Below are 119,048 nucleotides of genomic sequence, written 5' to 3' on the forward strand. Positions count from 1 at the left end.
CTTCCTTGGGTGGCAGGCTGCACCGACCGGGAGAGGGCAGGCCATCCAACCAATCCCCAGTTTCCCCAAAGGCTTGTCCAATCAGCCCCGAGAGCTGAGATGGACGTGAGTCGCGCCTCAATCCTGAACGAACGAAGGGTCTGCGAGAAGGCCCATCTTCAGTAAAAAACAAAGAAAAAAAACTCAGAAGCTGGACATTAGAATTAGAATCGATAGTGATAGCAAATTATTTGGGGGAGAGAGAGCTCGTGAGGGATGAGAATAAGCTCAAATTCTAATTTCTGGAAATTGGCACTCCAAAAATACAGCTCACCAGAGGGTATTTGATCCCGGTGTGGTCCAACTGACAGGGGAGAGTTTTGTTACGAGTCGCACAGACCAACGCGCTTAAAAGGCACAAACACGAGCAAGCCGCCGCAACGTTTTTGCTACCAGCATGTGTTGCTTTGCTAAGGAGCAGGGGCTAATTGTGCCACGGAACAGCTTGAAGGGTAATTGTGCGCGGTGCGCTGGGCGTCTGTGCAGACAGACCCCCGAGCACTCAGCGGGGGGCGGGTGGATGGATGGGCGGGCGGGTGAGCGGGCGGGGCGTAGTCGGCGATTGATCTGCGCTTTTGAAGCTGCCTCAGATCTTCTGCTTTCCCGCCGTCAAACGCCGGCCACGCTTGGACGAGTCCGCGTGTGCGGACGGCGCCACAGCTTCGAGAGGCCGCTCGTCCGCGCCCGAGTCGCATCACGTCCGGCGGCCGAACTCTGAGCGTCGCCTGCCCCCTGGCATCTGCCCTGGACACGGATGAAAGAAGGTCCGAGAAAGAAGAAGCTGGAGCTGAATCTGTCCGTGTTGGGGATTAGAGTTTAGAACAGGGGGGGGACATTCTGTGACCTGTGTGAGATTTTACAAGATGCAGAAAGAAGTTTTGCCCTTGTCCTTGACTGACAGTCTGAATATAACTGCTGTCGCTCAGGCACTACAGGAGTGGGCGGACAGCCTGTCATCTTTGAGCAGTGCATGAGAAATAACCTAAAGAAAATGGCCTCCCTTATAAGGGCCTCTGTTAGACATGCATTTCCTTTTTTTTTTTTTTTTTGCATTTTCTCTGTTATTTTGCATTTTCTTTGTGGGTTTTTTTTGCATTATCTCTGTTCTTGCCTCTGATCTGCGGCACAACGGGGAAGCATTCAGGGGGGGGGGGACAAATGGTGTTATCGTAATTACAATGACCCATGGTTGTTGAAAGGAAGCTTGCGTTGTGATAGGAGCAGATTAAGCAGATTCGCTGTGGTTTCCGTGTGCAAAGCTCTCAACACCTGTCCCCGGCTATGTGGCAGGTTAAGTACATCTACGAGAAAAATAAAAACATTTTGTCATACATCTTTAAGCGTTCCATGAAAAAACCACGGTCAAAAAAACAATGACACCGCATTACAAACAGTCAATCGAAACACAACAGACTTCATTCCCCGACACAAGTCTGGCATTAAATGGCTGAGCTGTTGCACCGCCCCCGGCCTGACAGCCCTAACCACCTCCTGCAGTTACAGTTAAAAGATTTCAGCCAGAACAGATTGTGATGAGTGACTGATAGGGCCATCTACGGCCCCACGAACCCCCCCCGGCAGACAACATTTACTGTATCCCAACCACCCACCCCACCCCACCCCACCCACTTCTGGAGCCCCCGTAAATGTCTGGCAACTACAGGGGCCCTGGGGCTAAAGCACACACTCCCTCATTCCCTCGTTCCCTCTTTCCCTCGTTCTTCCTTTCTTTCTTTCTTTCTCCGCTGCAATTATTCCATCACCCAAGACCAGTTTTTTTGGAGGACAATATATATATATATATATATATACACACACAGTATATATACATATATACTGTGTGTGTATATATATATATATATATATATATATATATACACACACAGTATATATACATATATACATACAGTATAAGGATTAAAAACAGAGTCAAATTCCTTGTATATACATACTTGGCAAATAAAGCTGTATATATATATATATACATATAAACAGTATGTATATATATATACACACATACATACTGGATATGGAAATAAAGACAGACAGACAGACAGACAGACAGACAGACAGACAGACAGACATGAGCTGAGGCTGACTGTGATATTACACAGTAGACAGAACTCTTATCACCTTTTGAATTGGGAATTAGGAAAGCGCTCTGTAAATGAGAACTGACATAAAGGTGAGCCGCTGTACCGTGGGCTCCTCCTTCTCCTCTTCCTCCTCCTCCTCCTCCTCCTCCTCCTCCTCCTCCTCCTCCTCTCACCGCTCCGGAACGGCAAACTCCACAGAAGCTGCGAAGGGAACAAATATCATCAAAGCAAGGCAAAGGGGATCCACCGGCACCCAGGAAGCCTCACGTGGAGACGGCCTGGAACCACGTGCCGGCAGAGGTGAGCGCAACACTCAAAAGCACATTCTACAAAGACTGAAGTATCCATGAACGCAGTCCTCCAGATGAACAGACAGAATGAGACTGTATGGAAAGGCGGTCCCCCGAGTCAAGGACAGTACATTTGACTCAAAGCTGTCTCCATACCCTGACACTCACACGGAGCGGGGCCCTGAGAGGGGAGGGGACCCAACTAAAAACAAGAGAAGAGATGGGTCCCAACGCAATGAGCAATGACAGGGTCGACAGGCAAACTCAAGTGGCACTCGCTATTCTTTTGTTGGCACTCCGGCTTTCCTCGTCGGTTGGAGATCAGGACTTGGGAGTCCAAGTGCAGAGAGAGAGAGAGAGAGAGAGAGAGAGAGAGAGGGAGGGAGGGAGGGAGGGAGGGAGGGAGGGTGTGGACTAAAGGACCTCCAGACCGCAAGACAGAGAGAGAGAGAGACAACTCAGCAAAGTCAATGGCAACATAGAAGGACGGAGGCTTCCTTCTACTGTATACCCAGTGTCCTCGAGTTAAATGTTCCTTCCCTCCCTCCCCCCCCTCCGCTGCCTCCGTCAGACTCTGCGGCGGTCCTGGCCGTGAAAGGGAGGTGCTCGTGATGTGCTAATCACAACATGACACTGTCGGACATCGACTGCTCTTTCCAACTGTCTACACGAGTTACCCTTTCTGCTGCCCCCTCGCTTAGCGGAGATGGTGCTCCTGCTATGGACTACACCACTTCTATTGGCTAGAAGTTCCCTCTAGATGTTAATTTCAGAAGTTCCCCCTAGAAGTTCCCTCCAGAAGTTCCTTTAAAGAGTTCCCTCAAGAAGTTTATTCAAGAAGTTTGTTCTCGACGTTCCCTCTAGAAGTTCATTCTCAATGTTCCCTCTAAAGTTCCCTCCAGAAGTTCATTCTAGTACTTAATTCTAGGAGTTCCCTCTAGAAGCTGATTCTACACGTTCCCTCTAAAGTTCCCTCCAGAAGTTCCCTCTAGACGTTAATTCTAGAAGTTCATTCTAGACGTTCCCTCGAGACGTTCATTCTTGAAGTTCATTCTAGAAGTTCATTCTAGACTTTCCCTCTAAAGTTCCCTAGAAAGGTTAATTCTAGAAGTTCCCTCTAGAAGTTGATTTGAGAAGTTCATTCTAGACGTTCCCTCTAGAAGTTCATTCTCAATGTTCCCTCTAAAGTTCCCTCCAGAAGTTTCTTCTCGAAGTTCCCTCTAGAAGCTGATTCTACACGTTCCCTCTAGACGTTTCCTCCAGAAGTTCCCTCTAGACATTCCCTCCAGAGGTTCCCTCCAGAAGGTAATTCTAGAAGTTCCCTCTAGACGTTCATTCTAGAAGTTCATTCTAGAAGTTCATTCTAGACGTTCTCTCTAAAGTTCCCTAGAGAAGTTAATTCTAGAAGTTCCCTCTAGAAGTTGATTTGAGAAGTTCATTCTAGATGTTCCCTCTAAAGTTCTCTCCAGAAGTTAATTCTAGAAGTTCCCTCTAGAAATTGATTCGAGAAGTTCATTCAAGACGTTCCCTCTAGACACTCATTCTAGACGTTCCCTCTAGATGCTCATTCTAGACGTTCTCTCTCGATGTTCATTCTGGAAGTTCCCTCTAGAAGTTCATTCTAGACTTTCCCTCTAAAGTTCTCTCCAGAAGTTCATTTCAGACATTCCCTCTAGCAGTTCATTCGGACAGTCCCTCCAGACGTTCCCTCTAGAAGTCCATGCAATGAGTTCATTCCAGACGTTCCCTTTGCAAGTTCATTCGATAAGTTCACTCTAGAAGTTCCCTCCAGACGTGCCCTGCAGACGGTCATTCTAGAGTTCTAGTTTTCTGGCGGAAACGGGAAGACATGTTATCGAATGCCATCGGACGCCTTCCAGGTCGGCCGCTCTAGTTGGTCTTCAAACCCTCCCCCAGTGATGAGCTCCTCCAGCCACGCGGGTCCTGTATGTGGTTCGGTGAGAAAGGCCTTTGAAGGTGATTCTCGAAGTGGAGAAGCGAGCAAGAGAGGGAGAGAGACAGACAGTAAGTCAGATCGGTTACACGTTAATGCCGCCCTAATTCCCAAGCCGTCACAACAGATCCTTGAAATGTAACGGAGCTCCATGAGAAAGGCGGATCAAATCGATAGGACGGCACAACGTTAGTCAGCGAAGCCACAATTATTTAGGGATTATCCTGGTGGAGGTGCGGCTATAATGCTTGCACAACTAATAATATCTTGCAAAAAGCATTTGAAGAAATGCCCAAATATGAGCAGTCATCTGTGACTCTGCTGCTCAGAAGTGACGTTAAGCCCGCAGAAGAATTTGCTAATAGGTCTTCATGGAGGGGCTTAGACATACAGAATAGCAGCTGCCAAACACCAACAAGTCAAGACTCCTCATGTAACCATGACCACGTGTAATCACTAGACTCCGACACAAAGACAATAAACAGTTCATTCGAGCCAGCGGTTTCAAATGGGATCTGAGTAAATTCTTCTTTTGGTTGCCAGCAGGGGTAAATATCCCCCTTTTCCCATACAAGGCCAAATGTATAGATCAGTATAAATCAGGGGTTCCCAAGCTGCCGTCCCAAGTAGTCCTCCAAAGCATTGCATCATATAGACATTTTATAGACACACATACGTATATAATTGTATTTATTATGTTTTATGTATATAAACATACCTGGATATATAGGGAACCCCTGGTATAAACTTTTAATATTACATTTCTTACTTTTCTCTCACGATGGATTATGTTAATTGTTAGTACAAGTAATTGCCAGTACTTCTAGTGCTGACAATAACAATAAAATCCATAACCAAAGCGACAAAATATGGATATAGAGTCAGCGTTGTCCTAATCATGCTTTATCACAGCTCTCATGATTACAATGACGATTACAATCACAGTAATTGTAATTATGCTGCTGCTGACAATCGTTTTTTTATCACTTTGTGGATGAAACGGTGGGGATGGTAGCTCAGGAGGTAGAGCTGGTGGTCTAGTGATCTAAAGGTTGCCAGTTCGATCCCAGGCTCCTCCTGCTAGCATGCTGTAGTGTCCTTGAGCAAGACACTTAACCCCTAATTGCTCCTGATGGCTGCGTCCTTCGGTGTTTGAACAATTGTAAGTCGCTTTGGATAAAAGCGTCTGCTAAATGTAAATGTAAGGAAGTGTGCCGTGTTGCTTTCAATTAGATGGCGTTTTCTGTTCTCTTTTCCCAGATTCACGTCACAAAGCCCTTTGGATTTGTCAAAACATTTAAGCACAAATTCCAACCAATACACAACAATAACACCCCTGCTTTCGAATAAAACAAAAATTATAATAATAATAATAATAATAATATGTACAGAAAATATAGACATTTGTGAGTTAATTTGTCAAAGCAAAAGTCTGTGAAATGCCTTGAATCTCATTTTGCCTTCCACACATGGAGGTGGTGTGCTCTATGTTGCATTGCAGAATGCTCTGGCTCCCATCACGCAGACAAAGAGGCACAGCAGCCCAAGTGGATACTCGTACAACTGGCAGCCCCTTCTCGCACCTCTGTCACCGTGGCAACGCAGCATCACTCGAGGGGGCAAGCCAGTGGGAGAGACGGCGAGGCCCCATAGAAAAGATGAGAGGCTGGGGGGGTGGACTCTTTCACTCTGCCATGACAAAAACAAAGAAATCACCCACTTCAATAATTCCTACGCTGACAGCTTTCTCTCCAATAATTACAATTAGGAAAAATATAAATAATAATGATGAAAGCCGGAATAAAACCGGCGCAAATAGTCCGGATCGGAGGATTGTTTGCCTTTCTGCTGTAGTGTATTACGTGACTATACCTGCATTCACACCTTTTAATTCCTGCTCATTTCTGCTATCACTCACATCTGCATGCCACAGCTGAATTAACGCCATTGTAAGTGTAAAACCCAAAACCCAGCAGCCAACACCCAACACCATCTTCTCTCATCACTTTGCCTTTATGTAGAGACAGAAACTCATTTTGATGATGATTATTATCATTATTATTAATATTATTATTATTATTATTATAATTTTTATTATAAGCCCTATTGTAATTGTACCGCAGCCCCTTATTGTTATTGCAAGAGGAAAAAGAAGGAAAAATTCTCTGAATTTTGAAGTCTAAAACGACTGTATCTGGAACACCATCTTCAGCATAACACCTGAATGCGGTTTATGCCTTTTTTGAACCGCACTGTCACAAGACCCAGTGGTTGAAGTTGAACATCGAAATCTATCCACATACGGAGCAGATATTGAAGAAAAGCCGACCAAAAATTGAACGATTATAAGACCGACGTGCCAGTATGCCATTCCAAAATATGTCCAATGCGAACAAATTTGACCCGAAATATTCAGCTGGTCTTGTTTAACAACATGTCACGTGTCGTTGAATGAGAGGAGATTTACAGTACGATGCTTTATAACGTCATCATATTATTTACTATAAATGTACAAATGTACAGATTCCGATTGAGAATGTCCAGTTGGACTGTGTCCAGTGCTCGGTCTCTGTAGTCTTTAGACGTTACCAAAGAAACGATGTACTTGTATATTTATAATAGCTTCTTACCTAGTAGATGGCAGTAGATCTGTGAGATTGATTTTTTGAATCCATGGTCCACAACGCTTTGCTGGATTAATGGAAAAATGAATAGGAAATAATCCTTGAAATATCGTCGTGTCCCTCGACTCTGTGATGAGTTCAAAATTCAAGGTGGCATCGGAAAAATAGAAGCCGTGCAATGGTAATTACCCACAGAAATATTACAACGTTTGTCGTATTTCTTCGACAGTTCTTCGAACTGACTGAAAATGTGTTACAACTTAAAAACTGAACTCAACTTTACCAAAGAAATATGCAAATTTGACTGCTATCATAAAGTGACGTAAATACGTTATAATTGACATATATGACACACAACATCTACTGTAACAGAAACTCCGGAAATAGTTCAAGTTATAATCAATGACAAAATATAGTTTCAAATAAAAAATAAAATACTTTTTTTGGTAATAAACGTCATGTATAAACATTGTCCTATAACTACACTTAACAAACTATAATGAAAAGCCAGAAGGTGTTTGTGATCCTGAGTAATTATTCCATACTATTTCTAATTGCAAATGAATGTTAAAGTTACATAAATGTTGTCTGCATTACAATATAAAGTAGACAATCTTACAACATAAAAACTACAATAAAGTAGTAATTACAAATACATTTTTTGTATATTTTTTTAATTTAATGTTTATCAAATTATTGTTATTGTTATGAAAAGTAATTACAAAAGTTATTTTTGTTATTTTTACAGATGGCAAAAAAAAAAGCCCAAAAATCGAAGACAATAAACAAGCCATTGTCCAAAAATCCAGTCGTCAACATCAGTCACAATGTAAAAGAAAATGATGGTGATGATGGAAAAAACGTTAATGAAAATAAATTTATAAAATTTCATTGTAAGCGTTGACTCCCCAAACGTCTCGGTGTTGAGATGCTAATTTCACCAGGATGATTTACAATTTGAAGAGAAAAACAATGTGCAATGTGCAATTCTGAAAAACAAAATTCTGAATGTTTGCACATGGACCCAAAATGACCTTGATGATGTTTTGATTAAAGGAAATAATCTTTATCAGGAGATGAAAAGGTCTGGTAGAATAAATAATAGTGTTCCAGGAAGAGATTATATCGCAATAACAGAATTGCCAACAAGACAAATGACGTTGAATACAACATTCCAAATAACGTACAGTATGCAAATCCATTTACTGGCTGTATTGGTGTAAATCAATATGACTCTGCGTTGGATAATATCGTTATTTCAACTGATAGAGCACTTAAGAAGTCACTGTTAAATAACGATGACGCATTTTTATTAGCTATCTTGAGTTATACATGTGCAATTATTAAAAAGGGGGCGTGGTATGCAATTGTAGATTCTTACGCAATTTGTCTATTTCTAATTTATTTTATTTTATTGAGATTGCCTTTTTAATAACATTTATTGATTATTTGACATGTGATCTTTATAAATACTACGACATTTGTTTACTTATTTTGTCCAGCTCTTTTGGACAACTGATTAATTAAACAATTATCTGACTTGTTTTGTCATTTTTTGTACTAATTCACTAATTAATCTATTTTGCGCTTACAAACTTTATAAAAACTATAAACTCAGCAATTTGGAACAATTATTTATAACTGACGACTCGTTAAACTGGAACTGTTTCATCCATAATGCTGAAAATGTTAGATTCATGAATTTACACGTAGGTAACTACATTAGATTTATATGTCCAGGTCAGACGGAAGGTCAGTTACAAAATTAGAAAAATAATATTCAATATATGTTACTACACAACCTTGCTTCATGATGTTTGATCTTTATACTTTAAGTAAATTGTGCTGCACTGAACAAAATTATAAAGAAAACTGTGATACTTACCTAAAACGGATATGTTGGTTTGTATGCTGTTTATTACTGCCTGCAGCCATATTTATTATTATTAATATTATTATTACTATGATATCTAAAACTATTTGAAACAGAAGAACGGCAGAAGCTACGGTTTGATGTTTTGTTTGAACCAGTATGTCACAAGCATCTCGTGGTTGTAGTTTCATCCAAATCAATCCACATATGGAGCAGAAATTAATGAAAAACCGACCAAATTTGATCAATATCACAGACGGTCCATTGGCGGTCCAATGCATTTCAGGCCAATGTAAACCTGGCTAAAAGTATCTAGAACACAACAATGACATAAACTACCAACAAAGTCGAGGTGTCGTTTTCACACCAGTATGTCACAAGCATCTCGTGGTTAAGATTTCACCCAAACCGATCCACAAACGGAACAGATATTAGTGGGAAAACAACCAAATTTGACCCAAAATATCCAGCTGGTCATGCTTGACTGACGTGCCACTATTCGTAAACAAAATGAACAATATCAAATTTACAATAAGACGCTTTATGATGTCATCATACTATTTTCTATGAATGTGCAGGTTCTGATTCAGAATGTATATTGGCACCGTGTCCAGTGTGCGGTGCAGACTCCGTGGCTCCTTAGTGGTTAAAGAATACAAACTATGCGTTTACGTGTATATTTCTGCACCTTCTTACCTGGAAGTTGTCTGTGGATCTGTTCGAGCGATATTTTATCTCTGTGGCCTCCATTACTTTGCCGGATTAATGAAAAACACGTAAAACAGTAGTCCACAAAAACTTGTGACCACGTCCAGTGGAATCCACTAAAATGTGTCACTGAGTGATGCGTCCAAGATCCAGCCAGGTGTCAGAAAATAGAAGCCGTGATATGGAAATGACCACAACGAAATACCACAACGTTGACGTGTCTCCCGCCGTGACGTGTCCGGCGACATGCGTATTGGGTTTGTCTCGCCCAGTCCAACATGTCCCGCAAGCAAGCCGATCCTCACTGCGTGGACAACAAAACATTTATGATTCGTCCGTTTGGGATCGTACGAATCAGCGGAGTGCCTCCGTTGATTCGCCCCGGGGTGGGAGCCTGCACCGCCCGTCTGCGGCGGCGGCTTGCCCACGTCCCCTTGGTCCGCCACATACGTCAATTCCACTGCTATCGCAAATCTCTGTAAATACGTAAACCCATGTCAATACGTCAATAATGCAACGAAGCAAACGAGACCCAACGTCCCCTGTCGTCACTGACACTGATGTAGTTACACCCAACAAGGTACGTTATAACAATGACAAGATTTGGTTTAAAGTGAAAAATAAATGTTTTTTCTCCAGAAATGTCATGTATAAACCATCTCCTGCAGCTTAACTTAGCAGATTTAAATGAAAAGACAGAAAGTGTTAAGTATTGACAAGTTCTTCCATAATAATTCTAATGCCAAATTAATGTTAAAGATCCATGAATGTTGTCTGCATTACAATATAAACAAGTCATCTATTGAACTGAATTTTCCAATTGTACATTATTAACAGAAAAAAATACAATAAAGTAGTAATTACAACGAATATGTATTCATTATATTTATAAAATAAAACATTTATTATTATTGTTATGAATAGTAATTACAAAGTTTGTTTTTGTTATTGTTCCAGATGCCAAAACATACTCTAAAATTTAAGACAATAAAGAAGCCATTGTTCAAGAATCCAGTCCTCAAGGTCAGTCACAATAGTCTCCAAAGAAAGTACTATGAACGTAACCCCAAGACATAACTCCACGAAGTTTACTAAATTGTGACGCATTTCACAAGAACAAAAAAACTGTAACATCTAGCTAAAACAAATAAACTGGACCCTGTGAATTGTATATTTATTATTATTATTATTATTATTATTATTATTATTATAGTTATTATTACTATTATTACTACTTACGTCTTTTGATACAGCATTGGCATAAAAGGGATCATTTTTGCAGCAACATAAATGCACTGACACGGTGCTGACACATATGGTAAACACGAGCCCAGATGTGAAACACTAATTATTATTACTTATTATTCTGTTTACCGTTTACCGACTCTGTCGACAGAATATCAGAATGTTTACTGGTCGATGGCAAGAGCAGAAATTAACTGTTTCTTTGTTGGTAAATCCATAGAAGTCCAGGTCCGTCGGGCTGCCAGATGGCGGCTCATTAGATCCTGTGCGTTTCTGGGTTTTGGTGTGAAGCGTGGGAGGATGCAAGAAAGGACGTGTGTTCCCATCAACACCCAAACCAAAGATTAAAAAAAAATAAAAAATAAAGTCTGGCTTCCACTTGAGAGTGAGAAGATGTAGGGGGAAAAAAAGAGTATAGTTTGCAAAAAGATTAAAAGTGATAAAAGTATATATTATAAATTATGATTTTGGGGTAAATCCAACATGACATAACAACCTTAACACCTGGCAATAAATGCAATGATAGTGAACTTTTTAACATTTTTAACAAGATTGACTCTTACGCTCCTGAAAGTGTGCTGGTTTATAGGCAGATGGAGAAGATTTTGCTGTCGTTGCCAAGTAATTTGGAACTTGCGTTTTCTGTCTCTCGTATCTCAGCGACTTTTGTGTTTTTCTGGCAGTTAGATGGCGTCGTGGTCAGAGCCCATCGTCGCAAAGCATGTATGCAGCACGCGCGTGTACAGCTGCATGACACCGAGAATTTGTTTTTTGTATCCAGCTGTCGTTTTCATCGCCAATACACTGCATTACGGAAACTGCACAATGAACGTAATTACCAATATCACCCGATGGAAAAAAAAAATAAAAATGTAAGGACTTGACGACACTGAGCCCATTATTTGTTTTGTATAACCTGATTGTCAGCGTTTTTGTCCTTGCAGTGCGGAAGTATGCCACTGCTCAATGCCTCCTCCACTGAGAAATGACGCAGAATGCAGAATGGAAGCGCAGCCTTGTTGATAAGCACAATTTTACAGGAGGGCGGAGGGGAAAAAGGGGCCTCTTCACATCCCTCTCAACTGTCTATCCGCTGCCATCAACATCTGCGCACAGTACAATACTCTATTATTCTGTCAGAAAAAGGTCTTAATAAACCGAGGGATGCAGTCCGTACGGCCTTTCAGTCGTACCTATTAAAACCCCCCAAGGTGCCGATGGGAGAACACGCTTTGCAGCCCTTCAATTTTCCCGTTGTGAAGGTAAGTGTTCCGTGGAGAAAATAAAAATAAAAATAAAATAAAACATAACTGGAGACCATGAGGTAGAAATGCCCAAAAAAAATAAAAATCAACGGAAGAGCTTTTCCTGCTGGGAAAAAAGAAAGCTGAAGTGCAGTGAGATTGTCTGTTTGACGCGGCAATGCCACAAAGGATTTGCAAAACAGACACCCCCACCGTGCTTTGGCAACCAAGAAAGAAAGAAAGAAAGAAAGAAAGAAAGAAAGAAGAATCATTAATAATAGTAATAATAATAATAATGCTCGGTCGCCTGTATGATAACGTCGGAATCGACTGCTGAATATCAGGCAGATTCAAATAAAAATGTCAAACAGCAAACAAACAGAAATGGTTGTTTTTTTCAGCCTGTTGTTGGTGGTTTGCCGATAAGACAACCGACGAGGTCGTTGGAGGAGGATTAACCTTTCAAACTCAGAGACGTATGCAGACGGGAGGCGGGGAAAGGACCCGAAAGGTGGAATTACACACGGGAACACAGAGGAATCGCCTGAGGCTCGGAACAGGTCGGCGACACAGAAATACATTTTAAAGTGGAAATCTGTGAGAAAAGGCTCATATTTGACACCTTCTGTTCAGCTGGCTTTAACTTTTATAATGTTTTCAAACACGGCCCTTCATCGTACTCATATACACTGGATACAACGGATGACCACAAGGCCACAATGTGCAAATGATGATCTTTGCAAGGGATCGTCCGCACGTCAAGACAGAACCAAAAGCACAGTTCCAAATGTAATGTGGCCCGCTACATGGTGATAATATATTGATAAATCCGGCCTCAAATAGTTATTTCAAATCACGTTCACTTCATTTATAAAATCGCCATCGATCCCTCTCTTTGTCGAATGATCTTACCATGTTTTGGTCTATAAACAACTAATTATCATTACTTCTCCAAGAGAGGGAGAATCACCACGGGTGAGACGGATAAACACAGAAACCAACATGTACATGGAAAAACATAAACACAGAAACAAACGACAACATGTACATGGAAAAACATAAACACAGAAACAAACGACAACATGTACATGGAAAAACATAAACACAGAAACAAACGACAACATGTACATGGAAAAACATAAACACAGAAATAAACGACATGTATGTGGAAAAGCGTAAATATGGAAACAAACATGTAGATGGAAAAACATAAACATAGAAACAAACGACAACATGTACATGGAAAAACATAAACACAGAAACAAACAACGACATGTATGTGTAAAAGCGTAAATATGGAAACAAACATGTACATGGAAAAATATAAACATAGAAACAAACAGTAACATGTACATGATAAAACATAAACATAGAAATAAACAACAACATGTACATGGAAAAACATAAACACAGAAACATACAACATGTACATGGAAAAAAACAAACACGGAAACGCCAGACGACACCATGCATCGACAAAACAGCCCACCACCGTCACAAAGACAACGGAGCGCATTTCAAAGGGCCTTCCCTCGTCTCGAGAACGTTTTGAGGAGATAACTTGGATCCCGATGTTCTTCCCCCCCTTTCTCCTCCTTGCCGTCACGTGCAGCGTGGAGTCCTCCGGGCCGCCCTCCAACGCCGCGCTTTCCCACTGACCTCTGTCTCTGTCCTTTACTGGGAGAATTGATTGACTTCTCCAGTTAGGCGTTTATTGCTGATGATGGATCAGTCTGGGGGGTTGTTGGTTATTTGACGTTGTACCCCCCCCCCCACCCCCACCCACCACACACACACACACACACACACACACACACACACACACACACACACACACACACACACAAGCATCTCTACCATGCACTCTCTTCCCGTCAATATTCCCATGACCCTCTATCCAAGCATCCAGAGGCCACGCCAGAGGAAATTCAACTTTGCATAATCAATGTTTTCCTCCTTTTTCCTTTTCTTTCTTCGGCAAAATGAATGTGTCTGGAAACACCTACGCCCAGTCGCCCACGCCCACCTGGCCTCCCCAACCCGCCCCCCCGGGGATAACTCAGAGTACGCCGGCGGCGGCGGCCAGTTGAGGATCGATAGCGCAGCCGATCTCTCAAACGGGAAGGGCGCGGAGAAGGACGGACGGCGGCGGACGGGACGGTTCACCGCCGACCGGAGCGGCGTTCCGTGCCGACAGCCGCAGAGCCGCCGGTCGGGAGGCGCTTTCAGCAAATCAAGCCGGCGGCGTGTTTTAATGCAGCCCTGTCCCCGTCAGCTCGGGGGGGTCAGGTCGGCGGCCGCTCCCGTCGAACCACGTGGATCGGTGCGTACGTCCAGCGGACTCAAAATGCTAATTCCGTCGGCTTCAAAGGGGACGAGCACTTCCTGCCGCCCCGGTCGGCGACGACCTTTGTGGAAAAGTGTTCTATTGAGGTGAGGCATTGGCTGCGACTTATGGGACCTTGCCCTTCACCGGGGCTGCGCTCGGAGGGCGGTCGGGGGGCTAGACAGGCAGTTAGGGCTGGTGAATGACGGCGGCCCTATCCCACCCCCCTCTCCCCACCCCCACCTCGGCTCCTCGTGTTGAAAGGGTGACGTGGGGAGGGAGGGAGGGAGGGAGGGTTTTAAAGAGCGGAGAGATGTGCCGCGCAGATAAACGGCCCCGGAGAGACGGACGTAATCCCTGGCCTCGCACGCGGCAGAACAGAGGATGCCCCCGCCCCACCCCCCCCTGAATGTGCAGCAGGATGGAAGGAAGGCCAACGGACTCAAAGCGCTTACCACCATATTCTGTTCTTACCAGCTGCCAAACAGTGAAAACGATTGAAATTTAAAGCGGAGTGTCCTTTGAGATTCGACGTGACGTTAATCCTCATTACGCTGCTTCCTTTTCAGCTGCACAACTCACATCCGCCAAAGACCAGCTAGCGAACACGGTCTAAACGCGGGTGTACGCTGTTGATGTGAGCACACACACGCACATGCACACGCACACACACACACACACACACACACACACACACACACACACACACACACACACACACACACAAAACACTCCCACCCATGATCATGGTCGTCCTCGCCGTGCCAGCTGTGCTTTGGGCACCGTGAGCCCCAATCTGCGTAACGTGATCCTGGCTGAGGTGGCGCTCGTAGGAGGGGAGCATCTGGCCTGGGACTGTGGACGCGGGACAACTGTGTCTCAGTCAAAAACGATTACACGTGATGAATTACCGCTCGTGTGTCCGGCCCTATCTCCGTACCCCGGCCTCTCCTAAGCAAATGGGGAACACGGGGTCTTTTGTATCCAATCTGCACCGGTTCCGTCTGTGTGCTGACACGATCAAATATTTGACAAAAATCGATACGGTGTGCAGGACACGGAGGCAAGGCATCTGGCCACAGCAGATTTTCCCTAATGGTCCGTATCTAACGCAACATTTGTCAGCATATTTTGTGACACTGATAAAATTTCACTGCGGCAATATGGTTACGATATCGAACGTTTGGTGCGGGCACAGCGAAATTATGTTATGCACATTCAATATCGGCAATATGAGGCATTGCCAATACCAAGCCACTGCCCATTGACACGTACCTCCCACATTGATCCAACGCCAAAGCCGTTTGGCATTCTGCATCGTTCCTTTTTTTTTTTACGCTGGTTAAATTCCCCATCTTGCCGCTCTCCCCCAATAAACCCTGGAAATCTATTCTGTCTGGAGCACGGGGAATTTGCATCTTGCAGTGCGAGCGCCCATCTGCTGCACTGGCACTGGCCACGCGCAATGTAGATTACCAGCCTCATCTCACCACAGGCTCCTCCTGGACAAGCGCGGCACTCGACCCGCATTGATTGCGGTTGGGGCGTGCGCATGGGAGGCTCTGCCATTAGCGCAGGTCAAATGTGAAGTCCGAGCACGTTTGCGGCGCTTCCAGTGTGCACGGTGAAAACACCATTTTCTACCACCTCAACCCCATAGTGTGATAGATGCGACGCATTGCCTTTGACAGGAACTGAACCGTTTCTCAGATAAGGATATTTCAATTAGGACAAACAATCTCGCCGAAATTGCAAACTCTTTATTGCATTGAAGGCGATACAATTATATTTGGGAGGGTGGCTCATTTGCAGAATAACAGAATTGCCGACAGCGGTGGAGGGAAGCTCTGACCTTGGCACCACCTAGACCAGAGGTCTTCAACTATTTTTCAGCCCAAGGACCACTCGGTGGATAGAGAAACGGAGCAATAATGATAACGTGGCCTATGATAACGTAGTCATAATAATAATATGATATCATAATTCATATGATAACCTTATTTATATATTCAGTTAGGCTCCCTACCGTTCCTGTGAGTTTTTATTTTAGATTTAAATTTATTTACATTCATTAGGTGAAATACGGTGAAATCTGCCTTTTTCTTGTTTTCACAAATAGAATAAAGGTTTGACAAAACAAACAAGGTTTGAAATGTTGTTTATGCTTTTCATTATAATCTTTTCCAGGTTTGATTCCTATATTAGTTTTTTTTCTTTTCTAGAATCGGTCTTAAACGTTCTGTGTGAAGAAAAAACTGTCAAACTCACATTTTCTCTGTTTTCATAAATTAAATAAGGTTTTCACATAAAACCCTATTTCTGGGGTTTTACTTACTGTATAATATTAATATAACAGTACAAACCATTTACCATGTGTTTTTATCTTATTTCAGCCATTCATCAGTTAAAGTACACAGCACATTACTGAAGATTGAGAGCTTTTGAATGTTACCCAAAAATCTGAGGTTTTTGAATGCACCATAATGTCAGAAGCTGTGAATTGGCTTCATTTCAGCTGATTACTGAACGAAAACAAAACAAAACCCAGCTGTTCTAGTGTTAAGGGTTGGAGTTTACTCAATATTATTATTTTTTGTCTAAATAAGTTTGACATAAAAATAAATTGGTGGACCGCCTGTAGTGCCTCCGCGGACCGCCTAGGGGTTGCGGACCCCCGGTTGAAGACCACTGATCTACACAGTAAAAGAAGCGCGGCGCCGGGTGGCAGGCAGCAGCGGCTCGGCAGCCGCAGTGGAACGTCGCCCTGTCATGAAAACGGCGGCGGGTGGCGCCGTGGACGAGCTGGACGGTTTGCCGAAAGCCGGGCGGGGTCGAGCTTGACCGCCGCGCTTGAACTATTGCTCCATTTCACTCAATTCACTCTAAAAACATCGTTCATTCACTTTGTCATTCTCTCATCGTTCAGAGCCTTCCGGGGATTTATTCAAACTCCAATCACATTCCTAACCCCTGAAGGCAACAGTGAAAAAGCCGAGCCCGTTTTTAATGTCTAGTATAGGAGGTATATCAGGTTGACATATGAAACATCTGTTGCATATGATGCACAACATGCAAAGGTTTAACATTTTTTAATGTAATCACTATTGGCATAATACAGCCCCCCCCCCGCAGGTGAGATTAGTGAAGACATCCATAATAACCTTGCCCAGTCCAGGCCTACCCGTCTTGCGATGCAGCAGCTTGCCCACAAATCCCTGTAGGCCACGGAAGATTGGACGACACTCCACCAGCCGAGGCTTTTCTAGGATGGAGCATAATGTAATTGTTTTCCTCCCACCTCAAAAAGGGCTTACAGTCAATTATTTAGTGGGGTTTTTTCGGGTTTTTTTCCCCAGCTCCCACGGTTAAAGCAACATCTGCCATTTAGTCAAAGAACACAAGCTCACGGGGAATCAGGTCCCGAACACGAGGCATCCAAGTCTCGAGGCATCTGCTGCATGAAGCAAATAAGGCAACAACACAGACAAACACAATGAAGATGCTGTTGTTGTTGTTGTCGTCATCGATGTTCAGGTACAAACCAAAAAAAAAAAAAAGACACGGCAGAGATGTGCTGGGAACCTACTTGTGCCTTTCCGGACACACACATTGAAATGTTTTTGTTTTTTCCCCCCAAACTATCCCCAATGAAAATTCCCGACTTGATCACTGCCGTTCTCCGGGAATCCTTTGTCCCCCTTCCGTTGTTTTTGGGCCAGGACGGACCTCCCTCACACTTCAAAGTCGTCTTTCTATTTCACGATGGCCAGCTGCAATTTATACCCTGAAGCCTTCTATTCATTACGTGTTCGGTCTGCAGATCTCATGTACTGTAGTTGATGGTCGTGCTGTCGATCCAGGAGAAATGCTTACTTAGCACTACCTAGCAGTATTTGTTACACGAATGTCCCTGTCGCAATGTAGCTTGAATGTTATTCTCCCTTGTAAGTCGCTTTGGATAAAAGCGTCTGATAAATGACAAAATGTAAATGTAAATGTAAATGTAATGACTAGAAGTGCCCTGCCGCCAATAACCCTCAAAAATACATTTGAGATGAAAAATCTTCTTTCAATGTGTTAATCAACCTATCGTCAGGCACACCGGAATGAGAACCAGCACGTCAACCTCCCACCGGTCAGACAAGAAATAAGAAAACCCGACGTTTCACAGCTCGTTGTCCATCCCTGCCTCCCTGAGCGTCATTCACAAGCCAAAAGGAAAGAAGAAAAACAATAAACATCCACTTCAAGCGCCACATTTTGATGCCTTCGTTTTCTTGGGATCCCTGGTACGTTTGCGTGATGGCGGGTGAAGAGAATCTCGCAGAAAGTTTCGGGGAAAAAAAAAAAAATCCACTTTTCTGGGACGCAAAACCATCGCTTCCTTTGGACGCACGACCTCGTTCCCCCGCGCCCCGCGTTCCATCGGCTGCAATACACGTGACGGCCACCGGCGGCGGCACCGAGCGAGCGGACCGTTGATTTCGGATAATGTGAGGAAGGGTCATCGATCCACGGGACCACGGATAACCCCGGTAACGTCGCTATGGAAACAGGTAGGGAATTCGGCGCGGGTTTAGCCGAGCGCAGGAAAAAAACAATACACAGCGAGTTGATTAATTCACGATTCAATTTTTTTCCCTTTGTTTCCACTGGAGCGTCAATAAAATGTGTGGCGGAGAAAAAAAACACGAGGGGAAAACAGTCAGAGCACTTTTTATAACTACATTTATTAAAAAAGGAAAAAAAAAAATCATGAGAAAAAAACAAAAAAATAAAAGAAAAAGCAACCCCACCCCTTTTCCCAAGCAACTCAAATGTTCCACCTAAAATGAAACAGTTTTACAGAGAGACATTTTTAAAAGCATACAAACCAGCAAACTGTATTCTAGCAGCATCCAAATGTTGGAATCTCCAAATGAATCATTATTTATATACTTAAATATATAGGTTGTTTTTTGTTTTATTTGCCCTGGCAAGCTACACTTTACAACGTACACAGAGCTTTTTCCTCTCCTTAGTGCAGAAAAAGACGCCCCCCCCCCAAATAAAAAAAGAAAACCAACAAAAACTTTAATAAAATTAACAACTCAAGGTTAAATAAGCTTAAATAATGGTGTTAAATACAAGACACTTTTGTGGCAGATCTGTACAGAAATAAACACATTTGGCATTGTAAGTGTGGTTCACTGGGCCTGGCCATAATGCTAATTTAGCTGCGATACACAAGGGACACACACACACACACACACACACACACACACACACACACACACACACACACACACACACACACACACACACACACACACACACACACACACACACACACACACACACACACACGTCAGTGAGCCACAGACAAGGCATGTGTTTTACGCACGTCAACTGAACACAAAGAGAAACAACCCATTTACAACCCTTGTTTTTAGGCACAAGTCTCCTCCCCGCTCTATAAATACAACTGCTCCTCCACACCGATCGTTCACATTTATGATAAAACTTTTTTTGTTCTTCTATTCCCCCTCCCCCCCCTGCTGCTCCTGCTGCTCCTGCTGCTCGTCGTCTTCTTTAAAAACACAGTTTCAGAACTACCACATCTTTTATTGCTAGGACATTGTGACATTGAATTCTGAACTACCGACGAAAACACCCTTCTCGTGTTTAGGGGGTAAAGCACCTTGAGACGACAAAAAAAACAAAAAAAAACAACAACAACAAAAATAATAATGTTCTGCTGTGTTACCCCCCCCCCCCCCCCACCCACCCACGCTACCGCCACCGCCACCGCCACCGCCACCGCCACCGCCCCACCGTCGCCCACCTGCCCCAACCGCGGCATTTTGGAGAGAAAAAAAGAAACAACCAAACAAAAAAAAACAAACGTTTTTTTTTTTGTTTTTTTTACGTCAAGTCTACTTATGTTTTGGACTTTGGGGTCGTTTGGAAACCGGAGCGTCCAGCAAATTGTGAGTCGAGCCACGTTCATTTCCCCGCGGCCCCCGGTCGGGGTCTGACCTCGTCGGTGAGAGAATCCATTACAGCTCCGCTCCGCCCCCCCCCCCCAACTCCCCCCCTCCTTCTAACCCAGGAAGGCCCTGGAGGCGCGGCTCGGGCGCTACAGTGACAGTACAGTACAGCAGAGCATGTCAAACAGGTTATACGTAGACTACAGTAAGATAACTCTAAGGCTTTACATTCCCAGGATTCACCGTTGCCGTCTTTAGGGTCTGGGGTCTGGGGGCAGCAACCCCCCCCGGCCCTCAACAAATACAGGGGAGGGTCCTCGCAGACCCCCCGGGGTTCAGTCCGGCTACAGGATTCAAGTAGGTTGCAGGGTTTTCGGCTACAGGGGGGGTTTTCTGAGGAGGCGCCGCTCTTGGTGTGACGGGTGGTTCAAGGGGACGTTTTAGGTGCGGGTGGGGGCGGGGGGCGGTAGGGCGGAGGCCTCACCTATCGTTTAGGGAAAGGTGCCCGGGAGAAATAAAAGTCTCTCTCTCTCTCTGTCTCAGGGTGTCTCTCAGGGTTTCTTGTCGATGGCGTGGAAGAACCACTCGGTGAATTTCCTGAGCTGCGCCGCCGCCGTCTGGCTCTCCTCCTGCAGACGCATGTTGTCCTGCCTCAGGTGCTGCACCTCCTCCTGCAGGATGGCCTTGTCCTCCTTTTCCTGGGCGGGAGAAGGCGACGCACACGGGTCACAAAGGCGACACGGCCTGCGAGCACCGACCACATGGAAACTGACGGAGACGCGCGGTCGGAGGCAGCGTCCATTACCATGACATGCACCTCCACCACTCCACACCGAGGCTTAAGTAGCGGACATTAGCACGGCGGGCCGCTCATCGGTCAATTTGGAGGGAAAAAAAAAATTATATATATATATATATATATATATATATATATATATATATATAAATTTAAAAAACCTTCCCCATTTTAAAGCACATTAGTGCCGGCGCGGTGAGTGTGCAGCCGGGCCACAATATGGAAAGGAAACGGGTTATTAAATTAGGCGAACGAGGTAGTAATTCAAAGACCTCACGGGCGGCCATTACTCAGTATCACCTGCTCTGAATGGCACTGCACACAAAGTACAATGGCCGCCATTAACAATTTGGACGTCAGCCTATAAATATAAATAAAAAAAACAAAAAGAAGGACAAAAAGCCAAGCACAAGGAAGACAAGGGGCCTTTTTTTTTTTGTTTTGTAAATGTCAGGATGTCTGAGTCATTAAGTCTCAGGGACAGAGCGCGTGAGGGACGTACCTTTCGGAGGTCGTACTGCAACTGTCTCAGGATCACCTCCAACTGGTTGACTTTACCCGTCAGAGTGGAGGGGGAACCGCTGCAGGGGACACACACACACACACACACACACACACACACACACACACACACACACACACACACACACACACACACACACACACACACACACACACACACACACACACACACACACACAGTATTTGAGATGATCAAATCAAATAAATTCACCACTCACAACTTATGATAAAATGCAGAGCACGGATATTTATATATTTTTAAATTTATTTATGCCCATTAATGTGCTGCCAAATCGACTGCTGGCAAAATAACAAATAAAAAAACCCACATGCATATAAAAATGAATAAGAGCTCTTAGGCCTTTGAAGATAGAGGAGTGGAGGAGGCTGCTCAACACCCCCAGCGTGGGGCGTGCCGCCGCAGCGTGTCCTCTCCTCCTCCCTCCTCTACTCCACCTCTGGCTCTGTTTGGTGAAACCCACCCGGCCTCCAGTGCCGCGCCCTCCGCCGCTGCCACGCGTCGGGTCAGCTCCCTGGAGATGTGCAGCGCCTCTGCCCTCTGCATGTCCGTCATCGTGCAAAACGATGCCACGCGCTGGTCTGCGGAGGGGTGGACACAGTTAAAACACCCTGGATCACATTTGGTCCCAATAAACAAACAAACAAACAAACAAACAAACAAACAAACAAACAAATAAATAAATAAATATTATCTTCTGATCATCTTTAATAGTTGCCAACGCTGCACAGCCTCGTTAATCGATGCGGCACACTGGACAAACAAACGGATAAATGTAAAACACCGGATGCAACTTGATTCAAATTACTGGGCGTGGTGGACTCCCTCATCCAGTCCGTAAACCGTCGTTATATCAAGTCGTCCTAACGCCGCGGGCACACCACACCCCTCTCGGCGGCGCCGCTGTGCTGTTCGCGCGACACAACTTTCTGTCTTGTGACTGGGAATCTTACAGCCTTGTGGTTTTCACACTACATGACTGATGGGTGACAGGGGGTCACACATTACAAGATCTTTCACGCGGAGGAATCCCTGACGAGTCTGAAGGGTCCCCAAACCACCTTCTGTCACGAAAACACAGGCTGGAGTCGACACTGGAAATGACTCCATACCAAGCACTGGACAGGATTATTTATTCTTTATTAGATTCTTGATCGCTCTTAAAGTCATTTAAATAAGGAACGTATTAAAAACCTAAAGAAGAAAAGTGAAATAGGTACGTTGTGTGTATCTGGCTGCTGCTCGGTGCACTCCCGTCTCTCCTACTCGACCCTCGCTCTGCTCTCATTGGCTGTAACTGGTCGCGTCCCCCCGGACCCCCGTCCCCGAGCAGCTCCCGAGCGATTTCCCTCCCCGAGCAGCTCCCTCCCTGATATCTGTCAGACACCAGTCATGCCTGTTTCACCACATGAGGCCCGTAAGCTCGCTCAAAGCCCCACGGAATACCCAGAGTCGGCCCGCCACGCCCGAGGATAGCTGGTATTGAGGGGCGTTGCTCTTTTTCTTTTTTCCTTCTTTCCAACCACTTCCCCCGCTCAAGCCCGTGGTCTGACACCAAAGATAGGGGGGGATCTGCATATTCATAGGAGGGATTAAGGAAACCCTTCCATTAAATTAGCCCCAAATGACGGTTAATTCTGTCCAAGACAATGGCTGATCTTGCCCAGAGTGGATTGTTTTGATCGGAGCGAGCTTTGATTTACATATGAATGAACATCTCTCCCAGTGTTCGACGGCTGTTTCTGAAAGATTAAAGACTCCGACCAGAGTGGAGCCTGGCGCCGAGAAGCAGCTTGCCACTTTAATTTGATCCAGCGCGACGACGGACATATTGTTGGAAAACAACAACATAATTATGGCGGCGAGAAAAGAATGAAATCGCCGCCTGTACGTGGGGATATTATGATTTTTTTTTTTTTTTTTAGTGAGGAAGATTAGAAAATGACTAAATAAAATTCCAGTGTGGGCGTTTAGAAGATTACACTAAAAGCCGTTTGTTGCTGTCATTCGCAGAACCAACTTTAATACCGCTGGCTTAACTTTTGGCTTTGTGAACGCCGACGGTCCAGCCTGGTATCAGCCATGTGTCTGGGCTCATGAACGCCGACACCTACTATGAATAATAAAAACTTTGCAGTTGAATCGCTTCTTTTGTTTCTCACCGTTTTACCTCCCGGCATTGGTCGGGGACGGTTAAACAAATGTGGCACAAAGACAGCTTCCTGCTCGGCAACAAGGCTCCAATTTACCCATCTCGCTCTGGGGCGCAGCGGTGGCTGCCGTGACAACGGTTATGGCTGCCAGCCAAGCTGTGCATCATGTCTACCGAGGCCAGTCATGTTAAACGCTAGGCTGGGGGCGAGACAACATGAGACGAATCAAAAGGCGGAAATTTCTACGGCGCAATCATGAGTTATGACAAATACGCGGTCACACGCCGCGTGTCCCCACTCCACCGGGTCGGGGGGGGGGAGGGTTGTGGTACGTCAGCATGTCCGGGTGATCGATGAGCGATTAAGCAGGGGGGTGTGAAAAAATTAACATGCAAATAAGAACAGCCCAGATGGAACAATAGCGGTGAAGTGGGCAATGGCGGGGGGGACGATGCGTAATTTCTGAATGAAGTGGGAAGTGAGCTCCGGTCGAGAGGCAGCTCTATTCTTAAGGTTGGAACTGGACAATTATTTGGACAGGAACTCATTTAATTTTCCCTCGTCCTCTGGGTGGACCGGCCCCAGGCAAACTCAAAAACCATAAAGGAGCTTAGTCACGTCTTTAAAGGAGGAAGAGAAATGACAAATGACTAGGCCGCCTTAATAACAAAGAGACATCACTGCCGAGCCAAGGATACAGGGATGCAGCCGCGCAGGAGATTTGGACTTTCAGGAGGTAGCGACCGCCATTTTACTCAGAGTCTGAGGCCGACAGTATGCTACGCTCAGCCTGCAATTACTCTGAGAGCTTAATTGGTTTGGTCTCCCTGTATGAGTGGCTTCTCGCCGTGTTTACGGTGTGAAAATTGGCTCCAGGGTCTATGCTTAGACATGATGGCTCATTTGCTATGCTTGACAGTGGGGCTTCAAGCAAAAGCACAGATAGCTTAGGGATCGCCAAAACGTACCTCCTACATTGCTTCGGACACACACACACACACACACACACACACACACACACACACACACACACACACACACACACACACACACACACACACACACACACACACACACACACACACACACACACACACACACACGCACGCACACACGCACACACGCACACGCGCACAGGCAAGGAAAGCGTGCCAGGAAAGCGTTCATGCACACACACACACGCACACACACACACACACACACACACACACACACACGAAAGTGTGCCAGGAAAGCGTTCATGTACACACGCACGCACACACACTGTACATACATAGAGGACGATACAGGCGCTAAGCAGCCGGGGAGGTGGGTGACACAAGGGCGCCAGCAGGCTGAGCTGGTTACCTTCGAAGGCTCGCGCTGCATCGACCAGGTGGGACCAGTCCAGGTCCGAGGCGGGGGTGTCTGGGAGGGGCATGAGGCCCGGGTCGCTGAACTTGGACCTGTCCGCCAGGGAGCCGTCAGAGAACCAGAACTCATCTGCGGGGGACAGGCAGGCACTCGGATCAGTGTCTCTGGGCCTGGCCTGGTTTACAGGTCCAGCCCTGGGAAGAGTGGGGGGTTGGGGTGGTTTTGGGAAAGGAATCGAGGGGCACGGGGGTGGGGGGCTTAATGTTGGAATTCACTTCCCATCAGTCCTAAAGCCCCAACCCACATGAGGCTGTTTCGTAATTATTCGAGTGCATCTGTGCATCTGAAGCGCCTTGCCGCGCGGACAACAGAACAACAAAAAAATAAAAAATTTAAATTAAAAAACCTTAAGCCAGGAAAGAATTCACCTCATTGGAATAATAATCAAGAATCTTCCAGCTGAGGAATTCTGGGAAATAAGAAGCCCCTTTTAACGACGTTGAGGAAAAAAAAAAAAAAAAAAAAAAAGATTCCCAAAAACAAGTCCAACATGAGTCCAGGGCTGGAGCCTTCCCTGCATAGCACGCCCGGCGAGGGACTTGTCTAACGGGCAATAAATGACTTGTCTCAACCAATGTTTTCCCACTTCAATCAATGCCACCTTTCCCTCTCTCTCTCCCTCTCCCTCTCTCTCTCTCCCTCTCCATCTCTTAGCACTGCCGCCACCCTCCTCCTTAACCCTGAAAGGCAGAGAAGGTAATAAACAAGCGCTCCTTGCAGAGGGGTGGGGGTGGGGGTTCTCAACAGACAAGAAAGAAAGAGAGAAATCGAGCAAGACTGACACTCTCCTTTCAATTTACCTGCCATCTCCGAGCCGGAGCCCTTCGCTGTTTACCAAATTGGACTGTTTGAGTGAGAGCGAGAGCGAGACAGAGAGAGAGAGAGAGCGAGACAGAGAGAGAGAGAGAGAGAGAGAGAGAGAGAGAGAGAGAGAGAGAGATGGCCTGTATTCTCAACTACCCTTCAAAACAATCAGCAATCCATCAGGTTGACAGCCAGAAGAGGCTTAGGGGAGAAACATCTTTCCAAGAGCCATTTGCTGTCTAACAATGCCAAGCTGGAGACGGACGACGAGGAACAGCGTGGAAATGAGGCATGGGGTTTGGAGGGGGGGCTGTACGGGTGGGCACGTGGGGGGCGGAGACTGATGAGTGAATGAGACATTATGCGTGGCAGACGGGGTGACGCTCGCGACGCAGACACAGGCAAGTTTGCGCCGCCGCCGCTTCTCGCGAAGGGCGCGGCCGGCGGGAGAACAGCAGAGCAGGGCGACAGGTGTCCGCTTAATAACGCAGAGGGAAGGGCAAGCCCGAGCAAGCAGCGAGCGCACGCGCACACACACACACACACACACACACACACACACACACACACAAGCACACAAGCACACAAGCACGCACGCATGCCGCCTCACCCCAGCTCCAATTAGTGGACTATACCGGGGAACTATATTGGCGGGGACACAAGAGGCACTTCAAACGAGTATCTACATCCCATCACTTATCTGGTGCGGGAGTGATAATCCCTGAGAAACATGCAGGGTATTTTAACATCGGGCCCCTCACGTTTCCTGAGAGGCCCTTCGAGGGGCGGGGAGCGCGGGGGAGGGATCCGTCCGGGGTTCCGCTTAGAAAAGGTTTTTTCCTTTCTACTCACTCCTCAGGTTGGAGGCTCCCTGGTTGTGGATCATCCGGGGCGGCAGCGTGCTGTGGTAGGGCGGGGTGGTGCTGAAGAGGATGTCGTTGGGCAAGGCCTGGTCCAGCATGGAGCTGTGGGAGCTGGTGTACGACGAGCCCTTGCGGTTGCTGCACACGCTCTCGTCCGACAGGGTCCGGTAGAGGGAGCGGCGCGGCGACAAGCTGCCGGCCGCCGACGTCTGAGAGCGAAAGGAATAAATTGTGTTAATTGTGTGGAAGAAAGTATCGACCCAATCGACACGCCTGTATGAAAGCATGTATGTTTTTTCAATAAATATACAATCGGTCATTTCCTAATCATTAGAATGGTCTTTAATTGCTGCCAGTAACGACTATCGATGACCTTCACTACTTAGAACGCGCTCATGACGTATAATTATAATGTGAAGGAATGTTCCACGGTGAGTTGGAGTTGGTCCACGTTCACCACATAGTTAATCTCGAACGAGATTATTTTTTTTTTTCCCATCGTGATGCTTGTCACCGAGCTCCCGGGGAATACATTTGACAGTTTGACTGAGGCATCTGTGTGACGCTCTATGGCTTCATTGAAGGCTGTTCTCCAAATGAAAAAAATGCCTGCCCTGATACATAGACACAGGACTCAAAGAGAGCACTGTTTGTGTACTATCCAGTCGGATCTGAGCGATATAAATAGGATCCTTGTTTGGAAACAATCAAATAAAGAATGGGGTAAATGTGGAGGTCAAAAGTTTAGGATGGACGTTGATGAATAACTCAGGGCTTTGAAAAGCGGTGCAGCCCTCGGGGGGATGAGCCATACAGTATATTGGCTTTTGTGCAGACCGAGGAAATACAGTGCGTAGGGCCACGGGGTTAGGGTGACTAGAGTTTCACTACCACAGCCATAATTTAGACAGGAGATCCCCAGTTCGAATCGCGCAAAACCACAAAGGCCCTCCCCGATCCATCAGCGCCCCTACACCGTGCGTAAACATTGCACGGATGACATCAAAACCAGCCACAAATGATAATGCGCAGCAATCGTCCAGATCGGCAAATGTTTGCCTTGCCTCCCAGCTGTAACCAACGCTCGACTGGCATCCCACAAGCCAACACCCAGCCATCTCCATTTCAGAGTCTGAGGCAACTCCGCAAATCCCCTGGCGAGAATTCGACTTTAAAAACTCCAGAGACTCCCGCTTCTTTAAAAGCGGAGATGCACTGGAAATCAAAGAGTTGGGCGCAGCGTCTCCGAACGCATCTTAGGGGTCTTTGACTCAAGACGGTCGCTCCCTTTGCCGCTATTTTCCCGCCCGACGTTGCGAGATAAGACTCCGTTTGGCCCTTCCTCACGAAAACAACTTTTCAACTGGATCTGCCACTCTCTCACAGGGCCAAAAAAACAGCACACAGATTAAGAGTTCCCGTAAACATTTGCAAAAGGGCTTAATGTTTTTTGTTTTTTTTTTGGTCAGAGGCCAGCCCTGTTCATGACATCAAGCGCGTCCCAGTCGGCACACAGCGTATCCGGGCGCTGGGCAGACCTAACCTGCCGCGCGCTCCCCCTCACGAGATATTGTATTCATCAAACCCGTGCAACCACCGGACCTTCCACGTGAAGCGCGTCTGAACCCGTCGAGATCCACCGCGGCTGGCGGGGGTCCACACGGTGCCTGGCGGGGGTCCACACGGTGCCTGGCGGGTCTGCGATCAATTCTAATGCTGCTCCGCCGTTCTGGCAGCGGTGCAGGTGTACGACTGCAAATGCGCAAGTTTCCTGAACGAGGCCACGGACGCACGGACACAATGCCCCTGACGTGGAGCTTCTCATTGCGTGCTAAATAGGCCGCCGCCGCCCCCCCCCGCGTCCTTTTCCTCCGAGAGGCGGTAAAACTGCCCCTTCCTCCACGACAACCATACAATGGGCCCGCTTGCTCCCGTGGGAGTTGTCCCCCGCGGATGTCTCGGCCGGAGGGAGAGAGGAAGAGGTCCGCCGCAACCGCTCGCCCTCCAGCAGACGGCGGGCGGCGGCGTTAACCCTTTGCCGTCTTGCCGGCCTCATTGCTCGGGAGATTAACCCGGTCGGATTATATCGGGTTAGAAATACGTTGCCATTACCGTAATTCGATTCCCCTTTCGTGACAGGGCGAGGCGAGGTGGAAAACATGCCATCTGATCAGATGTGCGCACGGGAGCGGTGTCTGGCGCCGCGCCCGCTCTCATGCGTGCGTCCCCCTCTCTCCCCGTATTGCTTCCCCCCGCCCCCTCCCTCCCTCCCTCCCTCCCTCCCTCGGCATTATCCCTCTCGATCAGACAGGCGGATGAGATTACAACAAAGGCACATAGTGCTCCTTGCGTTCGACAAGCAGTGCCCGTGCGCCCTCGCGCTCGATTGCGGAGACTTTTTCTTTCTCCGTGGGCAACACGGAATGGGAATCCAGCGACGGGAAAACAGATGCACCTGCTTTCATTTTGGACGGGCACTGTCATGTGGCCCCTTGTAGCCATTGGACGTTGTATGAAAGCCCGGCTCACAACGGCAAGGCACACTAATCAGCACACCAAACAACACAGTCTCTATCTGAAGACTCTGCTTATTTCTGTCTGTCTGTCTAACGCCCACTCTCCCTAGTCTCTCTCTCACTCTATCTCTCCTTCGCCGCTGCAGGGAAGTAATGCATGTGTTTTAGAATTGAGCGGCATCCAAAAATAACCCATTTGTAAGAAGTCTCCAGGGTCCCCTTCCTGGTAGATAATGGATTGTGGAAAGGGGGTGGGGGGGGTTAAAGGCATAGGGGGGTGACTCAAGATGCAATTAATAGAGTCTGCAGGACCCAGGGACATCAAACATGGATGCACTCTATGCAACTTCCTGCCTTTCTAATCCATGACATCCTGGCTGAGTAAACTCAGGACCCCATTATGAATTAGATTAAGCCAACAGCCTGTGCCCTTCCAGGAGGGGACTGAAGGGCCCTTGTGTCGGGGAGAGAGGAGCCCATCGACTGGGTTGCTGAGCAGCGCGGGGCTGATGGGCAGCAGATGCTTGCTATGCTACACTCTGAGGGGATGCATGCTGTGAGGGTTTTTTTTATTTTGGGGGGGGGGGTCTTATCCGTCTCGAATGCATGCTCGTTATCCAAAAAAACAAGACGTGGGAAAGAGATTTAATCGAGATCTGGGTAGCAACTGCAGCACTATTTAATCAGGGCGACAGAGAATCATCACTAGGTAACAGTAAAAAAGTAAAGCTGTGTAAACTGTGAAAACGTGTTCATTACCGGATTTCCATAATGATTTATTGATTTTCTTTACAATAAGTAGTAATAGAAGTAGAAGTAATTGACCCTTCCATCATAATTATGGTACAGAAAACGCGACATAACGAAGATGAAGGGGGCTTCTCACCTTTCCCCTCCTGTCCTCTCCCGGCGGGCTGTCCGGCAGCATCATCTTGAGGTAGTCCTCCTTGGACAGTCGTTGCAGCGCCTCGCCCTCCCGCTCCACGGCCTGGAGGCGGCAGGCGGCCTCCTGCACGTACAGCTGCCTGCAAAGGACACACAGAGCAGAGGAAGCGACGCTCGTCAGGGTGTGTGTGCGCGTGGGGGCGGCGGGCGTGGAGGTCAAATGAAGCCAGTCCACACGGTGGGGCTCGGGGTGGTCTCGCCTCAACGCGGCACACACATGCGGTAGTTGTGAGGGGGTGGGGTTAAGTTTGGGCAAAGGGGTTAAAACAAAGAGTTGGCATAAGAGGAGCGGAGCCGACCACCGCGGTGAAGCAGAGGGAGAGGAGCCGGCCACGCGCGGTGGTGGCGTTGGGACGAACAGCGGAGAGACACATGCAGCCGGTAGACTGAGCAGCACAGGGGAGACACTGGAGAGACCATCCTCCATTGTCCTCATGGGTGAGCCCCAGGGAGACTGTGGGTGGAGTGGGATGAAAGGGGTCACCTTCGGGGAGGGGGGGGGGGGCAGTGGTGGAGGTGCAAGGGGGGGTGGGCCTTCCCGGACCGATAGGCCCCTGCCTGCTTGAAACGTGCAGCGCGGGAGGCTGACACGCTGAGCGCTGTTGGCAGGGTGTTGGGAGGCCGTGGGGGATTTGCCAGACAGCGAGACGGTTCGCTGGCTCGGTCCGTCTGGCTGCCAGGCGTTCCCAAGACTCACCCACTTCCGCTGTCAGTGCTGCTGTAACCGCTGAACCCCCCCCCCCCCCAAACTGAACACCCATCGTTGCTTAGTGACAGTTGCCCTCTGAAAAACTGTGGGTCTTTGTCCTCGGAGTCCAGCACCGATATTATGTGCTATCAGAGAATTTATTCAGGGTTTTATTCAGTTATGACAGAAAAAATGGTGAACTATTGCACCGAAAACCAAGACAAGATGTGGCCAAGATGGCTGACCCCCTGCAGTACCTCTGCGGACCCCCGGTTGAAGACCACTGGTCTAAAGCAGTGTTTTTCTGAGGACCCATTTTCAGAGGGCTTTTTTTTTTTTTTTTTTGGGACGACGCACTTTTTAAAAGACCAAGGAAATTTTGGGCCCCGATTAGAATCTCCTGCGACCCAGTCTTTGAGAAACACCGGTCTAAGGTGCGTGTGTGGAGTGTGAGAGGAGCTGACAGAAGCTGAGGTGTGGGGGGGGGGGGTACCGGGTTGTGAGAGGTGCCAAGTGCAGGGATTTCCATAAGAGCTGCGACCAGGAGACAAACTGTACTGGAGCTGGTGGTGACAGGGGAAACGGGGTGTGGGGGTCAGGGTGTGGGGGGGGGGGGGGGGGTCTACTGTATATACGTATACACAGGTGGACTTGCGGTGACTTGCGTTGTACCTGGAGCGCTCGGACAGCATTTTGAGGAGGAAGGCTAATAAGCTCTCCGCTCCTCTGGAACAAGAGAGCGGAGGAAGAAGAAGAAGAAGAAGAAGAAGAAGAAGAAGAAGAAGAAGAAGAAGAAGAAGAAGAAGAAGAAGAAGAAGAAGAAGAAGAAGAAGAAGAAGAAGAAGAAGAAGAAGAAGAAGAAGAAGAAGAAGAAGAAGAAGAAGAAGGCGAGAGGAGAAGAAACAGCCCTGGGTTAGGAAGAACTGTCACAGTTACAGTCACATACGGCGCCAAGAGCAAACAAAGGAAAGTCACAAAGCACTGAGGGGAGGGGATCATGGCACTAGAAACAATATCTAGGAGTTATATTAGTTCATTTATCACACGCCGTGGTTATGTAAGACCAAATAAGAACCGGCAGGAATACACAAACAAAGCGCTGGGAAGGCTAACCCAATCACAGCGGGGTCTCTTTGTTTTGTTTTTGCCTTCCCTTCTTCCCCGTGAACGCCACAGAGGACGACTTTGGCGCAGGCTATCAATCACGTGGTCGTTAAGTGGGGAAAATTTCACAGCCGCGAATTTGATTTCTGGAGGGGAGCCGCGGCTTTGGGGTTGGGGGGGTGGGGGGTGGGGCGGGCTTCTCCGAGTGCAATCTCCCGCTCTCTCCTTCCAAAATAAGCAATCTTGCACACAATTTCACCATTGATCCATTCTCTCAGACAGTCGCTAATCAACATCTATATGTGAATATTGAATATATACTGTATGCATGTATGTGTATGTAACAGAGCAATATCATTTACGGTGGCCGGTCTTTTTTTGTGCACTCATGTTTCCTTGGTGATATTTCAGGCCGGTCGGCGAGCAGCCATCCCTGGGATGCGTGCGCGCGTGTTCTGGTGAGCGCGGCTGGGATCACCGGCCGTCTCCCAGAGGAGACAACGGTCCCGGCACAGCCCCGGCCAAGCTGCAAGCTCCAGCGTGGCCGTCCGCGGGGACCCGGCTTCACGGCGAGATCAATAACCCAAAGTGACATGTGCCAAGTGTATTATGTCTGCAGCTCCATTGAGCTTATTTATTTTGCAGCTGTCTGCTTCAATCATAGCCAGTTTGTGTACACAGGGCAGGGAGAATGGGAGGGGAGAACCACGGAATTCGTCTTGTGCCAATAAAAACCTAACTAAATCTCGCGAAGGATGAAAACGCTTTGCAAACGCGGGTTGATGGAAATTCTATTTAGAATAAATAAATACCACACATTGTTGGAACTGAAAATAATTTGCCGGCATCCTTCTTCACGTTGCTGTGGAGAGATCAAACCTTTGGATTTGCTTCCGGAGGTTTTGCAGTCAATTCCCTCACATTATTCACGTGTGGCGGGTTTCACGTGTGCTGCTTTTGACTGACAGCTTATTCACCCAGAACTTTGCTCGCGCTGCCGGGCGCTTTTTGCACGTGAGGAAAACGCTTGTTTGCTAGGACGTCGCAAGCGTGCTGGTAATGCTCTGTTATTACATTTCAGAATCTCAATCGGTTTTGTTCGCCAGGTACCTTTACGTACAGTATACGGGGAATTGGTTCTGGTGAGGTTTAGTGCGTTTCTCCACAGATATATACACACATCAAAAAGAAAATCTTAAGAGTCTGCAAAAGAGGAGAATAATAATAACTATAAAATCTGAAGTAAGATTTTTAAATTGTCAAATATATATACAGAAAATAGAAACCTGAAAATAGTCGGATATATAAAAATATACAGAATATACAAAATGTGACACCACCAGGAAAATTTTGTGTTATGGGTACAAAGGGTATTATAATAAATATGAATTATTACCACTTACTTTCGATGAGTTCTAGCTTAATGACAAGAGCAGAATCTCATAAAAGCTTGAAATAATTTTTCATTAAATCGAAAATTAAGGTTTTAAAGTTTTATTCGTAGAGAAATCGGTTATTAACCCTCAATAGCGGATTTGAACAGTTTTCCCCACTTTTTGAGTTTCTGTTGGTTTTATTAACACAAATTAAATGACACAGAGCTGTACAGGGGAGCAGTTTCTACAACAGCAGAAAGAAAACACGTGGAGGTGTTACTCATTATATTATATACGTATATATAAGTTAAGTATTATATATCTCTGAGCGATCACTTATCTTATTCACATTGATCATTTAATTGATTGTAACACACTCACCCACACCCACACCCACACACACACACACACACACACACACACACACACACACACACTCACCCACACACAAATAACACACACTCACCCACACTCAGAAATGCTGGGCGGTTCCTCAATGTGGTCGGCATCGTTAGCCCCGTCCATGCCCACTGAGTGCTTGAAGCCGGGTTGTGAGTGTGTCTGTCCACACGCCTCTGGGCCGGGGCCCGCCCCGAGCCCCAGCCCAGGCCCCGGTCCCGCCCCTGAGCTGTTGGTCTCTGGGATGGTGTAGACCTTGGTGGAGTCGGCGGACATACAGTACCTGGCACCGCGGGCCAGGGGACTGCCGGAGTGGTGTGAGCCACTGACCAGACAGCGAGAACAAAGCAGCATGTAATCCAAAAGTAAAATGCAAAATCTTAAAAAGGAAAATAAAAATGTTCATGAGGACTAAAATCCACGAAATACAACAGACAGGTATTTGAAGAAGATGAGTGACGCAACATCACATGTGCCAAGAAAACGCTTAATTTGGTGAGACCAGAGGGCAACACACTCATCACATCACTCATATACTACATTCTACAATCTCACAGTAATTTACATTTGTATTGATCTGAAAGTTAGCAGACGGATCCAACATGTGTACAGTACAGTGTGTTGTGTGATATTGCCCTAAAACTCTGGAAACAACTGGATGGTCACAATTAAATTGAAAGGTAAAAAAGACAATAAAAAGCCATTAAAGGAATGATTATATGAAAGCTAGCGTTCTGCAAAAACCAAGGCCGCCCACTGTGTCATTGCTCTGCTTGTAATTTCCAAATAAAGGAGGTGCACAGGCAGGTCGCTTCGGCTACTTGCCGAATAAAAAATAAAGCACTATTCTGAAGTGAATCGTTGTCTAGTTTTGTGGCGAAAAAAACCCCCAAAATGACAAAACATGACTGTGTATCTGAAATCCCCTCATACACCGGGACTTGCCTTCAGCTTGAGGCACTGCATCCTTTATTTCCATATTCATGACCATCTGGGCCACACCCTGCAATATGGGATCCCGCTGTTACACAGTTTGTGCAGATGACACTTGAGTGTCAGCGGCGGTTATATCAGAGGCGGGGACGTAGCGGTAGTAGTCAGTCTAATGACACAGACACCATCCTCTTTCCCTAATGAAATCCTGGAGTGGGCATATCTGGCACCATGCCCCCAAACAAGTCAACCATTTGATCGGACCGAGTTACCATAATGGTCCCGTATCAGATTAACAGAGAGATAACCATTGTATTTCAAAGAGGCCGCTTGAAAATGCCTCCAGGAAAAACCCCTATGGAGAGCACCCCCCCCCCCCCCCCACACACTCAGCAGGGCCCCAGTTTGATGGGGAGGACCTGCAGGATGGTGTCATGGAACCCCACCCACCCGCCACCCCCACGCCCCTCCCTGTTGCTGAAGCCAGAATGCCACCATGGTTATGCACAGCTCTGTGCTCTGGCACAGCTGGAGGGATCAGGCCACAGGTTAGGGCAGATGGGGAGGGTGGGGGGGGTGTCTATGTGAAAAGGTCTTTGTGTGTATGCGAGGGTATATATCTGTATGGGCACGTTTAACAGAAGACCAACAGGCTATTATATTTATCTGGTGTGAAGAATAGTGTAAAGGGTGTCTGAATCTGCCTATTTATCCCTACACGCTCTTCCACAGACCACACAGAAAAGTGAGGTCCCCCCCCCCCACAGGGAAAAATCAATGACACACCGAAATAGACAAAACTAAATAGAACGAATAGTAAATCACTGACATCGAATGGCCTCAAAGGGCAAAGGTCAAATCCCTGCTCGGCCAAATGCAAAACACATGGCGTTTCGTTAAACGGATGGAACAATATAGAAAACAGCTCAAGCTCGACCTTTGGCGTCGTAAAAAGCCGGCAGACGACAAAAGAAAACGACCGCTTAGTTGCCGGCGGAAACACCCGTTGCTTTACCGCACCTGGAGTGGGAAGAAATCTCGCTCAGGTCCCCGATGCTGCCCTCGGTGGCGTGACCGGCCATGATGGCGGAGGCGTAGCCTTGGGGCAGGTACAGTTTGCCGCGGTCGTCCTCGGAGGCCCCGTCGTCGTGGTGCTCCGATGGCCAGGGGTGCCCCTGCTCGCCCGCTCGGCCCTGCAGCATGACCCGGGCTCCGGGGGGGACGCAGGGGTTGGTGTCGATGCCGCTGTCTGTGGACGCCCCCTTGATGTAGGTGAGGCCCAGCATCTCCGGGTCCATCAGGTCCCCGGAGCCAAAGTGCTTCTCGTCACTGTTGCTGGAGGCATTGCTGGAGAGGGTGTTGCTGCTGGAGTGGCTGGAGTTCTTATCTCCCCCCTGGGCGGGAGGGGACACGGCGAGAAAGAAAGGGAAAGAGAGAGCGATACAGTTAGCAAGACTAGGTCCAATAGTACAGTAGGCTCTGGTATATCTCCATCTATCCATCAATCCATCCATCCAGTCATTTCCTTCAGCTGGTTTCCCTGGTCAGGGCCCATCACATGGTCAAACGCAATCACTCCACATTCACCCCAAGAGACTATTTAGAGTCGCCAACCATCGTGTCATCAGCATGTCCACGGAGGTGAGAGAAAATCAGAATGCCCAGAGGGAAAGCGCACAAGCACGGCAGAGATCATACAAACTCCACACAGACAGATACCCCAGATGGCACCCAGTGCCAAAAGGACGGTTCGAGTTATCTTCTGCGGCAGGCTTAAATCGGCGGAGCCGGCAGCGCTACCCGCCGACCCCAGGGACCAAGAGATAAAGTAAGTGAAGAGAGCCCACGATAGTGATTAATGAAGAATCAGCTTCTCCACCGCCCGATGTATTCAACCTCCGAGACAAACGCCCCATTGGGTGTATGTCCCGACCGGTGGCAAGCCGCGAGTGGTGAAGGGGCATAAAGGTCAGCTAGCAATGCTAACGAAGTGAGATCGTAACCATTCAATTGAGGCGACTGAGTAGGAGACGCACAGCTGGACGCCCCCAACTCTGCCCCCCGATAGTAAGCAAGGCTCACCAGCCAACGACGACACCCTGACCTTATCCCTGCTCCATGCATGGACGTGAAGAGAACCAGCTCTGACAGTGCAGCGAGTACCCCACACACACACACACACACACACACACACACACACACACACACAAACACAAACACACGCACACGCACGCACACACACACACAAATACAAACACAAACACACGCACACGCACACACGCACACGCACACAGTGTGTAACTATCTCTGCAACACACTGCCGAAGTAACTTGCCAATGAATTGCAACAGGGTTTTAACAACACCCAGCTTTACACTCCAGGTGGATAGTCATCAAAGTCGCTTTAAGCCAAGCAGTCTCACACTTACCCTGGACAGCCTGTTGGGCGAGTCTTTGCCACCTTCTCTGTGTTTGTGGGAGTTGAGGATCTTGGTGGAGGGGATGTGCCACTTGGCCTCTGCGGACGGCGGAGGACAGGGCGAGTGAGGGAGAGTCAGAGGGGCAGTCGTCTAAAAGTCACAGTGATTGAAGCTGACTGAGCCTGACGGTTTGAGGGGGGGGGGGTCGACAGTGTGCCACATCAAATCGGCGAGGCAGGAGCAAACAACTCACCTGCGGACCTGGTCCTCTCAAGGGTGGGCTCCCTCTCCCTGTGGCAGTCCCCGTCTCCGCCCTGGATGTCCCCCAAGCGCTCGTGTAGGACGGGGGACGGGCATCTGGAGGAAGGCAGTGATGAGCTATAAATCCATTTTTATCTTTTTGGCGATGGGAGCTCAGCACGGTGGCTACTGGAGCGCAGAGCAGACCTCATTGGATTCACCACAGATGTACGGCAATTAACTCAAGAGCGCGCAAGGTCAAACCTCTTGAGCCCATAATGGAAGACATTTCAAAAGCAGCTGCCAGCGAGGAGCGTCGCCCGGCACAATATGAATTGACGCGAAGTTATGTAGGTCTTGCACGGCGACGTCTGTGTCCTTAAAAAGCTGCCTGGGAACACAACGCACGTCTTCAGACGGACGACGTCTGGGGAGGAGGCCTTTCATATCATGCGCGAGAAGTTTCAGCAAAGGCACTACACTCGACTCTATATAGAAGAATCCCATACCGTGGATACACCGTAAAGAAACCTGTTTAAGCTTAGACGACGCTTGTTTTAACCTCAAGGGTGTTAAGGGGTTGAAACCGAGGTTTCAGTGGGGGGGGGGGAAAGCCAAACCGAAGTTCTGACTAGAGATCAGTCGGGGGAATAGATTTGTCGATTTTTCAGGGCCGCGACAGCTCTGACAGGGCGCTGTGATCTTTAAAAGTTCAGCGCTCTTTTGAGGCCTCTTGACAGACAGCCAAGGAGGTAGCGTGCAGCTAAGCCTCTTGTCACGGTCTGGAAGAACTTACACATGCCCGTGCCCGTGCCCACACACACACACACGCACGCACGCACGCACACACACACACGCACACAGGCGCGCACACACACGCGCACACACACACGCGCACACACACACACACACACACGCACACACGCACACACACACACACACACACGTCTCCAGGATCCTGTTGAAGTGTAACACGGATCCCTCCCAACCCCAAGCCTGTGCCTGGCCAATGAGCACACAAGGTCATGAGGTGAGCCTGTGGCGGGGGTGGGAGTGTTGAGGTGTCCTTGAGTGAGACAGCCAACACCTAGCCAACTGCTCCCGGTGAGCTAGTTCTCCACTCGCAGGTGAATGAAAGTCATTAATTGTGAAGCGGTCTGAGTGGCTGAAGTGGCTTAGCACCACACACACTGCAGTCCATTCACCATACTGATAACCGTATTCATGGAAAATGTTCGAAGCCCCCTTACCACACCCTCACCAAACAAAGCCTCTCTCATTTGTTCTCTGATGAACCGCAGCAATGCCACTGCGTTGTAGTAGGTCATTGCGATATATATATATATATATATATATATATATATATATATATATATATATATATATATATATATATATATATATATATATATATATATATATATATATATATATATGTGTGTGTGTACACACACACACAGGTACTCCTCACTTGACGACAAGTTCCGTTCCAGGACCAGGTTAAGCAAATTGGTCGATAAGCGAGGACCTGTGTTGTTTCACGGTAAGGGGGTGTGTATATAGTATATATAGTATATATAGTGTATATACTGTTTATAGTACATATAGTATATATAGTGTTATTTCATGGTAAGGGGGCGTGGCCATTGTGAACGCTAGTGTAGTGAATACTGACAGACTGAGGGAACGAGACTAAGACTGAGAACGGAGATGAGATAAGATGTATACAGTGTATATAGTATATACAGTGTGTATAGTGTATATAGTATATATAGTGTGTATACTGTATTAAGTCTATATAGTTTATAGTGTATATAGTATATACAGTATATATAGTGTATATAATATATAAAGGGTGATGTGTGATGAGATGCTTGATGCTGAGATACATAATAATACAGACTGGTCAGAGAGCTGGTTGGAAGTCTGAGTGGTTGTTAGACAGGTAGGTTGTTAGACAGTTAGGTCGTTAAGTGAGGAGTACCTGTATATATCTTTATACCGTTTCAATCGATATGTCGCAAATCACGGTGCTTTGGATTAATTGCAGTTTCAGGGACCAAACACGGTGCACGGAGCTTAACAGGGAAGAAATAAAACCACCGCCCGTTGTTTACAACCTTTTCAACGAGTGTTGATGAAAAAACGTCGTGTTTTGTCGCCAAACACCAACTTGTGTTTAATAATGATACCTCAAATTGCACGATGGCACCCTTCATGGATTATTACATTATAACATTTGGCCGTCTGCTACCACAAGGTGAGGGTGACTACCGAGCCCAACCAAAAGTACCGCTTTTTTTTTTTTTAGAAGTGTTTTCAACATGTCTGCCGAGATCGCGTTTTAGTTCAAGCTTTCTGTGAATGAAAGCGAACATCTTTTTTTTTTTTTTTTGCAATTTGCAAATATGGTTAAAGTTTGGTTTCGACATATACTGTATATCCTTCATTTCTTGGGCTTATTTTGCCTCTCCTGTGAATTTGAGAGCCCCGACAAGCAGTTTTTGGCCTTATCGCCCAGCCCTAGGGTGTGGTTCCATACCCATCGTATCCGGGCTGCTGGGACCAGGTGACACTACCGCAGGGTCCCGGGTCACTGGAGGAGGACTGGTTACTGGGTGAGCTGCGGTAGTGCTGGTCTCCCTTGTTGCACAGGGTGACCTGGGGGTTCTCCAAGTCCTGCACCAACCTGAAGACACACCCGGGCACAAAGGAAGATAGGAGGTTTAAACACACCAGGACATACAGCATGATGTATGTACAGCAACGTAAGACGGCTGATCTGATTGCAGTAAACCAATGTTGATATTTTGGGGCCCCCTTGGAGGCTGCACCAGTCGGTGCACCTTATTGGTTGCGGCGTTGCTCTCAGCTTAAACTTGAATTCTGGAGACATCGTAAAACTTTAGAGGCTTAGAGGTCCAGATTGAAAACCAAACGTGGGGTTCAAGGTCTGCCGTTCCCCGGAGGCCCGTCCTTTAAGTCGCCTACCAAAAAGACATCACCAGACTGGGTGGAAATCAAACGGAGCGTCTTGGGAGCCGCACTGGATTTCACATTAGCTCCCCACTGAGGAGCAGCCATTTTAAACCCCACTGGACACCTCCTCTCCTCTTTAAAAAAAAAAAAAAAAAAAAAAAAAAAAAAAAAAAAAAAGAGGATTCTGGATGGTTTCCTCACTCTAAACAAGGAAACGATCAGCAGCCTAGCCGTGTTCAGCAGCCTGAACACTATGGCAAGACTTCCTTCATTTCCGCCCCGGTCGAGGTGTTTGTCAGAGTCGGAGGTTTTAATGTCAAATAGCAGCAGCTGCACTCTCTCCCTCTCTCTCTCTCTCTCTCCTGGGGGATATGAAACGTCATTTTTCTCCCGGGTGCTGCAATAACATTGAGAAATAGTTTGCAATGTGCCAAGTCTGGGGTCAGCAATAAAGCCAGCCAGTCTGCAGCTAAGCCATTGCTTTCACTCATTTCAGCTTCCCCCGGTGTGCATGTGCATGAGATGAGAAACGGCACGGGAGGAGGCCGCGCCGGTGCTACCAATGACAGCTCGTCACTTGAAATGATGAGAGAATATGTCACAAAAACGCCATAATCAATCTCTCTCTCTCTCTCTCTCTCTCTCCTCTCTCTCTCTCTCTCTCTCTCTCTCTCTCTCTCTCTCTCTCTCTCTCTCTCTCTCTCTCTCTCTCTCTCTCTCTCTCTCTCTCTCTCTCTCTCTCTCTCTCTCTCTCTCTCTCTCTCTCTCTCTCTCTCTCTCTCTCTCTCTCTCTCTCTCATCTTTGTCCAGGGAAGCGCTATGCCTTTGTTTCTGCAGTAATTGGCCAAGATGAGCTTGGCCGTGTCATTTCCTCTGTCACCTCCTACTGGCTTGAGCGCAGGGGGAGAGGAAAGGAGAGGACGGAGCCTGGGAGCGAGGGGGGGGGGGGGGGCTGAGGAAGACAGAATTGCTTGCCACCGGTGCCAGTGGCTCTGATTAGGGAGTGGAGGCAGCCATTATGTTGATATGGCCGGAGCAGGCAGCGCTGTGTGTGTGAGGGGGGCGGTGGGGGCTTTGGGGGGTGGAGGTAGCATGACACACTGGAAAGGTTATCATGGCTGCAAGGGTTTCATTAGAACGGACAAATTACTGCTTTACACAGCTCAATGGAAAGGGCGGTCTCCATGATACATAAAACAACGCCTGGGTCCTCTCTGGAGACACAAGTAAGATATTACAGCCTATTCACCAAGCTCAAATGTTCCGTTAAGATTATATATAGTAATAAAAAAATAAAAAAAATCGTAAAAAATGTATATACTTATAAATAAAAAATAATAAAACGTTTGAAAAGATGTCAAGTCTGAATTTGACATCTTTTCAAACGTTTTAAACACCACTGGACACCGCCTCTCTTCTTCTTGGAATAAATGGGAAGCTATTTTTTCGGCATTCTGGTCGGTTTCCTTGCGTTTGTCCCATTGGACTGCATTTAAGCACAGTGAGAAGCTGCAGCAGAAGCAGAGGGGTACATTTGTACATTTGGTTAAAAGGAGTTCAGCGAGGTTGCGCTATGAACTGAAAAAAACACTTCAATAAGGCCCGGGTTGAAGAATAGCGAGCCTATCCTATAACATAGAAAACCTGGAACGGAAGGTTTGGTTCACAATAATTAAAAGCTGAACTAAGCTTTGTGGTGTCACTTCGGAAGAGAAGAGAATCCCACGTTTAAGGTCAACATCAGAGACGGCAGAAAACTTCCCTCAGTTTCAATGTTCGTTGCTTTTTTTGTGTTTTTTTTTTTAACTCCAGGGGTGAGATGGAAGGGGCAGGCGAAGCGGGGCTACCTGGGCACGTCCGGCAGCTTCCTGTCAAACGAGGTGCTTCTTGGGATGGCCGCCTGGTGCTGCTGGAGCAGCTGCTGACACTGCATGCGATCGGGCCCCTGCGTGGGCGAGCTCCTGGAGAGCTGCTGGCCGGCGGGCGTGGGCACCCGGTGCCAGGTGGTGTTCCTCCTGAAGGGCGTCTTGTACTCGCAGGGCGTCCCCTCGCTGTCCACCTTATACTCCACCATGGGTATTCGGTAGAGCTCGGAGCAGCCCCTAGTGACATCAGAAAAGCACCTGGGGTCAAGAGACCGAAAATCTTAGTATGGTTTGGGAGGAGTTGAGCGGAGAGTGTGAAATTAGCCTTTGTTTAATACAAACAGCATACAGCACCACAATAAATACAGTTTACACACTTTACTGCATTTATTCAGGGTTTACAATATCGTGTACAGTTGAGTTATAAGGACGAGTGGAGTTATTTGGGAAACGTCCTAAATTGGTATCGACCTTCTCGTCTGAATCTGGGTAAGATAGACAAAAGGCCAAAACTATGGTAGTATCCCCTTGAGAGTTCAATGTGGTTGTCTCTGGGAGCTCCATAGAGCCTCCCGGAGGAAATCATATTAAATAAAATAAAATTAAAAAACACTTGTATAACCGCCAGCTTGATGTGTGTGTATTTTCAGAGGTGTATGTTTACTTTGTACTTTTTTTTTATACTGTTGATTTTGTTTCAAGGTTTATTCTTCAGTATGTTTTTACCGCTTAAATACCTAGTCAGTACTTAATAGGTTTATAGCGCTTTAAATGTTCTGAATTCTTGTTTCATTATCCTGCAATATTTTTATTGTTATTTTCATTGTGTTTTATAGAGTTAACTGTGAATTTTTGATTGTATTTCACTTTTTTCAGATATATTGCGATATTGCTTTTTCATAATTTGATTTAATATTTTATTCCACTATTGCATGCCCGTTCAAAATGTAAGGCTTTTGAAGACATGTTAATGGAACGGTTTAACAAAATTTTAATGATTTAGTCCTGTGTTCAACGGTGGAAGATGAAGCCGGCGGTTAAAGTCAAACACCGGGTAAAGACACTCTTCCTGACTCAGCCGCAGAGCCCTGAAGCCCCACCCGATCGCTGTTCATTGAAAATGTATTCATATTATATGTGTCCAAATTACACCAAATTCGACACTGCAGGTCCTTGGGTCATAGCAACACAACTGTTAAGTGTGAAGTAGATCGGATGATCGGTTTTAGGATAATTAAAGGACATTCATCCATACATACTCCATACAGTGCATACAGACAGACAGAGATCCTGCCTTTATAGGTCGATGGTTGTTATTATTGCTGCCTATTGTTTTGATGTGAGTTGCTGGGACGTTGGAATTTCCCTCTGGGGATCAGTAAAGTAAGTATCTATATATCTATAAGACTGCCAATCTCTGATACACCTGGGGCCAAATCCGACTCTTCTTTACTTTTTTTTGTGAGAGGAACATGCGTCGGAGTTGAATACCTCGGGAGCCTGAGATCTGAGGCCGACGTTGAGCTCCCACCCTGGGCTGAGTAGCTCCATCTCCATCCCATTACCGTTAACAACGCTAAAGATCCCCGGCCCCAGACGGAGCGCAAGATGCCATTTCATGCAACGTTAATCTCCGAGCTGGGGTAAAGGCTGGCGTGTACTGTATATTGGGGAAGAGGAGGTTGGCCCCCGGGTGGTGGTGGGTCAGCGGTAAGCAGCCTGGGTGTTCTGCGAGCTCTGCTCAAACATCTCAAGCGTGAGCTCTATGATTACACTCGCCCAGTTTCCATGATCCACTGCGGAGCGTGGTGTGGTGTGGTGTTGGTGACGAAAAGAGAGGGGGGGGGCGCTTTGTATACTCGTCTGTGGCCCGTACATATGCGGTGGGAGAGGGGCGGACCGGGTGATTGCGAAGAGCTGTGGTTTGGGGTGGGGGGGGGCTAACCCTAATCCCCTCTCAGAGAGACCCTTTCATCAAACTGGGCCACGGGTGGCTGAGCTGTTTACAGCTGGCCTCCGACGGGACGAGCAGTGGGTGTTACCATCATCCCTCGCTTCCTCCATTGCACCCTTCGCCAACATCTGGTGGATGTCAAGGCCACGTCGGTCTCATCCGTGATGGAGGGACTTCGGCGAGCCTCCTCTGCACGCTCCGTATCATAGCACTCCCATTAATACTGCACGCACAATGTCATGCATCGCCGGCGTGATGTATGGAGCCAATGGCCAGGGCAAGGAGTTACATTAAAAGATCAGAGAAGTAAAAATAAGGCGAGGCTCCCTGTGCGTGTGAGATCCGATACGATGAAGGGTTGAGTAACTTAATATATTAGTGAGGCTGTCCAAGCCAACACCGGCAACAGCCAACCGCATGTTTTTAATTTGAAAAGGAAAAAAGCTTACGTATATATTTTAATCACATTAGTCCTTCTGAGCAACCGTCCTGCCTCTTGTGGCTTCTTGGGGTTGCAAAAGCAAACTCTCCGTTAAAGCAACAGTACCGGTGCCAAAGAAATCACCGCTGTAGACAACAGCGGCACATACACAAAGGGCCGAGTTGAAACGCGATCTTCCCACAATCCTGGATTGTGGGAACACACGACTCCTGATGAGGTTTAATTTAGCTGAAATTTAACACAGAGGCGGGGTATATTATTAATACAATTTCGACATATTATACAAAGCATCTGGTGGCCAATAATTAAATTACTCAAAAATTCAGTGATTAATTGCAAACTATGGATTCAAGCCTATGACAGCCTCCGTGATAGTGAGTTTTTACACCTCTTCTATATTTCTATACTTGACGGGGTACATCAAAATAGGTTTGCATCAGTGCTAAATACTTCACAGTATTGGCTGTAGTTTTTCACGGGGCTGCTATCCCACTCATTACCTAGATTAACTGTGTGTGTGTGTGTGTTCATCCCTCTAGGCTAGGTTGCCATGCGCGTTTACTCTCCGAATAGGTTAATCACAGCAAACAGCTTGTCAACAGAAAAGGTCCAGGCTACCATCCCTGGCCGTGCTTATTGCACGAGAACCCCCCCAAAAGAAGGGTTTATGTTTTTCGTTTTTCAGTTATGCAATCAGAAGGTGAGCGATGTCCGCGTGTTTGCCCGAAAGCGGAAATAGAGGAGAAAAGTGGCCCGTTCCTCCTGTTTGCCGTGTATAGGAACGCTCGGGCGCCCATTGTGGAGAGGAAATGGGTGTTTGGTCAGCAGGTAAACCGGAGCTGCTCTGTGGACTCGAGACCACGCCCAGAACTGTCAGAGATCAGCGCACAGTCAGTCCTCGGACTTGGCTCAGGAGGAAGGCTAAACACTGTCGTTTTTGCAATCACACGGCGAAAGACGGCATCCAAAACGTGAGGCCAGCACCACATTTAGAGGCAGAGAAGCAGAAAACGAAGACGGATACTATTTTTAGCAGTTTGGACTTCATCACCGTCTGGGGACGGTCAAAATGATGCAGAATAAGGCCGCTCCTCCAGCCCTGGGCTTGTAGTAAATTACAATAAAGAAGTGTTACGACGGGACCGGGGACCTCAGGCGGAGACCTGTCACTCTAATGACGGAACCAGCAAGGGAGAGAGATGCTAATCCATTCCCACACTCCAGACAGAGGGGTTGTGACCCCGACCAGTCTTTCGGAGGCACTTGTGAAAAAAAAAAAGCATCTTTAATGAGGCCACAGAGAAGCATATAGAGGAAAAACAAAACAAAACAAAACAAAAAAAAAACCCACTCCAGAGTCCCCTGCAGTGGCCACCCTGCCCACATCTGAAGAAGAAGAGTTCTGAAAATGGAGGCAGGGTGTCGATGGTGGAGTGATGGAGGAGAATAAACTGCTCTCTCGGGGGAAAAAACCTGTCTCCCTCTCTCCCCCCCTCCCTCTCTCGAGGTGTTGCTGCGGAAGTAAGAATCATGACTCAACTTCGGCCCGCAGCAAAATCCATGACGACAGGAGCGAGCGCTTCAAGGTAAAGGTCACCACTTCGCCATTTAAATGTCACAGCCAATACTCATCGCAAACAGGAGTGTGTGGCGCTGGGTTGAACCCGTCTAAATTCAGCACGTGCACAACTTGTTCAATCAAAAATGCGGAAACCCCCTCGATACAAGTCCACCCTCTCCATACAGGCTTACTAATATACTGGACATACAGTATCCACGAGCATTGTTATCATACTATACGTGTACAAGCTGCGGCGAGTTCACCAGAACTAAACTCTACACACAAAGCGACGTTGAGCGAGAGCCAAACTGCTGCCGTTCCCCAAACGGAACATTCTCATCTGGAAGAGCATTCCTTCTTTATTACGGCCTGCTCCAACCGCTGCTGTCCAGGGCTTCAGCTGAACAGCCTGAGCTTGTTTAAAGCTTCCTTGAGTGACGACGGGAAAAGCCCCCGGTACAGCGCCGGGTTAGAAACACATCCTGCTTCCAGAGTAATAAATAAACAAGGAAATAAATAAATAACCAAACAAACAAACAAATAAATAAATAAATAACCAAACAAACAAAAAAATAAACAAACAAAGCGCTCGGCCAGACTAATGTCATCTATCAGCGCCGTACGTCGCTCAGACCGGGACGCACCGGAGCAAACCCCTGTGAGGCGCTAGGAGCTTGAAGCTTTGAGTGGCTCTGAGGCCAAATCACGTCCAATATTAAAAAAAAAAAAAAAAAAAAAAAGACAAGGGTATGAGCAGAGACAGCAGACGCATGACGATGGCTTTCCTGTCAGTGTCGTGTTGGGTGCATGGCGTGCTCTTCTTTTCTCCCTGAAACATAAAAATGTGTCGTTTGAAACTGAAACTCTATTGTCTGGAGGTCATGGGACTGTTCATTGTTGTGAGACTGGCTCGGTCTCTTTCTGGACACGGCAGACCGTTGCCGCCCGCTGGGCCCCCCCGCCGAATTCCTTTCCGTTGAGATAATAGCGCGGGGGCGGCGGAGGGGAGGGCTGGAGCGCCCGTTGACGACCGCGACACTTGAGCAACTCAAAAGAGCCGGCGGCCAACCGATTGGAGGGCCCTTCAGATTCCTCTCCCGACCTCTAACCTACTGAAGGACCCTCCTCTGCATCTTATCCCACCGCGTTGGCTGCATGCGTCTCGGCGCGGAGGGAGAAATGCCCAAGTTGGGCTTCGAACTGGCGTCGGATTCCAGGATGGCTGCCGGTGCCGTAACTTCTGCTAATCTGCCCAACACATCTGTTGGCAAACATCAGGCCGGGCCGGGCAGCCTCAACCAGACCTTTGAACATACAGGATGACGTCATGCACACTTAGTGGAGGGCGGCGCGGCCTTTTTTCCCCCCAAAAGCATCCTCCGTTGGCTCCCCCTAGTTCCTGTGGTGTCGGTCCCGCCGCGCACACGGCCAACACAAGCACGGGAGCGCGGCCAGGGGATCGGACCGCGGAAAGCTTTCATTTTTGTAATCGCAGTTCTTGGAGATGGAAGCGTTTGTTTGCCCGAGACAAATTGGGGTTTTGGAAGGCGCTTGTTGCTGGACGGCTCCCCTGGACTCTGGACTGCCACCGTACCGCCGCGCATCATCACGAGGTCGCGTGAAAGGATCAAAGGCGGGTTATGTTCTCACCTAACCTCGCTGGCAAATTCGACTCAAATTCCTAAATTGCTAATTCATTGTACACATGAGCAATAATGCCAGCGAAATCCAGATTTACCGAAAGAAGAAGAAGAAGATTCTTTTGTTTGCCGAGTCAACACGCGTAAAAATTTGTAATATGATTGGATGTGTTTAATTCTGCGGTATGACGCGTTCATGTAAAAACATATAAAAATCTTGTCTTGTCAAGGAGATACTGATATGCTTCCATTGGAGCCTACCACAGCCTCTCTCCCTCTCCCCCTCTCTCTCTCTCCCCCTCTCTCTCTCTCTCCCTCCCCCTCCCTCTCTCCCCCTCTCTCTCCCCCTCCCTCTCTCTCTCTCCCCCTCCCTCCCCCCCCCTCCCTCTCTCCCCCTCCCTCTCCCCCTCTCTCTCAGAGGCAAAACAATTTCCATGTTCTAATTGCAGAAATACAAGATAAAGGCGAGCGAGGGGAGAAAAAGGAAAGAGGCAGGCGTGAGCCTTCTTCTCATTATCATTAGCGGAGAAAACGCTGAATTGTCCGCGTCCGCCCAAACCCTTCAGACGCAGACGCGCCAATACAAAAAGACTGCCCTCTCCAGAGAAATTAAAAAGAGCCTTTAATGAGTGCAGCATCAACCTCGCTGTAAAAAATTAAATAAAGCTAATATGCAAGCACTTCTCCGGGCGACTCGTCTTCTACATTAAGCCCTGGCGGCAAATGGGAGGTAATTTAGCAAAAAATTGTGAGAACAAAAAGAGGCAACCCCCCCCACAACTACATATTTCCATTGTCGAGAAAGAAATGACTTAATACTAAGAATAATAACTTTGTGCAATATGTTGAAATAACACTGTAATAACATTGTAAAAACAGTTTTACAGAATAACTGATACCTTATATCTCTGCAATCGTTCCTGTGCATATAGTCGCACTTGTATATTCTGAATATTTTATATATTTGGCTATTTCTGTTCTTTATTTTTGGCCATTTGTCTACATACTACACATCCTTTGTGTCTAGGTGCCGTGGAGCACCATACTCTGGTACTCTTGGATCAACCCTGAGGCCAATGCCCTGCTCAAGGGCAATGACAGGAGTGTGTACGTGCCATGTCTTTTGGGTGGAAGGAACATATTGACCTCAAAACCCACATGGACGAGATACGGGCTCCAAACAGAGAGGGCCCCGGTCGGCTTTGAACCGACGACCTTCTTGCTGACCCACCGCAGGCTACAGGACTTCTCTCTCATGTTGGAAAACAAAGAGGTTAGTATGGTTAGAATGAGAAAACAGACGCGAGAGCCGCTACCTGCGCGGGGTGCCGTCCTCGTGCGGCTGGATGATGACCACTTTGACGGTGATGGAGGTTCGAAGTAGGTCGATCATCTGTTCGTGGGTGAGGGTGGCGACCGCCACCTTGCAGATCTCCACCAGGCGGCTGCCCTGCCTCAGGCCCGCCTTCCAGGCGAAACCGAAGGGCTCCACGTCGGCCACGATGCCCTCGAAGTTGACGTGGAAGCCCAGCTGGCCCAGGCCGTTCCGACGCAGGGTGATCTCCGAGGTCTCGCAACCCCGGGTGACAATCTGGAAAAACCGAGACTCGTACTTTAAAAATCGTCCCAAAGAACAAAGGAACATTACACAATGAGTTTTAATGCATTTTTTTTTATAAACTTTTACAAAACTTCATTTAGTAAGATAGTTACTAGAAGAAGAAGAAGTTTCAAATTAGGAAAACTGCTCGTCCATCAGCAGACTGGGAAACTTTCATGGCAGCAAATAAGAGTAGAGTTTGTACATTTTAGAATGAGCAGTACCACCCCCACCCACACACACACACACACACACACACACACACACACACACACACACACACACACACACACACACACACACACACACACACACACACACACACACACACACACACACACACACACACACACACACACACACACACACACACACAGAGAGAGAGAGAGAGAGAGAGAGAGAGAGAGAGAGAGAGAGAGAGAGAGAGAGAGAGAGACAGAGAGAGAAAGAGAGAGAGAATGCAATTAGAATGAATGAAGCCCTACCCTCGAGCAGCGCTGCATTAGTGTGTTTGTTCTGCTAATCCCAAGAACCTCTCAAATGGATGTAAATAAAAGGGTTCATCCTGGGGCTCAAACAGATTTAGCTCCGAGGGCTAAGTAACAAACTAACACACATGCAGTGAGTACGCATAAATACGCACTGGCCTCGGAAGGCAATTTCACCGAAGCGAATCACATACTGCATCACACAGCGTGTGGGTGGGCCACATGAGAAACCAAGATCCCAACATTCGACAGCGAGACGCAGACAAAAGACCACGAAACCAAACCTTTTCAAGCCACTAAACGTCCACCATGGACAAGACTCAATCTAAGTTGCACTGACTAACAGCATATTTTCATCACAAGAAACCCAAACGATATCCAAAGGGCTGCAGTAACCCAGCCGGATTAGTCTCAGGTCAACCCCAGGGTGGCCGCCTCCATTCGCCACCAGAGCAGCAGCTGGTTTCAGGGACACATTAGCTCCAACTACGACCTGTCAACACCCCAGCAAGTCTCTCACACTGAAAGAAACCTGAGCCGGCAGAGCAGGGGGGGGCATTAAACCACAATGAAACAAATACCTGTATTAAGTCCTGTGTTTTTCCCCGGGCCAGGCAGCCCGGCTAGATAGGGAATTAAAAAACTCCAAGACTTTAACTATGTGAGACAATCAGTCAAATGCGCCGAGACATTCTGATTGCCAGAGCGGAACACAACAGTCTTTCTCCCCCCCTGAGGTCATCAGTGAAACCTTGTTGGTTGACGACGTTAAAGCTATTACAGGCCTACGGCTTAATCGCACAGCGACAGCGCCAGGTGACGGCTGTAGTGTGTTTCCTTTTGCACGTAGAAAACATGCATTTCTTTGTGTGCCGTCTCAAACCCTGGGAATCAATCGGTTATTCCCGTTAAAGATGTCAGATTGATCCAACCAGAGGAAAAACTTTGGTGAGATGATCAACTATCTAAACCGTTGTCCCGGATAAAATATACAGGGGACCGGGGGAAATTGGACGAGCGCAGTCGAACAGGTCTCTGGACTTCAGGTCCAGAGCTACCTGGGAAAGAGGGTACATTTTATGGGTTTGGGGCCACGCTGCCATTCAAGAATCAAACTGCCGTTCGTCATGGAATTAATTAGGCCTAAATAGGAGCTTTGTAAATAACCTAATTTTGGCTCTTTACTCCGTCCGTCCAGGAAATGAAGGCGCCCAGATTTCCATCAGAGCGTCCAAATCGCATAGTGGTTAAATCTAACAGGACACTTGTTATCGCACATGAAAGATGTGTGGTCTCTGAAGTTATAATAATAATGGGGCGATGGCTTGTATGTCAGTGGGTGTGCGATAAGCGTTGCTGGGGAATTTGTGTCACCACGGGGCAAGCCAACAATGGGGTCAGGTGAGCTGTGACCCAAACCACTAAAGCCCAAAATGAAGTTTTCACTCGGATAGGCCATCTGAACATCCATTTAGGGAAGACATCCACGGAGAGTGGATGATTGTGGAAGGCCTCGTATTATCGTGTTTTCGTATTATCTTATTCTTCTCGGCCAGGATCGCAATCTTTGTATGGAAATTGCCAATGGTATCGTCTTCCTCAGTGTCATTTCCTCATGTCAGTTACAGGACACCGACTCATACTGAGAGGTGAACAACGTAAAACTGTTCACTTTACTTTTATGTTACCACCGCACATTTTCTAATGATAAATTTGCTATGCGTATTTATTTAGACTCCTCGAATGAGAATCGTTATAGTACCTAAAAACTAAGGTATGGCACCCCAGACCAACAAGACTGTAAAAAGTAGGACAGAAGCTTTTTTCTGTAATAAAAAATAGAAAAAACGAAAAGATGCCGACTTACGTCAAGGCTCGCTAACTAATGATAAACAGAGACATTTTCCACAGGGAGGAAACATTTTGAGACGGACCGAGGCACGCTGCATTCAGCAAAGACCCAGTTAACATCAGGCAGTTTTGTTATTTTATTTAGATTTCACACTAATTACGCCGGCCCAAATAAATGTGTAACATTAGGGTGAGCGACATCGTGAGCTCGCTTCCTTTTTTTTTTTTTTTTTTTTACCCGGCCCACCCGGTGCAAGCTGCACGCAAGGGGACCTGGATATGAACCACGAGGCCGAAGCGGTCCTGCTCCCCACGCCGGAGCCTTTCGGCAGGAGAAGATTTCAGAGCGGAAAATCCGCTCACTTTTGGGTCAGTCCCGTCCCGGTTCACGTTACATCACAGGCCTTGCGGCCAGTAACTCCTCCCAATGAAATGTGATAGGAGTAGATAAGACACCCCCGGGATGCGGGCGGGGATGGCCGGCTCCCACGCGCTGATCATCCCGCTGCTCTTTACTGGAAGTTACAGCCAGACACTTATTAATACTTGATGTTCGCGGCTCGACAGCCCATATAGATCCTGAGCTTATCTTGTGTAACTTGTCTTGCTAATTCTGTTGGTAAGTGGACAGTTACTGTGAAAGGAGATTAACAAATCCAGCCAGCAGCGATATCCTTTGGCTAATCATATATGCAAATATATACGGCGCCGTCCCTCCTGACGGTAAGTGTAGTCGACACCGAGTGCCCCCATTTAATATCCTTAAAACTCATGCAGCTTTCCTCTGCTTTTTGACAGGATAACCAGCGTTGGGTAATCTGCATACTCAATTGCAGCCATTCAAATCCTTAAAAGTAAAAAATAGATCCATATTTAAAAACCGCTACACACAATTACCTCAACTATTCCCAATTCCCAAACAGGAATATGGTTCAGGTGTGTAGTACCGTCGATTTGGATGGAAGCCCTCAGAGAGCAGCCATGACCAACGGTGTCTGTTTAAAAAGTGAGTTGTTTTGGATTGCGGTGCGGAGGAATTGGGCCAGTCTTAAGCCAGAGCTTGGATTTCGGCTTCAACATTCTCACGGGAAACAAAAAGGTTGCCTGAATAAAAAGTTCCAGCAAACAAATGATGGGAACGAGCCCAGGATGAAAAAAAAGCGTACAGAGAGGAAGGCTAATGAATGCCACGTGTTGCAGGTTGGAAGGAGAGGCTTGAAACGGGGACGAATACCAGCAGGACTGTCGGCGTTGCAGGGAGACAGCAATGAGAGGAGTGACAAGGTGAGCGGTTCTTCAGCAATTTAAACCAAGAAATACAGCTCGTAGCCTCTCTATTCTTAGTCCGCCACACCAAAAGTGCCCCAAAAAAGTTTCCTCATCTTGCCCTCAAAACTGGGTTGTGTTGTCCTGTTTAAGCTGCTTTCCTCCTTTTAACCTGCATCCAGACATTTGGCAATTTGAGAATGGACCAAATCACGTCAGGCCTAATCTTTTACTTCATTAAATCAGCCTCCTCTCACAGTGCAGCCTAAGCCACATTTCAGTATAAAAATGCTGTGTTGGTTGTTTTGTTTTTTTTCTCTCTATAATACTTCATGCTAATCGAAGGCAGGAAAACCCGCAAATCGGTGAAGTTAGCCCTGATCTGCACACACACACACACACACACTGGCCTTGTGTGATGAGCCAAAGAAAACTATCAAGGGAGGCGGGGGCGTAGTCCTGCGTGGACTGTGCTGATTACACCTAATACACTCCCATTCAGGGGACATCGCTGTCTCCGCACAGGCCTGGGAGGACCTGCTGAGCTGGCTGGAGGCCAGGACAAAAGAGCGGGAGCCAGAAAAAGGTGGTGGTTTTTTTTAGGGTAAACACCACAAATCATGCTCTTGCCGGGTTGCGGGGAGAGGGAGAGATAACAATGGGGGAAGAAAAAAAAAAAAAGAAGGGCAAGCCAACAATGGAAGCAAACGGAGGAAATTGTAATGCACAAGTCCGACGGGACACGTAGCGTTGAGCCAAGCGAGCGACTCCACCGACCGAATTATGAAAATAACTCAAGGTAGTTTGAGCGGGTGAGAGGAAATACCGGTCAAAACAGGTATCTTCTGCTTCGTCTCATTTTGTCACACAAAAGCATCTTGCGACAAAAGCCTCGTTCACATTTCAAGGCGTGTTTTGAGTGTTTATTACAAAAGGAGCTAAGTCAAAATGGCTGAAAGGGGGTGTGGAAAATCCTCCCCAGCCTCTAAGATAAATCGCCCAACCTTGGTGGAGCGACCGAAACGGCCAATGATACCTCGCCGCAAAAAGCCGCCCTAAGAGAACCACCACGACGACGACATGCGGCGTAATCCCTGCGGCCAAATACACCACAAACCCTGCGATCACAGTTCTTGGCGCCTTTGACGTGTCTCCCAAAAGCCAGAGGGCGAGCTTTACCGGACATTTCAACAGGCCGCTGAGGGTGCTGCTCGGCCGCCGCTTTCACCGAGGAGAGCTTCCCGGGTCTAAAACGAACAAACTCTTCACCGCAGAGGAGTGGAACTAAAAACCGAACGAGGAACTCTTTCCTGCCAAAGCCTCTGAAAAAGAGCAGGTGATCTCCGACGGAGGACGGAAACAACCTAAGTTGAAAACCAGGCGGGGCTCACCTCTAGCCTCTGGACCATTTCCCTGATGTCCTCGCCGCAGTTGTCGTGCGCCGAGAGCATGACGCACTCGCCGCGCTCGTAGAAGACCTTGATGCTCATGATCCCGGATGTCCAGCCGATGACGTCGCGGCAGGAGCAGTTGAACACCACGTTCTTGGACTCCTCCTCGATGAGCACGATGAACTCGTTGGAGATGCCCAGCAGGCAGTCCACGTCCAGGGACTGCCCGAAGTCGCGGGCGCGGGCGCTCCACGTCACGGCGCCCACGCTGAGCAGGTGCGCGTCCTTCCTCGGCTTCGCCCGCTCCTTCTTCTTGGCGCCGAGCGTGATGAAGCTGAACTTGACGGCCGAGTCCATGGTGGCCGTGCTGACGAAGTTCTCCGCGAGGTCGCGCAGGTACTCCTGGCGCGTGCGCGTGGCCATGGCGCGGAACTTCTCCGACTTGTGCGCCGCGTTCTCGCCGTTGATCACCTTGGCCAGCAGGAAGTCCCTGAAAACGGCCGACTTTGGGAAGGTGACGCTCTTGGGGATCGGGGGACCGAACGGGGGTACGTCCTTAGACCTGGATACAGCCACGCTGAGGGGCGGGCGCACACGCACACACACACACACACACACACACACACACACACACAGCATGATCATAGTGCTTTTGGAAAGTGTAGTATAAAGTGAATGAGCGAATTGTAGAACTGAGTAGCTGTTTCAAGGGAGCCCTAAATTATATAGCTCTCGGGGCAATCCTTTTCTCTTAGACAGACCGAGAGGAGCCTGGAGGAAACGTCTCATTTTGTTGGAACTGATTAAATGCTATGTTATTAACAGGAGTCATCTTGACTTATAAAAAAAAAAAAAAAAAATCGGAGTCGAGAGCCATAAGTCATAATTGCAAGGTGCCTCTGAAGATAATAACTGTAAAACATTAAAAAGATCAAGAGAACCGAGTGATACCCTGGCATTACTATGAAGTCATGAAAGGCAGCAGTGAAATCATTTAGCAGACTCCCATTACTACTTAAAGGCAATCCGGCACGAGGGAAGGACACATCAAAAGAGGAGTTTGGAGGAAGGTGCGAGCGCGGTTCAACAGTTCCCTCAGCCGGGTTCAAAGAGGGGCACCACCGACCGACCGCCTGGGACCCGCGGGCGCCGATATCGGCCGACTCGACGGGTGTACGCTCGCTGGATTTACCTGTAGCAAACATTATCAGTGCAGGGATTGTGGACTTTAACGATGACAAACACGTGCTGGAAATGGGAGCGGATGTTCTTTGGGGTGAAGGGAAGGGCCCCGGGCTCCTGGAACACGATGGTGACGATGTCGTTGCCGATATGCCTCTTCCGCAATAACTACAAAGTCAAAAAAAAGAGGGGAGGATGAAGACGCAGCGCAAATAGGCATGGCAAAATGACATCATACTGTATATCAGGTTTACAGGGTAAACAATTATGGCGGCAAACTCTCGACGTATTGAAGCCTCGGAGACAAAACCTTTAACGACAGAGACCATTCTGAGAGCATTTGGAAAGCGACAGCTAACGAAAACAAGTAATACAGCTGGAGACGAGTGAAATTGATTAAAAGTAAATGAATAAATCAATAAATCTCTCAGCGATGCGGCACCAGCGCTCATCAGGGGACACGCCAAACTATTAGCAGCAGCGCAACTGCAATTTTCAGTTCTGGCCAACAATGTCTATTTTGATCAATTCTTAAACCCCCAACATCATTTTTCCAGAGGCTGAAAAGAAAAAAGAAGAAAGGCTTGGTATATGGGAGAGAGAAACCTCATTTAAACCCCACACAGGTTGGGTCAGCGTTGATTTAGATGCAGCTGACCCAATTGGCGGGTTGGGGGGCGGGCGAGCGGGAGAGAGACAGGATAAGAGAGTACAGTAGCAAACTTGACGGAGAGGGATGAGCTCGCTGGAAGATTACTGCCGGGGATTAAAAAATGAAACACAAAACAAAATCCCAGACAACTCAATACAATTTGAAAGAATTGATAAATGAAAAAGAGAGAGAGAGAGAGAGAGGGGGAGAGAGAGAGAGAGAGAGAGAGAGAGAGCGAGAGAAAAATCCCTTAATCCTGCCAATCAGTGACCTTTGGAAGCAGGGGAACGGATTTGCCCTCCTGGTATTTATTTTGGTTTTGCGTCGGACCCTTTCCTCTGCTTTGTCAAGCAGGAAAAGCCTGCGCCATTAACTGTGGCGCTGTAAAAAAAAAAAAAAAAAAAAAGATTTTATTTAAATTTACAAAATCTCATCAAGTGCTTTTAAACTTTTTTTTACATATCGAAAGGTAGAGCAGAAAATGCCCCCCCCCTAAATAAAAAAATATATAATAATAAAAAAAAAATAATAATAAAAAAAAAAAAAATATATATATATATATATATATATATATATATATATATATATATATATATATATATATATATAAAAAAAACACACACACACACACACACACACACACACACACACACACACACACACACACACACACACACACACACACACACACACACACACACACACACACACACACACACACACACACACACACACAGTATATATACATACATATATATAATCTTGAACCCAGGAAAGACAAAAAGAAAGTGCTCCCCCTTCATACCCTCATTGTTGTAAAGCCTAAGATAGTGAAACCTGGATAATCAGGGGCTTTGCGGGGTCTTCAGCCGCCAGCTCACCGCTGGATCCCATTAATCCCACTTGTTAGCTGCCGACGGACACAGAGACAGTCTTAATACAGAGTCCCCATTCCATTTCTGGGGAAGGCGCTGATTAAAAAAGCGACTGCGGGGAGCGGTTGCTGTGGAAACACATCATGGTTTCATCCAATAGGTCATTACGTTGCCGCGGATGAGCCTCTCGGAGGGTGGTGGTGGGGGGTGGTGGAGATTGGCAGGAGCTGGGGAATTGAAGATATCCTAAAAAGGAAGCTGTCGAGGGGCTTATTACACACGGTTAAGGAGCACCGTTTGGACGGCGCGCCTCCACTGACCTGCTGTCTGTTGTTGGGGGTGTAGGGCAGCAGGGTAGAGACGTGGAACATCAGCTCGTAGTCCTTGTAGGTGGTGTAGAGGGAGTGGCTCCCCGTGGAGTCGGCTGCGGCACAAGAGAAACGCACGGTCAGGGCGGCGACAGCGGGGCCACTCCAAAAGCCACTGCTGAGCTGGGTCTTCCAGGTTAAGAGAGGAAGAGTCCCTCCTCAGGCATTTGGAGTCAACCCTCTGGATTTGATTTCGCCCCAGAGGTGCGACTGATGGAGCGCGTCAGTACGTGTGTGTGTGTGTGTGTGTGTGTGTGTGTGTGTGTGTGTGTGTGTGTGTGTGTGTGTGTATGTGTCTTACTCTTGTTGTCCAGCTGAGCTCTGTACTTGGTGAAGCCTTTGAGGCGAACTCTCTGGCCCAGCAGGTCCAGGAACTCGTCCAGAGCCGGCCCGGCGCTCTCGTTGTTGTACATCTCTTCTTCCGTACTCTGGCCCGCCTTGCAGTACAGAACGCCCACCTTGTGCTGGAAGCTCAGCTGGACACACACACACACACACACACACACACACACACACACACACACACACACACACACACACACACACACACACACACACACACACACACACACACACACACACACACACACACACACACACACACACGCGTTACGGTGAGGAGGTCTGACGGACAAAGTGGGGCGAGGATTGAAACGGAAGAGCGAGGTGAAATGACTGGACGCTTCGAGACGTTTGCATCGAGGGGTCTACACGTTACCTGAAGTATAACACACACACACACACACACACAGACACAGACACAGACACAGACACAGACACACAGTCTATTTTTCACCCGGCAACAGCTCATGCCAGGGCTTTCATAACCCCTTCACCCGTCGACCGAATCCCCCCGTTGTTTTGTTGGTTTTTTTTTGCAGAGCACGGATATAGTCTCAAGAGCTTCGAGTCAAAGCGTAAATCAACCTGGGCTAATAGCCGCCGGTGAAGTGCAGCTGCACCGCCGCCAGCAGGGTCCGACTAACAGATATATAGGCAGGATCACCCTTGGATTATGGAGGAAATACTATATAAGCTCCCATCAATGGCATTTAAATCCTTTTTAAGAAGACTTATGTAAACAAGACTGTTACTTTGTCATTGAGTCCCGCTGCGCTGGCCCACGTATGACTTAAGCGCGGGAAACGATCGGCGTACTTCACAGAACACACCTTGTCTTGCAACTGTAATTTCCTTTATTTTTCTTTTTTTTTTTTTTCCTCCCCAAAAGGCGGTGAATTAATCATCCGATTGAGTGCATCATGAGTGCGTCGCTCTCTGAAAAGAAGAGAGCGCGTCAACACAGAGGAAAAAATTAAAATTAAAAATGAAGCTGAGCTCCCACTGCCTCGGATGGGAACACGTCAGCGAGAGTCATTTTACAACGCAGACAGGGTCGATTTTCTATCCTGTGAAAGTCATGAATTTTTTACCGCTTACAGCTCCCCGATGCCAGATGAGAGAAGCGAATTGGAAAAAAAGAAGAGACTGTCGCCACCTGTTGCTCTTTCTCTTAACTGAAAACCGCCTCTTGACACCGTGGTCACCGCGTCAAGGCGGGAAAGGTGATTAGGCGAGGAGTGGAAGGCAAGGAATAATCCTCGGACTGAGACAAATCTGAGTTGTCTGGGGCGACGTCTCTTTCCCTCTCCTTTACAGGTTAACCGCTCCCAGTGTCCCTCTGACACGGTTGTCATGGTGACTGGCGCTGTACTTAGGCTCCAGCGGTGACCAAGTGCTCCAGTGTATTATAGCACCGCGCCCAGTGGAAACGGCGTGATGTGGGGGCGATGTCTTCTCCTCTGTCCTACATTATATGAGCTCACTTAACCCCTCGCTCCGTTGCCCCTCAACAGATCGGCCAATGGACGGCAAGCTCACTGCCCTTCGGCGGAGCCGTTACACGACACCTGAAAAACACAGACACACAGCCCTGGACAAATACATACAAGGGCTGAGCAGGGCTGTGGAAAGCGCCTGTCTCGTTGACTGGACTTAAATACCTTGCCTCAAGAGCACGTTGATGTGATGAAGTCATAATTAACTCTGGCATTAAGCACAAATATGGCTCTAAAACATTCTGGAAGAAATATAGAAATGCTTCCCCACGCTTTCGGTTGGCTCGGCGAAGTTGGATTTAATTTACAGCGGTGAATTTCAGGATCCAAAACTGGGTCCACCTGGGTGGGTCCGCATGGCTCGTGGGACACTTTGCATTTTATTTTACTTTACTCTGCTGACTAAAAAAAAATAAAAAATAAAATGGTATTTAGAAGCCCAGGAAACTATAGTTGCTATTGTCTCAAGGGGTTTTATATTATTTAATTAGGTTCTTAGCCCTTGTTGCACTTTTAGTTTCTTGTTTCAACCGTGCACTGTGGATTCCTGCAGGGTTAATTCTATGATGTAAAGGTTAAAATCTGACTTAATGACTAAAAGGACAAATCTGGATTCCCAGAGGCCAGACCAGCTGACAACCATTGGTCGAGAAGGAATGCGTTAAAGCACATCCAAATCCGATTTGCTGAAAGCAGCTCCCGGAACGCAATTACACCTCGCCGTGAGAGCAGCCTGTCGCAGCCCGGGACCGGCTTCGACCGGCGTGAGTCCCGCCGACCGGCTGTGTCCACTCAATTTAGAGGTCAGCGCTAATAAGCGACAAATTAAAATAATTCCCGAGACGTGGTTCGCTCTCTGCTCCTCGGCTGCGATTTTACAATGGAACCGGTTTCTCCGGGGGCAGGGTAGGGAAAGCATAACTAAATAAATAAATACATAATCAAACAAACAAACAAACAAACAAACAAACATCTCACCGCCCGCCGTGTGCCAAAATGTGCCTCTTGCTGAACAGCTGGGAATAAGGTGTTTGCCAAAACAAAACAAAACATCATCATTCCATCATATCGCTCTCCCTCAACATCTACTTTCTCACCCTGTCCACTGCCAGAGGCTGCTTGAACCCCCCCTTAAAAGAAGCACAGAGCGAAGAAATGGAAAGAGACTAAATGAGGGGGGGGTGGGGGGGGGGGACAACGGAGCCTCCGGAGCGCTCGGAGACGGACCTGAGCGAGGTGCAGCCAAGTGGGGTACACAACAGCACCGTGGCATCTCTCTGCGGGGCGGGGTCAACGCAGAGTACAGCCTTTTTTTTTTTTGACTGCTGTCCTGACACACTTTATTTTAATTTCTTTCAAAACAATATGGACTGATAACTTCTTCGACTGGTATCCAAACTGCCGTGCAAAAAAATTTAAAAAAAAATCCTAAAATCCCATCGGGGCCATGACAACTTTTGAATGTTCAGTACAGTGAGGGTGTGGTCTGTCATTTAATTGTGAGCTAAATTAAATTTGGTTCTGACAGACAACTCTTTACTGCACTTCAAAATGATCTTTATTTATTTTGCACGGTTTCAGTTTGGCGTCCCAGCTCTAATGCTCAGCTCGAATCGAATAGAAGAGTAGAGCCCACCCGGCGGATGCAGCGCAGTAATCGCTGATTACGTTATCTTGCCTTGATGAGTCATCATACGTTGTAATGCTGCCAAAATTGCCTTTTTGACAAAAATCATATTATCATATAACATACCGTGGTGGAATTTGAGGTGACTGCTCGGGGTTAGGATGGGTGTTATCGCTCGTGAGACGTCCACGCTTTATCCAAAGTATTTTGCAAATTACGCAAAAGAGGCTCTTTTTCGGGAATCAATTCCTCAAAGTTTGATCTTTTCTGCTCTGTGTGTCTATGGTCCTCTGTGTAATAAGGTGGACCTTCCTGTTGCAGAAAGCAAAAGTCATCCCCGGTCTTTTGTGTCCAGTGTTTGGATAGACTCACTACCTCAACCCAAGAGGTACAGCTAATGAGGTGGATGATCAGCGGCTTGCGGCAAAAACACGGCAGGACATTTATTTTTCTGAACCTGGAATCCCCCCACCTCTACGGGCGGAGGCTCTGTGGCAACGCAGCAAAATCTATAGGGTCAAAGAACATGAAAAAATTGATGCGGTACTATTCAAAGGATGTCAAGCTCGCTATCCACACAATATCAGCGACTTAATCCTTGTGTTCCACGGAACCAAATTACTTTGGGGAGAGCTGATTAAGCTCTGTAATATCAGTGGTAGCAGGTGGTTGGAACTAATCCTTCCCACCTGCGGAGCGGAATCGCACTGATCTCGATCTTTTTCCCCTGTTCCGCTGATTTCAGGAATGAGCGTGAAATTAATGTCCATTGATTCCATCAGATCAGAACCCACCCAAACATTAATAGGGACCAAAAAAAAACTGAAAAACAAAAAAACTATTCCATCCCGGCCCTTTTTTTTTTTTTTTGGCGAGATCTCGTGATTTTCACAACAGTCATTGTGAGAAATCACAGGAGCAATAATAATAAAAAATAAAAAATAAAAAAATTGTTGCCGAATTTCTTTTCCAGGCGTGCACGGCGCTGTCGAAATGACATCCGCATATGTTGCGTTCTCTTATTACGCCGAGAGAAAGCGTTACAGCCTAACTGCTGCAACGCTGCTTTCACGAGGCTCCAGGAGACTGACACAGCGGGGGGCTGCGGTTCCCAGGACAGGGGGGAACAGCTTGCCGTGCACACAGGAGCGTGGGAGGATCCATACTGCTGTGAATGTTCTCTCCCCCCCCCCTCTCCCTCCCTCTCCCGCCGAAGCTTTCAACAAACGTTGCTTTCTCATACAAATGCGTTTAAGTGCCGCTGAAAGTTCAACTTGGCCAAGGAGTTTATTATTAGAGCACGGGTGAGCTTGACCTCATAAATATATGATCAAACCGCGAGCACGTAAGAATAACTATGTCTCAGGGACGACCAGCACGATTTCAGTTTGGTATGTAAAGGAAAACAGTCGTTTGAAGAATTGCGGGGCCTGAAACAGTCGGTCGCCGGTAAAAAAAACGAATAAAAAATGCCCGCCATTTGTTTATCTGAGCGTTTGTCTCACATTTCAGGTGAGATCTGAGCGTCTACCCACAGACACTCTCACACACTGAGGAAGCTGTTCGCACGGCCGGCAAAGAGGAGCTTCCACCGGCGTTTTGAAGTTTCAGGGATTTTTACTACATTCGCAAAGTGTGCAACGGCTTCACACTTTGAAGCTACGGTACAAAGCGCGATATTCCTGCGAATGGCATCGAATCAGAAGACCAATAAGTGTTTTCCCAATCGATGCGTTCGCAGAAGGCAGATGTAAAATCATTTGTCATGAGAGCGCATGAGGTATGGGAAAATTCGCTTGAGGCAGCTTTAACTCGTTTCCAAGAGCGTCTTGCCCTTCCTTTAGAGTGTCTCTCCGTGTGCATTTCTTTTTATGTGTAACACGGGGGATGCTGTTGAAACACCCCATCATAACCATCACCTCCCTTGTCAATTGGAAGGATGAGATCATGGCGTAGAAAGCCTGGTACATTAATGAGCAGCAGATCCTCTAATGGCTCGACAAGTACTTCCACCCTCCCGCTGCTCTTTCCATCTTTTTTTTTTTCACCGGGCGACTCATCGGACGGCTGAAGACCACGCCCCGAAGCCCGACCTGCTATACCTACAAACATGGACGAATAGAATGACAGCTATTCATAATGCATCCTGTGCCGTTCATACTAAATACATCCATGCCAAATCACCTGCTCCCAGATGAAAAGAAAAAAAGAATGACAAAAGCATATAGAGCGGTATACCACTCAAAGTCTCCTGTGCATTCTCTGGATAGAAAAGGTGTTTAAAAAATAAAAAATAAAAGATAAATCAATAACGGTCGCCGTGAGTCTTGAATTCATATTGATTCCATTTAGGTGTGATATTGGTGGCCTTCACCTCGGCCCGGGAGCTGGTGAGCATCTTCAAAAGTGTTGACAGGCGTCCGACGGATGGCACGGAAGCACCCGCCGTTCACGCTTTTCTATAGGTGACACGCGCGACCGGCAGAAAATAACGGAACAAACCCCCCGCGGAGCCTCGTGGCTTCTCCCTCTCTCTCTCTTCCCGGGTACTCACCCCTTGCTCGTCCAGCTTAAGCAGCTGCTCGGCGACCTTGGGCGAGTTGAGGGCCAGCCTCAGGCACTGGATGTTGAGCTCGGGGACCACGTACTCCAGCACCTCCTTCAGGGGGAGCCCCCTCGCCGTCCCGTGCCTCGCCGTGGACGGAACGGCGTCCTCCAGGATGGCCCCACGGAGTGTGGTGAGCTGCCGGGGCCCAAATAACACAGGTTTATAACGTGCCCTGCTCAAACGTCTGAGTAAACCAGTCACCGATATGGACCTGTGACAATGAGAGCTTCCCCCTATAGTAATTGCGTTGTTTTTTTTTTTTGTGGTCAGAGCCATACAACAGTTGCCCCCACCCCCCCAAATTAGAATGTGTACTGTCAGAACAACAGTTTCATTATTCGATCTTGGATCAACATTAAAGGATACCATTGATGCCAATGGCTCCATTATTGGCTCCGGTGGGAGCCAACATCCAGGGAGTTGCCTGCTAGATTATTGAGACAGGCTAAGTGAATACCCAATGTTAAGCAGCGCTTTACAGTTCAGACCAACGTGCCAGTAAAAGTCAACACCGACATCTTCCAACGGACAACCCCCCCCACCCCCACCCGTGTGGTTTATTCAAACCCTTGCAAAGGAATTTAGACAAATAAGCGCCATTTTCGACTCCCTCGGCAAAGCACCACGAATGCGGGCACAGGCAGTCGACGGCTCTTTGACGGCGATGCACTCCGAAAGGCCGATTACAGTGTCATGGAAGCAGACAGAGGAGGAGGAGGAGGAGGAGGAGGAGGAGGAGGTGAGGCTAAATGATATTACGGTTCATGCAAATAGACTTTCTAGTGATCTGGGAGTTAAAACAATGTCTGTGTGCTACTTGCAAGAGCCTCACATGACCCAGATACGGTGTTCCGTCTGGGGAGCGGAGCTTCAAACCAGGGATGGCATTTGATATCAGTGACATTTTCCCGCCTGGCGCATCTGTCACACCTGAATTATTTAGGGGCCTGAGACCAACCAGCATCAATCAATATGTTTTATTTTTTGTCAAGTTAATGGGACTGTGGTTACGTTCAAAATGACCAGGAAATTTTAATCAGGGTAATAACTAATTATAATAATAATAAATTATTATTATTATTATTATTATTATTATTATTATTATTATGACAGGATCAGAGGATTGGTTACTTATAAAACGTTCTTTGTTACAATCACTGCACTGGGTAAGACAGGCTTTCAGCCGTTATTGGAATGAACTGCGAAAAAGAGTGTTGACGTTACAGCCTCACTCATTCCAGGGGATGATTTGAAGGTAAGATTATGGTCTGTAAGATTATGGTTGATGTTAAGGCCTGTAAGATTATTTTGTTCGAATCAATCCAATTTGAATGAATCGCATCGTATTTGTTCCACATGTGTAAGAGATCTTGAAAAGCTTGTGATTAAGATCAGGTTCGTGGAGACTATCAGCTTCTCTTCATGTGCAGGACTTTGGGCGGACTCAGCTGACTGACTATCCCATAGACTGAATCAGAGTTTGCATGACTGCGTCATAATGGGCTAGAAATCACTGCCCACATTAGTGCTGCTCGGGGTGGATTTGGGAGCAGAGGATGGAGGAAAAATCCCCCCCTCGCCCGTTCCGAGGGCCCAATCGAAACATTTCTGGACCCTTGCTTTGCCTGACTGAGCTCTGTGCTGCGGCGCGACGCTGAGCTGCTAAATGTGAATCCGCACACAGGGGACAATAGAGGGTTTGCATTTTCTCTGCAATTTTATTCTTTGAGCCTTTGCTCCGCTGGGGCTTGTGTTCTATTCCAGAAAGCGGTGGAAATCTCGCAAGGTTTCATCCTCCATTGAAATAAGAAAATAATTTGCTGAGGAGGAATCTTGATGCTTCATGATCTCAATTGATGACCCCAAATCTGAAAATGAGTACAATATTGACCCTATTTATTAAATGCAATTTTGTATATCTACTTTTGTTATCTTATTCTCACCAGGTTTTTAATGCATCTCATTCTTTTAATTATTTTATTATTCTACTTTGTAAATGCATTTTGCTTACTTTGCTTTGACTGTTACTATTTGATGGCCTTCTTTAATGTAAAGCACTTTGCTGTGTATAAAAGGCGTTATAAAACACAATATTATTTGTTATTATCATCGTTATTATTATCATCCTAATTCATGTCCAAGCCCCCTCCCCCCAAACAACAATACAAAACAAAAGATATGTACAAACGATTTGGAAAACTGTCATTTGAGGACAATAATCATGATTTTTACATTTTTTGAAACAGGGCAGATTGAGCAGCTATAATAAAATGTATTATTATTATTAGTAGTAGCATTAGTAGTATTAATAATAATAATAATAATAATAATAATTCTGTCCAACAATAAGTCCAACTGCACTCACCTGGCTGGTTCTGAAGGTGACCCTGTAGTTGTACTGTGTTCCCTCTTTCTCCTTCCCCTCATCCAGCTTCTCCCTGCGGATGCTGACCGCTACTGGCCCCAGGTTGTCGTCCACCCCAAAATAGTTCTGATGCTCTGGGGGTGGGGGGTGGGGGGGGTGTGAAGTGGAGAAATTTAACAGACGCAAAGGGAAATAGTTTGCAAAGGACGCTGTTTTTACTGTGAATTAAAATGCAACTAGATGAAAGTGGCTTTCCCCCCCATGTATCCATCAAGATCCAACTACGATTTAATAATTTTCCAGCATACTGTATTAAGCGGTTGAGCCTGCTCGGTAAATGCCGGTGTGTGTGTGTGTGTGTGTGTGTGTGTGTGTGTCTCTATGTGTGATAGTTGTGGTCGGTTGGCAGAGGGGGTTGGTCGGGCCAAGGACAGGAGCAGGGTTCCCTGTTCTTTAAGTAAACAGCTCCTAATCCAGGGAGAGAGACAGGGATTGAGCAGACGCCAAAGGAGCAGCTCTTTGGGGACTCAGAGGCATAACTTTATTTATGTTTACTGCATCTCAGAAATTTCCGCAGGAGGTCGGAGAGACGCAGAGTCCACCTCGTCTTTTTACGATGTCAACTAGAGTGGGGCGAATTGACGTGAATCACGGATGCCGCCATTCACCAGCGAAATACGAGCAAACTATTTAAGGGACGAGCAGGAGGATATGAATGGAGGGGCCCCTGGGCATCCTGATACCTATGGAACCGGGATGCAGACAGTGGACTGTGGAAGAATGTCTGTCGCAAAACAAATTCCTATAGTGTCTCGCTGGCATACATGTCTGGCCTCGGGGAGGACATGTTGCCAAAGAGATGGAATCACCTTGAATGGGCTGTCATATTTAATGCCATCACTCCTCCGTCTCTTTAATGGCACTTGCCATGAAATGTTAGTCAACATTCTGTATGAAACATGTACAAGACCTATATCAACCCTTATGACTGTGGAAACATTGGAAGATAAAAGTCTGCCCTAAAGTGATGACACGCTGCCATGTTTGTGTGTGTGTGTGTGTGCGTGCGCACACACACAGTAGTGAGCATTGGATAGCTGAGGGCAATGACAGACCTGCCTCCTCGATTAAAAAGAAAAAAGGTTCATGGAAAAATCACATTTCTGCTATGAAAAGCAGAAGAAGAAGAGGAAAAAAAAAAAAAACATCCTAAAAGGTTACAATGTTCATTTGTAAAGCCGTCTGACACAAAGCTTTTGAATTATACATTTGACCTGCAACGCCGAACGGAGAGATTAAATATATAACTACGCAAACTGCAGACAAGGGAACAAGCCGACACATGTTTCATATTTTGTTTCAGAGTACTTAACAAGCGGGGGGAACAATTCAAGACGAACGTAATAAACTCGCCGACACATTCTAATATGAGCAGATCAGATCTTTAATTGGCTCATTCTCCATGACCGGAGACACAAAAGCCGCGAGGATGTTTTTACTCAGTGAAGCACATTAAAAACACAAAGTCGCGTTCTCCAAAAGGTTTGGGCATATCTGGATGTGAAAGGTGAAGCAGCTGCGTGGGCCTTGTGGTGGGTGCATGCATGTGTGTATTTGTGTATTTTGGGAGGGTGGTGGGGGGGTCGTGAATGAGTAATCCAATATGCTGAAAGCAGCAGACACAGAAACACGGACAGAGGAGGGGAGGTATTACAGACATGCATTATGTGCTGATGGCCCGGCGCTGGCGTGGAATTTCCACAGTCAGACACCAAGGTGTTTTAATGAGGCGCGCTGGGATGTCGACGCGGGTTCTGCTGACCCTATACTTTCACGGAAGGGGGGGTGGAGGGTCCCTCATAACCACCCCCACCCCTCTCCTTGGGGAGCAGCTGTAGCCCACACCCCATAGCTCACCTCTCACTTTTCACATGACTAATCACAGCTTCTCCACGGAGCTGAGGGCAATATCACAAGGGCAACGTTGCCCTGCTCCTCCCGAGAAAGTGTAACGCACACCCTCACACCCGACACAAGTGGACTATTGTTCTGGCCCTTATATCACCGTGAACCAAAAAAAACAAAAAACGTCAAGATATCTGATCACTGACCCTTTTCAAAGCAGAGACTGACTCAGTATCAATTAACTCTTACCTTCCTCGCAGTGTATTCCTGCTGGTATTAACGTAAGAAAATATTTGCCCTGCTGACTATGCTATACCTCAGTACAATGTCACTCGTATTCCCTTGGCCTCTCTGTAACCGTTCAGACAAGAACACACATTTGGTAACAAACAGGCCTTACCTCTCCCATAGAAATACTTGTGGTAGTAATAAGCGCCCAGGTCGATGTGCTCGATAATGTAGCGTTTGACCTTCTCTCTGTGGATGGGCTGGTTTTCCCTGGGCACCTCTAGCACAGAGACTCCAGCATTGGTGCAATGGGAGCTGAGGGAAGATTCAAAAGAGCAGCTCTCTCCTGCCCCGGTGTAGCCAACACTGTTGGCTCTAGAGAGGGAGATCCTCCTCTCACCCTCGCCGCCAATCTCGTTACGGAAATGTGGGCAGCTTAGCACTAAACCGCTGCTCTTTCCATCCCCTTCGTCGACATCCAGGTTCTCCTTGGGGTTCAGGTCCTCCCGACTACCTAGGGGCGACTCAAACATAACAGCATTGCCGCTGCTACATCCTGCTTCTGGGCCTGGCAGCCCGGCACCGGACCCAGGACCAGATATGGGTCCGGACCCACCCCCAGGACCAGCCCCCAGCCCAGCTGAAGCTGCAGAAGCCCCAGTAGTTGTGTTCTTCCTCTGGCTTAGGTTTGCTCTGCTCGACACTGCCTCGCTTATGTTGAAAAGAACACTTTGAACATCGTAGTGTGCAAAGCACTTTTGGAAACTGAGCGGTCGCCGGTCTTCTTCCATAGAGAGCCGGAGGGCGTCGCTTTCACTCTTTATTGTGCGTAGTTTCCGGAACAGAGAAGTTTCAGAAGACTCAGATTTCAGACGTCTCATGAAAGACTTCTCCCTCTCACCGCTGTAGAGGAGAGAGCTGTCTATGTAGTCGTAGCCGGCGATTTGGACAATCTCACCCCGGGCGATCTGGGCGGCCGTCTGCAGGCTGGGCGAGAGGGAGGTGTCGTAGCGTAGAAGCTCGGGGAAACCCAGCGGGGGCACACTGCGGGGGTCGAGGGTGTCCACCCGGTAGCCCCTAAGCATGGTGAAGAAGCCGTCCCCGGTGATTCCCTGCCGGTCGATGGAGGACGTACTGCCGTACTCCCGGTGCAGCGAGGCCCCAGTGTTTGGGTTGACGGCGTTCTGGTCAACAATGTCCTCTGAGTCAATGTCGCTTATGGTGACATCACTGTTGCTGCGCTGACGGATCGGGTGGAGACTCTTCAGTGGTGAATGGCTGAGGAGCTCACTCAACGTGTACTTATTGTCAACATAGTCTGGGTCTAGAGTCATTGGCTCGCCCTGCTCTAGGATGTCCATGGTTTGGTCCTGCTGGCCATTCTGAAAGACTGGTATGACACTTTGGTAATTTGGGGAGGGCCGTCCGTCCCATCCCTCTTTCCTCGGCGGCCATTCTGTCACCCTGGCCCTGACACCCATTTTAGGCATGGCTGGAGTTCCGTTAGTCTTGCCTCCGGCCTCAGGTTTCCCTTGTGAGCTGGAGGCCGGTGGTCCCATACCCCCATTCAGGGCTTTCAGTTTCCTGCTGAACAGCTCCTCTGACTGCATAGCTCTGGTGTAGTCTTCTGGGCCTCCCACAATTCCCACAAGGTTGGATTTGTCGTCTGTCCCAGGGCTCAAAATACTCATATCCTGCTGGCAGACTCTTGGTCGAGCAGAAACTCAGGAACTCTCTTCATCACATCATGTGATTTCCTCATACACACGGAGAGGAGGGCCCTCTTTTCCGAGTTAATGAACCAACCATCGCGGTAACTCACAGAAGGCGGCTGGTCCGGCGATAGACACACAGCATTTGGATGCCAAAGACACGTGTCTACGATGCGTTGGGGCAGACGGTGAGTGTTCTCCTTTTACAGTGCCCTGCTAATTGAGGATAGCAGCGGAGGAATGGGATCTGCAAAACAAAAACAAAAGGACAAAATAAATGTTAGCATTCAAGGGAAGAGCCAAAATACTGGTATTGAAACGTTTACATATAAAATACAGGGTGAGGCAAAAAAAAACATAAAGCAAAGCAGAATGGGTTCAGCCAAAGTTCTCCTTACTATGTCCTATTGTTATATAACTCAAGCAAAAGGGCATTTAAGGTTGTATTAGCCTCGAAGGTATCTCCTACATGGGATTGGATATAGTCAACGAGTGTGTTTGAGCGTGTGATGTTATGGGTTCATAATGAGATTGTAGTATCTATTTGTTGGCGCTCCCAGCTAGAGCTTAACAGATGGTGGCAAAGCAAGTTACAGCAACAAGAGGCAGATGTTCAGATGACGCAAAAGCTGATATCACTGCTTGGAGCACTGTAAGAAAATATACGGGGGGGAATTTGTTAATGCATATTCAATTTAATAATTTATATTTTCCCCTTGGTTAAATTACCGACTATAGAAGAGAGGCACAGGCCCTCTTCATAAAACAGCTGCACTTTCTATGTATGCGACAGAACAATAAATACCTATGGCTTAAAATTATTCCTTTAGCCCATACTATTGAATGAGAATATGAGATGAAAAAATGATTAAAAAAAAAACTTGGGTGGCACAAGCTCCTTCAGCTGTGAAAAGTGAAATAATTCTGCTCATGACAAAATGGCTGAAATCAACAGCTACTTTCAATAAACCCAAACTCCTAAAGTACCAGGGAGGAAGGGGGGGCATTGGTGGGCCTGTCCTTGAGAAGTGGCCTCATTCTCTCTGGGGGGGGGTGTCAGACACAGGCAGCAGTCTCACATAGTTTCCATTTTTATCCATAAGTAATGTCCCTGTGGATCCGCCATCTGCACACTTCTGTTATGAAGATGAGCCACACTGTACAAAGCCCAGTTTGACTACAGAAAAAACACATGACTACTTGCAGTCACCAAGCCATCAAACTGTCAATTTGATATTGTTATAATGTGATGACATTTCTTTTAAGACCAAATCAATGATGAGGAGAAGACATGAACTGGCATTCTCACTACATGATATCCCTGCTCTCCTCCACCAGCAGCACACTGTGGCACGGCAGATCACACACCGTGCCTCACCGCAGACCCTCTGACATTGACCTAAATGGCTTTCTCTTGTTCCTGAGCTGTGGCAGTCCGCCTCATCCCTCCCGGTAGGACGTTCACACAGCCCTCTCGTGAGTTATCAAGGAAAACCTGCACGTCACGGCGCAACGGAGCACTGAACTGCTTTGATTTGTTGCCGCCCTTGGTGGGGGAAAATCGCAATCCTGCAATTTTGTCTTCTCTTTCCCAAAGACTTTGACAACAAACACACGGGCTGGAGTTGAGGGCTTGCACCCCTCGGCAGGGCCTCCCTGGGCTTTTCCAGTCGTCTGGGAAGCAAGGCCGAGACGCTGAAGTGTTGCCTTCCGCCCTCCGCTTCAGTCTCCGGTCTCGCTTCCCAGACAACTGCGCGCCGTTGTGTTTACATTTCTCAGTCATTTACTGTTAAAGGAGCATAAACAAGAATGGAATGAGAATGTGGGCCACATCCAGATTAGCAACGGCCCAGACCGGAGCACATACACGCGGGACAAGTCTGAAATATCTCCATCATAAAAATATCCGCCTGCGTTTGGGAGGCCAAGCGCTGGTCAAGGACAACAAATTATGCGTGACCTAAATGTGTAGTAATAGGACAATAAGAATGCCATCTCCATTCAGTGGACTCCGTCTCTGATTTTCACCATGACCATTACCAGTGACCTTCAGTTTAAGGTATTTAAGTTTTTTTTTGTTTTTTTTTAGGTCCACATCAAAGAAGGAACAAATTGTGTGGTCATGAGGATGGATTTCTAATGTTCTTTGGCCATTTTCCTACTATAGTGAGACAGTATTAGGTGCCAGGGCTTGGGTGGGATAGTAAGAAATAGTGTCTTGTCGTGAGCTGCATATGTATATGTAACAATGACAATTGCTCCGGGCAAATCTATTCGATTGTCTGGCTGCAATGTGAGGAAGAATGTCACAGCTGCTTATTTTTGACACAGAAGATTTCTCTCTAAAATAGGGGAAACTGATGCATACACTTAGTTGTTTGTTTTGTAGTGACATGGCAACTTCATGGAACTTATTTTTTTATAATTTCACTTTCATGCTAAGTTGTAAAACATTTGACAGCTAAAAATTAATCATGTACATACAACTCACATGCAGAAAAATTATATTAGCAAATCAAGGATGACACCGTTTGATATAAAAATTGATTATATTTGGGTTGCATTTACGTAGAGGCTTAAACATGTGTAACATGGTTATGGGTTAAGGAACAAATGACTTCTATTTGATGTGGATGCTAATCTTGACAAGCTTTCCGAATAAACAGCTGTACACTACAGTTTAGAAAACTTCACTTTTTCAGATCCTCTCAGAATAACCCTAATTTATTATAAATATGGAGAAAAGGGAATAATTTTGACTTTAAAACAAACCAAAAAAAACAAAACTGTGACCACTCCGATTTCCGACATTTGAAAAAGAAAGACTGGTTCGGGGCTCTTTCTCTGGCACGTTGGGAGTAGAGTGAGACTACCATGACTAAACCCTGGCTTTCGCAACGAAAATAACAAAAGGTGAATATGAATATGAAATCGTGTCATCCAAAAAAAAAAAAGAAAAGAAAAGAAAAGAAAGGAGGGCTGTAAAAAAGCTTCATAGATGACATTTTGAGGCAGAAGCTTACACAGACGACCGAGAACAGACGACTGATATAGGCCTAATTCCAGTTCATGGAGAACAGGAAGTAAAATTGAACTTAAACTTAAAACAGAGTCCTCCAGCTCAGATTCCCCAGCGATAAGTAATCACGACATTAAGGGTTATGTCATCCTAAAGAGTAGGAGCGTATGACTGCTCTGCTCTAGTCTCACTACTAAGCCTTTCACCACAGATGGCACAGAGCAAACGCCGCGTCGTGAGAGAGAAAAAAGAAAAGGGGAGTGGACTTGTCTTTGTTTGCGTTCCTACGGTCTTCCCTTCTCCCCGTCCGCCACACTCTGAAGGGTCAAAGAGGGGTGAGCTGCTGCTTATTACACACCGGGACAGGACAGAGTAAACGGTTAAGCATGGTGGTCTGCCTCCCTCCCCAAGCCTTTCTCCACTCCATTGGTCTACTTTCACTGCGACAGTGATAAATGAACACAGTTGTGCTATGTCACTCTCCATCGCCATCTCCCCGACAGAGTGCGCCACAAGCCACCCAGTCAGCAGAATCTATCTTCTCCGTGACCCGGAGGCGAGCTTGTTTGCTCCTCATTCCTCTGTGGCCGCGTGTTCCGGGGAAGACGGCAGATGGAGTGTGGGCGGACTGCTCTGCTAACAGTCCTTTATTACCGGAGCGGTGTCTAGCTATTATGTGTGTTTTAAAACATAAGACTTCACCAATGGGGGGGAGACGGAATGAAGAGGTAGAGAGTGTAAGAAGAGGGAGGCCTAATGAGGGCGATAATTCATTCCCCTCCGCTGCACGTCAGATGGTCTGCCTCTCATCTCAGGTCGTCCAGAGAAGAGTCGCCCAGAGGTTCTGCCAGGTCTCAAAATAATCCTTTGACATTGTGGCTTGATTAATGGCCCAGCAGATATTAATATGCTGCCACAGAAGGGAAAATGTGCCATCTACTATGCTGAGTTTAGTGCAGTACGATTAGTGACAGGTCAGATCGCCAGACCTGGGCAGGATCCTGAAGACCGTCTTGAAAGATGACGATCAAAGCGCTTGACCAAATGTCCATGGGTCACGCTGGTTCTCAGCAGAGGCTAATGGAAGGTCAATTGTAAGCTGCAGTTTGTTTTAGGGTTTCCAGGGTTTTTTTTTGTTGTTGAAGCCCAATTCAAGGATGAAGGGCGGTTCCATAGATCCAAGTTCTATAATTGTTTATGATGCAGGACAGCATAGCGAAGGAAGCAAAACCGCGCAGCCCCCGAGGGAGACCCGACACCAATAAAACTGTAAGTTAAGTTGAGCAAGCATGCACACCTCTTCATGTTAACACACAATTCAATCACTGGATCCAAGTCCAAGCGTTTCTCAAAAGAATCTGCTAAGAGCCGGGATTAGATCTGATAACCTTTAAAATATCTCTGGGAAAATCTTCCCGTCTGTTTTCCAAATCTGTTGGCAACGACACCCACATCTGTTAGTAATCCTAGCAACAAATCAGAGAAACTCGACTTGCAAAACTTCTTACTTGGAGGTTCCCCTGAAAACATCTCAACTGGGCTGTGAGAATTAAGTAAATTCAGGTTGTCAAGTGAATTTGATGCCAAGTTTTTAAATTTACTGGGGCTCATACTACAATGATTTGCATGTTAATGTTTGCAGAAGCATAGATGCATTCATTTTTGGCCTAATAAAGTAATGTAGAAAGCACACTAGGCAACCCAACCTCTCAATTAATTGTGAGCTGACTGTGCTTCAATATGGATTCAACCTTTCAACATCCCCTTGCTGAAACAGACCGACGGCAAAACAAAAAACGACGACCATTAAAATGACACAAATAGATGGCAGGGATGCTTCACTCCCTTTTAAAATGTCATACTTCTGAGAAGCGCGAGTCCTCCCAAGTGTCTTCACCTCAGCCATGAGTCAAACATGTTTGTTCAGCCCCCGCCAACCCGAGGGCCGAGCCTTAGGGGGCAAACGCAGACCTGTGATTATAGCCAATTATCTTTAATAAAGCCTGGTCTAATTGACCCATGGTAATGCTCTTCTGTCTCAAGCGAGCAGCAAGCCTCTGAGGTTCCTGAGCGTGCAGGAGTGAGGCCAGGCCTCGGTGCCTCCTCTTCCATTTGCCAAGTCAAATTAGATTCTAACAGAGGTCAGAGGGCAAGATGATTACTATAATTTTCCACCTTATGGATTCCATCATGAAGTGAATTGGGTGGCAATTCAGATTGATGGTTGTGGAGTTAAAAGGTACTTAATGTACAAAATGTATATATCTCCAAATATACCTTAGCACATATTTTTTTATTGTACCGTTTCAAGGTTTTGATAGTTGGGCAGATTTGTATGTGTCACACAGTGTCTGCGGCTCATTAGTGCGAAGAGGAAGGAAAATGGCCAAGCGGAAAACAAACATACCCACAGGCACATTGTCCATCCCTCACTGCCCACCATTTGATTGATTCTCTCACATGCACACACGGGGGAAAACAATCGCTCGCATTCCACATCACTCAGCACTCTGACGTGATCAAAATCATGTTAAGCAACGTTAACGTTTTGCTTCTTGCCAATGGATCGAGAATTCTAACTAGGAGGGGAGGAGCTCCACTTCCTCTCCTTGTGCGAGCAGCTGTTCTAGCCTTGAGGTTAGAACGCGGAGTGGTGTGTGTGCGTGTGCGTGTGCGTGTGCGTGCGTGCGATGGCTTTTGGGCAGGACAGATATTAAATTCCTCACACTTATGGTCAGGGTAGAAGAGGGGTGCGGAGGGGTGAAGGACTGCAACCAGAGACAGGCATCGCCGATTTGACAAAACACACACTTCTGTTTCTGGTCCACTGGAGCAACTCCCTACCTCAGCTGGGGTTACTGCAAAGGAGAGCGGCGGGGGGAGAAGGGGGTTTGAGGAAAGCAGTGAGAGGAGAGGAGTGGATAGACAAAAGAAAGAAAAGAAGGGAAAGAAAACAGAGAGGGAACTTCGCCAAGCTTTGCTCAAAGGTTCCTGTGCAATTAAACTCAACTGCAAATTAATTGGGTGATATTATCCCCGTGAGTTCGTCTTTGGAGCCTGGGAAAGCAGGTGCTCCATCCAGCCAGTCACCCCCATAACCAGAAAGGTCACTTGTAAAAAAGGATGCAGTGTCTGTGCGCCTGCATACGCTAAGGTTATTTGAGTTGCACTAAAATTTGTCTGACTTTCCGCACTATTTCAAGATGATGTTTTATTTTTGGGTTTTGTTCCAGTGAAATTTTAATGGGCTCTCGACCGTCGCCATTTCAGTTTAAGTAACCTGTTTCAGTTTCTTAAGCCGAGCCCTGAAACAGTGTAATTCACAGCATGTCTTGTTGATCCAATCCCCCACGAGTACACTAATCCAAGAGAAAACATTTGTTAAAGTAGGAAACAGGGACATGAAGAAAAAAACATGTCCATTTCATTGAAGTCTATCTCAAGAGCAAATTTACCTTAGTATCGGGAAAAACAGATTTTAATTTAAATTCAGGTTTACTTCAGGATTAATTTAATTGAGATTTTAATTAAATTGCATTCTTGTGTTTTAGTATCACGTCTTGATAATGACCATCACTGTGGTATACAGCCACACACGATGCAGCAATGAACCGCTTTGACAGGGCCTTCCACTATGGAGGCAGGAGACAAGCCAAACCAAACAGACCATTCTCCTGGATCTTGCTTTCATTCAGCGGCCACACAATTCAACGCCCCCGTCAGAAGGGCTCTCCCACTGGCTGCGGCTCAAATCAGCACTGATGCTATGGCCCCACCATTAATTGGCAACTGCACCGCTTCCTGGACGCAGTCGTCATTCACATAGAAAGAACCCAGTCCCTCAAGCCCGCCCCCTCTCATTGTAGGCCGGCCACCAACCGAACACATCAATGTGTTCCAATACTGCCTGCAGGGAGTTCTGTTGAGATTAGAAATGACCGATGTGAATGAAGGGTCACATCCTCTGTGGGAGGTTTGGGAAAACCAACGAGCTGCCGGACCTGGCCTGTCACGCAATAACTAATAGCTAAACGCAGCCACCTAAACAAACATTTAAACCGGCGGGTGAGGGCGCTAATTAAAGGCGGTGCAGATGCTTAATATTTGTCTAAGTCGACCGTAGACTTATTCCCAGAAAAACAAAAACAAACAACAAAGATGCCAAGAAAATAGCAAAGCATTTCCCTGACAAAACAAATACCTAATTGAGGACAGGGCTACAACATCCTCATCCACTGCCGGGATCAGGGTTTCCGTTGGGGCAAACTGGTGCCGGTCAGCGTGGCCTGGGAGATTCCAATTTTCCGGACAAATGGGAGAGATTCCGGTAAAATATTATCTTTATTTAATTTTGTTTATCTCTAGTTTATTGAGCTTAAAAACAACTAATGGGCAGGCCATATAAAGGATGACTTAATCATTAAAGCATGTAGATTCATAAAATGTTTTCTAGAAAAGTATGCCACTTTTGCTTATACATGATAGTCCAAATAAAAAAAGTCCCGTCAATGGACTCACGTGCATGAGGCAATTTTGGAAATAAATAAATATTACGCTAGCCTACGTTGGTTGGGGCAACACGTAAACACAAAGAAGTTCCTTCAGCTTTGGGCCTACATATTCTCAGATAAAAATCAAGCAGAATAAAAACTGCTGCTGTGTTTACCAACGCAGCCTACCCACGGATGGGGGAGGGGGCTTCTTTCTATATCGACAAAGCTATTTGACTAGAGGTGAAAGGTCAGTTTTAGATCGTTCAAAATGATTGGCTTTCCGTTGCCACCTTCTATGAATGAGCAAATCTGACAAGCACTTCATCGAAATGATCGAGCCAATTTTTTTTTCGACGGCGAGGGGAAAAAAAATATTGTGATAATACTCGTCACCGTTTTATCGCCCAGCACTAATTCAAATTGTGCTTAGTGGGAATTATTTTCACCGGGCATTTTGACCGGAGAGATTTAAATATGTTGGAATCCAACAGAATTAACGGATAACGGAAACTCTGGTCGGGATGAGCCCGTGGCTCACGGGACGGGGCAGAGGTCAAAGTCAGCCACCGCCTGCCCAACGCTTCACCTCCGCCCATCTCCCGCTCTTCAGGCCCATGAATCCCTCTTTCCCCGCATTCTGCTCGTCTCCGTTGTCGTCCCCCTCGTTGTCTTTCTGTCCATGGAGCTATCTAACTGAATATTCCAACCTCATCTATTATACCGAGTTCACAGCCCAACCTCCAAACACACACACGTACCCTGCCCGTCCTACGTAGACGGCTACCAAGAGACGCTGCAGCAGAGCAGACAAGGTGCCACTGAACCACTGGAGAAGGATGAGAGCGAGAGAGGAAGGGAGGAGAAAGAGAGAGAGAGAGGGAGGGAGGAGAAAGAGGGGGGGAAGAAAGAGAGAGAGGGAGGAGAGAGGGGGGGAGAGAGAGAGGGAGGAGAGAGGGGGGGAGAGAGAGAGAGGGAGGAGAGAGGGGGGGGAGAAAGAGAGAGAGAGGGAGGAGAGAGAGGGAGGGGGGAAAGAGAGAGAGAGAGAGAGGAGAGAGAGGGGGGAGACCGGGGGAAGGAGAAAGAGAGAGGGGGGAGAAAGAGAGAGAGAGGGAGGAGAAAGAGAGAGGGGGGAAAGAGAGAGAGAGGGAGGAGAAAGAGAGAGAGGGGGGGGCTTGGTTTACATCCCATGGCACTCAGACCTCAAGTAACTTTAGCAAAGAAAAATAAGCAGGAGCACAGGTAGAAAAAAGAAGAAGAAAAAGGAAAAGAAGTTCAGGCAGCGGGGACTAAATGAACATCCCTCTCTGGGTGCAGGCCGGGGGCTGAGTCCGCTCCGCTAATGTCCGCCCCCCGGCGCCCGGCGCGGCGGAGGGCGGGGGTCCGGTCAAGGCTACAAGTTCCTCTCCGCCAGAAAGGAGGCCTCCAGGGTGTACAGTACGCGGCGGCGGCTCTCTCCCGGTAATGTCCTCGCTGCGGTGTATTCGGGGGGGGGGGGGGGGGGGCGTCTCGTGATCCAAACGTACTGGAGTTATGATATTAACACTGAATCCTCCCAAAATGTGACTTTTAACTCAGATCGTGGATCGTGCCGCCCCCCCGACGCATCCTGCAAACACCTTTCCAATAAAATCATGTAACAAAGGTCCAAACGATTGACTTCGGATTCTTTTTTTTTTTTTTTTTACAATGTCAGTTTCTACGGTCGCAGCACAAAGCCAAGGTCAGAGTCCACCCCCCCCTCTCCTCCATCCGTCAGCAGTTGTGCTCCCGGCTGTAAAAAGAAAAAAAAAAGAAAAGAAAAACCAAATAAAAGATTCTTGCTGACTGGCGCTTACTCCGGGTGCTTGTCTTATCGTTGACTAACCCTCGTGAGGATGAAGCAGCGAACACAGAGGAGCATGTTTTTCCAGGTGCAGGTTCAAGTCCCTTCTGCGGCGGTTGCTGGACGAGTAAAAGTGCGGCACCACGCGCCGCGAGCAGCTGTTCCCGTCTTCCAGCCAGACAGAGAGCGCCTCCTTTTAGAAGTCGGGGAAAATGCGATCGATGAAAGTAGTGTTTGGGAACCAGATGGTGTCACGAAACCTTCACCGGTAACTGGGCTGTAGTTCTCCTCTGCTTTGTACGGGCAGTACAGCAGTATGGAATGCGCAGGCAATTGTCAACTTTGACTCGATTCAGAGAAAAGATTAAGCATCTATCGCCCAAAAAAAAAATTATTAAAAAAAGGGGAATTTCAGGCTTCAGGCTGCTCGTACGCTGAGCCTGTTGGGAAATATGGAAACATCTCCCACATGCTCAGCTTGAGAAAACGGCAGCTTGGATGCACCACGGCAGTGTTCTGAGAAAACCACCCCGAGCCAGGAGGTGGTGAAACACAGTGCTGACATGAACCTCTGTAAATCAGAGTGACCACGCCGGCACGGTGCGGACCTGAGCTCCAGGGCAGGACGGTGTCATTTTTATTTCTGGCAGCGGTGAAGGAGCAGCGTATCCCCGCGGGGGTTGCAGTTTAGCGGCGAGGGGGGGCGGGGCAACGCTGAAGTGACGAGCCACTGTAAAGTTTTGTTTCTCTTGAAGCCCATGAACACAGGATGGAAGACAGTCAATGATGATAACTTAACAATATTATTGTGTTTATATTTCATAGCACACGCAATATGCACTCTTGTAACTTTCACCAGCAAAACAATATAAAACAAAAAAGATATATACTGTATACTATACTAATATATACTATATTTTATATTATGTGCAATGATGATGGAACCCAGCGGTGATATCCCGTGACCGCGATATTGCGGTTATCAGTCACAGCCCTAGTACTAGGTACTACAGACTACATGCCTGTATTATCATCCGGCATACTGTATGTGAGTAAAAAGAACGATGGCTTATAGGGCACGCTACATCGTCATATAGCCACACCACTTCCTTTCAGTGCGTCGCGGGTTGATGACGACGGCACTGCACAGAAACTGTTGCTGCTGTCTCTCCCTGACGATGCACTGTAGGATGTGCTTGCCAGCGTAACATGTAGTATTTACATACTACGGTATTTCACCAGACGAAGTATGTCGTCCTGGTGCTTACCATTTGAGTATAGTATGGTTGCAGACAAAACCATCGCAAACCCTAGTTTGGCATACGAAGTAGTATACTCGTAGTAGTATGTAGTAATAGTAGTATGTTATTTTGGATGCAGCGTAGGGCTTTGGGATATGTCTGTATATATCTTAAGACGGTAGAAGAATTACTAGTGTTTATATTCTTTTAACACATTTACTGTCCCTATGTCGCAAATCTGGAGCAGAACTGCTTTACAGCAATGTTTTACGTCATTTGGAGTCACAGTGCTTTAGAATATCTGCAGGTGGGAACGAATGTAAACAAGCATGGAGGATTGTGGCGCTTCGGGAAATGACTCACGTGCCCAAGACGGTGCACGGAGCTTAACAGGGAAGAAATAAAACCACTGTCCGTTGTTTCTAACTTTTTTAAAGGGTGTTGATGAAAAACCGTTGTGTTTTGTCGCCAAACACCAACTTGCGTTTAATAATGATACCTCAAATTGCACGATGGCACCATTCACGGATAATTACAACATTTGGCCGTCTGCTACCATGCCGCGACAGCATAAGGTGAGGGTGCCTAGTACTGACCCGAACCAAACTACCTTTTTTGGAGGCATTTTTAACGACTGCGTTTTAGTTCAAGGTTTCAGTGAATGAAAGGTCAATGTCGGATTTCGGTATATACAGCACTTTATATACAGCATTTTTGTTCCACTTACTTTGCCTCTCCTGAGAATTTGAGCGCCTTGACAAGCGTCACAAATAGGCTTTCCCATGTGTTTTTTTTTAATATAAACTATTTATAAATTGAATATACAGAAACTTGCTTTTTAGCCATACCGCCCAGCCCTAATGCAGCGTATGCTTTGAATAGAATGGAACCCTCTTCTTAAAGCTGCCTCCCACTGATTTCACATTGTTACCAACTCTACTGGTTAGTTTAGCCTCAACCTTTGAACTTCAAAAGCTTATGCTTGTGTGGTCGCTGAATGCTCTCCAAATCTGCATGGAAAATCCAGCACTATAGCCGACTTGCTCAATAGACGTGTTGTCCAAAGGCCATAGTCTCGCAGTTGCAAAGAGGCCGAACAAGTGTGACGAAATGTTTTTTATTTAACGGAGACCGGGAATCCCAACTCGGATTATCATAGTCCACTTTTTGTCAAGTACTGTTTTAACCAGAGCTTGAAATATTTCACTTCTGGGGCCAAAATCCATGATTAATTGACAATGCAAGACAATGTAAGGCGGTGACTGTGGATCCAAGCAGAGAGTGCAATAGAAAAACTTTTAATAGCTCAAAAATACAAAAAACACTGAAGGTGGTCTTTGACGTGGCACAAACCCCATGTTTTTCTCCTACATAGCACCTCAGTGGCAGCGTTAAGTGATGTATGCGGGTGCTGGGAAAAAGAAGGGTAGGCCTCTAGCTCCCAACACCACACATGGGACTCTCCTGCTGCCTTGCCCTGCCAGCTGGCTGTCGGCCCAGCTCATGCCAGGCAGCACACTCCCATTGTCCTCTAGGTGTTTCAGGGTGATTTGAGAATGAAAATAGAGGGACGGACAACAGCCTCCCTCTCTGCGTCTGTTTTTCTTCAACACGGGAACAAAGAATGATTGGCGCCGACGCCATTTATCAACCCTGTGATTCATTCCGTTTGTGTACTTTTTCTCCGAGTGTGGAAAGTAATCTGAGTGACCGCACCTTTACAAAACTCAATTCATATTAGTAGCACAATATCAAAAACAGCTTTTCGTTTTACCGCCACACATTGTCTGCCACAACTGGGTCCGCTACTGCTTTTATCGCAGCGATTCCTGGTGGTGAGCAAAGTGAGGCTTCTTTTGCATTTTCCCAACAGAAGGAGATCGTGTTTGTTCTTGGCTGGTCCGGTGATGTCCCACTGACAGAGTGAGCTGTGCTGTGGCCCTCCTCCAAGAGGGCCATCTGGCCCCCAGGACCAGGCCGGGCCGTCCATCCCCTCGCCTCCCCTGTGGAGGAGACAGCAGGGGGTGGGCAGGGTTGATGTGGCCCAGCAGGCCTCCAGAGTAAACCACTACCTATTATCATCAGACTATACCCGTTCCCTGCCATTTCCTTCGCAGCCTCCGGCATAGCACGCTAGCGCCCCGCAGCACTGACAGCTTGTCAGCGTGGTCTCTTAGAGGAGAGCGGGACAGAGTGAGAAAAGTGTGAGTCTCCTCCCTATCTCCCTAATAGCTTTCTGTTCAAAGAGAAAAGTGCCAATGTGTCCTTCTCACCACGTTACTCTTCAGAGGTCAGTCAGAGTCCAGGCTGTCGCATTATCACCGAAGGAACGGCGAGGGGAGAAGTGGACAGCGAGAGGCTGAGAGCTATGACACCGCGCCACACTGTACAAGACGGAAGTGAACGACGAAAGAACTTCACGAACACAAGCAACACGGGCACGCTCAACACGAAACGTGACGATACAGCAAGGGAGCGAACAAGAAGAGAAAGTTTAACTCATAGAAATACCAAGTCCACTTGAACGGCTACAACACGATGGGGTGGCTTGCACACGCTGCCGACTTCCAATTTAAAACTGTCTTTTTGCTTGGAAAGTTCTGCTTCGTCATACACTGGTGCCTTTGAGAAACACCAAATCAACTCACACACCTGTCGCAGACAGAGTTTTTGCATAAACACATTTGTGACCGAGAGAGCAAACCCACAATTTGTCAACAGTAAGGAACATCCTGTCACATCCAGAAACTCATTATTTTTTTCTTTTTTAGAGGAGGCTGTTGTGAACTCTGTTTCGTTTTAATGTGGCTGACAGAAACCTGGCAACAGAGAGACAATTTTGGGCTTTCAGGCCGTGGCGCTAAGCTCCACAGCTGACGGGAGAGTAAGCCAGAGGATGCGAGAGGAGGTTTGAGGTACCAAGGTCAGGAGAGAGCGCAGATGAATCACTGGTTTATTCGCCTCTCAAGATCAAGGCGACCTTCAATTTCTGCCAGTAACAGTCACACACGCTCCTTCCTCCTCTAGATTAAGGTAAAACAGATTCCACTCTGCACACCATCATTTCTCACACAAAGGTCATATTTATAGGCCACCTACAGCCAGTTTCACTTCCTGCTTTTTCCTCCTTAATCTTTCCCCAAACAGGATTTGGGGGTGCAGTTGGTGACATATGTCACATATAAGCAACACCATGGAAACCAGTAATAAATGAGGCACATTCTCAACAATACTAGGTGACTAGCTAGTCACAGTAATGGAGAGCATGACATGAATGTGAACATAGTGACCGCTCCAACATGTTTTGAGAAGGAGGACTTTTTAATATCATCGATTCACAAAATAGGCTGTAGTTGGTCCGTCCGTCCGTCGTAAAGAGACAGTGTCAGCTTTTTCCAAGTATAGTTAAGCAAGAGCTTGACATCTTTTACTTTTCTGCTAAATACGGTGAAAAAAAGAAAAAGTATGGTGGTGACTATGGAATTGTTTGCAGCAGTGACTTCCATAGAAAGTGTAAAACCTACTGGAGGTAAGTTTTATAACGTTTTTTTAAATACAAATTGTATTATTTGACATTTACATGTTTTCTGGAAAGGAGTCAACTGCCTTGCACAAACCTGCTTAGGAGATTCACAAAGGCCATGAATCCCAAATCCTACGGTCTGCTACCATGACGCTGTGCCCAATGTGGTGATACTATCCAAATGCATTCAATCCAAAAGCCACTTGTTGAGTTAACGCCTCTGGCTTGACCACAGGCTTTTACTCACGTAGTAGCTGCTGGATTAAAATGTATTTGAATAGGCCAAAATGCAGGAGCTGCCTTTCACTCATAGCTGAAGGGTATGTGATTTTACCAAATGATCCAGGGCTATTCTTCCTTCTTCTATCTTATCCTATAACTACTTTGATGATAATAGTACACAAATTTGATAGAGAAAGCAAGGAACCATGGTGGGGGAGTGAGTTTGCGTTAAATGCATACAGCTGCTCCTCTAATGCACACATCGCTGTGACAAACCCCCACCAACAGCTGAACGGGCCTCCAGCATTAGCATATGTAAAGGGAAGTAGCTGGTTTGAGGTGGGTGTGGGGAGAAAGACTGTTGGGTGGCTGTGATTTGGGCTTGGGTTGGGTCAGGGGGGACCATGACATTCAAAGTAACCCCCCTCCTTTTAGAACCAACAGGAAGGACAAAAAAAAAGAAAAAACGCAGAATTCATTGTTTCTCTGGAAAAAAAAAAAAGATGCCATGTTTCATGTCATGCATCGGGCCCCGATAGTGTCCACTACCAGCCACAAAAGCTCTTCCTCAACTCACCAAACTATCGACCATGACCGTCCTGCAGGCAGCACCAAGATCGCAAGAGACAGAGATGGGTAGAGGAGGGGGGTTGCAAGCTCTGAGAATGCCTCTATCGACACACAATATGCTGAGCATGCACTTTTTTTTTTTTTTATAACTCTCAGCAGAGGTCACAGCAATAGATAGATGTGATACTAGAAGGTGAGTGTGGTGGTAAAAGCAGGAGGCTGAAGAAATTCTGGGAGCAGGAAGGATAAAGACAGCAGGAAAAATGCTCTTAAAGGAAAATGGATCCACGGTCCTTTATTGATGGTTGTAATTTGAACATCAGAGTCATCATTTAAAATATTAAAAAAAGAGACGTGTGTTCCACAGGAGAGTGCTTCTGTGAGAATAGATTTGATTTAGGCCAGTCCAACTGCCTGAATCTGACATACAGTCAGTCCAACGGACTGGAGAGATCAGGGCGGGTTGGGGCCCAAGGGGTAACCTGAAGAGAAGGGACTTTCTGGCGAAAGACGGATAACGATTCAACCAGCAGGGCAGTGATTTGATTTCCATTCCAGTGCTGGGGATGAGCGATTCTCTGAGACCCCCATCGCAGTGGTGGAGATAGGCGGCCAGCAGGGGCGGAGGAGCGGAGTGAACGAGCCAAAATTGGTATCTTAACAATGACTTATCGTACATAGAGGCAGTTTGATGCAGTCTTGACACGTAATCACGAGATGCCCGCATGCCACCAGGAGTTCATTTTAATGAGCAATACGTTGGTGTTCATTCCTACCACTTCCCTATGACTTAAGGCAAAACCTTTGCTTCGCACAGACTGTTTCTCGGAGGTAAGAGGCTGGGATCATGTTAATGGCAGGAAATGACAGACCTTAATCAAGCTGAATGAATGTCAGCAAGTATAGGTCTTTGTGCCACATTGTGCTTTGATCCAGCATTTGAAGGCAGGTTCTGGCCTTTGATTTGACTTAAAGGGCAGGAAAATAGTTTAAGAACCCCCCCCAGGGTGGTAGCACTTTGTCACTGGGTCCCAGCGAAAAAAGACAAAACCCATTCATCAAGCTTCACACATGTGAAACAGGTTCCATGGAGAGTTGCACATTCCCACAAAACAGTGCTCATTTCCACATGGGTAATTTAAATACCAAGGGTAGCCCTTACACAAATTAACACATGTGCACGAGGACACACACTCACAAAACCTTTTGCATGGCAGGTAGATCTGACGCCCGTGAAATCATACCCTGAAACCTATTTACTGCGCAAAGAACTATTCTGTAAACACGCTGGTGCATTTTAGTGCGCTGGCAACCTGAGCCAACTAAAGTCAGTGTGGAAGCCATTGAGTTGCACCATGTAATTACAGCACTCAACGATTTAAAACACTATAATATGGCAAAGACCAAAGGGTTTTGTGCTGATTGCTTCCACCGTGGGGGTGTGGGACCTGGTCAAACCCGTGGCGATACAATGAGGCACACCTGGAAAAAAAACGGTGCCCTTCGAACCACCGAGGGGCACAAAGTGTACGCCATCTTTCGGGAGCATGTGACCGTGAGCAGGCGTTTGGAGAATGACTTGCCAGGCATTTTCTCCAGCTCTCTCCATAAAGGGAGGTACGATGTGGTGAGACGAGTTCTTAGTCATGCAGAGCAGGAGGAGGAGGAGGAGGAGGATCTGTTTAGGGAAACTACCCAAGAGAGAGGGAAGGAGAACGGGAGGGGGAAGCAGCTGCTCAGCAGTTCACGAACACAGCATCTCTCCACTGTCACAACTCCTCCCCTCCACCAAACCTCAGCCCCCCCCCACCCCCGGTCTCCTCCTTCCAGTTCAGTTCCATCGAGGCCCTTTGTCTGCAATCATTGGAGACCTGGGATGCTGACCTGTCCCCACTGTCATCCTCATGTTGATCCATCTCCAGTGCACAGAGGAACGAGAGGGACAGACGGAGAGATGATTGAAAGTCAGGGAGAAAAAAAAGGGGAGCAGGGGAGGTAAGGGGCGGGTGGCAGAGCGTAAAGATTCAGTCGGCGCGTCCATGCCGGCTGTTGCTGGGCAACGATGTTTTTGCGAATATGACAGGGCTGACTGATGGCTTCCCCACCCCTTTTGGAACACAAAAAAACCCAGAAAGTTGAGGAAGAGATGAGAGGTTGCTGAGCATGGCACAGCGGGTGCCAGAGCTAGGACCAGGCATGCCGAAACAATGGCCTTCTTGCTTTAATCAAATGCAAGGAAATTAACAAATCTGCCAAAATTAAAGTGCACTCATCTGTTAAAAAAACAGTGCAATAGGATTTCCCTGTGACCCATAGCAACACGAGGCGTAATTCTAAACATATGATATCCTATTACAAATAGAGATAAAAAAAATATTTTCTGTAAAAACATATTTAATGGTGGTTGTTGTATGCCACAGTATAATGCCTCTGATACACTCAGATACCAACAAAATATATTTTCAAATGTTGCTGATAACAAATTGAACATTCCCCAAGCAGTGGTCTGGGTTTGTAAATTTTGCATGCACATTGCAATGATTTGAATGCAATTTCACTGTATGTGAGAATTGTGATCTATGATGATACTTTCTTTTATGGAAAAATAAATTCCCCCCACCGGAATAACGCCGATACCAACCACAACAGGGCAAAGTTTAGCACATACCACTACCATGGTTCCTGCTACGTTTCAGTTAGATGACGTCTGTTACACTTCTTAGATAATGAGGGTTTCTGACGGGAGTCTAAATTTAGCATGTGAATAATAATCGCCAGCCGGGCTTGAGTGTTGCTTTTCATTGGGAGTTTGGCAGGGGCAAACTCTAGCACTGTACTGCACGCTAGCTCATGGGCGCTGTTCAATAGATGTGTGCAAGGGAACATGCAGCCAGGAAGCGAGAGAATCGTTGACATTGGAAACCTAACAGTTGGGAAGCTCCACGGCAACTTGGACAGTGCTGTCGGTGCCGTTTATGAACCTGTGGAAGGATGCCATATGCCCAAAGGAGAGCTAGTTCAGGGGCAGCAACTATAAATTATAAAGAACAGAACAGCCTAGAAGTGGTTCGATAAAGGGATGCATCAGCCTGTTTGTTACCTAAGGGCAATGTTGGCATAGCCTCACGACAAAAGGCAGATGTAATGCAATTGCACTCAGAACACAGAGCAAAAGTTTTGCTGAAAAAACAACAAAAAACAAGATAGAACTTTTTCAAAGTGAAGACAGTGGCCACCTGTAGCATATGTTCCACGACACTAATTTCCTCCAGTAATTAATGAGCAACTCCAAAGGGAACAGTCCGATTAAGTGAAAACTCTTATCCTCCACAGGCTACGCGAGAAAAAAAAAAAAGTCTCCTTTATTAGTCAGGAGAACTCTCCTGCTTTGGTTAATCATGCTGCTGGCATCTTCTTGTCCACCAAACTGAGTAACTTTGAAAGCTGTACGCTGATAGCGGCATGAAAAACATCTGTTTCCAGGGTCCAAACCCACATGCGATGGCCAGTCACTGCAGGGGAACCAGCACATGTAGGTAACGACCAACATGCAAAAACCCCAGGCAGCCGAGATATAGAGCAACATGCCAAACGCAACAATTCACCAAGGCTAGGGAGAAGAAACAAGACAGAGAAAGCAAACCGTGGAAACATGGAAAAGGGGGGTCATAAGCAAGGGTGCACTCATATTAAAGGAAGCATTTCAAAATGTTCACTGTTTCTAATAGCATAAAAATAAGTGCAATTTTTTATTTCCAACTATGAACAGTGATATTTAGATTGACTACTTTAAAGGTTGAGAGTGCAAGTTTTCTGGCGAGCCCACTGAAGGGGCGTGTTCTGGATTCACAAAAAAAAAACATTAATTAGGAGCCATAGGGTGCTTATATGTAAACTTTGATATTATAATGTTATATGTAAAGGTTGTCTCAAAAGAGGACAAAATAACATGTATTTAACATTGAATCATTTATTTCTTTAAAGATGGGATGTGGAGTGCCACGTTATTAATTAGATAATTTTACATAGTTTAATATCAGGATGCACATCATGCACACCGTGTCTGCCGGCACTATACACAGATGCACAGTAGCACTTTAAAAACAGAACATTATGACCTTGACCCAGTTCAATGCAACAGAGGCAGAAAGAGTATCCTAAAGCCAAAACGAGGTGCATGTAATAAAGCTTTCTTGGATAGCCATGGTGTGCATTGTGCTATTGGCTATAAAGCTGAGTAATACCCTGTACATCGTTAAAGAGGTGTGCCTTCAATGAAGTACCGCAGCCTTTTTGTGCGGGGGAGAGTGGATGGAGGGGAGTGCATGGGAAACGGTCCGAGATATTTCCATTCCCTCACCCGTTTATGGAAACATTATGAGAGCAAGGTTCAGTTCTCATGGAGGAGAAAAAAAAACTTAGAGAGGCGAGAGAGTGTGGGGGAGACAGTGAAGGAGAGGCCAGTGGAGAGAGTGAATTAGCAGGCAGGACTGTGGAAATGCTTCTTTTAGCCATTTTCACAGGCAAGGACCTTCTATTGCCATGTGTGAGTGTGTATGAGTGAATGTGTGTGTGTGTGTGTATCCCTCATTGTCTAATTCTCCCTTTGGCAAAGCCACAAAAAGCCTCCTTTTATCCATCCAGCACATCAAGCCTTATTGAGAGAAGGCACAGAGGGGGCAGGCAGCGATCACGTGTGCCAGGGTGACATGGTTTTTTCCCCCTCGTTAATACTAGCCCGGCGCCCAAAACACCATCTCCTCTGGAGTGAGGCATTAATGCTGCTGACAAACGGGCGAAAAGGAGCAGTGCATCTGTTCTATGTATTTGCATTTCTTTGGCTCAGATCACAATACACCACTTGACTCGGAGGTAAGCGAAAATCCTCAGTCGGGCGTGAGAAAACCGCCCCATCAATGAGGCCCGTTTTCTTTTCTTTTCTCGCCCCATTCCCTCCGCGGTTTCTTTAACTGGGGTAACACAGTTACGCATCATGAGGAGCAGCTTGTACAAAACAAAATCCTGCCAAATGAGAGGCAGGTTCAGGCAGCAGACAGGTCTAGTCTATTAATGATTCTATCTCATCACATTCTGTTTACTCTGTGTTCCTCGGGAGCACTGTAGAAAGAGGATTCAAGTGCAATTTCAGGCCATGGTAATGTACGCCATTCGGCAATCTGCAGTTCTAATTGCATAGTGAGAAGAATTCCCTACATCTTTAGCAGTGAGACACAACAGCTGCAGCTGGCATGGCATGCAATGGGTGTGTTCCAAAGAGGCTGAGGAGCAAAAGGGGTGTCGGACGAAAAGACTGACACACACACACACACACACACACACACACACACACACACACACACACACACACACACACACACACACACACACACACACACACACACACACACACACACACACACACACACACACGTCAAATGCCAATACAAGGAATCACCACACACACACACACACACATACACACAATTCTGGCTGCTCAAGAGTCCAGGTCTGCGAGACCCTCATGGGCCTGTGTTACACCTGTGTTCTCAAGTCACTTGCCTCAACTGCGGCCACTCTTCAGCGCCCCCCTGATCTAGCTGATTTAGAGAGGAGCCAGCTGCGGCGTCCATCCCTCCCTCCATTCCACCCAGTTAACTTGCCAGGGCAGATTATTCCTCCCCCACTTCCATTCCCTGTGTCCACTCTTCACCACACCGGCTCGCCATCCCATGAGATATGAATGCCATGACAGTCTTTGGGTGGTTTTTGCTCAATCTTTGCCTCGCGATCTGCCCTCCCTGCCCTCAATTCCTACCCTCCCTCACACCTCCCAACACTACGCACCACCCCAATTCTGAATTCTGCTAAACGGAGGGAAGTGTCTAGAGAGATGAGTGCGGATGAATACATTCCATCCACCAAGTGCACTCATCCGACCTGACGTGAGGCCCCCAATGATCAAGCAAACTTTGACCTTTAAAGCCCATCGAGGCCAGCGATCTGATGAGATGCTGGATAAAGGGGAGGGAAGAAGAAAAAAACAACACAAAAGAAGCACCTTCCAACAGCACGAAGGAGCTTCAGCCCAAACCCACAATACAAAAAAAAAAAACGACCTCACTGATCAATGCTCCAAGGAGTCCAAGGGCATCAATATTTATGTAATTCACATCGACATAAAGGCGAGTTAAGTTGTTAAATGCATTTCCACCACACTTAAGCAGAGTTCAAGGCACAGATGAAAAGGGAGACCGCAAGGAGGAGCCTGTCCTTAATCGTGCAGGCGGCCCCGGTTTGACAACAGCATAGCGAGTGAGCCCAGATTGCTCCCATCCTTATCTCGACACTACAGGAGGCTGTAGGAATGTCAGAGAGGTGGCAGTGTTTGAAGTAAACACCAAGCGTAAGCTGCTGTGCAAACCGAGTTCACACAACCTTTTTGGACTACAAACAAACCCCTTAAAATAAACTCCCAGTCTCAACTTGGGGGAGATTGGGAGATTCGACGCGGGGTTCGATACATGCAGTCTGCAGATTACATCAACTTCCACCGCTATAAACGGAAAATCAGTTCTTTGTTAACCAGCATGAAAACACTGGCTAATGTTTCTTTTTTTTTTTTTTTTTTTTATAAATCGGAATAGAAATGCAATCTCATGATTTGTCACTTGTGATTTGCATGCACAAATCCCGTCCCTTCTGATGAGCCAGAAAATGTTTCCCTTCCGCCCTTGAAATACTGCAATAGCTCATAAAAGCATAACTCAAGTCTTAATGATAACCCTTTTTTGAAATGCTGCACTCACTCACGCAATTCAACAACAAGATACTGCAGTGGAGAAGCCAGCAGCCAGGAAAAAAAACAAAAAACAGCACCGACTTACTTGGGAAGTGATTGGGTTTGAAAAGCAAGAAATCACCTCGGGGGCCTCGGGATCAAACTGCCATTCAGTGACAATTAAACAAAATGACAGGAAACAATTAACCTATGCTCCTTATTCTGCCCAAAACACCAGGGGGAAAAAAAAAAGTCAAATGTCACCACCTATGTGAATGGATCTACGTGTGTGACCCGAAGAGAATGTGCGAGAAAACCCAAACGTCCGAATACCGTTGGAAAGGGCGGCGATTATCCCCATACAAAATCTGACGAGATACTTTCCAGACCAGCCCAGCTGGTGAGAAGAGACTAAAGTGGAGTATGTGTCAATAAACTGACTGTGACATCTGATTTGGGGTATTTGCGCTCGACCTAAATAAACATTCTCTTTAGGGTGAGGCAGTTTGGGGGAATATAATTACAGCCCGCGACTGCTCGTGGTCTCAGATAAGCACCTAGCTGTGGACGTGGAGCAGACCATGGTTCAGAGGTCTGGCCAAATCCCAGACAGCTGAAAACGGAGATGCATCTCGCCTTAAAAGTCCTGTTTACATTTCAGGGAGCTTTACGTGCTTCGGGTAAACACATCCGGAAGGAAAAGGGGGAGGGTTGCTGGCTGACAACACGCCAGGGGTGACTGCTGGTCATTGTGAATATTGCTCCTGGGATCTTAACGGAGTGTCTGGGACATTGTTAGGCAGGATGTGTTACGTAATCTTCTCTGAGTCGCTCGCCCTCATCTTTGCGAATGGAGTCCCGTACAAAAGGCGAGCATTTACTGTCGCGCGGGCGCTCCCTTTGGCTCGGGATCCCCACAGCATCCCCAGAGCACCCAGGGGCTTAACTCCAAATGTCTACAGCAGCTCTCAATACACAGGAGGAGGAGGAGGGTTAAAGTCGATCTCCTCGACAATGACAAACAGTGCGATTACAGGAGGGAGGAGAACAGCAGAATAAGGCCACTGTCACTCTGGATCATTATCCTCAGTAGAAAGACTTTAGAAATCGGATAAAAGGAAGGCTGATTAAAATGATGTTGTAAAAAAAAAAAGGGGGGGGGGGGGGGGGGGCATAACAACCGAGATGGAATCTACCACTCCGACTTCACATTAGCTCCGCCTGGCTGGGCCACTTCCCCTTATATACCCTGTTCTTCTTATAATACCACCACTACAGCTCTGTGCAGGGTGCAGTGAGCCACTCTGAGCATTAGCCATCCCTTTCATTCTATCTGAGAGGGACAGGGTGCCCAATAAGCACCGGTAAAACTCTGGCCTATCTATCTGAAACAGCCACACGAAACACCACGGCTTAGAAAACAAAGCAAATGACAGTAAAATGGCTTTGATTTTTGAAGTGATGTTTGAGACCATACTGGGGCTAAACATGGATGCTCCACCTTACTGTATAAACTATGACAACATTTTCAAATGATCCCCAACGTTAACACAATAGCATTTCTGATGAATATATATAAGCAATAACATTTCTCATATGATGATTTGAGAAATGTATTCATTGATTGAATTCAACTTTGAAAAGATAAATAAATAAAACAAATAATAAATAATATATATATACATATTATTAACATGTAAATATATAATATAATCATCATTGTAGTCATAGAACATTCCGAAATGTTCCCAAATCCGAGCTCTGTGATTATACTGTGTGTGGAGACATTTGGGGAAGAGCGAGGGACGGTCTCCGCCAGTGTCGGACGTCACTGAAAATCACGGATTCTTTCTTTCTTTCGCTCGCCTTTTGCGGCGGCGCCGGGCTCGGGTTGGGAGGAGGGCGCACCTGGACCACAACACTGGTCAGACGATTGGCTGTTCGGGTCACATGGTTGTTCCTCTGCTGTACGATTGGCTGTTTGTGCCCTGTCTTTGTAGGTAGAGGAATACAGACCCAAAAAACTGTATCAAAAATAAATCTCGTAAATTTATCATCGTTATAGTGGAAGATTTAATAGGGATTTAATCGTTTTATCGTCCAGCCCTAAAACATTAATACCAATATTATGACACCATGGCCCAGACTTTGTGGTATAAACACGTGATTCCTCCTTCAATGGGTTGAAGCTGAAGAAAATAAATCCTCGGCCTGAGAAACTTCCATTGTATTCTGATTCATGAACCATGAATGGGAAAACAAATGAGACCAACATCCTGTGGCCTATTGGTTTTGTCAGCGGTAGTTAGAGGACAATGAGGCTCCGAAAACCACGACATCACAACAATTTGTCTCATGTCAGCACTCTGGTAACATGAAAAGGAACTCATCAAATACAGTTTCTTTCTCATTGCGGATAAAGGCACCTGTGGGAAAGAATTCCTTCCATTTAAAAGCCGATATGTACGTTACTGCAAAGAGCAAAACATTGCACTGCTTAATTCACCACAAGGAACGGCACCAAGTGTTCACCAGAGCACTCTATTAAGCTGTTCTAGATGATGGCAATGATTTCCACATAAACTACCCACGTGCACCCTATGCACTCTGGTTCTAAGCATTTCAAAATATTTATCATAACTTGGAGAAGACTTATCATGGTGTGCAATACTGGATCTATTGAAGCAATCCTTGAGCTAGGTCAAATCGGATGACTGTGTAAAGACAGTAACGTTGAGAGAAGGCACTGCAACGCATGGTCTGCTGGCTACAACTGAGGTTAAGTGAAGGATACTGGCTCCACTAGCAATCCCCTAATGGTTTGTGCATGCATGGACGCACCCACGGACACACACACACTCACACACTCACACTCACACACTCACACACTCACACACTCACACACTCACACACTCACACACTCACACCAACAGATCGGAACACATTATAGCACATCTGTCACGGCTCTGCTCCATTTGACTTGTTAATTACAATCAACCCCTATCAGGAACACTTCCGTCTACTTTTACGCTTTTAAACAACTCATCCGATGGTGATTTGCTCCTTGGCTTTCACTTTGTCAATTCCACACTCACGAAAAGAGATTTGTGTCTGAACTGTATCCTACAGTGACCTATAGAGTTTTTTTACTCTTTTATATTTTGAAATTTTTTGGCTTAAATAATTCTCAGTTTGGTCCATGCGTACTGAGAATCACTGAAAACCGGAGTCAAATTCCTTGAATATGTAAGAGTACTTGGCCAACAAAGCCAGATTCTGATTCTAATATGCGTGCTATCTTCAACAGAGTCTGTGCTCCGAAGCCTTCTAACCAACAGCAGCCACTTATTTTACCTTCACCCACACTGTTAGGGAAGACGAGTGAGATGAGATGAAAAAACAAGGAAAATTAAAGAATGTCGCTGGAAGTGAAAAGCCATGCTGTGCAAGCTCGGGGAGTTGCCCTCCCCCGCACCTAACCCCTCTCGGACTCCCCAGACAAGCCCTTTCTCTTTCGCTACAGTAAGGAAGAGGTATGCACTGCGGCACTCACCAAATCCCTTCTTATCTCCCATTGGAGGCTGGCTGGGGGGCAGAGAGGTCAGCAGCCCCGATTGTTTGGGCCCATTGAGGGGAACACAGAGAGAGTTAAACCCCCCCCCCCAGGTCACGACTGGTCTCTGGACTCAGTGTCGCTCTGGTAAATGACTGCCCAGCACTCATTCTCTCCATTGTAGACCAGTGACGGACATGTAGACAAAACATGTAAGGAGGGTCAGCAACTTTCCGTGACCCATTCCACAACATTCCCGATATGGACACTAATGAGTCCCTAAGGGAACAGAAGCTATCAACATAATTCATCTTGGCGGACAAGTTACAACATAAGCTTGACTATAGAAAATCCATAATGCATGAACTTGAGGTATTTGGCAGTGACATTGTTTAATGATTGGCTTGGTGGAACAAAGCGCGATCCACCCCTTTCTCACAGCTCTGTCAAGTGGTGTTTGCACTGCTGACCACCTAGCACCCACTGTGAAAAGGATCACAAAGAGAGGCCAAGCAAAAACCACTGTGTCCATATGAGGAAAGAGAGTTCCTCCTTTTGAAAGGGCCTACCACATTTTAGAGACCGAGCTCTCAAGTCAGTCTCTGAGAACAATAAAACTATTCGCAACAGAAACAAACCAACATGTAAAACCCGAGCAAGCAGTGTCAAAATAGTCTGGCAGTTCAGTGGTACAGAGGCGTTCTATTTTGGAACTATCCATTGACTTTTATGATCGGAAAGATGCTTGTCCTTTATCATTGATCCGACGATCCACATTCCAGTATTGTGTCCGAAAAAGCCAAGGAGATAATCGAAAGGAATCTTGGTACGCATTGAAATAGAAAGAGGCCTTCCATTCAGGATGACTTCTTGGGCTACAAAACCATACATTAAAGATCATATGGGGCTCCATCTGTCTCTCTGTGTGTAGGTTTCAGCTTAGTGGTGACAGCCATGCAGGGTCAAAGATTACAGGGTCAGCCGCCGTAAGCTGCCAATACAGTGATGTTTTTGAATAAACACATGCAAAACAAGTTTGTGACACAAGTTTGTGTCACTCATAGAGACCAAAAAGCATTTATTGTCCATACTCATTATTGGTGCCTAAAACAAGACAGATGCAGAACCCATCGGTGTGCATTAAAAGCCCTAAAATAGCACATGTATCTTCAGCAATTACACAGAATCAGAGTTATCTGTGCATAATCTTGTGTCTTATCCATCCGTTTATTAATTGTCTAGCTAGGCATGAGCGGGCCATGATGGCAAAGTGGGTCAGCAGAGGGCTCAACCTTTTAACCTATGCAGCCGCCGCTTCCCGCTCAGCTCTGCAGAAGACAGACACTGCATTGACAGGGGTCGACAGGGTCTCCACCCGAGACGGCAATCCAGGCATTTGACATCTAACTGTCATTTTGCCATCTGCTATCCCTGGCGGTCTGACTTCTGCCCATGGCATCATCGATTCTCTGGGATATTACTGAGTGGCTGAGATGGTGCAAAATGGTGCTTTGAAAAAAAGCGGCTTTCACATAGGACGCAGTGTGCGCTGCGCTCACCTATTGGTGGAGCGCAGGGCACACCTCCCAGATTTTGTGACTTGGCGCGAGGGGCGCTCCCGGGAAGAAATGCATTGGAAGCAATGGGAGATGAGAGTTTTGCGGTGTTATTTCTGACATGTTGGCCACAACTGATCTACAGCACAAGCCAGGTGTGAAATTCTCAGTCTATCAATTACTTTTTGACACAGAGACAAAATAACATTGTATACACAACAGCTCATTCACGTCTGGTGATCTTCTTGTAAATGGTCTTTGTTTAGTTCAGTTTACAAATAAAAGGTCATGTTTTTATTGGTACTTATGTGCAGTTTCTCTTTAGAGAATCTTGCAATGAGGGAGAATAACTACACATTGTGACTCTGTTCAATAGTTCAGAAAATAGTCCTCTGAAATAAAATGCTGAGCAGGACATGGGTTCGAACCCCCTATCTTGTCTATGCATGGAACGGCCTACAGACCATCTCCTTTTCGGCATTTTTGTCGGTTTGACCATCATGAACAGCAATTCCTCCTTGGCATAAACAAACTCCAATCCCCTGCGTGCAGCCATGTTTGCTACCCATGCCTACATGACATCTAAAGTGCAAAATACTCTTTTATGTGCTTTTGTACTTAAACCTGCAACATGCTTCTGTGCCTTTCAATATACTTTGTATGTTTTGATGTGTTTTGAAGGATGAGGGGTCATCCGAATGTTTCCATCAACACTCGACTCCAATCAGCTTTATGTCAGTCCAACCCCTATATCCTCCCCTGCTCTACCAATCAGCATTTACCCACAAACCCATGATCTGCGCTGTTAATGTTTGTATTCACAGAGGGGTGTTTAAGCCTTTCGTAACATGCCTGTAAATGACATGCACTTGATCTGACCAAATGTAGAGCACATCTGTGACCACTCGCTGCAGAAGCTTAATGATAATGTTAGCTTCTAACCAATCAACCACACATCTACTTAAACACAGACAAGTAAAGAGGCCATGCAATTAACAAGGCAGCACAGAGATATAGCTAAAAAGTAACCTCCAGTAAATTTCATCTCCCGCTTTGCTTTCCCCCCTTAATCTTTCCTCTAAATAGAGAATGGGGGTGCAGTTATTAAATGAATGTCACGCCTTTGCAAAACCATACAAACCAATGATAATACAACGATAACACTATTAGCAAGCCCTAGCATCAATAATGGACAGAGGAAGTGAATGTCGTTACTTCAGCGAAGGTCTCGAGTTTTCTCTTCCACTCGACTGAAAATGATGATAAATAACTGACCACTTGCCAGGGGGCTGTAGATGCTCTTCCTCAAAGAGGCAGAACCTTTAGTGATGAAATCAGTTATTTCGCCAGGGAGTGCGATACAAAAGTGCAGCTGAGAGATTCCCAAAAATACTGAAGGTCGCCTTAAAGCTGCATTCAGAACCAGAATGCTGATTCAATATGAAAAAATAATAAACACATAAAATGTGCAGTGAGAGCAGAGGCATCAAACAGCCAATAGTAAATCCATAAATACAGACCAGTAAAGTATGCAAATACACCAGATCCTGACCTATTTCCCCTGTCATAGGAAACATGACCAACAAGGTAATAGAAGCACTATGAATAAATCTTACAGCAGATTTCAACCTATTGTGAGCTGGCAGTTTCAAAGGCCTGGACTAGCTCACCAGTATTTAAATGGTTGACTACAGCAGCGACTCCTCCGTCAGATAATCTACAGCAGTTCTCATGGGTTGTCCTATGAGAACTACTGAACTATCTACCCTCATTCATGTTTTATCTTTCACCGGCAGACCCGGCCAGATGAAGACTGGCAGGCTCTTTTCCAATAAACTCAGAAAAAAAAAACCATGAACCTAATGGAAACATCTTATGCTTTCCCTGACAGTGATGAGTGGACTTTTAAAACCATCCATAAATCCAGACTGCTATCTCAACAAACCCTGTCAAGAAGAAAAGGACACAGGCGAGAATGAGTCTGGCTCTCACAACAGGTCTGGGTAGCATGTGATTGGCTGACTGTTGGCTGGCTGGTTTTGGAGCAACAGGATTTGGTCAGGCGGCCTTTTGTGCACAGGCCAGCCAGAGCAGGGCAGGCCCCCTTGATCCCAGTCACATGCCGTGGGTGTGGGATCTTTTTGGGGGAGAGGTGTTCGGTTGTACATGCCTCTCTGGCACAAAAGGGAGAAGTGCATCACCGCTAAACTAACCTCTTTTTTCATACCACTGGACTCACATCATGACCACTCAGCACATCGGTAGCAAAGCACCGTGGGAAAGGACACAAACAAGGGGTGGAGACTGTGACGGAGCTGGGGAAAAATGCAGAAGAATGTTAAAACCAATCACTTATGTTAATTCATTTTCACCATCTCAGTAAAGTCGTACAACAGCTCTTTGTTATGGGAGTATATTAAAGGAAGTCTACCTTCTCATTTCTTAGGGGACAAATCGTGCATAAGCTGGGCGTCTACAAATAAGCAGGAATTTACATCATAAAACAGCTTTGCAATGACAATATCCCTGTGGTGTGTTACAGAAAACGGTTTCTCTGCCAGGCCTGACAGGTGCCTTCATTATTCAACCACACGCTGATTGTGAACATTGCTTTATGATAAAGGACGTATCAATCAATTACCCTTTGTGTGGTACTCTGCAACAGTCGCTGTGCTTACTGAGATGTAAATACTATTTCTCATATGTGGCCCTACATCCAACAAAACTTCTCCCACAGCCTTTATTCAACTCACACGAAAACTTTCTTATGCTCCTCCATTGCCATAGTTGCTCATTGATCTGGTTTTTGCACTTGGGTAAGATCTAGATAATCTGCCGCTTTAATGTACCACGTTGTTTCCAATGTACCACGTTGGAAACACAGAATTCCCAGGTGAGTGGTGAGTGAACACCATTCACGTCCACTCTTCCAATTTTCACGAGGCTAAAATCAGCTCATCAGAACCCCAATAAACGGATGTTGGATTGCTGAACTGCAAGAAAGACATAACCAAATAGATGGCAAATACGTTTCACATAACACTAAACATTGTTATCAACATTATTCGTGCACATGCATGCTATGGTGATATGCACCGTTAAATCTAGAGCTCTGAACGGTTTCTGCATTTACCAGCAGTCTTGCTCAATAATATCTAACTATTTCCTCATAGGTCAGCTGAGAAGTGTGGGATTTAGAGAAAATCCGGTTCAACTGTTATTGGTCCTGTGTGAGCCCATGACAGCTGGAGTTGGGTCTAATATTTGTGTGTAAAGGAAAAATATGCAAAACATGGACAAGACAAAACAAAACAAACGGGGGGACCCTTACTGCGGACTAGTTTTAAAGTTGTTGATGCCAGGACAGCTAAACCAAAGTCGAAAGCATGAAAAAAGTCCTTTATACATTTTCATACCCAATGTAGGGGCGAGGAATCCACAGAGACACACATGCAGGGTACTAAAAACTAAGGAGTGCTCACACTATAATCTAGTGTAAAGTGGGCCTATTTGATTTCTATCATGGTAAATAAGGCCGGTGTGTATGCCAAACCTCTACAGGAAATACAGCAAACGATATGGTGCTGGTAGACAAAGAATATTTAACTTGTTTACTCTCAAAGCCCTTAGCACTAGCACACTGTATAACTGATAATGCCGTGCAAGACTTAGCCTGCCTTAATTTGTTAAGAGTTATTTTGGGGAAATCAAAACCCCAATAAGGAGCTATTGTTCTGGAGCCTGGTGTCACTGACATCCCCCTCATGCAGCTGAAGGTTTACATGGAGGTCACTTAAATCAACATATTGAAGCTAGGTAATAGAACTCCCTCTAATTAGAGATGTGGACTCAAGTCATTGTGACTTGGACTCGAGTCCTACGAGGCATTGTGACTAGGACTCAAGCTAACTCGAGTCACCGTTTTGATGACTCGCAACTTGAAAGAAATGACTTGGGACTCGACTTGGACGTTAAAGACTCTTGACTTGAGACATGATGACTCCAATGACTTATATAAGTTATAAGTTAAATGTTCTCAAATACAGAAACTTAAATAAAATATACGTTTTTCGAAATGGTTTAAAAATGTCGCACTTTTTGAAAAAACATCAATAATCTGTGGGCTCGGAGGCTCCAAAATCGGGATCGGCATCGTGGCTGTAAAATGTGGCATCGGTCGTGTTCCAAAAATATATATAGACGATAACATTTTTCTATCGTCTTACAATATATATATATCGTCATATCGCACAGCTCTAACATAAAATATAAAATGTTAAAATGTTAAATGTTGTCAGTATTCACATTACAAGTGTCAGTGTAACGTTAAACGGTATGCAAGCGCACACTGGGCATTGTCTTGATTGGAAGACACCCCTGTCAGTCAAGCTCCTCGCTTCTCGTCTGGTTGAATGAGAAGCACTCCCTCCGGTTACACAGACACACACACACACACACACACACACACACACAGACACAGACACACACACACACACACAGTATGAACGGATCAGATCATGATGGCGGCCGTGACTGTGCCAAGCGTCATCACGTTCAGATTCAAGATTTCATTTAATAATTTTCATTCAATCAAATCAATTTGTGCAAATCTGTTCATAGCTTTTAGAGAGTTTTGCAAATAAACAGACAGACAGACAGACAGACGGGGGTCGAGTCTAACAAACTGTGATCTTGTAGTCTGGCTGCCAGTATTTCACTGTTTAAAAGTGATGAGGAGGGAATCGTTTTTTGATTGAGAAGAAATTTATAAATATATAAGCTTTTATATAGTTATTTGTTTTTGTTTGATTAGATTTACTTCACTGAATATCAATAACAATAATACAAATTAAATTAATGATCATACTTTTTGAACAGGCTAGATAGATTGGCCAATGATATGATTATTAGACCTAACAGCTTGTCTTTGCTCTTCATAAAGAGCGGATACTGCAGGTAAGACTGCAGTATCTGGGGCGAATAAAAGGTGACTTGACTTGGGACTTGACTTGCTTTAACTAAGGACTCCACTTGACGTAACCTCTGGCTTGACTTGACCAAGGGAAAAATGCTTGAGACTTGGACCAAATGGCCTGAGACCTGGATAAGAAGGGCTTGGTCACACGTCTGCCTCTGATTCTCTCATCATTCGGGACAGGAGGGAATCAACAACAACGGTCCCGGCGCAGCCTGCCCAGCGCCAGTCACTGTGCGGTTTGCTCCTGACATTGGGTGGCCTCCGCTCGGCCCCGCTCGAAGTGACCAACAGAGGCCCGACCGCCCCCTACCGCTTCATGGGAGCATTCCAACAGAAAACACCTCCAAGGCTTATTCCTCCCGTTTCTGACGATCCGGTCAATAGAAGAAAAAAAACAATCGAAATCAAATAATAAATACAAACACATTTACAAAGAAATGACGGCACGGGGCGGCTAGCCCGTCATGTAGTTGTCGTCATCATTATTTACAGAATATATCGATATTTTGTTTTCGTTTTTATTTTGTCTTTACTTGATGTTTTGAGCTTACGATCGTATCTACGCCGAAAAAGAACACATATGAACAAATACAACAATCCGACTTTTAGTGAAAACAGCCAGATAGGGAGAAATGTGAGAAATGTATATTCCAAATAAAAGTGGAAATGCCTGTATAAATGACCAAAAAACGGGCTGGATAGTTTGCCCGGACACGTTGCGTTTCGTATCTCTATCTCCACCTCCGGCCTTCGGGTTTGGGTGGAACTTTTTACGGTCGAAACGAACTATCTACTTCGGGCATTTCGCCTAAAAGTTGCAGCGTCCACTCGCGGCGCGGAGCGTGTGAACCAGCCCGGCGCACCGCGTCCGTCCGTAGCTCCATCCCGACACGGAGGCGAATCGACCGCCTTACCTTCACGCGTGCAGGCTGCGCCCGGACAGGCTAGAAAGGCAGCGGTAGTTATCCTTTTGCCGGGGGGCACGGGGGGGTGGTGGGACGCGCCGCGGACACCTCCGTCCCTCAGCCTCCGCAGCGAAGCGGCGTCGTAGCGGAGACGACGGTCGCACGATCCGTCCGGTACCTATTCCCGTGACGTCATCGCGCAGCTCACTAGGCCCCGCCCCTCGACGCCGCGCTTCTTGCGAGATTGGAATAAAAAGGAGATAAAAAAAAAAAACAACAAAAAAAGAAGACAACAAACGCGTCACGGTGGGAGTATTTGCGTATCACAATTGGCGAATAAATGTAATAATAATAAAAATAAATAAATAATGAATGGGGAAAAAAAGATGAATAAATATTGCAATCCACCACACCTCCATCCTAAAGGCAAAACATACATATTTGCATTTCTCCGTCGGCAAGTAAAGAAGAGCCGCCCACACATATCAATTTAGATTGTTTATGAATGCAAAATAATAATATTTTTTATATAATATATTAATATCTGCATTTAAAGAAAAACATAATTATTTCGCTCCATCTACAAACAAATAATGTGTTTCGTGATTTTGCAAATACATGTGGCATCGTTTCTGTGTCATTAGATGCATTTTCATATATTCATAGTTTGCTTTCTGCTCTGCTCCCACACTTAAGTCAGAAGCGGGTGAACCTGAACACAAAGCACCACAGTGGCACCATCCGGTGAAGATCCTAAAAAACATGCTGTTCATTTCATTACAATTATTTAGCCGTTCAGACTTTTTCTTCTTCTTTCGGCTGCTCCCGTCAGGGGAACAAAACCAAAAACCCAAAGATGGGAATGGCTACTCATTTTTTATTTTTTTTGCTCTCAACTGTCAAATCTTTAGATCGCTTTCTTCTGTTCTACATTTGTCTAAAGACAGAAACCTACTTCTGTCTTGAACGATTTCACATAGTTTAGAACAAAAGAAAAGCCATTCCTTTAAACCATTATATCATTTGTCTTATACGCGTGACTTTGCTTTTATTTGTATTCATTGTTTTTATTTTTATTATGTGGCTTTTATTTAGATTTGACACAATGTAGAAGAAAAAAAAAGCCATTTATGATCCATATAATTGTATGAAGGATCCTTCAAATATATATTATATTGTTTCTCTTTCGCCCGTGAATTAATTGGCTTTCATGAGTTGGCGGCAGGCACATCTGGATGTAGATGTTTTCATTGATTCATATCCCTGGTGTTGAGGATTTGTGACGAATAATGACGAATATTTTTGATATTTTATGATTCTGTCATTTATTCCTCATTTTCATTGTAAATTGTTATGTTTCTTTTCATGTCTGCAACCCTGTTAATTGGTCTGCTGCATGTCTTGACCAGGACGCTCATGCGAAATAGATTTTTAATCTCAACGAGACCTGCCACTCGTGGGTAAATAAAATAAGTGGTTTTATTTTTGTTGTTTTATTTAGATTTGAAATAATGTATAATGTGACGTAATAATGTATAATAATATTTGTTCCCCTTTATTTAGATTTGATAGAGCTGAGAACAGAAATAGCCATTCGTAGTCTTATATCATTTCTCTGACTTCATTATTAGTTTTTATCCATTTAGATTTGACATAGTTTAGCTAAAAAAACGTTCCATTGAAACAAAGGAATAAAGCCAATCCCAGTTATTATTATTATTATTATTATTATTAAGTGAACAAATAAGTCAAAACGAACAAAACTACCTTTCCCAGGCGCCCCGTGGAAGGAAGTGACGTAACACACCCGCGACGCCCGTTTCCATGGAGTCGATGGAAGCTTGAAGAGCTCGTGCAGCCGCTCGCTGTCATGTCGGCCCGAGCGAGCCGCGACGACTCCTCCGAGACGCTGTTTTCATTCGAGGTTCTGGTGGAATACATCCGTATCGACCCGGTCCGGAACGTTTCCGACAGTCTGGCCCTCGGGCTGCGGCTGTTGGATTTCCCGACGTTGCTCATTTACCCGCCGGAGCCGGAGCCGGCGCCGACCCACGGTGCTCCACCGCAGCAGACGCGGCGGCGGACACAGTGCGCGTTCGGGAAAGGGAAGTCGTGCTTGTTTAAAATGCACCTGGACACGCTGCGTTCCCACCTGGGCCGCACCCCGCTCTACGCCATGGTGTTAGACGTGAAAGGCGAGTATGGAAGCAGATTAGTGCCGTAATGGTTTGAATATTGTTAAATCGCCGTTGAATATTATACGGTGGCCCCGAGAGCTCAACGCACGCACTGCAACTTAAGAGAACACAAAACAAACGAACAAACAACAAAAAAGAAGAACCCACATGCGCAGCGTTTAGAAAATGCGCTACAAATTTATACACACACACACACACACACACACACACACACACACACACACACTTATTACCACTTATATTGTGTAGCTCCCCCTTGTGCCACCAAAATGGCTGTGACCCGTGGAGGCATGGACTACATAAGACCCCTGAAGGTGTCCTGTGGTATCTGGCACCAAGACGTTAGCAGCAGATCCTTTAAGTCTTATAGGTTGTGAGGTGGGGCCCCCATGGATCAGACTTGCTGTTCCAGAACATCCCACAGATGCTCCCACAGATGAGACCCTAACCCTGCCCATCCACATGATGTAGAAGAAAACGTGATTCATCGGACCAGGCCACCTTCTTCCATTGCTGCATGGTCCAGTTCTGACACTCACGTGTCCATTGTAGGAGCTTTGTGGTGGACAGGGTTCAGCATGGTACTCTGACTGGTCTGCAGCTACGCAGCCTCATACACAGCAAGCTGTGATGCTCTGTGTGTTCTGACACCTTTCTATCACAGCAGCATTAACTGTTTCAGCAGTTTGTGCTGCAGCAGCTCTTCTGTGGGATCGAACCAGACGAGCTAGACTTCACTCCTGAGCGCATCAATGAGCCTTGGGCGTCCATGACCCTGTCGCCGGTTCACCGGTCGTCCTTCCTTGGAGCACTTTTGGGAGGTAGTAACCACTGCATAGCGGGAACAGCCCACAGGACCTGTGGTGTTGGAGATGCTCTGACCCAGTCGTCCAGCATCACAATGTGCTCCTTGTCAAAGTGGCTCAGATCCTTACGCTGCTTCAACACATCAACTTCAACAACTGACTGTTCACTTGCTGCCTCATATATACCACCCCTTGACAGGTGCCATTGGAATGAGATGATCCGTTAGTGTGTGTGTGTGTGTGTGTGTGTGTGTGTGTCCACTTGAATTCCAGCAACCTTTATTTAGTTTAATAAATATCAGCAAGTTGAATTTTGAATAAATCTCAATTTATAAACATTGGAAAAATCATATCTGAAATTGAGTTTCTGAAGTAAAAATGAAAATATTTTGATGTTATAGTTTCAAAGTAGTTTGAATTTAAAAAAACTCATTGGGCTTTAAATATTCAAAACATTATTATTATTTGCTTCCATAGGTGAGATCCCACAGTTGGTTGGAACCTCTTCTATCTCCCTGGCAACGCTGGTGGACAGAATCAAGCTGGACGTGGATGCCCACGGTATTTCCACTCCTTCTTCCCACGGGGGAAAGGGGACCGTCGGCGTCTTCACCCTCATGGGAGAGCAAATCGGGGGGATCTCTTTGGGGTATAAACTCTCGAGTCTCGGCGCCAGTTCGTTACCACACGTCTCAGAGAACAGGATCACCGGTGTCTGCGACAGAGGGAATTTGGTGCAGGGGGCTTGCGCTCCGCAAACCTCCCGTCGTGACTCTGGGCGTGTGCCAACGCCCAAAGTGGACAGCTCAGATGCCGGTGAAAATCTCCCGTCGGACGTGGGTCTGCATTCAAAAGACACGCGCGGGCCGCACCCGGAAGGGAGCTTTTGCGCGACGACCCAGGCAGAGCGCGTGCAGCGGAGCAGGTGGCGTCCACCGGTCCACCTGGAAGACTACCCCGACGAAGAGAGCCTGTCGGAGTTTTGCCCCCCGCACATCATCTACAGCAGCTCGGCCAGGAAGGTGGAGACGACTCAACGGGTGGACGACAACGTGTTGAGAGCTGAGCTGGAGTCTCTCACGCTCGAAGACGTCTGTTCGGAGGACGGGACGCCCGAGAGTGAGATTGAAGCTCCAGGGCTCCCTGTGGGTGACCACAGCGCCAAACCTCTGAGCGGTGAAAAGCCAGAGGATATCCCCTTGACGCCGGACGTCCTCGGAGAGGTGCTGGGACGGCTGCCTTTGCTGAATGCGCTTCTCGTCGAACTGTCCCAGTTAAATGGCCGAAGCCGTCAACAGCCTTGGTCTATTCATCCCAACCTAGCGTGGATTTACCAATCTCTCCCCGAGACTCCTGTTCGGGGAGGCACAAAGCCAAAGGGGCAAACCAAACCACTGACTCAATCCAGAAGGGAGACTAGTCTGCCATTAAGGGAAATCAATTCCCCTAAAAACTGTTCCACGCCAAAACGCGGGGCTGTTTCTGACAGGCCCGGGAACAAGAAAAGCCAAGAGAAGCTCCCGGTGCGTGATCGCTCAAGCGCGGCTCAGAGAGAGAAGCTGAAATTCGGGACGACCAAAACATTCTGTCTCAGGCGGAAACTGTTAGCGCCGGGAACGGTGAGACGTCGTGAGTGCGCGCAGGGACATACTGGATATCAGACGATTAAGAGCGAAAACGATGCAACGCGCAAAAGGAATCCAATGAGTCACTGCGACGGGAACAAAAAGGCGTGGAACCGGAATGCCACCCTTGATGGTTGGCACAGTGAGGCGGCGACGAGCAGTGTCGAGCCCGCGCCGCGGAAAACACGCGGGCCCAAGGAAAACGACGAAGACGGAGAAACGTCTCAGGAAATCCTTGAAGGGAGGACCAACCCCTCCAGGCCAGGCAGCCACTCTGCAGATATTTTAAGGACCTCTCATTGGGTGGCTGAGGAACCTTTTCCCCACGTGGAAGATGACGGCGAACCGACTGGCGTCGACCCCGGCGGCTTCTCGTTCCGGTCCGCTCGTTCCGTTTCCAGCGGAGGGGGGCGCGAGGAAGAGCGTTACCATGACGACTTCAACAGCCTCCACCCCAGCGACGGGTGCTCTCCGGAACCCGCGCCCGCGCCCTCCTCTCCCTCCCCGCCGGGTAGCCCCCAGCCGGCTCCCGGGGACCCCTGCCGGGGGACCTTTCCCGTGCCGATCACAGCCGGGGGCTCCCCGCGCCGCTCTCTGGGGGGCGCCCGCGTCTCGCCGCCGAGCGCTTCCTCGGACGACGGCGAGGGAGATGTGTCCGCTTCCTTCCAAACCGTGCTGTCGGGAAACAAGAGGAGAAGCGACCACAGCGCGGAGAGTAACTCTGGGTCGAGCGACAGACGGAGTGCTGATAGTGCCAGCTTGGCTAAGGGCGGCGTTGCGGCTGGACGGTTTTCCCCCGCCACGACGACGACGACGACGACATCCTCCTTTGACCCGCAGGAGGTCGAGGAAATGGACGATCAGCTCGGTTCTCTGGATTTCAAAAATAATTATCAACACATCTCTGATTTAGTAGCTAACAAGCTCCCTGGATACACTCTTTGATAGATGTAATTACACACTTCTAATTATAATAAATATAAATAATATTATAGATAATTTTAGTGGCTGGCTTTGTTCAGCTCTTAGGAAGCGTACGTCGAACTCCATAAAGGCTGTATTGTCATTTGTGCAAATAAAAGGTGGATTTCCATGAGGTTGGAGACGTGACTTGATTCATCAGTCATCTTGCACCTCTGAATAACTCCTTCTGTCATTTTAGTCGGGTTACTGGATTAAAATGTATTTTCCAAGAGACCTAAGAACAAAACAACATATATAAACATAAAAACCTGCAAAAAGTACAATTTAGTCACACATTACAGAGTTACACACTCGTTCAGCCCATCATCAAGTGTCACATGTTCAGCACTAAAAACTATTGTGTTTAACTAAAATGTCTTTGCAGTCCATTCCAGTAGCATGTGTTTGTATTAAACTTTAATAAAAAAACACGTTAAATATTCATGCAGTTTTGATAGCAAGAAGTAGTATCATAGTCATGGTTGTAAATGATGACCATCCAACTTTTAAAAGTTAACTTACAATGGCAAGTGTGAGTTTGTCTTGAGTAATAAATTGTAAAGTGATATTTATGTGTCGTTTAAATTTGTAAAATGGCATCAAATAATTGAGCCACATTCCCATAGGCGGATTATGACAATGGGCCCCTGGGCGCAGACGTCTTCTAAAATCAACATTAAACGCCTCTATTCTGGATTTGTCTTCCGTCAAGCTCGACGCCCTGCTCCCCGGCGGTCGTCGTGTCTGTAAACCTGGCGAACGCCGGGTAGACTGAAGGCTTCCGTCTCAAAGCTGTCAGTAAGGTCCCTGCACAGCCACAAAATCACACGAGGGTTGGAGCGCCCTGGCTGCGGCATCGCTTCCTTTTCTTTAGATGAGCTTGCAAACCATTATATTTTCCAGTTATATTACTGGCATTGTCATATGATTGTCCGCCGCAGTTTGCCAAGTCTAATCCCGGCTCTTGCACCCGAGACAACACCGTCAGCTAAGCCTCCCCTGTAGATAGGGGTTAGGAATACTAGTGATGGGCCCCTTGACAGCGGGACAATGAATGTAACGTTAGTGCATCATCATGCATCAGGCTCTGGCTTAGGGGCCCCCTGAGTTCCATTGGCCCCTGGGCAATCCACCCCTGCACATTCTAAACTAGTATTGGGGGTAGACCAATGAGCCCATCAGAGCCATGTGCTGCATTCTGTTGAATTTGAAACTTGGGAAAATCCCAAATCCTGCATGGAAAAGAGCAAAGGACCAGTTATTTAAGTTGGAATATTTTTACTTTTGAACACGTCTAATTTCGATCTCAAAGATTCTCTGGAGCTTGTATAATTGACAAGCTTGCCAAACAAGTACTAATTTACTGTAGGCGTCCACGTTTTCCCGGAGCAAAAAAGAACACTTTGATCTGGGGAGCGGGGACGGCTCGGATGATTTCCGAGTTGCGCGAGAACGCAGCATTAAAGGAGGGCGCCCTTGTGCGTTCCAGCATGCGCATGCGCAGGAGCCGTGTGTTGACGGAAGTACAGCGGCAGCGTGGCGGTCCGAGAGGATGAAACACGTTTTTTTGACAGGGCCTCCTGGTAACAGCAACGCAGCTCGTTCCGAGTTGTTCGCACTCGTTATGAATGACATAATATAATTCACGCCGACTGGCCTAGCGCTAGCCTAGCGGTAGCCTAGCGGTAGCCTAGCATTGTGGAGTAGACGCGTTCACGATTGTGTTTAGCCTTTCTGTGCACTTATCCTACAGAACAAACCGTACTTGAGCTGTAGTTCCCTTGTTACTCTCTCAGAATTAAACCTTTATGTCATAATTATAACCCAAATCAAAAAATTCCTTCAAGAGCCTGCACGAAAAACAAACAAACAGGTTCTTCCAGGAATAGTTTCTGAAGAAAGCACGTATATCATGTTTGAGTGGAGTGAGCATTATTATTATTATTACATTACATTGATCAGACGCTTTTATCCAAAGCGACTTACAATTATTCAAACACTGACGGACGCAGCCATCAGGAGCAATTAGGGGTTAAGTGTCTTGCTCAAGGACACTACAGCATGCTAGCAGGAGGAGCCTGGGATCCAACCAGCAACCTTTAGATGACTAGACGAACGAGCTCCATACCTTTCACTTTGCAGACTGCTAACTATGATGCTTCCTTTGGGCACTATTAAAGAATGAAAGGATGTTGTTCCATATTCATCCAAAGTGTGATGCCTCCTTTTGTTATTGTGTTGTCGTGTATGTCACCGACATCCATAGTTTTTCCACGTGGGATCTCTGGAAGGCCGTTTATTACTTGCAAATTCCATCAGAGAACACAGAGAAATCCGTTGTTTTAAAATAACGGCCGTCTCTCTAATATGCGTAGGCGTGGGGAAAACGACCCTGGTCCAGAAGGCTTGTGAGGCCTTGGCGGCATCAGGTGTGGTGGTCGAGGGATTCTACACCAAGGAAGTTCGAGAAGGAGGCCGCCGGGTTGGCTTCGACGTCGTAACGGTGTCGGGAGAGAGGAGCCGCCTGTCCAGGATAAGGTAGCAGATCTGAAACGCGTTGAAAAGTCAATCCTTTTCTTTGTTTTTTTCCCAAAGGACTGAACCTCGTTTGGCTTTCACAGGGACATTGCCGGTGTGTCTCACGGACAACGGGAGTACACAGTTGGCCAGTATGTGGTTGATTTACCTTCGTTTGAAAAGCTGTCCCTTCCCCTCTTCAGAAATGTAAGCCAAATCAGTGATCACCGTCAGTGACCTGGAAAATTCACCAATTCCAAAGTGACACCGTTTAGTGCTTATGGTGCTGTCTGTCCTATGCTGCTGAAAGATACAAAATATTAACATTTTCACTATCCAAGCAGTAACGAGGATAAGTTATGATGCTTATGGCTTACTCGATTTGAAACCCTTGCATTTCAAGCAGAGTTTATTTTGTTATTTTCAACTATTAAGCCAATGCTAAGGTTTAAGAGATTTGTATCGCTAATAATTGGGCAATAACACATAAATTACAATGCAAGGGTCATGATTCAACTTATAGTGCAGCCATATATTGCAATTTTACTAACATATCTTGAGATGTCTTCAAAAAAGGCCAATATACTTTAAGATACAATTCAATAAGAGGTGAAATACTATATTACAATGTAATTAACACTGTCCTCTTGTATTAAAATAATGATTCTGCTCATTCTTGGGCCTTTTATTTTTTGTATTATTGCTTGATTACTTTTATTTTATATATATATATATATATATATATATATATATATATATATACTTATGTAGATATGTGTGAATTTTGTGTACATTCTATTGTTGCTGTACTCTGTACTTCATGCTTCCCCATTGAAGGGAACAATACAGTACTATCTCATTGGTGTTGAACTCACCACCAACAAAGACAACTTTCTTCTCTCAGATTGGACAAGCTGGCGGGGGCAGGGGGAAGGTGTTTGTGATTGACGAAATTGGGAAAATGGAACTCTTCAGCCAGCCCTTCATCCAAGCAGTGAGACAGACCTTGAATAGTTCACACAGTTCTATTCTGGGCACCATCCCCATCCCCAAGGGCAAACCGCTCGTCCTGGTTGAAGAGGTGCGAAGCAGAAGAGACGTGAAGGTCTTTACTGTGAGTACATAGACTTTAATGACACAACATTACACAACACCCACCCATCAGCCACAACATTAACACCACTGACAGGGGAAGTGAATAACATGGATCATCTCATTCCAATGGCACCTGTCAAGGGGTGGGATGTATGAGGCAGCAAGTGAACAGTCAGTTGTTGAAGTTGATGTGTTGAAGCAGCGTAAGGATCTGAGCCACTTTGACAAGGAGCACATTGTGATGCTGGACGACTGGGTCAGAGCATCTCCACAACCACAGGTCTTGTGGGCTGTTCCCGCTATGCAGTGGTTAGTACCTACCAAACGTGCTCTAAGGAAGGACGACCGGTGAACCGGCAACAGGGTCATGGACGTCCAAGGCTCATTGTGGAGTCCATGCCTCCACGGGTCACAGCTGTTTTGGTGGGACCTACACAATATCAGTGGTTATTAGTGGTGGTTTTAATGTTGTGGCTGTTCTGTGTGGCGCCGCAAGGGGCAGCGCCACAATTGCGATTCTGGGTTTTATAGTTATATAATAGTACTAATTGTCTGTGCTGTATTAAATATATATCTAAATCATTCTAAATGAAACGTACCTTACTTTTATTACTAACGATATAGAATTCTACTAAACAAAAAGCTATTAAACTTATTAACATTTCTGTTGTTTTTTTGTGTAATATTGTATTCCCAACAGTTCTGTTTGTGTACTGTTGTGTTCTGCTTCTCATGACATGAACAATGGATCTCTGCAGTTTTGCACAGACCTACAGTATGTGCATTCTACCTGACAGGCTGTAGCGGGCAATTCTCTCTAGTTCTCCTATCTGCTCCCTTACAAAGAGAGAGCTTGACCCCCCCCCCAGCCCCCTCATAGCAGGATTAACTCTGAAACCTTGCGTGACTGATTCGACAACAAAGCCTGGTCTCAAGTGTCAAAATAATTTATCGCCGTCGAGTATCAGTCGAGTTTCTGCTCGTCTCACAGGCTAATATCACACGAATGGTGAACCAGGTTGATATTCATAGTAAATGGAGTGCATTTATATCGCTCTTTTCTAGTCACACGACTCAAAGCGCTTTACAGTGCATACCTCACATTCACCCATTCTCACACACACACACACACACACACATTGATGGCGGCGGCAGCTGTGCAAGACACAGCAGCTCAACGAGAGCAGGGGGGTTAAGCTTCTTGCTCAAGGACACTTCAGCACGCTACCAGGAGCCGGGGACCGGGCCGAATCGGCGAATCCTCCGACACTAGACGACCCGCTCCACCTACTGAGCCACTGCTCCCGGGTTGCTATTTAGGCGTAAGCATTCTGTGAGATTGTGGAGACGACCTTAATGCAATACTATATCTGTTGACCTATAGATTCTATTGACGAGGTCACAAGGAGTTTTATATCCAAGGCTGTCTCTTCTTTAGGGCGCTAATCTGGTATTGGATATTGGTTCGATACCGTGAGGTATCGAACCAATATCAGAGGATATCTTCATGACAAAAATCCGATAGCGTGGGCTTTATCAACCATATATAAATAAAAAGAAAACATAATTTAGAAACAAACGATTCTACGTCAGTCATTATGGTGTAATGACCCGTGTCCATACCTTTAAGTGAAACCCAACAGATTGCATGGTTTTTTCCTGTGCTAGCTTAAAGTCAAAATGAAAGCGATATTGTTTCTTCCTGTTTAATTAACTCGACTTTGTCATCCGCCGCCATGCAAATGTTTTTACCGATGCAAAGTCTATTTCGAAGAGGATTTCCCCACGTTCTACTTTGTCTTTCAGGTTTCCAAGGAGAACAGAAATGTCCTTTTACAGGAAATTGTGTCAGCAGTGCGGGATTGCCTGAGAGGCACAATCTAATGTGATGCAGCGAGACAACATGCAGCGTTTTGCACAGTGATGCACATTTATTGCACGTGCGTATGCAAAACAGCTTTTTGACTCATGACTGGAAGGTAGTCTCCTCCGAGGCATATTTGAATACCTTTTATATTACAAGCCTTGCCTGTAACCAGTATTGCCAACTTTAACAATGTGAGCCTCCCTCCGCCGTGCATGGATTATTCATTTACATCTGTTAATATAAGAAACGGACATGAGAGCAGCCTTCATATTGCTTCAGCGTTTATGGGATTGATCGAGGAGCGGCCGTGAAAGCAGTAACTTCAGCTGGGCGTCAGAGATTGTTTTCAAGTGTTCAATAAATGTTTGTGCTTTCAGCCCAAAGTAAACATTTTCTTTGCTTTCGACGTCTCGATGTGGACACCTGCCTTCATTTACCGGACACAACATTCATTTAATTCTTAGTTGTTTTCGTCAGCAAATCCGATTTATTGATGGAAAAAGGGAAATTGGTCAAATGATGTATTTTCCTAATAAACCCATGTGAATATGTTCCACTGTTGTCACAGGGCTTTTTACTCCACATCCTGAAAAAACGGGGTGATTTATTTTTCAGGGCGATGAAGATTAGAATAGTCTTCATCGCGTCAACGCAGGTCTCTGCGCTGAAGACGTTACTGTTGAAAAGCCAGTCGCAATGTTTAAACCTTGAGCTTCTCTCTAATCTTGTTTAGACCGCCGGCAGACGGCTGCTGTTTTAATAAGGTGGGGAGGTTAGATTGATCTGCTGTACAGTCTTTCAAACTCAGTAGCTGCTAATCTGATTCGAGAAAGCTCAAGTACTTGGTTTTTGACTATCGGTGATGGCTTTACGTGGCCGTGAATAGGTGAAATTGGCCTTTCGTGGAATTTTACTTTGAGACATTGCCTGAGCTTTTCAAGTCTTTCCAGCAGCATTAAAGCAACAAAAAAAAAAAAAATTCTCTGGAATGTTATTTATAAGGCAATTTTAGGTCATTTCACAGTGAAAATCCATTGGCTCTTTCTAATTCTGTTTGTGTAACTGATGTACCTTGTGAAGCCGGCCAAGCAGAGGGCTGCCAGCTGTGATATGCGTCAGACTTGCTGCTGCGGCGGCATCTGTTTTGTACCACCGCTGACGTACGACTGTATCCAATGCCACTTCCAGTCACGGCTCAGCTCTTCAAAGTCAAAAACTGCCGCAGTCATATGTCGTTGCCGAAGTGGAAAAAACACGATTATCTGAAGTCTTTTATTTTGGGGGGGCTACACACCCTTTGATCAGATGGATTGGCATAGTTTTTGTGCATGGTATGGTTCGTCCCCTAAATGTACAGCCAACAAAGCGCTCGGTCTGGCACTGCAGAGTTTTGGGGATTATGCAAGAGCAGCAGAGGTGACCATGACAAACAGGCCTTGGCCAGCCTCGCAGTGCGTTCATGTGTGCGCACGGGGCGCGCTGGGAAATGTTTCTGTCAGGCTTGTGAAATGGCCGGGTCTCTTTTCATCATGCGTGAATTGGACCTTTTCACTGTGAGTAGCTACAGGATGTGTTATTTAAGACCTTTGGTATGTTATCTAAACACTGATTATCCACTTTGGATGACGTGCTGGAATCCATCGGCCCCTGATTAGAATCAGAATCAGGCTTTCAATGACTCCTCGTACAGTAAAGAATGTATGCAAAAAAAGAAGCAGAGAAAAAGTTGGATCCCCTGTAAAAAATAGTTGGGTCCCTTGGAGTGTCGACACTCCTGCAGGGTCCGACTCCCATGTCCCCTTAGGGGCTCCGTAATCCTCAAACATTGCGTCCTCACTGAAAATATGAAACCGTGGACAAATATGGATAAAATATTCATGCAAAAAACACGTCTCACAGTGACAGATCTGGGTGGAAAAATTGTCCAAGAACTGGAATGAAATTTACTAGTTAGAAAGTTACCTTTATATATGTGTGTGTGTATATACTGTATATATATATATATATATATATTTCTGATGAAATTTATGGAAAATGTAAAAAGTTCACACAGCAGTGATATTATATCATGAAAGTAGGGCATTTAAGTAGAAGCATGCAATGGTGATTTCCTCATCTCAAACAATTTATTGAAACAAAAGCCAACAACAGTGGTGGGTTTACCACAACAACAAATGTCAATGTCTCAATAACTTGTCATGTGCCCTTGAGCATCAATTACAGCTTGACAACCACGTCTCATGCTGTTCACAAGTCGACTTATTGTCTGCTGAGGCCTGGCCCCCCACTCTTCTTGAAGGGGGCCCTCAGGTCATTGAGGTTCTGGGGCACGGAGTTACGAGCCTCTACACGGCCACTCAGCTGATCCCATAGGTTTTCTATGGGCTTCAGGTCTGGAGAAAGTGCGGGCAACTCCATTTGAGGTGCCCCAGTCTCCAGCAGCCGTTCCCTAATGACGCCACCTCCATGAGCTGGAGCATTGTCGTCCATGAAGATGAAATGAGGCCTGTGTTGTTCATGCAGGGGCACAATGACTGGATGAATTATGTTATTCGGGTAGTATGGGCTTGTCACTGTACCATTCACAAAGTGTAGGGCAGTTCTGTATTGACTAGACACACCTGCCCACACTGTAACACAGTTGGGCAGGTGTGCCCAACAGTGGCTGATGCAAAGCGCTCTCCTTGACATCTCCAACATCGTTGGCGGTCATCATTTCTGCTCAACGTGAATCGACTTTCATCAGAGAACAGCACTGAGGCCACTGGCCCCTCGTTCGGCCTAAATGCTCCCTGGCCCAAGCAAGACGACGATGCCTGTGCCTGGTGGTGTGGTCAGGTATCCTTGCAGGTCGTCTAGCACGCAGATCACGCTGATGTAAACGGTTTTGAATGGTCTGACGTGACACTTGGTGCCTCTCACCTCCCTTAAATGTGCCTGGAGTTGAGTGGCATCATCATCCAGTTCCGCAGGGCACTGTTCACAATGAAGCGCTCATCAGTGTGGGATGTGGCCAAAGGACGTCCACTTCTATGCCTTTCTGTGACTCTTCCAGTCTCTGTATCTCTGTTGCAACCTGCTGATGACACTCTGTGACACTCAGTGGCCACTTCCCTCTGAGAACATCCTGTTTATTGTGTGTGTGTGTGTGTGTGTATATATATATATATGTGTGTATGTATGTATGTATGTACTGTATATGTGTGTGTGTGTGTGTTCAGTAATGTCTGTACAATGACAACGGGCTTGACTTGAGTTGGAGCCTTTTGTCATTTGGGGGGAGGTTGTATAACCAGCAGACATGGTGTTTTTCAAGGATCTACCAATACTTGCCTGTAGTCGGGATTTAGTGATATCGTGTTGTAGAGGTTTGCTATTTTCATACGCTCATGTCCATTGTCAATCCAGTGCAACAAAATCTTATCTTTGTACAGAGGAGGTGCAGCATTTAAATCATTTTCTGTCTCGTCGTACAGTGAAACAATTTCCATATTTCCAGCGTCGTCATCAAGCTGCCTGTTTTACATGACAAACAAACTGAGACCTTTTTTTTTTGCGCCGCCCGTGACAATTGGATTGGATCTGAGCTGAGTGGATGCGAGAGGTCACCCCAGCAGCGGCAGAAGCGAGGGGGGGGGGGGGGGGGGTTGATAGGGAAAATGCGGTCGAATTAATGTGGACCGGTTCTGCCCTCTTAATATCCGTATCGCGGCGACGCACTTGCACCGTATCTACGGGACAGATATCTGAGTGGCGCCCTGCGTCCTCCATCCTCCTCGGAGGGAACGTCGTCGTGAGGAGCTTATGATGAGTCCCTGACAAAAGAGAGCTCGGGGGGAAAATGGGGGAGAGCTTATGGATGAGACATTTTCCTTTTCTTTTTCTTTTTTGGTTCGCCAGTTATTGTGCTACGTGGTTGCAGCCCGGTGGGCGTGGTGACAGCTGCGGAGGAGGACACACCACGGCGCGTGTTGTCCAGGAGCCGCTTCGGCCCAAATGTTAACGACCACCGATGCAAACCTGGGATGCTGTCTTCGAGACGAGGCGGGAGAGGGCAAATGAAGCGCCGCTCAAGCCTTTCTGGAATGATCGTACACTGGACAAAAATATGTGGGCGCTACATCTCCTCGGCGTTTACGTTATGAAATCAGCTCGAGCCACAGCTTGGCCCGTGCCCACCGCCGAGGATTTTGGAAATTCTCGTCGCGGCGGCGTCGGATTCTCACAGTTCCGGGCAGACAGATTACCCTGCCCCTTCATTACAAAATTGTCTCCCTGGAAAGCCGCGGGCGTTGCGTGTGATGTGGCTATTGTTGGGGGGGGGGGAAGCCCAAATTGACCTCTTAATCATTTCATCCCGCCAACGGCGAACTAATCAGACACTGATGTCCGACGGCAGTGACAGGTGCGCAGTTAATATCAAACCTGATCCGAGGGCCTTTTTGTTTCGTTTTTTTCGGGGCAAACATTTGATCCCTCTCCCCGAACCGCTATTCCACACCGCTGCCCCACAGCCAGCGATTTGTAAACCATCCTTCCCATGACATCACTCCACCTCCACCTCCACGACAACCCCCCACCCCGGGGGGGCTGCTGAAACCGTGAAGTGTTGGGTTTCAAAGCCGGCGTTGCACCGCCGCCACACAACCTTTTAAGCTCGGATCAAAGCTCCAATTGGGGTCGGAAGCATGAAATGGCCCCGGGGACGATGATCCCGATAACTACTGCACCCCCACACGTCCGCACATACGACCCCCGCACACACCCCTCCCTCCACATTTCCTTCCTTTTGAAAACCATCGGGTGTGGAGCGCCGCGTCCTGGAGGGTGATGCAAGCGGCCTGGCCGGTCGACAGCAGGCAGAGCGGGGGGACCCGCAGGGGGGTTCTCCTCCCCTCGCACCCCGCCTCCCGCTCTCGGGTTCTCTTTTAATGATTTTTTTTTTTTTTCTCACAACTCTTCTGAAACAACCAACCAGCAAGAGACTCAAGCGTCAGAGCCAGACCCGGACCCTAGCAGCCATTGAGATGCAAATGTCGTTTGTTTTCGTTGGCCTTGACTGGACGGGACAACCCCTGTAAGTCCACATCAAATGGGCTGAGTCATGTTGGAGAAAACCTATATCCTCGAGGATCACCAAGTTGTTGTCTTAATCAATTACTAAATTTCTGTTGATTCATTCAAGTATAACAATTACCTTTGAGGTTCTCCGCGTGCTCGTTGATGGGTTTGAGCATCAATCAGAGGACGTATCATGAATTTAGGAGTTAGTCATATTTATTGTCAGGCAGAATCAAAAAGTGCAGGCTCAGTTCGCAAAGTCTGAGCCTGGGCTCCAGGAGCCGAGCTCGGCCAAGTCCGA

At 46.6% G+C, this 119,048-nt stretch overlaps 2 protein-coding genes across 2 annotated transcripts; one reads left to right on the forward strand and one right to left on the reverse strand.

Moving 5' to 3' along the window:
- Nucleotides 1-20,511: 20,511 nt before the first annotated feature.
- LOC307242701 (signal-induced proliferation-associated 1-like protein 2) lies at nucleotides 20,512-102,687 on the reverse strand. Its single transcript, XM_080017246.1, has 22 exons — nucleotides 102,625-102,687; nucleotides 68,416-70,202; nucleotides 66,111-66,244; nucleotides 63,692-63,880; nucleotides 57,974-58,148; nucleotides 57,625-57,728; nucleotides 55,788-55,945; nucleotides 54,596-55,172; nucleotides 49,316-49,590; nucleotides 42,385-42,639; nucleotides 40,101-40,247; nucleotides 37,572-37,675; nucleotides 37,328-37,416; nucleotides 35,920-36,293; nucleotides 34,034-34,291; nucleotides 31,760-31,813; nucleotides 30,341-30,479; nucleotides 26,928-27,147; nucleotides 25,206-25,340; nucleotides 22,169-22,286; nucleotides 21,667-21,745; nucleotides 20,512-21,066 (listed from the first exon to the last, which is right to left on the reverse strand). The coding sequence occupies exons 2-22, from the start codon at nucleotides 69,932-69,934 to the stop codon at nucleotides 20,920-20,922; spliced, it is 5,250 nt and encodes a 1,749-aa protein (XP_079873372.1). The 5' UTR covers nucleotides 69,935-70,202; nucleotides 102,625-102,687; the 3' UTR covers nucleotides 20,512-20,919.
- A 7,032-nt stretch (nucleotides 102,688-109,719) lies between these two features.
- Nucleotides 109,720-114,268, forward strand: ntpcr (nucleoside-triphosphatase, cancer-related). Its single transcript, XM_080016759.1, has 5 exons — nucleotides 109,720-109,790; nucleotides 110,583-110,745; nucleotides 110,829-110,931; nucleotides 111,629-111,838; nucleotides 113,626-114,268. The coding sequence occupies exons 1-5, from the start codon at nucleotides 109,760-109,762 to the stop codon at nucleotides 113,701-113,703; spliced, it is 585 nt and encodes a 194-aa protein (XP_079872885.1). The 5' UTR covers nucleotides 109,720-109,759; the 3' UTR covers nucleotides 113,704-114,268.
- Nucleotides 114,269-119,048: the final 4,780 nt, after the last annotated feature.

The sequence above is a fragment of the Zeus faber genome (assembly GCF_960531495.2).
Source record: "Zeus faber genome assembly, chromosome: 16".
In the NCBI taxonomy this organism is placed as follows: domain Eukaryota; kingdom Metazoa; phylum Chordata; class Actinopteri; order Zeiformes; family Zeidae; genus Zeus; species Zeus faber.

Excerpts from the sequence above, each read along its gene's own strand:
- ntpcr (XM_080016759.1), top strand. The coding sequence starts at position 109,760 with ATGAAACACGTTTTTTTGACAGGGCCTCCTG. Across the intron at positions 109,791-110,582 it reads TTTTTTGACAGGGCCTCCTG|GCGTGGGGAAAACGACCCTG; the intron begins GTAACAGCAACG and ends TAATATGCGTAG. Across the intron at positions 111,839-113,625 it reads GAGACGTGAAGGTCTTTACT|GTTTCCAAGGAGAACAGAAA; the intron begins GTGAGTACATAG and ends TTTGTCTTTCAG.
- LOC307242701 (XM_080017246.1), bottom strand. The coding sequence starts at position 69,934 with ATGAGTATTTTGAGCCCTGGGACAGACGACAAATCCAACCTTGTGGGA. Across the intron at positions 55,946-57,624 it reads CCCCCAACAACAGACAGCAG|TTATTGCGGAAGAGGCATAT; the intron begins GTCAGTGGAGGC and ends TTGACTTTGTAG. Across the intron at positions 55,173-55,787 it reads ACTGATAATGTTTGCTACAG|CGTGGCTGTATCCAGGTCTA; the intron begins GTAAATCCAGCG and ends CCCGCCCCTCAG.